Source organism: Microcaecilia unicolor, chromosome 10, assembly GCF_901765095.1.
Source record: "Microcaecilia unicolor chromosome 10, aMicUni1.1, whole genome shotgun sequence".
Classification (NCBI taxonomy): domain Eukaryota; kingdom Metazoa; phylum Chordata; class Amphibia; order Gymnophiona; family Siphonopidae; genus Microcaecilia; species Microcaecilia unicolor.
In genome coordinates this window covers 174695587-174839022 of record NC_044040.1, presented here as the reverse complement: position 1 = coordinate 174839022, position 143436 = coordinate 174695587, and the positions used below count along the sequence as shown (strand labels likewise).

General features: G+C 43.5%; 1 protein-coding gene across 1 annotated transcript; it reads left to right on the top strand.

Annotated features, from left to right (window-relative positions):
- The first annotated feature begins 74188 nt into the window (after positions 1-74188).
- PCOLCE2 (procollagen C-endopeptidase enhancer 2) lies at positions 74189-143122 on the top strand. The gene is given in 12 exon segments (XM_030216180.1): positions 74189-74353; positions 75751-75859; positions 81894-81903; positions 85978-86043; positions 86046-86132; positions 86135-86221; positions 91326-91450; positions 95397-95539; positions 123581-123732; positions 127916-127999; positions 138438-138605; positions 141969-143122. Coding segments are annotated over 12 exon segments (1236 nt in total). The 5' UTR covers positions 74189-74279; the 3' UTR covers positions 142100-143122.
- Positions 143123-143436: the final 314 nt, after the last annotated feature.

Below are 143436 nucleotides of genomic sequence, written 5' to 3'. Positions count from 1 at the left end.
TGGATGGGCACCAAGTGTTCCCCCCCCCCCCCCCCCCCCCCCCCCACCACCACCACCACCACTACCATCACCACCATCCAAAAAATATCTAAGCTGGCAGGAAAATGCTTCTTTCCACCTTGACAGTCTGCAAAGGCATGCGCTGAAAACTGAGCATGTGCAGGTTCCGGTATCATTGAGAGTAGCGTTTTTGTTACCATTAGGCGGAAGTCTTCAGCTGGCGGAGCTTGGGATCCCCACCAGCTACCGCTAAACTTATGCTACTGTTGGGTGGGCCTAAGCCCTAAGTAGGTGGGCCCTGGCCCACCCAGGCCCACCTTTGGCTACGCTACTGCTCCCACCACCAAGTAGTAACAACAAAACAAAAACAGATTAAATTCTATAGTTCACATTTCGTCTCCTCTGGGTTTCCCTGATTTCTGTGAAAGGATATATATAGTCACATACCTCTCCCCTTTTTCCTGGGATTCTTTCCTCCTCACAGTGGCGTACCAAGGGGGGGGCGGTGGGGGCGGTCTGCCCCGGGTGCACGCCGCTGGGGGGGGTGCCACGCGCCTGTCGGCTCTTCGTTTTCATGCTCCCTCTGCCCCGGAACAGGTTACTTCCTGTTCCGGGGCAGAGGGAGCATGGAAACGAAAAGCTGACAGGCGCGCGGCACCCCCCTCCAGCGGCGTGCACCTGGGGGGGGTCTTTTGCCGGGGGGGGGTCACGCTGCACCCGGGGGGTTATTTCGCCGGGGGGGGTCATGCTGTTCTGGGGGGGGGCACTGCACCCGGGGGGGCGGGGCGCATCGGCGATCCGCCCTGGGTGTCAGTGCCCCTAGGAACACCACTGTCTCCTCAGACATGCCACTCCCTTCCCGTGACAAACAGTCTGCATTAATATGCTCTTTCCCAGTTTTGTGAATGACTTTAAAATCATATGCCTGTAATGCCAAATACCACCTCATTAACCTATGGTTGCTAGTCTTTAAAAACCTAACCATCTAAGTGGGGTATGGTCGGTTATTAGAGTGAATGGTCTTCCTAATAAATAGTACCAAAGTGTTTCAACAGCCCACTTGACTGCTAAACATTCCTTATCAGTAGTGGAATATTTCTGTTCTGCATCCGTTAATTTCCTATTGAGGTATAATACTCGGTGTTCCTCTGAACTTTCCCCTTGACTCGATACAGTCCCTAAGCCTACCCCCCGAGGCATCTGTCTGTAATACAAATTTCTTCTTAAAGCTCATATTACTCAGGAGTGGGCTTTGGCATAGTTTGGCTTTCAACTGTCTAAAGGCTTCATCCTCCTTACTTCCCGACTGTGTTTTGTTAGGGCAGTTAGTCCTCAACAACTCTGTCAAGGGGGCTGCAATATCAGCAAATTTGGATATGAAATTTCTAGAATATCCCACTAGGCCCAAAAATGATCTCAGTTATTTTTTCATTTTTGGGACAACGCAATTTTGTACAACTTCAACTTTAGAAACAACTGGCTTCACTGCCTCTCAAATGCTGTACTTCTTTTTGAGCTAAAGCACATTTCTTTGGGTTGGCAGTGAGGCTTACTTTTCACAAAACCTAACAAATGGCTTCTAAATGTTTAAGGTGACTGCTCCAATTGGGCAAAAAAAATTACCACATCATCTAGGTAGACAATGGCACATGACTGATGGGGGTCTCAAAACCTGATTGATGATACATTGAAAGGTAACCGGGGTCCCATGAAAGCCAAATGGCAGGACTTTGAACTGGCAAAGAACCTGTGGCATTACAAAAGCTGTTTTCTCCTTAGATGACGGTTCTAAAGGAATTTGTCAGTATCCCTTCATTAGGTCTAATGTGCATATATACTGGGCTCCCCCTAGCTGTTCCAGAATATCCTCTATTCTGGGCATTAGGTAGCCCACTCATTAGTTGATTCTTCTATCACCCCAAGTTTTCAACATCTCTTCTTCCTCTCTTTACTTCTGCTTGATTAGCTTCTGGTAGACGAAAGGGCTTCTGACATACTACTTTCCCACATAGCATCACAATTCTATGCTGCCCCAGGGTAGTTCACCCTGATACACAGCAGAAAACACATCCTTAAACTTATGTATCAAACAATTTACCTGACATCTTTGCTTTGGGGTTAAAGTCTTTCCTATTTTTACAGATTCCTCACCCATGCATTTATATACTATGGGGCCTAAATTCTCCCTTTCATGGACTGTTTCTGCAACCAACCCCTCCCGACTAACCTATGGCTTTAGGAGATTTACATGCAAAATGTGGGTTTATTCCCCCCTTGGCTTACTTCATAATCCAAGTCACCTATTCGTCTTTTAACTTTAAAGGGTCCTTTCCACCTGGCTAAGAACATATCAGGGGAAGTGGGAATCAAGACTAACACCCTATCATTGGGCTGAAATTCCCTATGTCTCGCCCCTCTATTATAGTATGTCTTCTATCGTTCATGAGCTTTCTCTGGATTCTCTGTAGCCACCCCTGGTACTCTATGCAATTTGTTCCTCAACTGTTATACATACCTGCTTATAATCGAATGAGAAAAACGCCCAAGTTCCGACCTAAATCGGGAGATGGACGTTTATCTCACAAAAAGGAATAAAGCGGTATAATCGAAAGCCGATTTTTGGACGTTTTCAACTGCAATCCGTCGCGGATGCGGACAAAGTTGATGGGGGCGTGTCAGAGGTGTGGCGAAGGCGGAACTGGGGCGTGGTTATCTGCCGAGCAGAGATGGGCGCATTTCACCGATAATGGGAAAAAAGTATGCGTTTTTAGCTAGAATTTAGGACACTTTTCCTGGACCCTGTTTTTTCACGAATAAGGCCCCAAAAAGTGCCCTAAATGACCAGATGACCACTGGAGGGAATCGGGGATGACCTCCCCTGACTCCCCCAGTGGTCACTAACCCCCTCCCACCACAAAAAATGAAGTTTCTCAACTTTTTATTTTCACCCTAAAATGTCATACCCAGCTCCCTGACAGCAGTATGCAGGTCACTGGAGCAGTTGTTAGGGGGTGCAGTGGGACTTCAGGCAGGTGGACCCAGGCCCATCCCCCCTACCTGTTACAATTGTGCTGCTTAATGCTTATTAGTCGTCCAACCCCCCCAAACCCACTGTACCCACATGTAGGTGCCCCCCTTCACCCCTTAGGGCTATAGTAATGGTGTAGACTTGTGGGCAGTGGGTTTTGAGGGGGATTTGGGGGGGCTCAACACACAAGGGAAGGGTGCTATGCACCTGGGAGCTCTTTTACCTTTTTGTTTGGTTTTGTAAAAGTGCCCCCTAGGGTGCCCGGTTGATGTCCTGGCATGTGAGGGGGACCAGTGCACTACGAATCCTGGCCCCTCCCACGAACAAATGCCTTGGATTTATTCGTTTTTGAGCTGGGCGCTTTCATTTTCCATTATCGCTGAAAAACAAAAACGCCCAGCTCACACATTGGTGAATAAAACATGGGCGTCTATTTTTTCCCAAAATACGGTTCGGTCCGCCCCTTCACGGACCCGTTCTTGGAGATAAACGCCCATGGAGATAGGCGTTTTCGTTCAATTATGCCCCTCATAATCAGTTACAGAACCAACCTCCTTTGGGGTCCTGCCTAAGCTTCTCCAACAACCTCCAACATATTCTGAGGTTGCCGGCCATACATCATTTTAAAGGGTAAAAAAACCTAAGGGTGCTTTTGGGACTTTCCAGGCTGCAAATAACACAAATGGTATCATTGTGTTTTCACATCCAACTCCATACTTTTCTTTACCATTCTTATTAGGGTTTGTTTGAACCTCTCTACCAGCCTATCTGTCTGGGAATGATATGTGGCAGTTTTTAAGTGCTGGATCCTAAACAACTTTCATAACTTCTGTAACAACTTAGCCATGAAATTGGTACCCCTATCAGTAACCACCTCGAGCAATCACTCAGGCCAAAATGGACTTTAAAGATACAGCCCAAGGAAATCTGGTAGCATAATCTATTATCACTAGAATATATTGAAGCCCTACTAATTCCAATTCTATCTTGTCCATTAGGTGTTTTACTAAAGGAAAGGGTATTAAAGAGCTTTTCTGAAGAAGGTGTAGTGGCACTTTCTGGCACCCTGGCCAGGACCTACTAAAATCTTTGACCTGCTGATAAAAACCTGGTCAATAAAAATGGTGCAAAATCCTAGAGATTGTACTATGCTCTCCAAGATTACAAAAGAATATAAGAATAGCCATACTGGGTCAGACCACTAAAAAAGAGTCTGGGTCATCATCTGGACCTAACTTAGTAAGGACTAGGCCTTGTGTCCAGTCCACTTGAGAAGCTCCTGCAGTCTCCAAATTCAATCCCTCCTCCATTCCTTGGCCTCCAGTCTTTGTCATCCAGATACGAGGTTTTATATCTCCCAGGTGTGTGCCTCTAGTAATTGTAGCAGTGGATGCTGCTGCTGGCTTTGATTTGTCAAGGAATGCCATAGTAGAAGTTCCATGGCATCCTACTGGGCTTGCATCCTCTCCGCTGTCCACTTCATGAACTCCTCGGAAGCCATCTTCCTGGAAGAAAAACATAAACAGGACCCAAGTGAGGTACTTCAAGTGTGTTGGCGTTTCCCCAACACTTTAATCAGCAACACAGCTGAACTCACACCACTAGACACCTCTGGTACTCACTCCTCCCCACTGACTTAGGTACTCTTAACTCAGTCTTCTGGGCAAGAGTGTCTTCCCAGAGGGCTACGTGGTTTTCATCTCAGATCGGCTGATGTCTCCTATGGTGGTTTCCAAAATACCACCCTGCCACAAAATGTGATGTGTTCTGTGCACTGGAGTCCTTTCAGTGGTAGCTGACTACTAATATCCTCCAACTGACCAACAATTGCTGTGTCTGGAATCTGGCACTCACACACAAAATGGATTTTCAACAGTCACCCAGTCTCTCTCCAACATTGAGTCCAGGTCCCCTTCTGGACTTAGGTTCTTTTATACCTTTCCCCAGGGCTAGCCCCTGTGGGGAGGCAAAAATGTCTCAGTTCTCCCTAGGTCACTAGGGTGTTATGCAGTTCACATCAAGGTCCAAAATAAAAAAAAAGAAACTATGGCAACAATCCTCAGAGGTCACTTGAGTCAAAAAATATTTCCAGTTAATCACAATTTAAAAAAAGGAAGGAAGGAAGGAAGGCCTGCCACCACCATTATATCTCCTGGAATCTATTCCTCTTTTCAGTGATACATCCTCCCACTGGCAGGTAGTAGCAACAAAATAAAAATAGTTTTGGTTTACCAAATAGTTCCCAGTCAGTTTTAATGCCACAGTTCAAAGGCAGGAAAATAGCAAGACAGGTCTTGGAGCTCCACACTCTTCGGACTCTCAATAGAGACTGAGCTCTGCTCCTGTCTCCTCTCTTTTATAGTACTGTTGACTCTTCCTCTTGCTGCTTCCACTCCCTCTGATTGGCCAGGTCTGTGTTCCCTCCCAGCTTCTCTGCTTAGGCTCTAACCTTCCTGCTTCTGTGATTAGCTTGGAACCCGCCCCACCCAGCTCCCTCTGCTAAGGTTTTAATTCTGCGGCTCCCACCTCCCTCCTAGCCTTTCTTTTGTCTCTCTTCTGGGGATTAAATTCTGTAGTTCAGATTTCTTCTTCTCTGGGCTTCCCTGATTTCCATGATGGGACATATACCCTATCATAGTTGCATTTCAAGTTGTCCTTTTACAGTGAACTTTTACTTTTAGCCAGTGCTTTCCTGGCTTGTCTATCTGACCCCTTCCTTCCCCAGGTAATCTGACTTTGAATAGAACCACAAGGAATTTGCATGAGAGAACTTTGCATACATTTGGAGTCCCAGTATATGCAAATACATCTTCCTTAGGAATATGCTGAAAATCTGACTACCTAAAGCAGATAGGGCTCTTCAGCTTGGAGAAAAGACAGCTGAGGGAAGATATGATAGAGGTCTATAAAATAATGAGTAGAGTGGAACGGATAGACGTGAATCGCTTGTCTTTCCAAAAATACTAGGACTAGGGGACACACAATGAAGCTACAAAGTAGTAAATTTAAAACAAATCAGAGAAAATATTTCTTTACTCAACGTGTAAATATACTCTGGAATTCGTTACCAGAGAATGTAGTAACAGCAGTTAGCTTAGTGAGGTTTTAAAAAGGGTTGAATAGCTTTCTAAAGGAAAAGTCCATAGACCATTATTAAAATGGACTTGGGGAAAATCTACTTCTTATTTCTAGGATAAGCAGCATAAAATGTATTGTACTTTTTTGGGATCTTGCCAGATATTTGTGACCTGGATTGGCCACTGTTGGAAACAGGATGCTGGGCTTGATGGACCTTCGGTCTGTCCCAGTATGGCAATACTTATGTACTTATAAGATTAGGAAACCATTTTTTTTTTAGTAAATATTTATATGCATATGAGTTTTAATATTTTTAGATTCTATAACAACATAATCTGTATATGATGCAAATCAGTTTTGCAATTATATAATCCACAGCAAATGTATTCTTTCATGGGTTGTATAAGTAGGTGCTTCTTTAAACGGCTGCTCTTATAGGAAATATACTTATTTATACAACATTTTTATTAATGACACTTCAATAAAATACACTCTATTGTCCATTTATATACAGCCTCACAGATATAAATGTTCACAGAGAAAGTTTTTGTTAACCTATTACAGAGTGCCAACCACTTTTCACATTTTATCCCCATCCCCCTCTTTGATATGAGGGATGCCCCCATGTCATTTACGCATTGCTTTAGTAGTGACTGTACATGGAATTCTCATATGCATTATGGATCTTAACCTCAGGTAAATATTTGAAATTTCGTGCAGTCAATACAAGAATCTCCATACAATCATCAATTGTGTGGCTACTATCCTCATCTGCTCGCTGTTACGTGGACAGTACATATGTAAACCATATTCCCTAATAACTATTAAACTGTGTCCTATATAGTCTTTAGACCTTTATATAGTAAAACTATTGCGAATGTATGACTAAGCAAACAGGTATTCTAACAGCCAGTCTGTGCACTGTATTGTATCTACCTGTATTCCAGCAGTATACACGCAATTTATGAGTATACATCAACCTTTGGTCTTATTAAGTGTGACAAACAAAGATTAGGAAATATACTTAAAACAGTTTAGTTTCTTATTGTGTTGCACCTTGGACATTGATTACATCCATAGATTTATTTCACTGGAAGTTTAAAGAGCAATTTTTAAATAAATGATACTAGATGCATTCACTGTTCTCTCAGGTGAAAGTACTTGCCTCTCAGATTGCTTGAAAATCCTTTTTTTTTTTTTTACATAGGATGGAGATTTAATTAACATCAAGCCTGAATGCAGTTGTGTGATGGGGTATTTATTCCCCACACTACAGGTTCTGAGTCTCAGCCATAACAATTAAGAAGAGACTGTCCTAATCCTGGATCAGTCAACAATAAACCCTCACCCCCCCCCCCCCCCTCACCCCTATAACTCCAAAATCATTTTAAAAACTAATCTCCTTAGTCTGATCTTTAGTTGGCGCTTTGGGTTTTGTACCAGCCCTTTTGTACCAGCAGCCACATCAGTAAGGGGTCACCCTTCTCCCTTTGGGGATACAGTGTCATTGATTTCTTTGCTGTTACCTCCTCTGTGAAACAGAATTGCTGGGAACTTGTGTAGCTTTAAACTGTACCATATGGTCAGGCAGACACTTTCACTTGGCTAGACACAGAGTTCAGTTGTTCACAGATGTTGTCCTTTGAGTGCCCTACAATGAAAAAGGCATTACTGTGACACATAAGCTTGCTGAAGCTCTGAGCTGGCTGAAATTACATTGTGTTCAATGTTTGAGGTGCAGAGGCTGAAGATGGCTTTATCTGTATTCATGTGATACAGCTCTTGTGATGTTTTATTGCTTCATTAAGACCAAGAACATGCAGGCTCACTTTTATACTGGAATGTGCAAGCATTTTGGGTTTTGGTTTGAAGGATGAAAAGCATTTTATCTCCGAACAGGCAGTGGTGTGCTGCCCTTGCTATGATTCCTGCTTAGCACCACCTCATCCTAATGCCCAGAATCTGCCCTGAAAGCCATTTGTCAGTGATTCTGGTGTACAAAAAAAAAAAAAAAAGCCTGAACAGATGTCAGGCTCATATTTTACTGGTCATTTCCATTTTATAATCATGATTTTATTGATGACAAACATTTTAAGTGAGACATGCTTAGGCTAACGCCTTTGCATCAGTTTCCAAATATAATTACCTCAGGGAAATCTCAATTTCCTTCCAACAGGATGCAAATTCTTCCCCAAGGGTTACATCCCATTAGAAAGGACTGCATGTTGCCCGTGAGTCCTTTGCAATGGGTATAACCATAAGAAATTCATTCTGCTCCTTCAGAGGGTATTGAGTACTTTAAATGAGAGCCAACATGTTTTAATCCAAAATCAGAGTCTAACTAAAAAAAAACCCTATAAAACCAAATAGCTTTTACCTTTTGAAAAACAATGTGCAGCTTTTCTTTGTATTTGATGGGTTTTACACAGTATCACCCTGATCCAGTGTTTTGTCACTGACACATATCCCCCCCCCCCCCCCCCCCCCCCCCCCACACACACACACATGAAACGGCTGTACATGCTGGAAAAAAAAGTCAGATTGTCCTTTTAATTGTTCAGTTTAGGTGTTTCCATCTTTAATGTTTTCTGTTTTAGGGAGATATGTCAGCAATTAAAGTCTGAATCGGACCTTTTATATTTACTAATAATTGACATATTGAATAGGAGATCCTATTTGTCAGATGCCCCTTGGTGGCATCTGGTTTAGAGTATGATTTCACTTTGTTTCTCAAAAGCAAATGAAATAGCCTGAGTGTTTACAGGTTCCTAAGCCTCTCTATAGCAATTGTGTGTACTATTTGGACGAAGAAGTAAACCTTGTTGAGACATTTATACAGATAGGCTCTTGCTTTAGTATCAATAGAAATCAAACAAAATAAAACATGGAATAGAAAATAAGATGATACCTTTTTTATTGGACATAACTTAATACATTTTTTGATTAGCTTTCTAAGGTTGCCCTTCTTCGTCAGATCGGAAATAAGCAAATGTGTTAGCTTTAGTATCAAAAAGCCATCATGCGATGGAGGGCAGAGAGAGATTGATGATGTGCCAGGAAGACCTCTATGGTCTATGCCCTGAAAATAGCATGGACAAATCAAGATCAGGTATACATATGTTGTATCACCTCATACCTTTATGTAATGAGTTTATCTACTCAGGCAAACTGGATGGACCATACAGGTCTTTATCTGCCATCATCTACAGTGATACTATGTATAATGTCTCTTTTAGCTTTCATCTATTAAAAAATGTCATTGGAACAGAATCACATCCTTCTATGCGATAGATGAGCATGCTCCTATCATATGTGATAGCTCCAGATCACATTTACCAGCTCTTTGCATGCAGCTGAATAAAATTAATGAAGCGTCTGGTAGCTGTGGGTTTTATTCTTGGGGGTGGAGAGGAAAATGCACTTACGTTTCTAATGTTTTGAATGCTGACTGCTGTATGAAAATGCTTATGCAGTTTAACAAAGAAAACTATGGGGGTCTTTTATGAAAGTGTGCTGGCACTTTTAGCATGTGTTAAAAATAGGCACGTGCTAAATGCTAAAGACGCCCATAGGAATACATCGGCATCTTTAGCATTTAGCACACGCCTATTTTTAATACGCTCTAAAAACGCCAGTGCGCCTACATAAAAGATCCCCTATCAGGTGAATTTTTGAAAGAGAAGGGCGCCCATCTTCCGACACAAATCGGGAGATGGGCGTCCTTCTCGCAAGGTTGCCCAAATCAGCATAATCGAAAGCCGATTTTAGGCGCCCTCAATTGCTTTCCATCACGGGGATGACCAAAGTTCACGGGGTTGTGTCAGCAGTGTAGCGAAGGCGGGACTGGGGCGTGCTTAGGAGATGGGCATCTTCGGCCGATAATGGAAAAAAGAAGGGCGTCCCTGACGAACAGTTAGGCGACTTTACTTGGTCCATTTTTTTTTCATGACCAAGCATCAAAAAGGTGCCCGAACTGACCAGATGACCACCGGAAAGAATCGGGGATCACCTCCCCTTACTCCTCCAGTGGTCACTAACCCCCTCCCACCCTCCAAAAAAATCTTTAAAAATTCTTTTTTGCCAGCCTTTATGCCAGCCTCAAATGCCATACTCAGGTCCATCGCAGCAATATGCAGGTACCTGGAGCAGTTGTAGTGGGTGCAGTGTACTTCAGGCAGGCAGACCCAGGCCCATCCCCCCTACCTGTTACACTTGTAGTGGTAAATGTGAGCCCTCCAAAACCCACCACAAACCCACTGTACCACATGTAGGTGCCCCCCTTCATCCCGTAAGGGCTATGGTAGTGGTGTACAGTTGTGGGCAGTGGGTTTTGGGTGGGGGTTGAGGGTTGAGGGGCTCAGCACCCAAGGTAAGGGAGCTATGCATCTGGGACCTTTTTCTGAAGTCCACTGCAGTGCCCCCTAGGGTGCCCGGTTGGTGTCCTGGCATGTCAGGGGGACCAGTGCACACGAATGCTGGCTCCTCCCACGACCAAATGGCTTGGATTTGGTCATTTTTGAGATGGGCATCCTCGGTTTCCATTATCGCCGGAAACCAGGGACGACCATCTCAAAAACAACCTAAGGACGACCATCTCTAAGGTCGACCTAAATTTCATGATTTAGGCGTCCCCGACCGTATTATTGAAACAAAAGATGGATGCCCATCCTGTTTCAATAATACGGGTTGCCCCGCCCCTTTACGGGGCTGTCCTGTGAGGATGCCCTCATGAAAACTTGGGCACCCCATTCGATTATGCCCCTCTATGTGTTTCCAAACAAGATTTTGTTTCTGTTTTCTGTTAATCATTTATTCAGTACATAGGGGTAAATTAAATGAATGGCATCCAAAGTTAGGCGCCGGGATGATCCACGCTAAGATAATAATCTGTAAAAGGTGCTCTGTGTGGAGCGTCCTTTATAGAAGTCTAGCTTGGTATGCATTTTTCCCTGGATTCTATATATGGTGCTGAAATTTCAGCACGAACCGAAGATGCACATGCCATTAAATTAATAATGAGCTATCAAGTATGAATTAATGGGCTGTAACAATCAATAATTGCACTTAGTTGGCACTAATTTGGATTTGCAAGTGCATCTGCTTGTGTTCTATTCTACAACCTCGGGCACCTAAATCCCATGGCAACACACATCAAAAGGGGGCATGGCCAGGGGAGGGGCATGGGCAGGTCAGGGGCATCCCAATAATTTATGCACAGTTTTTAGGATAGCATCATTTATGTGCAAAAGTGCAATGAGTTGAGCGCCGGCATTTACACCAGGTTTCAGCTGGTATAGTCACCAGTGTTCAACTTTAGGGTTGAGAATCGGCTCTAAGCGGTATTCTATAAAGAACGCTCATCTCGGAGCACCCTTTACAGACTACTGTTTAGCGCCATTTTTTTATTGCACCAATTTTTGAGTGCCAGCTATAGAATCCTCCCCCCCCCCCTTTAGGCCAGATTCTATATAAGGTGTCTAAAAAATCTGCACAGTAAACAGTTCCACCTAAGCGTATTCTATAAGCAGTGCCTAGATTTAGGCGTTGTATATAGAATACGCTTAGTTGATATTCCAGCACCTAAAACTACACGCCTTCATTCACACCATAAAAAATGTGGCATAAATCCCTGCATGATTCATCAATCACCATACACTATCACTGTATATATAAATTTAATGACTATTATATTAGACCTCAGAGGTGTTGTTAAAGTGAATTTCCACTTTGATGTTATTCACATCAGAAATCAATCTCATATGCCTCTCGTCATTGGTCAAATATCAATTTTTCTATGTTTTTCATTTTTTCACTTAAAACGTATAATGATAAAAAGATTTACTTATCTTTTTGATAACTTCAGTTCTTATCGCTCCAAAAGCTCTCATCAATATAGCTTCAGATTTAAACCTTCCCGCCATTCGGAACAGCTGTTTCCGTACATCGGCGTCTCATACATCCTCATTGATCCACCCGTATTGAAATATTTTTTCTACTATTTAATTCCTTATTAATATTTATATACGTATATGTACTTCTGAATGATTTTATATTCAAAATTTTAAAACTTAGCTTTGTGGTTACAATTCAGCAGCATTTTTCTCCCAAAGCAAACCTCTGCCGACATGGCCAGGTTTCGATATACTTCTTCAGGGAAGAGGTATGCAATTCAAAGTGTAACCCTTTATATCACCATAAAAGAGAAAAGAAAAAATGGCAGCCATTTTTTCTTTTCTCTTTTCTCTTTTATGGTGATATAAAGGGTTACACTTTGAATTGCATACCTCTTCCCTGAAGAAGTATATCGAAACCTGGCCATGTCGGCAGAGGTTTGCTTTGGGAGAAAAATGCTGCTGAATTGTAACCACAAAGCTAAGTTTTAAAATTTTGAATATAAAATCATTCAGAAGTACATATACGTATATAAATATTAATAAGGAATTAAATAGTAGAAAAAATATTTCAATACGGGTGGATCAATGAGGATGTATGAGACGCCGATGTACGGAAACAGCTGTTCCGAATGGCGGGAAGGTTTAAATCTGAAGATCCCCGTTTTGAAAGAAAAAATGAAAAAACTGTATTGATTTGAAGCACTGGGACACTATTAAATAAATATTCAAATTGGAAGTGTTTGGGAAGATGGTGATACACATTTGAATTAAGTCCCCACACTTGGAAAATATAGGTCTACTTAATTTGATAAATTTGAGTGTGAGCATTTTTGCCTGCAAAAGGCTGGTGTAAATGTTCACGCCCAACTGACGGCAGTGAGGCATGCAAATGCAGGTATTCTATAACATTTCGCCTAATTTCTGGGAAAGCCTTTGCCCCTCCCATGGCCATGCCCCCTTTGGAGTGGCAAGCTATGAAATGTAAACATGCATGTTACAAAATAAGGCACAGGGCAGATCAGCACATAACTCCTAATTACTGCTGGATAACTCCAATAATTGATTGTTAGCGCTTAATTGACTAATTAGTTTACATGCAGATCTGGAATCCGTGCCCAAAATCTTTGCATCCAAATATGGGTGACCTACACAGAATCCAGGGGATAGTGCATCATTTTAACTTAATCTGATGTGTGAGCAGTATCATAACTTTTGCATGGGTATCTTCAGACTCATGCACATCCTGAGGTTAACACAAGTTACCCTCTTCCCTTCTTCATCTGCTTCTGCAATTTTCTCCCTTAGAAACATCAGAGTTAGTGTTCTGTACTCTGGTCTGAATGCTTGTGCTAACACCCACATTCCTGCATCAGCAGGCGTAGAAGTGAGTTGCTGTTTTTTTTAACCTACTGTTACTACTACTACTACTACTATTTAGTATTTCTATAGCGCTACAAGGCATACGCAGCGCTGCACAAACATAGAAGAAAGACAGTCCCTGCTCAAAGAGCTTACAATCTAATAGACAAAAAATAAATAAAGTAAGCAAATCAAATCAATTAATGTGAACGGGAAGGAAGAGAGGAGGGTAGGTGGAGGCGAGTGGTTACAAGTGGTTACGAGACAAAAGCAATGTTAAAGAGGTGGGCTTTCAGTCTAGATTTAAAGGTGGCCAAGGATGGGGCAAGACGTAGGGGCTCAGGAAGTTTATTCCAGGCGTAGGGTGCAGCGAGACAGAAGGCGCGAAGTCTGGAGTTGGTAGTAGCAGAGAAGGGAACAGATAAGAAGGATTTATCCATGGAGCGGAGTGCACGGGAAGGGGTGTAGGGAAGGACGAGTGTGGAGAGATACTGGGGAGCAGCAGAGTGAGTACATTTATAGGTTAGTAGAAGAAGTTTGAACAGGATGCGAAAACGGATAGGGAGCCAGTGAAGGGTCTTGAGGAGAGGGGTAGTATGAGTAAAGCGACCCTGGTGGAAGACGAGACGGGCAGCAGAGTTTTGAACCGACTGGAGAGGGGAGAGGTGACTAAGTGGGAGGCCAGCAAGAAGCAGATTGCAGTAGTCTAAACGAGAGGTGACAAGGGTATGGATGAGGATTTTGGTAGAGTGCTCGGAAAGTAAGGGGCGGATTTTACGGATGTTGTAAAGAAAGAAACGACAGGTCTTGGCAATCTGCTGGATATGAGCAGAGAAGGAGAGAGAAGAGTCAAAGATGACCCCAAGGTTTCGAGCTGAGGAGACAGGGAGAATGAGAGAGCCATCAACTGTTCTATACACCTCAGGGGGTGCGGACTTAACTCTCTTCTTGTTAGGTAAATTAAATGGTCACAATAACTATAAATTGAACCTGCCAAAATTATGATGCTTCCCGTTATCATTTAAGGTTAGTGGAGGTCGATTTTTAGACATGGATCCTCCCTCCCCCCCCCCTAAAAAAGTGGGATGACATTGCGTTTAAGATCACAATGTAGAGTCGGAGTTTAGCAGACATTTTAACAACACCTGTATGGTCAAATACAATAAATCATATTTTACTCTTAAAATAAACATTATATTGAATACATTTTATGGTGTTTTATTTAGGTACTATGCTACATTTTAAAAAATCACTTCATCACAATTAAGAAGACGTTAGCAGTCCACATTCTCATGTGTGGCAGCATTTCCATGCCATCCTACCTCTTCCATTGCTATGTAACGCCCATGCTGCTCTTCCATCTGCTGCTAAATCTGTGTGAGTGTGTGGGAGGTTTGGGCTTTTGTGTCTTGGCTCTGGAGAATGGCATGAAAGCATCCGTATGACTGCAGCAGATGGCTCAAGCCACAGGTTGAAGGGGCACTGCTGTGATCAATCCACATCATTTCTTCAACTGATCCAAATTCAACATTACCTTTTTTTGTACAGCAAAATGGAAAGTGGTTCTTGTCAGGCATATGTTCACAATTATAAAAGTAGCAGGGCTCCAAATGGTCCCTCTTTATATTTTTTTAATTCATGGAAAATTCTGGAGCCTGCTTCTAAGTGGTGAGATGTGTTAAAGTGACATAATACAAGATGGACCTACTGTAGGTGTCTATTGCTCAGTGGGATTTTCTTTCTTGGGTCTGGAGCAAACCATATAGGCTTAGGCAGCTGAAATCTTTTCAGTGGATGCAGTTGACCACAGTAAAGCGGAAGGGGCTCTTTGGGGTTCTGGGCTGCTAAAATGCAGAAGGGAGTTGCCTCTTATGGCTGGTTATGCCTTGTGAATTTTTTTTTTTTTTTTAGAACTCTTGTTTATTGGCACCAGAGTAAATACATAGATTGTGGTTACAGTATTCAAAATACAATAAAGAAACTTGTTTCAGAGTCCAAATTGTATATACAGTGCATATTATGATCAATAACTGAATTCACACTCCCTCAACCCCCACCCCCTCCCCTCTTCCCATCCTTCAACAGTTCAAGATCCTACTTCGTGTAACTGGAGTGAGAGTCCCAAAAGGGAGACCATGTCTTGCAAAACATATCGCCTCTCTTGGAGGCCAAGTCTATAACTCCCTTTTTCTCTAAAGAGCAGAACTGTATCATAGACAATCTCCAATGTGATACATTTTGGGGTTCTGGATTCAACCATAGCTGTAAAATCACCCTCTTTGCCATCAAAACAGTTCTCTTTAGGAAAGCTTTAAGACCCAAGGGCGCTGATCCCTGAATCCTGAAATTATCAAACAGTTGTCCAGGGGTGTTTTGCCAAATGATATTCCAAATATATGAGACATGCTTACTCAATTCAACCCAGAAGGGATACACCAAAGGGCAGTTCCAATACATGTGACCCAAATCCGCCTCTCTGCGAGTGCACTTTGGACAATCGTCAGTATCTCGCAAGGTGGCCCAAAAGGCTCTGTGCGGGGAAATGTGCAGCTGAAATATAAATTTGTATTGTAGTTCCCACCAAATAGCATTCTCCGTCATGTTATACGTGGACATTAAACAAGCAACCACTTGCTCCGGTTGCAGATTCAATCTCAACTCCTGGTTCCAGTATTGGGTCACTATAGAATAATCATATGATTTAGTTGAGTCTCTTAATTGGCCATGGAAATATTTCAGAGGTACTCTCGATTGAGCATCTAGTCCCAGCATCACAATTAAGACTTTCCCAGGATTCCAAGGTCAGTGAAGTAGACAGCAAGGAATTGACATAATGACGAATTTGAAAATAAGCAGCCTTGTGAAAATTTTTAAAAAGGAATTTCCCAGGCTGGCCTGGCCTAACAAATAGGAAGTTTCTGAATGGAGTACACAGCAGTGAACAGCTAGGAAATGAAGCAAATGCCAGAAAAGATTCAACCAGAGGATCCAAAAGCATTAAAGCCTCAACTATTGAATGTGTGCTGGTGGGACTTAGAAGGTGTGTCTCACTTAACATCTTAAGTAGTTCAGACTGTGAAGGGCAGAAACCTAGTGCATCCCATAACACAGTAAGAAGACATTTAAGTAATTTGCTGTTTATTTGTTTTTAGGGAGGATATGAAGTCATTTCCCATGGTGCTTTTCCTATGCTCTTTGCATAGGAAAATAGGATTTTTCTAGCAGAAGGTCCTTGGTATAGACCCAGATGCTTAAACTAAGTAGTAGAGAGACCAGGGTTACCATATTTGCCTAAAGAAAAAAGAGGACACATACCCCGCCCCCTGGCACACCCCACCCCGCCCCCCGCCCCGCCCCCACCCTATGAAATCATGAAAATTTTAATTGCAGTCTGGAATAATGATATGCATACTGATACTGAAGGATCACACTCGAGTCTATGGAAATGCTCCATCTTGCAAGAAGGTCTGTATTATGGGCTGATACAACTATGAATAGTAACAGAAATTATGCAGCGTGTGTGTGTATATGTATATATACACACACACCATCCCTTCAGCCTTCCTCCTCACCCCCTATAATATTTTTTAAATTTAAACACCTATTAATTTTTTTTAAGCTTGCAGGCATTTGATTATCATATGCTCTGCAATTTCAGCTGAGACAGGATTTCCTTTATTTGTGTAATGGCTGGAATCATAGCAGCAGCACCAAGACACATACAGAGAGGATCTGTGATCCTGAATGATACTCCTACTGGAGCAAACCATTGCAGTAAAAGCAGATTAACCAGCTGGCATCAGTGATGTGAAAATCGTTGGGCACTGAGATAGAAACAATCACCAGTTTGGCCACAGCCACAGACAGTTCCATGTCCTTCCTCACATTTTAGATGCATTCAGAACGGTGGCTGCTGGCATACACCCTATTGTGAGACGCACAGAAGAGCCAGCCATGTGTTTTCAGTTCGTCCCCTCCCCCTCCCCGCCAACAAGAATACCCTCCCTTCGACCCACTTCCTTAATCCTTCCCCTTCAAATTCAAACAGAACAGAAGTAGCCTTTAATCTTAGGCTCCCCGGACGCACACATAAATTATTTTAATCTTAAATCCTACCTCGGGATTCTCAGCAGGTTATGCGCCAGCTAAGCAGGGCAGCAAGGGCACACAAGGACTCGGAGAGACCACCAGACGACCGTCACCGTCCAGACGCTGCACGCTGCAGCCTCGTCGTCGACTCGATTTATATGGCGAAAAAGGCGGCAGGCATGCAGCGTGCAGCAGGATCGACGACATCACATCAGCTGATGCAGGCAGGTGCTGGCTGGCACACACACGCAGATACGCTGCCTGTAGCCTGCCTGCATCGGCCCACGCCGCCGCACGTGCATCAGGTGACAGGTCGGACGTCGGACTCGGAGCTGGTCATGTGATGCGATGACCCGAGAAACCCAGACAAATGAAGGGAAAGCGGAAATCCGCCCGGACTCCCGATGGCGCCCTCAAAAAGAGGACATGTCCGGGGAAATCCAGACGAATGGTTACCTTAAGAGAGACTATTGGCCCAATATTCAATGGCATTTATCCAAGTAGGATGACTCCTACCTGGATAATTGCCACTTACCAAGTCCATACCTGGTTTTTCAGCAGCATTATTTATTTTTTATTTATTTTGTTACATTTGTATCCCACATTTTCCCACCTATTTGTAGGCTCAATGTGGCTTTCATAGTACCGGAGAGGCGTTTGCAGACTCCGGTGTAAACAAATACAAAGTGATATTGTGGTAAGATAAAGTTCATGTGGCACAGCCACATTAGGGAATCGTATAACGGAAGAGTTGTGTTATGTCCATTATGTACTTTAGTTTTGTTGTGTTGCAGAGATCAGGCATTTATGTTGTCTTGGTAGGGTATGCCTTTTTAAACAGGGTAGGTTTTAGTTTTTTCCAGAAGTTTAGGTGGTCGTACGTAGTTTTCAAGGCTTTTGGTAATGCGTTCCAAACTGGATGCGTAAGTTGATTTGTATTTGAGTCCTTTGCAGCTTGGGTAGTGCAGATTTAGGTATGTTCGTGTTGATTCGGATGTGTTTCTAGTTGGTAGGTCAATCAGGTCTGTCATGTATCCTGGGGCTTCACCGTAGATAATTTTGTGAACCAGAGTGCAGATTTTTAAAGCAATGTGTTCTTTGATTGGGAGCCAGTGTAGTTTTTCGCGGAGGGGTTTTGCGCTTTCAAATCGCATTTTTGCAAAGATAAGTCTAGCTGCCGTATTTTGAGTGGTCTGAAGTTTCTTTAATGTTTGCATCCCACATAAATTCCATTGCAGTAGTCTAAATGGCTTAGTGTCATTGATTGTATCAGGTTGCAAAATGTTTCCCTCGGGAAGAATTGTTTCACGTGTTTGAGTTTCCACATTGAGTGGAACATTTTCTTTGTTGTAGATGTCACTTGGCTCTCTAGTGTTAGTTTGCGGTCCAATGTAACGCCAAGGATTTTCAGGCTGTCTGAGATAGGGAGGGTATAATCTGGGGTGTTGCTAATTGTGGGGTTGTCCGCACTGTGTTGGGATGAGAGGATAAGACAGTGTGTTTTTTCATTTAGACTGGTTTTAGCCTGTTTAGCCTGCATATTATTGTGCACGTAATGCACACAGGGGCCCTTTTACAAAGGCACGACAAAAACTGGCCTGCGGCAGTGTGGGCTCACGTTTTTGCATGCGCCAGACCCTTATTGTACCGCACCTGGAAAAAGGGGATTATTTTAATGGGCCAGAAAATGGACGTGCGGCAAAACAAAAACCAGCATGTGTCCATTTTTGGCCTGAGACCTTACTTCCACCCATTGACTTAGCGGTAAGGTCTCGTGTGCTATCCGGGCGGTAAGCATGCACCCTGCGGTAGCTGACTGGTATGCCAATTTGGCATGTGCTGGATGCTTGTAAGCCCTTAACGCTTGGCTGCTCTGTGCATGCTCAGCTGGCCAACTGGCTTCCCCTCCTTAGGAAGGAAATTGCATGCAAATGAGCTAACAGCGAGCAGCTCATTTGCATGCGATTTTCCTTCATGCATGCCTGTTTTTTACCGATTCGCTAAGGGATCGGTAAGGGAAGGGCTCTTTCCGTGGAGTTAGTGCATCTGGCTCTTGGTCCTTGATCCACTGTGGAATCCTGTGGTCTGATCACCATTCCTCAACTGAGTTTTCCCTTTTTTCTTGCTACTGAACAAGGTGTGTTGTTTGAGTCTCTTCACAACTACATAACTGATGGCTAGAGTTCTTCCCAATCTTTATGCAATGTCAATTATTTATGGGGAAAGGATGTGTGACTTCCCGGTGGCAGTATACTTTTTTATGATCATTGGCAATTTTGTTTTAATGATGGATCTTGTTATTTTGTAAACCATCTTGATTAGCTTGTTGGCCAGAGAGGGCAGTATATAAGTTTTTATTTAGAAATATAAATAAATAAAAATTAGCTAAATTATAAAGCTACTTATATCGAGTCAAATACTATTTAGCAAAAATAAATTCCAACTTCAATCGTGAGACTGGGGGATTGGGCGTCCAAATGGCAGATGAAGTTCAACGTTGACAAGTGCAAAGTGATGCACTTGGGAAGGAGGAACCCGAATTACGGCTATGTCATGCAAGGTTCCGCTTTAGGAGTTACGGACCGAGAAAGGGATCTGGGAGTCATTGTGGATAGAACGTTGAAATCTTCCGCTCAATGTGCTGCGGCGGCTAAGAAGGCGAACAGAATGTTGAGTATTATTAGAAAAGGGATGGAAAACAAGCATGAGGATGTTATAATGCCGTTATATCGCTCCATGGTGCGACCGCACCTGGAGTATTGTGTTCAGTTCTGGTCGCCTTATCTCAAAAAAGATATAAAGGAATTGGAGAAGGTGCAGAGAAGGGCGACGAAAATGATAAAAGGGATGGGACGACTACCTTATGAGGAGAGGTTAAGACGGCTAGGACTCTTTAGCCTGGAGAAAAGGCGGCTGAGGGGTGATATGATAGAGGTCTACAAAATAATGAGTGGGGTAGAGCGGACAGATGTGAAGTGTTTGTTTACGTTTTCTAACAATAATAGAACTAGAGGGACACAAGATGAAATTAGAATGTGGTAGGTTTAAAACAAATTGGAGAAAGTTTTTCTTTACTCAGCGTGTGGTTAGATTCTGGAACTCATTGCCAGAGAAGGTAGTGACGGCAGCTGGCCTTGCTGAGTTTAAAGGGGGTCTGGACAGATTCCTGAAGGAAAAGTCCATTGATCGTTATTAAATTCTGGGTTTTTGCCAGGTTCTTGGGGCCTGGATTGGCCGCTGTCGGAGACAGAGTGCTGGGCTTGATGGACCTTTGGTCTTTTCCCAGCGTGGCAGTGCTTATGTACTTATGTAATCAGTGGTGAAGGTTTTCTATAAGTCTGGTCCCTCTTTCTGTAAATTTTCAGTATCGAGACCAATTAAATAAAATGGTCTAGCCAAAGCAGCCTACTGCATTTGTGATGTCGAAGAAAAACCGAGTCCAATCAGATCTGTTTCTGAACTCAAGCAGTCCTCATTGTGGCAGGACAAGTAATTCTGCTGCTACTATTTCTCACCCTAAGGGCTTCTAATTATTGTCTATTAAATAAAGTGATGATCTACTTTAATTGATCATAAACTGAGGATTAGGTAACCGAACATCTGGTCCTGCAAGAAATTATTTCTGCCAAATCCCAAATTTATGTGTGTCGTGGCTTTTATTTCCAAGTGAAGCAGATGCACCCTGCAGAAATTATTCAGTTGGCACACAAGATAACAGATATGGAGGGGCATGTTCGATATGATGTCTAAATCTGATTCTGGACGTTTTGCGAAAAATATTCAAAATCCAGTAGTGAACATGGCTATTTTCAAACCAGAAAAGCATCCAACTCTTTGTTTTGAAAATGGCCATTTGCTAGATGTTTCTGTGCTCAGTACGTCTATCTTTAAGGACCATTAAAATAAAATCCAATGGAAAAATGCACAAAAACAAGCCATTGGAATCTATTGGGGGGGCAACATTCTTAATAGACTGGCCACATAGACATGCCAGCAGAGCAGTGGGGCACCCTAGGGGCACTGCAGTGGACTTCACATAAAAGGTCCCAGGTACACATCTCACCATTAACCCCTTATATTGTATGTTCCAACTACTGGAACCACGCACTGTGCTTCAGTAGTTGGAATATATGGACAGAGCTTGGTGGACTTCTACAGTCTATGTCTCAGAAATACCAAAGAAAGACCATGATCAAGTATATAATCTCATATTCATTGTTGATTTAATCTTGAATTGATAATGAATATGACAGTTGGGCAGACTGGATGGATTGTTCAGGTCTTTATCTGCTGTCACTTACTATGTTACTATGAATGGTAAGCCCTCCAAAACCTACCAAAAACCTACTGTACCCAACTCTACAGCACTACAATAGTCCTTATGTCTATACAGTGCATGTTTTTAGCGAAAAAGGTACCGGTACTCAAATGCCAGGCCACCCTTCAGGGGTGGGGTGATCACTGAGGGATGCACCCCATAACAGCCAGGCCCCTGCAACCAGTCACAGAATTTATGACAAGGCAGAATTGGTATGTAGAGCCTGAGCTCTTTCATTAAAACTTGGGGACCATGGGTCAATTTTAGCAGACAATGGAAAAGGTGCCTGTACTCAGTACCCCCAAGTACCCCCTCAAAAAAAGCCCTGTGTCTATATGTGTCACCTATATGAAGGTACAATAGGTTTTTGGTGGGTTTTGGAAGGTTCACACTTTCCAGAACAAGTGTAACAGTTAGAATGGGATATGGGCCTAGGTTCCCTTCTCTACAGTTCACTACACTGACCACTAGGCTACTCCAAGGACCTATTTATTGCTCTAATAGAACTGGTCATAACATCTGAAGCTGTCATAAAGGTTGGTATATACTGTTTCTTTTACATCTTTGGGGGGGTGGGAGCAGGTTAGTGACCACTGGGGGAGTAAGGGGGTCATGCCTTAATCCCTCCAGTAGCCATCACTTCATTTAGAACACCTTTTTGTGACTTAAGTGTGAATGAAACAGGTCAAGACCAAAATGTCAACATTTAGCCCTGAACGTTTTTGCTTTGTTCCATTATGGCAGAAAAACGTCCAGGTTTTGGGAACGGCCAGATCCCACCCCCAACATGCCCCCTTGTGATTTGGATACAACGCAGAGAAAAACCTTTCCAATCCAGCTTTGAAAGTTGTGTTTTTGATCCATTTTTCTCTTCTGAAAATGAGCCCCATAATCTCTGAAATATGTACTTTTTGGCTGTAAACTATCTCTTGCTCTCATCAGGACTGCTAACCAGTGAGGAATATTTAAGTAACATGCACTGAGACCCATATGTTTAGAACAGGAAGGGAACACTGGGAGACTAGTTGGTATACGATGCCACAGAATCTCCTACCTCTTCTTCATTTGCTTGTCAGCAAATTGAGGGGAGTCTTTTACTAAGGCACGCTAGCATTTTTAGCAGACGCTAATAACTACGATGCACTAAATGCTAGAGACAATGGGCATCTCTAGCATTTAGCGTGTCCTAATCATTGGTGCACGCTAAAAACGCTAGCGTGCCTTAGTTAAAGACCTCCTAAATGTTTCAGATACCAATTACCCCATTAGAGGTTTTGGCAAAAATAACAACAACAAAACAGTGCAAGGTTTTCCCAATTAGCAGCTTCCCAAGAAAGTTTCATAAATCTTTTTTTTTTAATTTGTAAAGTTTATTGAATCATTCCACATAGAAAAAGAAAACATTACAATTCCAATTCCCTCTCAACTTAAACATCAAACCTGTAGGCTGTAGGTTCTCAGATTCCTGTGCATCTCATTGAGGGGCCCTTTTACAAAGCTGTGGTAATGGCATACCATGGGGTGCACTGAGGCAGCCCGTGGAGGGGCATTTTCGAAAGAAACGTCCAAGTTGGGATTTGGACATCTTTGTAAAACGTCCAAATCCAGGGGCAGGGAAAACCTTATTTTCAAAAAAAGATGGACGTCCATCTTTCATTTTGAAAAAACCGTGGATTTGGACATCCTTAGACATGGACGTCTTTGATTTTTGGCGATTTTCAAAACCAAAGACGTCCATGTCAAAAACATCCAAACGCAAGCCATTTGAACGTGGGAGAAGCCAGCATTTGTAGTGCACTGGTCCCTCTGACATACCAGGACACCAACCAGGCACCCTAGGGGGCACTGCAGTGGACTTCATAAATTGCTCTCAGGTACATAGCTCCCTTACAGTGTGTGCTGAGCCCCCAACCTCCCCCCAAAATCCACTACCCCCAACTGTACACCACTACCATAGCCCTTATGGGTGAAGGAGGGCACCTAGATGTGGGTACAGTGGGTTTGTGGTGGGTTTTGGAGGGCTTGCTGTTTCCTCCACAAACGTAACAGGTAGGGGGGTATGAGCCTGGGTCTGCCTGTCTGAAGTGCATTGCACCCACTAAAACTGCTCCAGGGACCTGCATGCGCTGTCATGGACCTGAGTATGACATCTGAGGCTGGCATAGAGGCTGGCACAAAATATTTTTAAAGATGTTTTTTGAGGGTGGGAGGCGGTTATTGACCACTGGAGGAGTAATGGGAGGTCATCCCCGATTCCCTCCGGTGGTTATTTGGTCATTTTGGGCACCTTTTTGTGGCCTTATTCGTAAAAAAACATGTCCGGCTGAAAACGTCCAAGTTTTACTTTAGGATGTCCCTGATTTTTTCGATTATGGCTCAAAGACGTCCAAGTGTTAGGTACGCCCAAGTCCTTCCTTCACCATGCCTCTGACACGCCCCTTGAAATTCGGACGTCCTTGCAACGGACTTCAGTTAGAGACATCCAAAATCGGGTTTCGATTATATCGATTTGGACGTCTCTGGGAGATGGACATCCATGTTCCGATTTATGTTGAAAGATGGACGTCCATCTCTTTCTAAAATGAGCCTGATAGTAATTTTGCCATGTGTGAAGGCTACCCACATGCTAAAAAATATTTCTTATTTTTTGGTGCAGGGATATGTCTGGGGACAGAGAGTTGGCATGTTCTGTGTTAATCGGTTAGTGCAGTTACATTGCTGTGCGCTAACCGTTTAGCGCAGGTTTATCCTGTGAGTCACTACTGCCTACAAAATAGGTGGCAATAGGGGCTCATGGGCTAACGGTCACAAACTAATGCGTGGCCATTATTGAAAAATTCAGAAAATTACCCATTTTATCCCAGTAGTAAAAATAGCCTTAGCAAGTAGGAATGACCTGCAAAAGAGCGCACTGAGGCCTTTTTTCAACGCTTGGTAAAAGGGCCCTTAAATGCTTTACAAGTAATACATCATCAGTTCTTGGATTAAATAGTATGATTGTCATGTTATTCCACTTTAAAGGAAATAAACAGAAATAAAACAAAACAAAAGGTAGGAAAATAAGGTGATAACTTCTTTATTGGACAATTGACAAACTTTCAAAGGCAGAATCTTCTTCCTCAGGTCAGGTATGAGCAAAAGGTGACAATATCAAACTATGGCTTCTTTTATAAATCTGCAGTGGTGATTATCATGCACTGAAGGTGACAAAGCCTATAGGAATTGAATTGGGTTCGTTGCATTTGTCGTGCTGCTAGCCGCTAGCGCAGCTTTGTAAAAGGAGCCCTATATCTCCAGTTCTTGGGAGGATGAAACAGAAAGCTATAGAGATCAAAAGATGTAAACCTGTTTTGCATCTATGATAAATAGCTTTATTTATTTATTTATTGGGATTTATTAACCGCCTTTATGAAGAGATTCACCCAAGGTGGTGTACAGCAGGTACAGTTTCACATAAAACTTATAATTTTGTTACCCATGTGTTATATATGTGCCATCTATAACACAGTAAAATGATGGCAGAAAGAGATCCGCACAGTCCATGCAGTGCCGCACCTGCCACTCTGTGCGGGCCACAGGTCACCTGCCCTTAAATACTGGTTGTCAAGTCTCCACCATGCCAACCACATAGAGGGGCATAATCGAACGGCGCCGGCGAAATACTTGGCCGGCGATGTATTTTGGCGGCGCCGCAAACAGCTGGCCAGACCCGTATTTTCAAAAAAGATGGCAGGCCATCTTTTGTTTCGACAATACAGTTCCGGCCAGCCAAATGCCTTGAATTTGGCCGGGGTTTGAGATGGCCGGCTTTGTTTTTTAGCGATAATGGAAAGTTATGTCGGCCATCTCAAACCCTGGCCAAATTCAAGGCATTTGGCCGTGGGAGGAGCCAGCATTTTTAGTGCACTGGCCCCCCTGACATGCCAGGACACCAACCAGCCACCCTAGGGGTCACTGCGGTGGACTTCAGAAAAGCTCCCTCGTGCATAGCTCCCTTACTTTGGGAGCTGAGCCCCCCAAACCCACTACCTACAAATGTACTGCACCCACTAAAATTGCTCCAGGGACCTGCATACAGCCTCTAGGACTTATTGCTGCTGTATAACTTTGGCACACCAGTTCACACCTGAAGACTCATCTCTCTGAAAAAGTCCTTTCTTGAAATAAGCACGTTTACTCACAGTTAAGTGCAGATCAGAGGTTGTGCCCCACTGGCAAAGAGTCCCCTGGTACTAAGATTAGCAGTAGGTCAGAGCTGGCACAATGGTGTACAATGCCCTCTTTCAGGACCATGCAAGGTAAGAACTACGTTCTCTAACGTGGGTAACACAGGAAAGGGAACTAACACTGGCTTACAAAAAGGGCCACTACCGCATGGACTACAACAGGAAACAAAACAGGGCACACTCTGACCTGGTTGGCAGGGGGAAAAAGCACCATGGGAGTAGAGCCCAGTACCCTACACCCAACACAATGCATTGGTAATGTGACTCTGCAGTGCACCTAACAGAAAAGGTGTCACACTCACCCGAGAGCCACATCGCAACCAGGGAAAGGCTGTCGGAGGATACAACACATTCTGCTGTCATGGAGATGGGTACGGCATTTGAGGCTGGCATACAGGCTGGCAAAAAAGGTTTTTAGTTTTATTTTTTTAGTTTGGAAGGGGGTTGGTGACCACTGGGGGAGTATGGGGAGGTCATCCCTGATTCCCCCCAGTGGTCATTTGGTCAGTTGGGGCACCTTTTTGAGGCTTGGTCGTGAAAATAAAAGGACCAAGTAAAGCCGGCGAAATACTGCTTAACGCTGCTTTTTTTTTCCATTATCGGCGAAAGCCGGCCATCTGGTAGCCACGCCCATGCCTGCCCATGTCCCGCCTTCGCTAATCTACTGACATGCCCCCTTGAACTTTCGCCAGCGAAGCAACGGGAAAGCGGCGACGCTGTCAAAAATGCCGCTTTCCATTATACCGATTTCGCCGCTTTTCCGAAATCGCCGGCCATCTCCCGATTTATGTCGGGAAATGGCCGGCGATAACTTTTGAAAATAAGCTGGATAGGTAGCCAAATATGGAGTCCTGGTTAGAAGCACAAATCCCAAGTATCGCCAACAGTATTCAACTTACCAGTCAAGATGTCTTCCACCACCCCCCACCACCCAAAATACACAGCATCCTCACTCTCAGCATGTGACAAAGCGATCTAACACACTGGAGTTGCTGAATCGTCACATGCATTTTGCCATTTGTGGGACACAGACCATAGAAGTCTGTCCAGCTTCGGTCTTATTTCCCTCTACTCTTGACCAATATAACGCCTCAACGGCCATATTGCATTTCCATCCTCTTTCTATTTATGCATCCCCTAAGTCTATCCCATGCATTTAATTCACTCACCATTTTTTAATCTACCACCTCTCCTGGAAGGGCATTCCAGATGCCTACTACCCTCTCTGTGAAAAAGTATTTCCTGATGTTACTCAAGTCTGCCTCCCTGCAACTACCATTCATGTCCTCTAATTCTACTGCCCCATGTCTCTGAAAGAATTTTTTGTTTGTACATTAATACCTTTCTATTGCTGTGCTTAAAGGTCTGTATCATATAATCTCTCTCTCCTTTTCTCTAGCGTATACATATTCAAGTCTTCCAGTTCACACGTCTTATTACACAAACCCTGTACCATTTTTGTCGCCTTTGAAATTCACTTTGTCTACTGCTGTGCCTTTGTTATTTTTATTTTAAAAGGTTCAGGGGCCCTTTTACAAAGGCGTGTAAGAGCCTATGTGAGTGCAGCATACATCAAATCGGCATTACCACCCAGGTAGCAAGTGTGCCTGGCAGTAATTCTGAGTTTGGCCCATGCTGAAAACACGCAGTAGAAAATAATTTTCTATTTTCTATCACAGGGCATTCACGGCTGTAATCAGCAGTGGGCACACGTTGGATGGTTACCACATGGGTAACGCGTGAACCCTTACCACTAAGTCAATGGGTGGCATTAAGGGCTCAGGCTATAACACTATTAACACTCGCATGACATTCAAAATATGCACAATAGTCCACAGAATCATCTACGGACTTGCACCAGATTACATGATGGAACTTATTGATCTACCATTAAGAAACGTGACGAGAACAGCAAGAACCTACCTAACCCTTCACTACCCCCAGTGGCATACCAAGGGCAGGGCGGTGGGGGTGGTCCGCCCCGGGTGCACGCTGCTGGAGGAATGCAGAGAGCAGTCGTGCGCCTGTCGGCTCCGCTGGTTCCCTGCTCCCTCTGCCCTGGAACAGGTTACTTCCTGTTCCGGGGCAGAGGGAGCAGGGAGCTAGCAGAGCCAAGGGCTGCGCGGCTGCTCCCAGCAGCTAAGAAAGCACCCGGGGGGGTTGATGCACCGGGGGGTGTCATTGCGCCGGGGGGGTGTCGTGCTGCACCCGGGGGGGGGGGGGGTGCGCATCGGCGATCTGCCCCGGGTGGCAGCCGACCTAGGATCATCACTGACTACCCCAATTGCAAAGGTATAATATACAAATCTTTACATGCCACCAGCCTCTCCTTTATAGGCACACAACTTTGGAACTCACTACCCAAAGACCTGAAACTCACAGAAAACTACCTACAATTCAGAAAAAACCTGAAAACACATCTTTTCAAAAAGTCTTTTCCCCCTGGATCTGCCTAATCCCACACCACCATACATCATGAAAAGTTCAGAAATGGAATACAATAATATTAACCTCTCTCACAATATGCTAATATATCAACCTAAGTGTTTATTGTACTTCTGTATTATGTTCTAGACTTCTACAAATCTAAATTTTGTAACCGCCTTTTTAGTAATATGTAAGCCACATTGAACCTGCCATACGGTGGGAAAATGTGGGATACAAATGCAATAAAGAAATAAATAAATAGATGCGTGCTGGTTTTCATTTTGCCGCATGTCCATTTCCTGCCCCCCCCCCCCCCAAACCTCTTTCTTCTAAACGCGCTGGAGAAATAGTCCAGCAAATGTCCAATACATGCGCCCACACTACTGCAGCCCACTTTTTTTGTGCACCTTTGTAAAAGGGCCCCTCAGTGCCTGCCAACAACTCCAACCTACAGGCAATGCCAACTTCATTGTGCTGCCAGTAAAGCACCAGTTTGGGCTTTGTTTTCTAAGAAACTTGGTAAGAGCCAACTGATTCAAGTTATGTCCTGGTGCAAGGGCGGCCCAGGAAGATGCAAAGGGATGTAGGGCCTCACTTGTATAAGTCAGTAGGGGCTCAAAAGAAAAATGGAGCTATTTTGAAACAAATCCAGTCACTCGATGGTAGAGCTGGCCCTGTCCTGGTGATGAGTGTAAGTTCTTTGTGATTTTGCTTTCATTTGTTTCTTTGAAGTCACAAGGGCTGGCAAACTGTGGCCATAGCTGTCCTCATATACGGGGCTTGTCTTTTGGCTCTTTTGAGGAATTATCAGGATTAAACCTGAAAAACAGTCAGATTTTCAAGATATCTGCAATGAATAATCATGAGGATATCCTGAAAAACCTGACTGGCGGTGGGATCTACAGGATAGGTTTGGAGCACAGATATGCATTATGGAATGGGTTAAAAGGCCAGAGATTGATAAGTCTGTATCACTCTGGAGTCTATCAGAGATTGAAGAGCCTGCATGATCTCTGGTATTTATGATACCCTTATGGGCAAGGGAGGCCTTGGGAAAGAAACTAGTATAAACATCAGAAGACTGTTGCCTAACAGCTTAAGGGAACAGATGTTGGGAACCAGATAATAATCTGTGAGAAGGATAGTTTGCAGAAAAAGAGTCATGTAAATCATTGTCTGAAACAAACGATATAATCTGCCATCTCAGAAGAGTATTTCAGAGATGCAGACAGTAAAAAGCTTTTTTATGTTACTGAATTGATCTCTCATGAGAAACTATTGTATTTGTATTTGGTAAGTGAATAAAATATACTTTCTCATATGCACTTAGCATTGGTTTCTTTTACCCCTCCCAGTTGAGAATGGCTGGTTCATGCTAACTTGGGAAGGGATACAAGCAGCCTTAAAACAAGACCAATGATCTAGACTCCATAGGGCCAATATTCAAAATATTTGCCTAGGCAACTTTGGAAGTCACATGGAAAAATCTTGGCTATTTAAAATTTCCCCATTCTCTACCTTCATAGGCAGATTGTATAGATTTTGTTCAATTAATTTCTAGGCCAGACAAAATTATGCAGTTATATGAAAGTAGAGTCAGAGGGGCACAGTTAAAATTAAGTTGAATAGTGCTGAATTTCAGCTAAATTTAAGGGGCCCTTTTACTAAACAGCTCTTAGCGCCAATGTGCACTTAATACTGCAAAATGTGTTAAAAAGCATTATGCGCTAATCTGCCTATTAGCATGCATGTTATTTTTGTGGGAGGGAACATGTCATGGATGGGATTGGGTGTGGAAGCATTATCCAGCTAAAGCATTTGCACTAATGTGCACTAATAGGATAACAGTAAATACTCCTGTGTTAATATTTTTGCAGGTCTCATGAGCTAATGGAAAAATTAGCACAGGACCTGCAAACATTTTTTTTTAAAGCCCTAATTTTGAACCACATTAAAAATGGGCTTAGTGCATGGGGAAGTCCCACATTCAAATTTGCTAAGCCCATTTCTTAATGTATTTTGGTAAAAGGGCTCCTAAATTACTACGTTGTGGTAAAAATAATGCATTTTACCTCCGTGATAACTACGGCAGGTTAGTGACTTTCATTGTCAATATCAATCTGCATTGCTGCAACCAGGAATATCATATATACCTGGATGCAGTAATGCAAAGAGCAGGCCCCAATTGGACCAATTATCTCTTAAAGGGGGCATGGGGGAATTGTGGACTGCATCAGGATTTTTCCCAACATCCCAATCCCTTCCCCAACACCTACCATGGCTTCCTCTGGTGTCTTCAACCTCTCATGGAGACCCCTGAGCCTGTCTGGATTTCAGGATATCCATCTTTATTGTGAATATCCTGAAATCCAGACAGGCAGGGGGTGCTTGAGAACTGGCTTGAATAACACTGTTGTAGGCAGTCTGGATTATATTTAGATTATATTATTGCACAGGTGTTTCCTGTAATTTGCAAATCCCACAATACTAATTCTCAATCATAATTTTCACTGTGTTTACACTGGAAGCTATAAGTGCTTAAATATTAAATATCAGTCAGCAAAAGAGCAATTCATCAAAAAGGAAAAAACAAGTCTTGCATGTGCTTGTTGTCTGTTTTCCTCACGAGACTTTTAATTTTTATAGTGACTCATGCAATATCTAGCAGCACTATGTAGATTCTTCCTCTAGCCTTCCCTACATGGCAAGGATTCCAAGAAAGGGTTAACAAATGGGAGGCTTTTATAAATAGTACCAGGAAGAGTGCATGTGGGCAGGTGATCTGAGAAATCTAGCCAAGCTGGTGTGCAGAGGGATATTAGCAGGCATTATGCTATGGCCCTGTGAGGCCCTTGTTGTGCAGCCTTTTCAAATGAGAGCAGAGTTAATTAGCATATTTACCTGAGTTTCATGATTGAGAATCTTAAAAGCAAGGAGGAGCAGGGGTCCTTATCTCTCAAGTATTTGCACTTCTAGGAAAATAAATTGGTCTTGTTGTGAAAGAGATTTTCTTTCTCTGTACTTTATTTCACAGCAGTTGAAGCAGGAGTGCTTGTCTATAATGGAAAAATTATTCTAATTGATGCTGCTGAGCTCTGTGGAGCACTAGTGATCATTGCCTTCCACAAAAGAAAGAAAAGCTCATGTACTCTCCTTTTGGATATATGCTGTGATAGTTACACAAAAGCAGAAATCTGTCTAATAGCTCTCTTGCCCCCCTGTTTACAAAGCCGTGCAAGCGACTGCTGATCAGCAATGCAGACACAGCTCATTCACTTTGGCTGGGCTGTGTCAGCATTGTATACGGGGGGGGGGGACTGGTATGATAATCGTGCAGAAGGTGAAAAAAACCATCATGAAAGTCTAATCAGTTCTGTGGTGCTGAACAATCCTACCAGCAAAACCACCAAGGTGGAAAAGAACAACAGTGTCCCATGAACATTGGCGCCGACTCCGTGGGTGCTGTGGGTGCTCGAGCACCCCCAATATTTCCCCGCCGGAACCGGAAGTTCCCCAGGAGCCAGCCCGCTGCCCGACCTCTTCTCCCACTCCCACAACAGTCCTTCGCCTGCCCCTCGCCTTCCTGCATGCCGCCCATAACTTAAAAGTCATCTTACCAGGGTCCCAGCGGCAGCAGTAGTGAAAGGCGAGCACGAGCAGGCTCGGCGAGTCGACGCTTCAGCCTGCCTTCCCTTCTCGTTGCTTTCAGCTCTGCCTCTGGTCCCGCCCTTGCGGAAACAGGAAATGAGGGCGAGACCAGAAGCAAAGCTGAGAGCAATGAGAAGGGAAGGCAGGCTGAACTTAGCGCCAACTCGCTGAGCCTCCTCATGCTCGCCTTTCATTACTGCTGCTGCCGGGACCCCGGTAAGATGACTTTTAAGTTATGGGCGGCATGCAGAAAGGCGAGGGGCAGGCGAAGGACTATTGTGGGAGTGGGAGAAGAGGTTGGGCTGGAACTCGAGTCGGAGGGAGGGGGGCTGGAACTCAGAGGGGGGTCTGGTACTCGGAGGGAGGGAGGGAGGGATTGGGGTCTGGAACTCTGAGGAGAGGGGGGCCTGGAACTCTGAGGAGAGGGGGGACTGGAACTCTGAGGACAGGAGGAGAGGGGGACGAGGGAGGCAAGGGGGAAGGGGAAGGGGAGGGGGGGAACAAATGCACCACCTGTAAAAAAAAAAAAAAAAATTAAGCACCCCCAATCATTTTGAAAAGTTGGCTCCTATGCCCATGAATGATCTCAGGAGCAGGAGAAGAGTGGGAACAGAATCAGGCTCTTCAAAGAACAGACCAAGGACATCCAGTATGTGAAGTAAAGTTTATTGAGGGAAGACTCTACAAGGTACCCTGTTTCTGCACTGGAAGTACCTTCTTCAGGAGTCTTGGTACTTTGTCCCAAAAAATTTGTGGACAAAGCATTCAGGAGTGAGTCTCTTGTTGAAAAATGTTCTGGTCTTGAAAAAGACCTTTTGGAGTACAGTTTGAAATATGGCTTCTAGACGCCACTAGGGTACCTTGTAGAGTCTTTTCTCAATAAACTTTACTTCACATACTGGATGTCCTCGGTCTGTTCTTTGAACAGCCTGATTCGTACTGAACAATCCTGTCATATCCCAAATGTGGTAAGCAGCTTCAGTCTCTAAGGGGCCCTTTTACTAAGTTGCAGTAGGGCTAACGCGTGAGTAGTGCACACCAAATCAACCCTACCGCCGGGGTAGCACGGGTGTCCTGAGGTATTTCCAAAGTTTTGCACACCCAGTTTCCCACAGTAGAAAATAATTTTCTATTTTCTACTGCGGATGCGTTCCTGGCGATAATTTGGAATGCGCTGCCTGATTACCACAGGAGTAGCGCATGAGCCCTTACTGCCAAGTAAATAGGTGGCATTAAGAGCTCAGGTAGTAAGGCCCTTTTCCCAGCCGCTGTAAAAAATGACCCAGCGTGCACCAATTTCATGTGCCCACAGTAACACAGGCCACATTTTACTAAGGACCCCTAAGTGAGAATCTTTTTCTAGCATCCAAGTGCATCATCATACCCACCAATTACTTCTTACAAGTTTTAGAAGAAAAAAGGTAGCTTAATATGACAGTCATGGCTATCTTTGTTGGCAAGTGTTCCACAATTTCACCACTCTGAGTGAAAAAGAGTTCCTCTAAAGTGGAGAAATTGTATCTAAGCCCTGATGTGCATTTTGTCAGTTCAGTGGCAAAAATTCATCCGGCTGCGGTCAGTGCTCTTTATGGCTGCCGCCAATGTTATACTCTGACATTCATTGCCAGGCCATGTCCGGGCTTCTGCAACTCACAATCCCGTATGTGATTAAGTGTGATATTCAGTGTGATAGTCATCAGCCAATTATCATTACTGATTGGCTCATTACTCAAGGTACGCATGCAAATTGGATGTGCGCCCAATTTGATGCATTCAAGTCGCCATGCCTTATATAGAAACCAGACAAAGATAGGACTGTCATCTCCATTCAAATCCATCTCATATATATTCATTAGGAATATCCTGAAAACCCGACTAGCTGAGAAACATTGCTTTAGGACAATGTTTCTCAAGCTGATCGAGTACCACCTAGCCCAGTGCTTCTCAAACCTCTCCTGGAGGCTCACCTAGCCAGTTGTGTTTTCAGGATTACTGCAATGCATATGTATGAGATAAATTAGCATATATTGGAAACCCATTGTATGCAAAACTCTTTCATGCATATTCATTGTGGTAATCCTGAAAACCTGACTGGCTAGGAGTGCCACAAGAGGGTTGAGAAGCATTGATCTAGCCAATTACTGCTCTAGAACAGGGGTAGGAACCTCCACTCTTGAATGTGGCAAGCTCATCATTTTTTTCAGGACTACTAAATTTAAAATGCATGAGATGTCTTTGTATGGAGTAGAAGTTCATACAAATACATCTCATACATACTCTGTGTGGATATCTTTGACAACCCAATGGGCTTTTTGTACTTGGGGATTAGAGTTGCATACTCTGTTCTACAGGGAGGTGATGTCAACCTTTGCTCAATGGTGATACATAGGGAGAATTCTATAGATGGTGCTAAGCTAGTATTCAACAATGGCAGAGTTGTGTACCAAATCTGATACAGAATACTAGCGTAAGTCAACAGTTATGCACCAAAGTAGGCACGACCATGTCTATAGCTGGCATAAATGCTGGTGCCTAAAATCATCAGTTGGGTGCATAAATGCATCTATTCTATAAAATGCGTGCAGTAGTAGTCGGGATGCCCCTAACACACCTAGCCCCTCCCACATTAACGCTCCCTTTGCAGTTGTGCACGAGAGAAGTTAGGTGCTCAGTTTACAGAATAGGGAAATAAGTCAATTACATGCACAACTGCTAATTAGTGCCAATTACTACTTGTTAATGACAATTATTGGTAATTATCTCAAATTACATGCTAATTTAGTACCACTTAACTAATTATGTTACATGGGTAACCAACCCTATTCTGTAACTGGGCATGAATTTCTGTGCCCAACTTTAGGTGACACATATAGAATTTGGGGGTATAGTGGACAGGCTTAAGATCCATGTTTGCCAGGTTCTGGAGAAAGCCATGATCTGCAAATCCTGGATGAGAAGTGTCTTGGCTGGATCAGATTATGACAGCTATATAAGAATAGGGGGGAAAACTCTTGGTAGTTATGAGTATGAACCTAGAGGGTGCTGATTTCAACTGAACTGGAAACTCAAAGGAACAGGAAAGGAAAAGGGAAAGGGGATGGAAAATACTGGGCAAAAAAGAAAAAAAAACTTGTTTCTAATAAGGTTGATTTGGTTTGACTGCAACTGTCTGAGTACCATTTGTAATATGACTGCTCATGTGAAAGCAGATAACTGTCAGTATTAATCATCTCAGCATGGCTGAGATGGACTATTGAATCACTGCATCCCAATTCGAAAATTGTTTAATGTACAAAAATCTAATAAAGAAATGCACACAAGGTTTACTGGAAATGTAATGGCTACTCATGTAATATTATTGAACCTACAGATGTAGGACAACCATGCACATATTAACAGCAAGAGCACAGAACAATTGATACTGAGTCAATTTTTTCCTTTAATTGCTATGGCTCAAGATAAGCAAGGGCATGCTCTGCAAATCCTCATTTTTAAACTGCCACCCCATTCCACTGTTGAACTTTTAAGTTCAAATGTTTTCCCCTTAGACACAAAGGGCCAGATTCTATAAATGGCGTCTAAAAAAAATAGGCAAGACCAAAAATAATACTTAGCACTATTCTAAAAACCACCCCTAAAGTTAGGAGTGTCAGGTTCTCAAGGATAGTCTGGAATCGTGAGCCCTTGGGCTGTTGACGAGGAGCGGCAGCAGCAGGCAAAACCCTCCAACCAGGACTGGACCAACAGGTCTGGAGTAGAAGTTGTAGGCAGGTGGGGCAGGAATAAGCAGAACCGGAATGGACTTGGCTTGGCACGGACCAGAATCAGGAAACACAAGCAGGATTCCAGAACTAGCGTGACTGGAACGGAACTTCACCTGCGCTTGACCGCCGCTCCCCAGGGGTAGAGCCCCTAGGTGCGGGCAGCCGGCAGGACTTACTGGACTAGACAGGGTTCAAACAGACAGAATACAGACACAGGCTTGGCTAGAACAGGATTCAAGATACAGGGTCTCAAACAGACAAGAATACAAGGTTCACAAACAGAAGGGGAAGGAAACCAAAAGCAGACAGGGAAGGAGCAAATAGGACAGAACAGAATTCAAGACAGGATTCAGGAGACTCAAACAAGCTAGGAACACAGACTAAGACTAGGAATACTGACAAGAAACAATCCTCATGTTTGTTTTCCATCCCTTTTCTAATAATACTCAACATTCTGTTCGCCTTTTTAGCCGCCGCAGCACATTGAGCTGAAGATTTCAACGCCCTACCCACAATGACTCCCAGATGCCTTTCTTGGTCCGTAACTCCTAAAGCGGAACCTTGCCTAACATAGCTGTAATTCGGGTTCCTCCTTCCCACATGCATCACTTTGCACTTGTCAACGTTGAACTTCATCTGCCATTTGGACGCCCAATCCCCCAGTCTCATGAGGTCTTCTTGTAATCTTTCACACTCCTCCTGCGACAAGACGACCCTGGATAACTTTGTGTCATCTGCGAAGTTATCCAGGGTCGTCTCGTCGCAGGAGGAGTGTGAAAGATTACAAGAAGACCTCATGAGACTGAGGGATTGGGCATTGGGCGTCCAAATGGCAGATGAAGTTCAACGTTGACAAGTGCAAAGAGAGTTATGGTTCTTTTATGTCTTGATTTCTTATTGATATTTTTATATTGATTGGTTGCTGAATTTTATAATGTGTTTGTTATATTATTATTGTAAGTTATAACTTGGTTAATTTAAGATAGTTATGGCTTTATGATTTGATTTGTATTATTCTGTAATTGATTGTTTTGTAGTTTTATGTTTTTTGAAAAATTGTATGTTTAGTAATAATTGTTGATTTTATAATTTTTATTGTAAACTGCTTTAACACATATATCAAGCTAATAAATCAGATCAAACGTTTATTTTGATTTAAAATTTTTCCTAATAATGATTTAGGGGGTCTTTTACTAAAATGTGTTAGCTTTTGCAATTAATGTGCTTTAACACAAGAAATGCACACCAAGTGCAAAACTAACACAATACCTAATGGGGATGTGAGGGGGTTTATAGAACTCTGCCCCTCACCCTTAAGAATAGTCTCATAGATAACCTGAACCACCTTAAGAGCCTTAGTTGTACCGAAAAGGAAATTAACTAGGAGGAGAGGGGTGGAGCCAGAACCAGGAAATATATAAGATAGAGCCTGACTGAGTTTAAGGAGGCCCAGGGAAGAAAGACTAGAAGCCTAGCAGATGCTGCTGTAATCTACGCAGGATGTAAAGAACAAATCTTAAAGAAAATACAAACAGCATAAAATACAGCAGCAAGACTCATATTTGCAAAAAAAATGATTCAAAAGCGCTAGACCTTTACTCCAAAAATTACACTAGCAGCCTATCAAAGCATATGTGGTCTTCAAGATCTGTTCACTAGCCTACAGAATAATCTTCGGCCTCTCGCTGGGCTACATGATCAGCCTACTAGACCTACGAATCCGCTACTACTACTACTACTTAACATTTCTAGAGCGCTACTAGGGTTACGCAGCGCTGTACAGTTTAACAAAGAAGGACAGTCCCTGCTCAATGGAGCTTACAATCTAAATAACCATGGGCACGAGATCCTACCTAAACCTCTACTTCCCTAGACATCAAGGCCTCAAATACAAATCTACATGCGCTACCAGCTTCTCATACGTCTGCACCATACTCTGGAACACACTACCAAGAGACCTAAAATGAAAGATTACCTAATATTCTGAAAACACTTGAAAGCCCACTTATTCAGAAAATTCCTTTCCGATGACCCCACGTAGCAAAGCAGATCACCGGAAAACACTCCACAATCATGACAATGAATAGAACTGAATCAAGCTTGAGTCACCTCAAACGGCACTATTACATGTAACCAGCCTTCTTAAAGATAAATGTTAAACATATTGTAACCTGTTAAACCTAAGAAAACTGTATACCTCATTGAACCTTCATAACCTACTTACTCTAAGAGAACTGTATACCTCAATGAACCTTTATAACCATAACCTATTTACTTTTAGATAACTGTAGGGAGCCTACCATTAGGTTGGAAAACGTGGGGTACAAATGCAGAAATAAATAAATAAATAAATTGTGACCTGGCTGAGATAAGCCAATTTTACTGTTTGTTTAAGACTTACAAGTCTTGCTTTGAGGTCTAGCTGAAGCCAGACCTGGGTCTCAGAGGACTGAGAACTTATGGGCTGTGTTTGGGGCATGGCAACCCAACCAGCCACAGACTTTTTGGCCTGCCAGCCAGTGGCCTGCTCAAAACTGTTTATTGAACCATAGAGACTTTTGCACCTGAAGTAACAGGTCTCAGGGCTCAGCTAAATAAACCATTTATTTGACATTTATATACCTGTCTGGCTGTGCTATTCACCCAGGGCATCACAGGGGAGTGTGCTCAGCATATAATGAAGAAATTATGAGCACAAGTTATGCATTATGGAATAGGGTTAAAAAGGTTAGAGATTGATAAAGTCTGTACAGCTCTGGAAATTATAAAATTGACAGAGCTTACATGATCTCTGTGATTTATGGTCCCTGGAATTTATGGGCCCCTACAAACAGGCATGGGAAAGGAGACTAGTGTAAACAGTAAGATGTTGCCAGACCTTGGAAATCAGATCAGCCCTGAGAAAGACAGTCTTGCAGAAGAAGAAACTATTGTCTGAAACAGGTATTTAAACTGTCCTCTCAGAAGAATATTTTGGGAGATGCAGAGTTAGACCACATGTTTGGGTCCCCTGCGCTCCCCATGAGAAACTAACATTTGTAATGTACTTTCTCTTGGTAAGAATAATAAAGAATTGCCTTTCTCATATGTTGGCCCTCATAGTCTTTTATCTCTCTCTAAATTGTGGGTGGTTGGTGAGTACTAATTTGGGAGGTGATACAAGCAGCCTTATTTTAATTATAAACAATAACCTGCAGTTACCACGTTAAAATGTCCATTAGCAGGCAGTACTCAGCTTGTGGTTAGCACAGAAGCAGTTAGAGCCTCCTATTTAGGAGGCAGTAAGTGATCCTGCATTAACTGCATGGTAGCACATGGTAGATGCAGCGCATTCAGTGCCAAACACTTTCCACACCCATTCTCTACCCATGCACCATCCAATTCCACCCCTTCCAAAAATTAACCTTAACCCTCGACTTACCATACGCTAACTGTAAATATACCATATTGGTTGTTAACAAGTTAGTGCGTTAGCTGTCAAAGCATGCCAAACCCTAAGTTAAGAGCCTAATGCACATTAGTAACAGGGCCTCTAAGGGGTCCTTTTACCAAACGGCAGTAAAAGGACCTCTGCGGAAGCGGAGGTGCATGATTTTGCACATGCTAATGCCTCCTTTTACCACTGCTGGTAAAAGGACTTAAAAAAAAACTGGAAATGACTGTGTGGTAAGTGTAACACTTGCTGCACGGCTATTTCCAGGGGGAGGTAGTAAGGGCTCCTGCGCTAACCTGGCAGTAGCCAGGCAGTGCACGGTGCTGCCCAATTACCGCCAGGTAAGCCCCTGGCACTAAAAAATAAAAAAACTATTTTTGGCACCAGAAATGTCACACGGTAGGAGTCGGCACTACTGCCGGGCTCTCACAGTAGCCCGGCGGTAGAGCCGAATTGCCGCACAGTAGCCTTACCAAGGCTTGGTAAAAGGGCCCCTAAGTTTTCTAAACATATTTTATTAACCAACTGATTAACAATGTCACTCACAGATTTGGTGTGCAGCTGTAGTCTGCAATGGGAGGCTTTATTGTGCGCATCCTTGTGCGTCTGTACACAGCTGCATTTCCAATCCTCACTTGGCTAGCCTTATGCACATCTGTATTCAGTGGTCCCAGCAGGAATGGAGAAACATGAAAAGATTTATTTCCACTATTTTACTATGATATACTGACATGCTGGAAATACTTTTACAAGCATTTTTTAGTTTTTGCCCCATTTTCACACTACTTCCTCCATAACATTCCCTGTAATCTGAGCACATTCCCCAGAAAACAGCTGAAAGAGAAGCTTAAATCCTTCCTGCCATTCTTGTGTCAGCTGGGATTCCAACAGGCTCTTAAGTATTTGTTGAATAATTTCCTTTTAGTTTGTACATCACTTCAAATTGCTTTTTATATAGATCTGGAGAAGCTTTCAACAAAGGATTTAAATAAATTTAAATAAAGTTGTAGGGACCTGCTGAAACTAAGAGGAAAGACTTGTTCAGAGGTTTTGGCACTGGGAAGTCACTATAGCCCCCTCCCTATCCCCATTACTTATGTTCTTTTTATCTCAAGGCTCCCTCCCCGTCCCTAACCGCAGTCCTCCTCCCTGTACTGGCTAGATCCTTGGGGCATTTCCACAATGTTTCTAGTTGACACTCATAGAAATTCCTTGGCGGTTTTTTCAGTTCCATTCCTCCACCCCTCCACCCCACCGGTATGGATTTGAGAATACCCTCTAGGAGGGGGCAAATTTAAGGGAAATATTATGTCCGTCAGTGTTACCATCTATTGATGCTGAAAATACTGCTAGTCTTGTTGGACATTACCCTTGTGATTTCTGTGTCCTAGTTCAGTCCTTGAGGACTACAAATAGGCCATGTTTTCAGGATATCCCTAATGAATATGCATGAAAAGATTTGCATGCCCACTACATCCAATGAATACAGATCTCTTTCATACATATTCATTAAGGATAACCTGAAAACCTGATCTGCTTGCAGCCCTCAAGGACTGAAATTTGGTAAGTCTGGCTTACAGTAATCACAAGGGTAATATCCAACAAGACTAGCAGAATTTGGCCTCTCAGAAGGGACACCACCTTGCAAGTGGTGGAGGGGCTTCCGTGTTTCAATGACTCAGAGGGCTATGCTGTAGGGTTACCCATATCAGACAGGCCTCTGAGGAGAAACCAGACAAAGAGTGTCCCAACCTGGAGGATCCAAGATGGCGTTGAGGGAGGACGTACGCTAGTTGAGTTCCCGTTTTATACCAGAACGCCTGAAGAAGAAGGCGCGCTCCCCAGAGGATGGGGAAGAGAAAAGGCAAAGTCGTGGTGCTGTCCTCCTCGAACATGGCTGGGGTTCCCACCACTTCTCAGTCTATTTTGGAGAGATTCGGGGTCATAACGTCGGGGATATCGGTTCTTGCTTCAGGGAACAGCAAGGCTTTATTGCCGAATCTCAGTGGAGGGAGTGACTTTGAGTCCCCCTGTTGGCACGACCCCTCCAAGACCCGGAAATAGTAATGCTTCGCTATGGAGGTCAATAATGGAAACGCCCGAAGTGGGTTAGGATTTTCATGTGACCCGAGGAGGTCCTGGCGCAGCATCGACTCCGGATAATAAACCAACTGGGGGATTGGAGAATGAGCTCTTCCCCCCGAAGATATCTGGAGCGGTTTCTGTGGAGAAATTGGACTTGGTGAAGCCAATAATGTCATAAAGGATATACTATAGGAACTGCAGTAGAATGTGCATAACTGTCTTCTTCAGTTGTTTAAAATTTTTCACTATGTGAGTTAAAAGAATCTATATTAATACTTATCTAACAAAGTGGAAGTCCAAGATATAAAAAGAGACTTTGATTACGGAAATGGCTTCTCTATGAAAATTAGATAATTTAGTAATGAAGAATAGTTATTTTTCTTGTAAAGATTGGAATTTTCTGGAGAACCAGTTAGGGGAAAATAACTTGAGAATGATAAATTTACCTATAATATCCTATATATCTTGAAGAAATATTTCTCTGATACTTTGCTAATACCTTCTGATAGCCACCTTTTGGTGACTAAAATTATATTTCCTTTAAAATCTTCTTTCAGAGAAAAGAGATGTGTTTAACTGACATTTTGGAAAATTCAGAAGTTATAGATAGAGTTATATTGTTAGTGACTTTCGTCTTTGATTAGATAGGAACAACGTTTTGAAATTGTATTTCCGATACATGGTTGATAGTTTTTTGGGTTCAAAGATGAATATATTTCCTGACACATCAAGGGAATCGCAGACTGGGAGGTGTGAAGTCTTGGCTTTTCAGCCGGGAATCATTGCCCCAGGTGGGACCTTCCTGGCATGATTCCCTTGTAAGTGTTTTATTTTCCTTATTACTTATTTGTTTGAACCTAAAAAATTATAGAGTTTGTGGAAACAGATGAAGAATCCTCTGCAGCAACATCCTTCAGTTACCACTGTACCGGCTGCAGTAACCGATTAACCTTCCTCCCTCAGAAAATGTGAAGCGTAAGATTAACCATTTTGAGTTTTTCTTATTTTCTTTAAGATTGTTTTCCTGATCTTGGATCTTCCAATTGTGGACAATTATGTAAATATATATTGTTGAGAGAAAATGTTTTCCTTTTTATATTAATTTCTGTATTTCTTTATATTTATGTGATAAATGTGAATGTAATTAAGTAAAATGATAAATAAAATAAATAAATAATAAAAAAAAAGACTAGCAGAATTTGGGACATAGATGGTAACACTGAGGTGTAACTCAGATGGCCATCAGTACCAAAGGTAGCTTCATATCCCGGTCTCTACTGGAGGTAGATATATACTTTTTTAATACACTGAACCTGACCAGAGGACTGGGGAAGATACACAATGTGGAATCTGTTCTTCACTCCTAGTACTTTCCACACATGCTTGATGATTGGTCCTATAAACTGTGGTCCTAAGTCCGAGTTTAGCCGCATGGGCAAACCCCACCTACTGAAAACATGATTTCTCAGCAGTGTAACTGTGATCTCAGCTGTACAATTGGAAGCAAGTAGGCAATCTACCCACTTGGTAAACATGCAAATTACCATCAGCATATATTGATTCCCATGAGAGGTCCGGATCATGGGCTAAATTTAATAATATTAAATTTTGATCCCAGAAAGGAGAAAAGACCTTCCCTTTCAAAGAGAAAAAGTGAGAGAATCTGTCCAGAGTGAGACTCTATGGAGCTATCTACAGGAGGGCAAAGATCCCTCGGATACGTGCCTGGTCCTAGGCCACTGTTTTTGTGAAAGATATTTTGTCGATTTTCTGTCTTTGAAGAAAGAGACAATGAATTTCTTAGTTTTCCTGGGGCTAGCAGAAAAGAAAACCCCAAGATGAAGCACTGAGAGGTCCGAGGTTTCCAGACAGTGAGTAATGAAGGACCTTGATCTGGGTGTTCACTAACAATGTGGTTTTGCTTTGGTGGCAGATTTTATTCCATTTTACCTACTGTTGTTTAATTTTTGAACTTTAAACAAACTTTTTCTGGTTTGGAACAAAAACACAGCCTGGACTGTATTTTTGTTAGAGGAATGAGAAGTGTGAGTGATCCCTTAGATCTGAGGTCTTGTAGCAGCTGCTAGTCCACACCAAAAGATGCATTCCAGACACTGCCTAAGCATATACCCCCTAATTCGATAAACTTGTGTACCGAAATTTGTGCTTAGCATGCAAATTTGTGCGCGCAAGTTATAGAATAAATAATTTAATAATTATTAAATTAAGTTGCGGTTGCAACTTAATTTAATAATTGGCTGTTAATTGGAGTTAGCCAATTATTGGCTTAAATTGATGTTAATTGGTTTTAATTTGCACCAGTTAGCAATTGTGTGTCCAACTGCCCTTAGTCGCTATTCTAGAAATTTCACATGCAAATTCTATTGTGTGCAACTTCCGGGGAGAGGGGGGGGGCTTGGATATGGGAGGGAGATGGGCAGGCCAGGGATGTGCCTATGAGTTAAACTTACACCAGACTTTTGCGCGAAACTGTGGACTTACGCTAGTATTCTATAATGACAGTTTTGTGCAGAACTGCTGTTAGAGAATTTGTGCTTACATCACATCATCCCAGTGTCTAGATTTTAATGCTCGTTCTTGAATCTACCTCATAATTGCTGCAGCTTCTGAAGGTGGACCCTCTTGCCTTAGCTTCTACCTGCAGTGTGCCCCATCATGAGTGAAAAGGGGGTTAAATAGACAATCACTTATTGGCCTAGTTTCTTTAGGAAGCAATTTACACATGAAGGGAGCTGCAGGTGCAAATCTTTCTTGTAGTCTAACTCCCTTCAGGAGGGAGTCCATAATCAAACTCTGCAGACAGTGTAAATTGTTCTAGCGCCATCAGTGCATTTGAGTATGAAACCCATTTACATCAGCACTTATAATCTACATTCTGAAAGAATCTAGGCCCAGATGCATCAACCAAACGTTAAAAAATAAGAATCGTAAAAGTGCTTAACGATTTTTAAAAAACGAGGCATGCACTACAAACACACTCCAGAAATGTTCGGATCGGTATTGCAAAGTAGGATGTATCACAGACTCTTTAAACCCGTCGTTAATCAGCGCCTAAAGCATGCACAGAGCAGCCCAAGCGTTATGCTGGCTGCTCTGCGCATGCCACAAAGGCCCAGCTGTCAAAACAAAAAAAAAAAACCCCACAAACACGTGTGTTTCCGGAGGGGGCAAAGGCACTAATCATGAGCGTCCCGTATGGACGCCTTACCCCCCCCCCTGCTGCTACCTGCTCCCCCCCCTCACGAAAAATCTCCAATTTTAGCAGCCCCGGGCCGGCCCTCCTCCCTTCCTGTATTCTCCCACACTAGCTCCGCCTCCTGCCATGCTCCGGTCCCGTGCCCCGCCCCCGCCGCCCCCCCTTTGGTCATGGCTGCCGCTCCCCCCGTCCAACGACCCCCCCCCCCCTTTGCCTTACCGGCCCGTGCAGCGCCTCTCACCTCTGCTGCACGGGCAAGAACAGCTGATCGGCGAGTCAGAAGGCCTCCTCAGACATCCCTTCTTTCTTCCTGGGCCCGCCCTCCTACGTCTGAGGCCTTCTGACTCGCCGATCAGCTGTTCTTGCCCGTGCAGCAGAGGTGAGAGGCGCTGCACGGGCCGGTAAGGCAAAGGGGGGGGGTCATTGGACGGGGGAGCGGCAGCCACGACCAAAGGGGGGGCGGTGGGGGCAGGGCACGGGACCGGAACATGGCAGGAGGAGGAGCTAGTGTGGGAGAATACAGGAAGGGAGGAGGGCCGGCCTGGGGCTGCTAAAATTGGAGATTTTTCGTGCGGGGGGGGAAGCGGGGAGCAGCGGGGGGGAGGGGCAAGGCGTCCATATGGGACGCTCATGACTAGTGCCTTTGCCCCCTCCCGATTCTTTTTTTTTTATTTTCTTTTTTGGTGCTGAGGGAGAGGGGAGCAGCGTCGACCTGGGGCGTCAATAAAGGACGCCCCTGACGCGTTTTCGCCCCCCCCCCCCCAGTTATTTTTTTTATTGGATTTTGTTAACTTCTAGCAGACAGACAGCCCTAACGAGAGGTACAGACTCTCGTTAGATTTCACGGTGTTCTCCTGCGTTAAACGAATCGAAAAGGTTAGTGCATGTCATTTCAATGGGATTTGTAGAAGAATTGCTCATCTGCATTCAGTTTTCGTTAGCTGCTACTGTGGTCGGAAAATAGGCTTTAGTGCATGGAAAGGATAGGAAATTCTTCCTTGAGGGCTCATTTAACGATGAAAAACGTTTAGTGCATCTGGGCCCTAGAGACTTATGCCCAAGGTAAGAAAGCATGCTATGATTTAAGGATGACCTCTAAAGAATATCAAATTGGTAATAAAGTATTCTATTATAACTTTGGCAAGCATAAAGCCAAAGCAAGCACATTTTTACCTAGATGGCATGGTTCATACTCCACTGTAGATAAAACTTCACCTGTTGCCTATCAAACTCAAATAACAAAAGATGTTAGGGGTGGGGATGTCTTTAAGTGGGTCCACATCAATCAGCAGAGACTATGAGGCTCATTTTCAACAGAGAAAAACATCCAAACAGTGGTATAAATCTGTATTTGGATGTTTTTTTTCTCACAAAACATCCAAATTGGTATTTTCAAAATCAATTTTTAGACATTTTTCTATGAAGTCTATCAGAAATGCACTCACATCACAAGGGGGCGTGTCAGGGGTGTGTTAAGGGTGGGATCTGGGTATTCCTAACACTTGGACATTTTTCTTCCATAATGGAACAAAACAAAAACATCCAGGGCTATAAGTTGGACGTTTTGGTCTAGACCTGTTTTATTAACAAGTAAGCCACAAAAATTGTCCTAAATGACCAGATGACCACTGCAGGAATAAAGGAATGACACCTCCTTACTCCTTCAGTGGTCACTGACCCCCCTTCCACCCATAAAGATGTAAACGAAACAGTACATACCAGCCTCTGTGACAGCTTCAGATGCTATAGGCAGTCCTATTAGAGCAGCAAGCAGATTCCTAGAATAACCTAGTGGTCATTGCAGTGTGCTGTAGAGATGGTGACACAGGCCCATAATCTACTCTATTACACTTGTGGTGGAAAGTGTCACCCCCCCCCACCACCACCCAAACAAAAACCCCAAAACCTACTGTACCCACATATAGGTGACACCTGCAGCCATAAGGGCTATTATAGTGGTGTATAGTTGGGTACAGTAGGTTTTTTGTGGGTTTTGAAGGGCTCACCATACAATATAAGGGGGGATTGGAGAGATGTATGCCTAGGGTGCTCCACTGGTCTGCTGGAATGCTTGTGTATCCAATCTGCTAGGAAAGCTGGCTCCTTCTATGTCCCAGTGGCTTGATTTTGTGCATTTTTCACTTGGACCTTTTTTTTTTTAATAGGTCCAAAAAGATAGATATACTAAGCACATAACACCTAGGAAATGGTCATTTTCGAAGAAAAAAGATAGACGTTTTCTGGTTTGAAAATAGTCATTTTCACCACTTGATTTTTGGACATTTTCAGCAAAACATCCAAAGTCGGATTTAGATGTCATAATGAAAACGCCCCTCCATGTCACCCTAGCAAGTTTAGGGGGGCCCTTTTTCTAAAGCTTAGTGCATGCTAATGGACATTAGTGCACGCTAAATGCTGTGCCTCCTATCTTATACTTATGGGCCACATGGCACTTAGGGTCCATTTTACTAAACTGCACTAATGATTCCACATACGGAAAATGTGATGCAGCCCATTCAATTTGAATGGACTTCATCGCACTTTCCACGTGACAATTGTTAATGCAGTTTAGAAAAAGGGGCCCTTAGTATGGTAAAACTGGATAATGATGAACTAAACTCCACCAATCAAGTCGAGGAGTAGGTTGTGCTTTTGTGTTAAAGAAGTTAAATGGCAGAGGCCTACTTTGATGTCTCATTGACATGCTGATAAGGTGCTGCAAGATATGTCTGGCCCTCTATCACACAGTCCCAAACCTTTCTTCAGCATGCTGTGCGCCTTTGCATACTCCATTGCATATATGTCACTATGGGTCTCTTTTACTAAACTGCGCTAGCGATTCCCGGCACGGCAAATGAGAGGAAGCCCATAGTAAAAGAAACCCTAGTTGACATGTTTTGAGGATTTTGTTTTCTTTTTGTTTTTCTTGGCATAGTTTCTTTTTGTCTTTTGTTTTGGCTGCCCAGTCATCCACAGGCCTACAGCATCTTTCTTTTTGGGTCAATGGATCTTTGTTATGTGTTACAGAGGCTATAACATCCCTGGCGTTATTTTTTATACCACGTGTTAACAGCTACTGGTTATTTGATTTACACTATAGCAATGAAAAGCCATGGTTGAAATCCAATTCCAAATTCAATTACCAATTCCACTCCAAATTATAAGAATCAGATTCCAATTTATGATCACAAATTCTATGTGAGAGGTTAACATTTACCCTTTACACCGAAATTCGAGTGGGCAGGGTACAAAACAATTAACAAATCAACAATTGGAGCTAATTAGCAACAATTTACTTTTGCACGCACATTTTGTACTATCGCATGAAAAATTTTGATTCCTTTACTCATCTATTGTAACTCATTCTATCGTACAGTCAACAAGCAGCAACTGCGTCAATTGCAGCTTCTGCAAAATACTGCTGCTCGGTTGCTCTTTGGGTTAGGAAAGTGTAGCGAAATTAGTCCTCTTTTAAGACGATTACATTGGCTAAGATTAGAGGCACATATACAATTTAAAATTGTTTGTCAAGTTTTTAAAAGTATGGGTTCTGTCAGGGAGGCTTTCAGGGGGGGGCTAGGAGGGGGCAAATAATAATTAAAAATTATGGTTGGGGGTCTCAAACATGTGGGCCAAATATGTTTTATATACTGTGCTGCATTTAGGTAGATTTCTCTATGGAAAATAATATGTTGATAACATATGGAATGTCTATGATGTCAGAGAGATGTGGCTGGAGTTTGTTGATCTTTTCTATTTGTATTGTTGAGAACCTCAATAAAGATGAATTACAAAAAAAAAAAATATCTATGGAAAGAACTTGGACATGGCAGGACAACCTTTACCACCTCCGGGTTTGAGAGGAAATTTAAGAAGTTAAAAAAATCTTAACATTTGACATTCCCTTTAGAAAGGAAATAAACTAGAAGTCTATTTGGAAACGATCTTTCTCCTTTCAGGGATCAAAAATCTGGAATAATATTCCAATTTCTATAAGGATGATATCTAGCTATTCTCTATTTCAGAAAGCTTTGAAAACATATTTGTTTACGCAGTAAAAATTACATTGTTTAAGCTTAGAGAAGTAAATTGAATAAGATATTACCATTGCTGTAAACCATCTTGAAGACTTTGTTAAAGGCAGTATAGAAGTATCGAAATAGAATAGAATGTGCCCTAGTCGCTATTCTTCAACATCAGCACCATGTGCAGGTCATGGGGGTTCCTAAAATTAAGGCATGATGTTATAGAGGTATCCAGCAAGTAGCCACCTGGACAGTTCCCACCCACCAATTGCCCTTGCGACAATTTCCATCTAGGCTAATTTCCCTCTGATAATTTCCCACCTACGCAATTCCCCCCGGTTAATTCCCACCCTCGGCAATCTTCGGGTTCTGCAGTGCTCTAGAATCTTACCAGCACTCCCGTGGCTGGTTTTCAGTTTCTGTTTCTTAGTTTCCCTCCCACAAGTTTTTCGTTGTGCAGTGCTGGGCCTGGATCAAACAGTCTTTGAGTATGGCTGCCACTGGTGTCTTCATCACCTTTGAAAAGATATGCCCAGTGGGGTATTCCCAGGAGAAGAGATCTTGGGAACATACTAAGGGGGATATTAGTAGGTGAGAATTCACCGGGTTGCGATTGGCACCTCCAGGTTTAAGAAAGTCATGGGAGAAACTGTGTTAATGTTCAAATGCGTGTAGGTATTTGATTTTAATAAGGTGTAGACAGAGAGGCAACATCTAACAGTTTGTTGTTTGGGGAAGGTTAGAGTGTCATAATGCTACTGCTGCTACATTTTAGACTAGACCTCTTTTAATAACGACTAAGTCATAAAAAACTGCCCCAAATGACTACTAGAGGGATTAAGACCTGCCCCCCTTATTCCCCCAATGGTCATTGACCCTTTCCACCTCCAAAGATGTAAAAGAAACAGTACATAGCAGGATCTATGCAGTGGCGTTCCTAGGGGGGGGCGGTGGGTGCGGTCCGCCCCGGGTGCACGCCGCTGTTCCGGGGCAGAGCGGGAGCATGGAACGAACAAAGGACAGGTGTGCGCGGCACCCCCACAGCGGCGTGCACCCGGGGGGGGAGTTCTTTCGCGGGGGTGTCCTTTCACCGGGGGGGGGGGGGGGTCACGCTGCACCCGGGGGGCAGGGCGCATCAGCGATCCGCCCCGGGTGTCAGCCCCCCTAGGAACGCCACTGGATCTATGATAGCTGCAGATGTTATGACCAGTCCTATTAGAGAAGCAAGCAGGTCCCTGGAGTAGCCTAGTGGTCATTGAAGTGGTCTGTAAAGAAGGGGACCCAGGCCCATAACCCACTCTATCTGTTACATTTGTAGTGGAAAGTCTGATCCCTCCAAAACCCACCAAAAAACCTACTGTACCTAAATATAAGTGACACTTGCAGGCATAAGGGCTATTGCAGTGATGTATAGTTGAGTACAGTAGGTTTTTGGTGGGTTTTGGAGGGCTCATCATACAGTATAAGGGGGTAATGGTGAGATGTGTACTTGGGAGCTTTTATGTGAAGTCCACTGCACTGCCCCCTAGGGTGCCCCACTGCTCTGCTGGGATGTCTGTGTGGCCAGTCTACTAAGAATATTGGCTCATCCTACATCAAAATGGCTTAATTTTGTGCATTTTTCACTTGAATATATTTTTTAATGGTCCAAAAAGATAGACACACTAAGCCCAACAATATCTAGTACATGGCCATTTTCAGAAAAAAAGATAGACATTTTTCAGGTTCAAAAATTGCTATGTTCGCTACTGGATTTTTTTTTTAAATCCTTTATTAATCATTTAACAATTCACACAACAATGTGACTATGCAATTCACATTCAGATAACAAGAAAATCTCTTTACACAAAGATATGAGGAAACAGTAAGCACTATTTTCCGTCCACTATAAAAAGAAAAGCGATTCCAAGAAAAAGAAAAAAAGCAAAAATATTAAATTATTATTACACAATTGCTACCTCTAAGTTCAGACTCCAGTCTGCTATGTAGGAGGGCATGTAACAGTCACTTCAACTCTAGCATCTACGAAATCTTTAAGCTGTTTAGGGTCTACAAATTGAAATTGTTTGCCCTCAAGGAATACGATACATATACAAGGAAAATGTAAAACAAAATTTGCTTCAAGGCTTCTACTCTGGGATGCAGTTCCAAAAAGGCCCTACGTCTCGCTTGTGTTGGCCTAGAAAGATCAGGAAAAATCCTAACTTTGGAGCCCATAAACAATTCATCTAAATGCCTCAGGGAAAGTCTTAACACTGCGTTCCGATCCGGCTCCAGCACAAAAGTGACTAGCATTGTAGTCCTATGGGTAATCACATCCAATGAACTTTCCAGGAAGGAAGTAAGGTTCATTTCTTCACCCATTTCTCGTCTAGGGGGGTCTCCCAATGTCCCCCTGGTATTCCAGATGTAATGGGCCCGAGTTATGGGAGGCAATGAATCTTTGTCCATTCCCAGAATGTCAATCATGTATTTTTTCACCATCTCAATTGGAGGAATTAAAGGAGACTTGGGGAAATTAAGGAACCGAAGGTTGAGTCTCCGAGACTGGTTTTCAAGATATTCCAAACGTTTATGCAAAAAGTTATTATCCTTAACCAAAGCGGATTCCAAAGACCCCATTTCTTGAATTTTAGTATCCACTTTTTCAATCTTGCAGGACTGCTGTGCTGTCACCTGTGCCTGTATCAGAACTGCTTCAGAAAGAGTTTTAATATCGTTAGTATTTTCTTTTAGCATACTTTGCATAGAGGAGTGGGTGTTATATACCATATCCCACAGTGACTCAAGTGTCACAATAGAGGGCTTGCTTATTCCACCTGATGGTAAAAGGAAGTGTGGTGGGGTCTCAGTACGAGAGAGCTTATTAACAATACCTTGTGGGAGTACCTTTAAGGCCAATTCGGCCGAAAACACAGGGTCCGAGGTCCCACTCAAATTCGCCGCTGTACTCCCCTCTGTCAGCTCCGAATTTACTCCTTCGGTGTCGGATACTGGCTGGGCTGCAGTGAATAGTTCACTTCCTGGCTGTGGTGGATCCCTGCGGTCTCCGGGGCTCAGAGAAACCCCGTCTCCACTTCCCATCGACGTTGGCGCGTCGACAGTTGCAGAAGGAGTCGACGTGCATAGAGGTCCCGGTGGCGTCCTGGGGAACTGTAAAATCGATTGCTTCAATGCTGACAAGGGCCCAGGAGCCGAGGGGAGCTCCCTTACCTTCCCCCTCCGTTTTCCCATCGCAAACGACGAGACGAGGGACCCGCAAGAGGCAACAGTTCACAGCATCTCCAGGGAGCTTACTCAGGTGCGTGTGATCAAAGCGCCATCTTGGTTAAAATCTTCGCTACTGGATTTTTAGACTTCTTCCACAAAATGTCCAAAATCAGATTTAGACGACATATCAAAAATGCCGCTTCAAATATATTATATTCAAGAGAGAATGGCCCTTTGCCTAAAGGGTATTATGCCCTAACACATTTTATTTAGATTTTGCTCACACCTTTTTAAGTACATTGGATATTTCTCTGTTCCAGGAGGGCTCACAATCTAAGTTTATACATGAGGCAATAGAGGGTTAAGTGACTTGCCCAAGATCACAAGGAGCAGCAGTGGGATTTGAACCAGCCACCTCTAGATTGCAAGACTTGTGCTCTAACCACTAGGCCACTCCTCCACATGCATAGTGCTTAGAAAATGCATGACAGCATTTTGCAGTAATTTTGCACCTTCTGCACCATAAGCCTGGATTAATGAATTTTTTAAATTATTTGTTTGAAGGGGGCATGTCATGGGCAAGGAAATGAGTATGTCTCTGTTAACCAGCTAGCACATTTCAATTAGTGTGTGCTAACCGCTTAATGCAGAGTTAACGTGAGAGCACAAAAGAGGAGTGGGAAATGGACCAATGACTCCAGGAGAATGGGAGATAAATTAAAGAACCACTTTATTAAATGACTCTCGGTGGGTTTCCTATAAATGGATGTCTGAAAAAAATATGTGCCTTTTGAGATATTCACGAGACCCTAATCTCAAATTCAAAATGGAGTATAATGAAGGACAAGTCCACTTTTTAGATCTCAATATCTCAAAAGGCACATATTTTTTTCAGACATCCATTTATAGGAAACCCACCGAGAGTCATTTAATAAAGTGGTTCTTTAATTTATCTCCCATTCTCCTGGAGTCATTGGTCCATTTCCCACTCCTCTTTTGTGCTGTTATATTTACGTGGGAGCTAGTGTTCATCCACTTAGGTGGATCACTCCTTCTCGTTTCGGAGTTAACGTGAGAGCACTTAGTACCTCCTAAATAGGAGATCTTCCAAAACAGGAGGCATTTACAAAGCTGCGGTAAAAAGTAGCCTGTGGTAATGTGGGCATGTGGAAATTGCCGCGCGCTGAGGTCACTTTTACCGCAGCAGGGTATTTTCATTATTTTAAATGGAAATCATAAATGGCCTTGTGGTAATGAAAATATTGGTGTGTGGCAATTTACTGCCTGAGCCCTTACTGCCTCCTATTTAGAAGGCGGTAAGGGTGCAAGCGCTAACACAGTGCTAATCAGACAGCGTGCACCAATGGTCAATTACCACTGGGCACGCCTACTCCTCGGTACACATCTCACCATTACCCCCTTATATTGTATGGTGAGCCTTTGAAAAATATTTTGTGGCATGGGAAACACTTCGCAGCAAACACGGAACTACCACAGGGTGCCATGGTACTCCATGTTGTAGTACAATTTTGCCTCGTGCTACCCATGTTGTACCCTTACTGCGCCTTTGTAAAAGGACGCCTAAGTGATCCCACATTTATTTTTTTTGAAGGTCTTACGAGCTAATGAAAACCTTAGTGCAGTACCTTCAAACAGAAAAAAGTCCTATTTTACATCGGCGTTAAAAATGGGCTTAGTGTGTAGGAAAGTCCCACGTTAAATCATGCTAAGCCCATTGTTAATGTCCTTTAGTAAAAAGGCCCCAGAATGTATTATCCCCCTTCCCCCATCCCATTTCACTTCTGTCACTTTCTCTGGATAACACTGTCGTCCTCCTAGGCCCCTCAGTCTGCAACTTTGGGGTCAATTTTAATTTTTTCTCTCCTCTATATACATCCAAAATACTGCTAAAATGTATTGTTTCTTTCTTCATGGCATCACGAAAACCCATCCCTTTTTTCTGATCAAACTTCTTATAGAAATTCTCATCTTACTCTTGCATGACTTCAACCTGTTCCTCACAGGTCGCCCAGTAAACCATCTGTCTCCACTACAGTCTAATTTAACTCTAATTTGAGCAAAAAAAAAAAAAAAAGTTAATTTTCTTTGACATGTAACCAATAATTTTTAATTGCATGAGATTACTAATTTTATAAAATTCCTTTATGTTTTTTCCTTTGTTTTTGCTTTTTGTTTTCTTGGGAGAGAGGGGGGTGTTTGTTTTGGGTTTGGGTTTGTTTGTTTGTTTTTTATGTGTCTGTTCTTTCACACAGAAGTAAAGGCCAGAAAGCTCTAGGGAATACCTTTACACTGGACTAACCCACTAGTGACCAAATGATGTTGTTAATCTAATAAAAAGGCATCACCCATTACTTATTTGTTGACTTTTGCTTCTACATATCCAAGTGAACTAACATAGCAACCACACTAGTTCTTTCACATAGTGAGTTCGGAATCCCACAAACTTGTCTCATCATTGGGAGCAGTCACAGACACAACAGAGCATCCAAAGTCAAGTTTACAGAAGTGTGCCCAAGCACCACAGTGGCTCATTTATCCATACAAGGTTTACTAAACAGCCCTGTTTACTGCCTCAGTCAAATTAGAGGGAGGGAGTTATGCAGAAAAGAATATCTGCTCTATTTTATAAAATGTATGAAATCAAAATAGTTTCATAAAATGAAAGATTTGTGTGAAAGACAAGGTATCTTAGGAATTCAAGTCCTGTGGGATAAAATATGTTTTCTAGTCTCTTACTGGCTGCTCTAGTATTTAAAATGTAGTTTTCTGAACTGGAAATTGTTCAAGCCCTCTACTGGAATAGTCTAACAACACAGGGCTATACTGATGCATTTTGCTATTTTAGGTCCTGATCCCAGAATTCTCTTGGATACTTGAGATTCCTTTTACTAAGGCGCGCTAGAAAGTGGCTGGCGCTGTGAGTAGTGCGTGGGTTTGCTGTGCGTTTTGGCCGCTTTCTACTGTGACTGAAAAATGGCCACAGTCAGCTTTTTAAAATTGCCACATGCTAATTTTCCCATTAGCACAGGTCATTACCATTGAAGCCCTATTTAGGTGGCAGTAAGGGCTCCCATGCTACTCCTGTGATAATTGGGTAGTGCACGGTAATGTGCCCGCGCTACCCAATTAGCGCGGGCACACCTACTCTCCACCCCGGGACACTTGGACATTTGTTTTCGAAAATGGACCAAAAGATAAATGCACAGAGCATAATAACATCTTGCATTTGGCCATTTTTGAAAAACAAAAAAATAGACATTTTGCTGTTTCGAAAATGGCTATATTTCCTATTCGGGTATGGGACGTTTAGCGCAAAATGTCCAAAGTCTGACCTAGATGTCATATCAAAAATGTCCCTCCACGTGCTGAAGTCTAGTTGCATCAAGGCCCCCATTTGCAGATACAAGTAGGAGAACAATGTGGGTACTTTAAGTCAGGGGCGTAGCCAGACCTCACGGTGGGAGGGGGCCAGAGCCTGAGGTGGGGGGCACATTTTGGTCTGCCACCCCCCCCCCCCCACCGCCTTGCCACTCCCCACCCAGTGCTGCAGCAAAAACCTTGGCTGGTGGGGGTCCCCAACCCCCACCAGCTGAAGCCTTGTTCAGCGCCAGTCTCCAGCGCCACCACTTTGCCTGCTCTGCTCTTTCTTTCCCTCACATCCTGCACACTCCTTTTAGTGAAATTGAGCATGCCCAAGCCCCCATGGCCCCACGTAGCTACGCCACTGCTTTAAGTCCATATTTGGAGAAGGTATTCCTTGGGCGGAATTGTATCTGTAGGGGGGAAGGGGACTGAAACAATGTATATCTTTTCATATTTTCACAAGCAGCAGCACCTTTGTCTTTTAATCCAAAAAATTATCTATGCAAAAAGGGGGCGCAACTGTGCAGCTACTTTTTATTTTGACCATTTCATGGGTAAAAAGAACCCACAAGCTTTGCTGATATGCCAACAGTCTGAAAGCAACCCTCTTAGGGGGGGGGGGGGCCTTTTACCAAAGCTTAGCTCGAGTTCTCTGCAGCAGAAATAAAAAGGGCCCTGCAGAAGATAACTCAAGCCAAGCTTTAGTAAAAGACCCCCTTAATGTGGTACCAAAGACCTCAGCTACCACCAAACCTTTACACCAGTGTTTTCCAAGTCCGGTCCTGGAGTACCCCTTGCCAGTCAGGTTTCCAGGATATCCACAATGAATATGCATGAACTTGATTGTATACACTGCCTTTATTATATGCAAATACTTTCATGCATATTCATTGTGGATATCCTGAAAACCTGACTGACAAGGGGTACTCTAGGAACGGACTTGGGAAATGCTGCTTTACACCATGCAAGCTCTTAGGTAAGAAACCTTTATAACAGAGGTCCCGTAGAAAGATTATGCAAGAAAACAGAGAATATTTTAAATCAACTGTAGCTTTATTAATGTTCTACACGTGAGCCTGTTCATTCTGTAGGCAAATGCAGTAGAGTAATCCTTACTGCTTTTACTATCTAAGGGTGTGGAGCAACTGAGCAGAAGCCCTCTTTGTTTTTTTTAAGTAATTTGGGTCTGTTCTGCAACCACTACAACTCTTAGTTGCACAGAAAAGCAATACTTTAAAACCCAGTCCTTGGACCACCCCAGCCAATCAGGTTTTCTGGATACCCACAATGAATAGCATGATATGGATTTACATACAACGGAGGTAGTGCATGCATATCTTTCTCATCCATATTCATTCTGGACATCCTAAAAACCTGATTGGCTGGAGTGTCCCAAGGACTAGGTTGAGAATCCCTGCTTTAAAATAATGTTTCAGGGAGTATCTTTTATAAATCTATGTGTAAGTAAAAGACTTTCAAACCAATTTTGTCAGAATGATTCCTGACAGTTATTCTATTTCCAGATTATATTCTTAAATGGCTCTCTTGGATTTGGATTTCAGATTGCTCACCTTTTCCAAATCCAAATTGAAGGTGAGTTACAAGCAGGTGCGCAAGCTATTAACCTAAGTGGCCCTTGCAATCTAAGTTGTAGCTGAAGCAGTGGAGAGGTGACCTGCCTAAGGTCTTAAGAAGCAGTGTTGCTTGATATATCAGGTCTGAATCCTTGCCTCCTCCCTCTCCGAGTATGTCAGAATTCCCATTCAGCTCTGTTTCTCTTTGGCTTTCATGTATCTCTGATGCTCCTCTGGAATCTCCTGTCATTTCTGCTACAGAATCATACAAACTGGTTACGTGCCACATTCTTTACTATCTTATAAAAATTTCCTATTACTTAGTCATATTGCTATTGCTATTAGTAATCTTTTTTTTATTGCTTGGCTCAACTATTCTGCAAAGTTATTTAATCATTATCTAAAACATGTGGTTAAAACATGTGGTTATGTGGTTAAAAAAAGTCACTATTGCACACAACATATGTGTTTCTCTGTGAACTCCATACACCAGGGAAGAAAGGCCTGAATGGACCAGGAGGGTGGGGTCAGGATTAGCATCTTTTCCTTCAGCCTGGATTTTAATGACTCAGTGGAAACCACATCAAGCCAGAATGTGTCAGCAGGCACAACAAGAACAACCATTTCCACACCGAAATGAATTTGCTCATCTCTGACTCTCTTCCCCTGTGAAGAATGAAGGCACTGCTGGAGAATTTTAAACTTATAACACGTTTCACAGAAAAAAAAAAAAACCAAAGATGTGACATCAGGGTGTCTGAATGTAACCTACCCCCTAAACAACACTGTCTGCAGAGCTTGATTATGGTCTCCCTCCTGAAGAGAGTTAGACTACAAGAAAGATTTGCACCTGCAGCTCCCTTCATGTGTAAATTGCTTCCTAAAGAAACTAGGCCAATAAGTGATTGTCTATTTAACCCCCCTTTTCACTCATGATGGGGCACACTGCAGGTAGAAGCTAAGGCAAGAGGGTCCACCTTCAGAAGCTGCAGCAATTATGAGGTAGATTCAAGAACGAGCATTAAAATCTAGACACTGGGATGATGTGATGTAAGCACAAATTCTCTAACAGCAGTTCTGCACAAAACTGTCATTATAGAATACTAGCGTAATCCACAGTTTCGCGCAAAAGTCTGGTGTAAGTTTATGTAAAGGGTGGAAAAAAATAAAAAAAATAAGAGTGTGTCCCTTTAAAAGGGGTTTTACCTGGGTGTGTGTGCTGAGGGTTAGAGCTAGGGAGAGGGTTCTAAAGTGACATCACTGGGAGAACAGCTGAGCAAGCTGGCCTGATTGCCTTGGCAACGGCTTGCTGGTCAGTTGGCTGAGGAGCTGACGATTTGAGTGAGACAGGACGTATTTGAGACGTACTTGCCTGTGTGAGAGAATAGAATTGATTTGTTATAAAGAGAAAGTGATTTGTATAAAGAGGAAAAGTTTAATAAAATTGTTTGATAGAGAGAGACACAAGAGAGGCTGAGAGAGAAAGCTGACTGATGGAAATAGAGTTTTTGACCTGTGAAGGGCATTGAAGTTTTGAAGTATCAGACAGTGAGAGGGTGTCTGAATTGATAAGTTTTTTATCCCATTTTAAATATTGGTATCACAGTAAGCTTCTTTTGAGGGACAAGGTGTTTGATTGGGTGAGAGAGATTGTTATACCAAAGCTTTCTCAGGTTAAATAAGTTCACTGCCATACAATCCATTGGGATTGGTAACACCTGTGAGTAGTTGAAGAGGCAGAGGAGAGGCAGAGTGATAAAGTAAAATAATGAAAGAGTGGAAATGAACTCCTTTACTAAATTATTTTGTTAGTGCAGTGAAAAAGGTGTGAATGGTTATTGTGTGTGCACCAACCTCGCTGAAGAGTGTTCCTCTCTAGATAGGGACAAGTTTACAGATAGGTCTATATTAGGGAAAATAATTATTTATTGATTTAAACTAGATAGTTTGACCAAAGTTTTGGAAATAAAACCCTTATCAGATTCTTAATGAATAGGGAGGTAAGGTTTCAATTTTTGTTCAGTTAATTAAAGTACAGATACCACGCTGCTAAGGAACAACGCCTGAACACACCACGTGCACCACCGTCAAGAAAGACCCAAAGGTTCCATATTCAAGAAAGGTCAACGCCAGCAGCTAAGTACCCAATATCACTGTCTACAGCATTCCAGGAACTTTTAAAATTTACCCCTAAAATACTTACCTGAAGGTTAATGCTGGGGTTCTGTTTCAGTCCTAGGTGAAGAGTGTTGATATATCTGAAAGAGAATAATTAGTACAAAGAATCAATTTCTTTGTTGGAAATACACATTTAGAGTAGATTTTGAGTAACAGTAAAGATAATAAGTATAAATACTTATCTGATTGGTTCTAGTGAAAACCCCGAGTTAGATGAAGTTGCTAAGTAGATGTATACATGTCTAGGATTTTAAAACAGGAAATTGTTGCAGATTATAGTGGCTTGTTCTTGTACTGTAATGTCAAACTGATTGTACTTTACCATTTGCATTTTACACAGTTGCATGTTTAAATATCAACTTTAATACAGCTGTTTTTTTTAATTATTTATTGCTAATACTCATTGACATCTTGTGCAATAAATCATTGTAATATAAAATAGTGTGCAATATTGTTTATCACTTTACACTTGAACCATCATCAGGGGAAATTCATTCAACATCTTCAATTGCACCTATTTAGTATATCTGGCATTGAATGTCCTCAATTTTCCTGTAAATTCCCTATGTGGTGAGTGTTTAGCGAGGAACTTTACACCGTGATTGAATCCTTTTACCATCCGCTTTTAAAACCTCACCCATGGGGAATCTACATTAACTCATAGGCACATCCCTGGCCTGCCATCTCCCTCCCATATCCAAGCCCCCCCCCCCTCTCCCCGGAAGTTGCACAAAATAGAATTTGCATGTGAAACTTCTAGAATAGCGACTAAGGGCAGTTGGGCACACAATTGCTAACTGGTGCAAATTAGAACCAATTAACACCAATTAAAACCAATTAACATCAATTGGCTAACTTCAATTAACAGCCAATTATTAAATTAAGTTGCAACCACAACTTAATTTAATAATTATTATTTATTCTATAATTTGCGCGCACAAATTTGCATGCTAAGCACAAATTTCGGCACACAAGTTTATCGAATTAGGGGGTATATGCTTAGGCAGTGTCTGGAATGCATCTTTTGGTGTGGACTAGCAGCTGCTACAAGACCTCAGATCTAAGGGATCACTCACACTTCTCACTCCTCTAACAAAATACAGTCCAGGCCGTGTTTTTTGTTCCAAACCCAGAAAAAGTTGTTAAAGTTCAAAAATTAAACAACAGTAGGTAAAATGGAATAAAATCCGCCACCAATACAAAACCACATTGTTAGTGAACACCCAGATCAAGGTCCTTCATTACTCACTGTCTGGAAACCTTGGACCTCTCAGTGCTTCATCTTGTGGTTTTCCTTTCTGCTAGTCCCAGGAAACTAAGAAATTCGTTGTCTCTTTCTTCAAAGACAGAAAATCGGCAAAATATCTTTCACCAAAACAGTGGCCTAGGACCAGGCATGTATCCGAGGGATCTTTGCCCTCCTGTAGATAGCTCCATAGAGTCTCACTCTGGACAGATTCTCGCACGTTTTCTCTTTGAAAGGGAAGGTCTCTTCTCCTTGTAGTTGCAAAATACCACAGAAAGGCGGTATATCAAGTCCCATTTCCCTTTCTGGGATCCCTTCAGGGGCCCAGCCCTCCAGGCCGCCTCTCACAAGTTCCCCAGGTTGACAACACCCTCTGATTCATGGAGTCTTCCTTTTATATTCTGGCTACCCTTAGAGAAAAAAAGCAGTACCTCGCTCTTTTTACTGAACCCTCCCAAACTTGGAAAGTTCCTTATTTAACACATGAAACAGAATACATAGACACTTTTGTAGAGCCCTAGGTGTCCCTATATTTAATTTTATCAAAACTGTACTTTAAACTGTACTTTTTAATGATGCCTTTGTCTGGCCTGATGTTGCCAGCTTCAGATTTTCAGATGGTGGTGCAGAGCCTGGTACTAACCCAAATTGATTTATTGAGGTATGACATCTACTCATTTCCAGTCTCTGCAGATCATCCAGAATGCGGCAGCACGATTGATTGTAGGGCTGCCAAAATCTACCCATGTTACTCCTATTTTAAAGTCGCTTCCTTGGTGCCAGTGATGTAAGAGTATGTTTTTACGGGGGTCCCATGATGCAACGCGAGCTGATCGGACGCACGCGATCTAGCTCCGCTCCCGACGCCCCTGAAAACCTGCAAAATTAACCGCACAAAGCTCTTTTAAATTACAAAAACGGAGTCGCGTACAGCGGAAGAGCGGGGCAACGCATCGGCGCCCTAATCAACAGCCTTACGAGGACGAGAGACGGGTATGCCCGCTAAGACCCAGCGGCCTAAAAAGACCCGCGAGGTGGAAGCGCGCGCCAAAATGGCGACGATAAACATGGCCGCGGGGGAGGTCAGCCAGCCAGCAGACGCCTTTAAAGACTTGATTCAACAAGTTACCGCAATTCTGGAAGAAAAACTATCCAAGTTCCAGACATCAGTGGAACAAATCAGAGAGGCTGTGGAGCGGCAGGGCGCGAGGCTGCAACAAGCAGAGGAAAGAATCTCCAGACAGGAGGACAGGGCAGAGGCAGCAGACACGAGGTTGGTGGCACTTGAACAGAAATGCGGGAAACTGGAGCAGCAACTAGACGATCTGGGAGAATAGGAGCAGAAGAAACAATGTGAGAGTAGTGGGACTTCCAGAAACAGTAAAAGAGAAAGATTTATGGCATTCATGGAGTCATGGCTACCGGAAAAGCTGGGATTAAAGGAGCCTGAGAATGGATGAAGGTTGAGCGGGTACATTAGACTCGGTGCTCTGAAGGAGGGAAATGCACGCCCTAGGACGGTTATTGCCAGAATCCTAAATTATGCTGATAAGGAAAAACTTCTATTAGCATTCCGGAAAGGAAAAGAGGGCCTGGAATACGAGGGGCATAAAATCTTACTGTTTCAGGATTACTCTGCCGCAGTAACTGAACAGCGTCGAAAGATGGGACAGCATTGCAAGAGCTGTATGAGAAAGGAGTGAAGTTTGCATTGCTTTTCCCCGCTAAAGTTCGTATCATGCAGGATAACAAAGTACTGTTCTTTACAGAACCTAAAGATTTGGAGAACTATGTGGAACGTATGCAGTTTTGAAAGTATGTTTTCAGTTTACAGTTACCAATTTTCTTATTTCACAAATTCTGAGACAAAGAAGATATGGCCGCAGCCCTGACGGCAATGTTAGTTGACAATGGGCAGAGCCCCACAGCAAGTTCAGCAAGGGGAAGGAGGCTCTCGACAGTGTTGGACGCTTGCAGGTTACTGGATCAGATTAACAAACGCTGCCTGCTAGAGAAGGACGCGCGTGGAGTTGGGAGGAGCAGGATCACGCCAAGCAATGTGCCGACACCCTCTCCGGTCTGGCAGCAAAGAGAGCCTCCTCACAGTTCTTATTGCATCTCACTTTGCCCAAGCTGTGGGGCACGAGATGAGAAAAAGTGGCAGTGCCTGAGGAGTTCTACACTCAGATATGACCTGCAAAGATTGTGAGCCTCTCAACTTGCAATTGATTATCTGTACTAGTATAGTTATGTTTACGTTTTACATGCTATGGTTAACATGTTCCAAATGTTATAAGCTCCTTTAGTGGGTGGTCTGCTGACTGGTCTATGTAAAGAGACTTAAGTTTAAAGGCATTACGTTTAACAATGTAACACATGATACAAGCAGGGCACCATGGAGCAGAATCAGGACAGGCTCAAAGAAGGTTATAAGAGATTATCTTGTAGGGGGGGAGGGTAAGCTCAAGGGAACGGGGAGAGTTAGTGTTAGGGGGATGAATGACGTGAAGGACTGGATGTGTGTGGAGGGGAGTATGATTGGGTTGAAGGGGCGGGAGAGCTTGGAAGGCAAGGGGGGGGATCCTTCCACGGGAGGGGGGCAGGGAGTGAAGGGAAGGGGGGAGGGAGCGGGGAAGAAGTTGCTCACTGCACAAATGAAGAAGCTAACTAATACACTGTATGCTGGTACTAGAACTTCCTGGGGGGTTTGGCTGGGAGGCCCCCTTGGTATGAACCTCATGATATTTACTGAAAACTTTCGGCTATGGAGATTGCTTTTATATGGCTAGTTTGAGAGTGATATCACTAAATGTGGACGGAGTCCACTCACCAGTCAAGCGCTTTAAAATTTTACAGACATTACGGAAACAACAAGCTGACATCGCCTTATTGCAGGAAACACACTTGGGGAACGCTGAGCATATCAAATTGCGTAGAGATTGGGTGGGGGAAGTATACTACGCCTCTTACAATAATAGGCAGAGAGGTGTGGCAATCCTATTAAAAAAGAACTTGGCATTTGAGCTGCACAGATTATATCAGGATCCGGAGGGCCGGTATGTAATCATAGCAGGCCTTTTGCAGGGACAGAAAGTAGCTATATGTAGTATATATGCACCTAATATATATTCACAGAAGTTCTTTACCCTGTTGGCTGCAAAGCTCACCACCTTCGATAACTACCCGTTTATACTGGGGGGAGACCTTAATATAACCAGTGACCCCTCGATAGACAGGAAACCCGCTAAGATAGTCAGCAAAGACCATGATGGGAGGGGGGTGAACTTCCTTATCAATGAATTGGGAGTAATTGATATTTGGAGATTATTACACCTAGAAGAGAGAGAGTTTACTTTTTTTTCTCACCCACACGGAGTCCATGCACGCCTTGACTATGTGCTGATAAGTCAATCTTTAGTGAGATTGACTGAGAAAGCAGAAATTGGCGAGGCGGTCGTATCTGATCATGCCCCAGTGTGGGTCCAACTGAGGTGGGGGGGAAAGGAAAAGATGAACCGTTGGCGAATGAACCCGGCAATGTACCAGGGACCAGGCCTTCCTGCAAATATCTTAAGCAGGTGTGGAAAGAATATGTAGAAGACATTCAAAGCAGCCAGTAAATAGCAGAATCTTTGGGAAGCAGCAAAGGCGGTAATCCGCGGAAAGATTTTGGCGTATACCGCTGCACTCAATAGGAAAAGGGATGCGGAGCTTCACGCACTTATAGCCCAGGTGCAGGGAGCAAGGAGAGAGCTTGTCCTCGCGCCCTCAGAGGTTAAAAGGTTGGAATACGCAGCAGCCAGAAAGAGATTACAGACAGCGCTAGATGCCAGAGCATTGTATGATATCCGTCCTATATAAATACCGCATGCACAGATGGGGCAATAAAACGGGGGAAACTGCTAGCAACCCTGGTGCGGCAAAGACGTGGGAAAAAGTTTCATAGGAAAATTAAGGATAGACTAGGAAAAATTCAATACGGGGAGGACAGAGATTCAACAAGAATTTGTTCAATTTTATTCCTCACTCTATGCAAAGGGTTCTTTCTCAGAGGCCAGTTGTGAGAGTTTTTTTTGCAGGGCTGAGACTGCCATCCCTTGCAGAGACTCAGGTGGCTAGTCTGAATAGACCAATTGAGGGGCAGGAGGTACTGAATGTCATTAAACAATTGAAACTGGCAAAGGCCCCGGGACCCGATGGCCTGGGAACAGAGTTCTATAAAATTCTGCAGGGTGAGTTAGTCCCCTCATTTGTGGCTATGTGTGAGGAGGTACGTGATTCTGGTGATATGGGTACTGTTCTGAACCATGTACATATCACGGTATTACCAAAACCCGGTAAAGATGTGGAGCTTGTAGGTTCTTACCGCCCTATATCCCTGCTGAACCAGGACATTAAGATCTTGGCAGCAGTCTTAGCAGCGCGTCTGGGCACAGTGGTCCCACATCTAGTGCATCAAGACCAAGTGGGCTTTGTAAAGGGCAGATTCGCCTCAGCCAACATACTGAAGGTCAGCCGCATTCTGTTGGAGGGCAGGAAAAAAAGCAGGGGACAAGATCATGGCAAGCCTAGATTGCCGAAAAGGCTTTCGACAAAGTAGTGTGGGAATACCTATTCTGGGTACTCCGCAAATTTGGTATTACAGGCGAGTTCCTGCAGTGGGTTCAGGCACTATATAGCAATCCCACTGCTCAAATTATAATAATGACATGTTGACTCCTGTGGTGCGCTTGGGGGGAGGCACCAGGCAGGGGGTGCCCCTTGTCGCCCCTTCTGTTTATCCTCACCCTCGAGCCATTAGCGGCAAAAATAGACAGAGCCGACATTGAAAGGGGTTCCGGTAGGAGGTCGGGAATACCGCATAAATATGTTCGCTGACGACATGTTGTTACTGGTGGATGATGCATCCACAGGCATCTTCCAAGTGATGGACCTTATTAAAAAGTTTGGCCAATTTTCGGGTTGTGCATCAACTTTGGGAAGTCGGAGGCACTTCCACATTAGTAACCCCTGTGTATGTGCCCAGATGTCAGATTTTTCCGTTGGATGGGCCAGTGAAGGGATCAATATCTGGGAGTGTATTTAAGTGCAAGGGTAGACTGGGTGGTACAAAAAAAATGTAGTGGAAAGACTGGAAGCCATTAAAAAGTTATGCAACAAATGGAAAGACCTCCAGTCAGTTTTATGGGGCGAGTGGCTCTAGTAAAAATGGTCCTGCTACCGAAAGTATTGTATCCCTTACAGATGGTGCCATTATGGATCTGTAAAAAGGAAGAGAGCCAATATCGCAGCATGATTACTTCATTCATTTGGCACGCGAAAAGACCCAGAATCTCATTTGCTAAATTGGTGCTAGATAAAACACAGGGAGGCCTCCGGCTCCCAGACCTTAGAGCATACAACGTGGCAGCACTGATGCGCTGGATACATGAGTTATATTCCGGGGGATCGACTTTCTCCCCGGATGAGTTTTTGGGAGAGTTTGGTGTCTCCTCTAGACCCATTCGTACTTATAGACAAGGCTCAGACTAGTGGTCTTTGCAAGGTAAAAATCAGCCCATACTTGCTTGCACTGCGGAGGGCCTGGAACTGGTGGAAAGAGCTTGGGTGGCACTAGGGGAGGAGTGAGTCCTTTTGTCACGTTGACGGGGAACCCAGACTTCCCAGCAGGTCTTGGAAATACGGTATTTAAATCTTGGAAAGCAAGGGGGTGTAGATACATGGGGAATTCCGTCAGGTGGGAGAACAGAATTCCCGTCTTTCGAGCAGCTCAAGCGTGCATGGAACTTCCCTAATACCCAGTTTTATGCTTTTTTGCAAGCCAGGGACTATGTCTGTCAATAGAAACGTAAAAAACGGGGGCCCGGTAACCTTTAGTAAACTGGATTTAGTGTTTATGCAAGTGCCACCTATCTTAAACAAGTTGTCTATGTGGCATAAGATTATCAGGGACAATAGAAAGACTACATACCTGACACAACTAGCACATACGTGGAGTAAAGAAATTGGGGGCACAGTAACCGAGGAAGAATTAGGGACGGCCTTTGGAGGAGTTGCAAAGTTACAACCCAACGCTGCTTTGCAGGAGATACAATTTCGCATCTTGCACAGGGTTCACATCTCCAGGCAAAAGGGAAAGCATTGGGGCTGTGGACAGATGATCAATGTGTGAGATGCAGGGCGCATGTGGGGACTCTGTTGCACTCTTTTATGGAATGCCCCAAACTGGATAAGCTCTGGCAGGGCGCTCTTACTCATGTAGAACGTCTGGTACAAGCGGAATTTGACTGGTCCTACTCAGTTGTATACATGGGTAGCTCGATAAATCTGAGAGAGCAAGGGCTGAATGAGGCCCAATGTAAGTTCATTATAGTGGCCACCATACTAGTGAAAAAGTGTATCCTGATGTCTTGGATAGACAATGTCCCTCCCCAGCTCAATGTGTGGACGGGTCCTTATGAGAGAAATGCTAGCTGGGTACTGAAGACAATACAATCCCAGGCATCTACAGGTTTGCAGCAATACCGACTGATTTGGAGTAGAATCCCAGAGGCTGAAACCTTGCTAATAGATCCCTCAGCAGAGAGCAATTGAGGGCTAATTGATTGATTCTAAGCTAATACACGGAAAAGAGAGTGAAAGACATCTCCAAGCAGAAATCAAGGCGATTTGAAGTGTCGGGTTAATAGCAGTGGGCAACAGGGGGGGGGGGGGGAGAAGGGGGATGGGAGGGATGGGAAGTTTAATCACAAAAAAGTCTAAGGTGTTCTACAAAATTACAAGACATAGTCATGTAGTCTTTCTTGTGATATACCTGTGTACTGGTTATTAACATGTTTGTTGTTGTATCAGAGGAAGTCCCCCTATAGGGACATGTTTATGTACTTCATGTCTGTACTTTTTCCCTGACAATACTGTACACCAAAGACACAATAAAGATATTTTCAAAAAAAAAAGAGTATGTTTTTTACATTCTGGCACTAATTCATCAGAGAATTTATGCAAATGTAAGTTTTGAAAGTGAAGAATACTTACCAGTCAGCTCTGGTTAGAGGAGGGAGGGGGTGGTGCTAGACACCCACTCCTCTCTACCAAACCCTTCTACACTGTCCTGGACCTTGAGAAAATAATTTCTAGCATTTTGCCATTTTTTTTCTTTACATTGTGGGGGTAAGGTAATGGCCTCATACTATCGGTTTACTGCACAAGTTGACACCTGCACTCAATCCCTTGCTGCATTGTTTGGCTGTTAACCCTGTGGTAACAGCATGGTTTGGCTCACTGTACCCTTTCTGCATCTGCACCTCGAATACTGTGTGCAGTTCTGGTCACCACATCTCAAAAGATATAGTGGAATTAGAAAAGGTAAAGAGAAGGGCAACGAAAATGATAAAGGGGTGGGACAACTTCCCTATGAGGAAAGGCTAAAGCGGCTAGTGCTCTTCAGCTTGGAGAAAAGGCGGCTGAGGGGAGTTATGATAGAGGTATATAAAATTATGAGTGGAGTGGAATGGGTAGATATGAATCACTTGTTTACTCTTTCCAAAAATACTAGGACTAGGGGGGCACACAATGAAGCTACAAAGTAGTAAATTTAAAAACGAATTGGAGGAAAATAATTCTTCACCTCCACATGTAATTAAACTCTGGAATTCGTTGCCAAAGAATGTGGTAAAAGCAGTTAGCTTAGCGGGGTTTAAAAAAGGTTGGATAGCTTCCTAAAAGAAAAGTCCATAAGCCATTATTAAAATGGACTAATCCACTGCTTATTTTCTGGGATAAGCAGCATAAAATGTACCGTACTGTTTTGGGATCTTGCGACTGGCCACTGTTAGAAACAGGATACTAAGCTGATGGACCTTTGGTCTGTCCCAGTATGTCAACACTTATGCACTTATGTAATAGCTGCACTCGAAAATGATGCAACAATTGGTTGTGCCAACTGCCACAGTGTATCGTTATGTAGAGATTGGTGCCTATGCTTTTTCAATAGCTGGGCCTCTGCTGTGGAATAAACTTTCTGGTACTCTGAAATTAGGTGCAAATGCCTACCAGTTTAAGAGAAATGTAAGGCTCATTATTTAATGAGAGCATATTCAGAATCATGGTGGTGTTAGTCACTGCCATTTGGATTTCTGAATTTGGTTATGTCTATTGTACGTTTTTATGGTTTTATTATGTATGTTAATGTAACCCGAGGGGTTAATAAAATAAATAAAATTACCCAAGTTGTCCCAGGGTTCCATTGTGGCCAGCAGCGCAGGTCTTTAGAATTAGCTGAGAGCTGAGCTTCTGTTGGCTTAGCAACAGCTTTGCTGACTGTTACAGAGAGGCTCTCTGGCTGGCAGTTGGAAGAGAGAAGGCTGCAGTTTGGATGGGGAGAGGAGTGTTTGATTGAGCTCTGATTGAAAGGGAAAATTGAAGTAAAATTAATTGGAGGAAATGGGATTTCTGGACCTGCAGTGAGTAATTGGGCATAGCAAGTGTGGGATTTAGTGGGAGAATGAGTGAAAGGTCTACTGGAGTAATGAGTAAGTGAGTAAGTTGGGGTACAAAAGTCAGAGTTTCACTATTAAAAATGTTATAGTTTAGAAGTCAATTTTGTGTGATTCTATTTCTTATCTGCCAAAACAAGGTAAATCCTGAATTTAGTTTTAAATTCCTGTCTGGCTCTTAGAGAGTCTGAGACGTGGTTAGTTTGATGTTGCCCTTTCCCCACACTGGAAAACGGAGTTTCTGGGAACGCTGCCACGACTATTGAGATCGGCGAACCAGAGCTTAGTGAGTATTATCCATCCTACTCCGGTGTGAGGGGAAGGTATAGCTACATTAATCTTGTAAACCGCTTTGGATAAAGCAGGATACAAATGTAAAAAAAAATAAAATAAACAAACTCTAGTCTGTTGTACTGACATGATTTGATTACTTAAATGAGGCAGCGGAAGCCTATGTAAAAGATTTATTACATTATTTAGGACCCCTTTGACTAAACGGCAGTAAAAGGGCCCCTGCAGTGGCACTGCCATGTGGGTTTGCTGTGCACCGAGGCCCCTGGGATGCACTGGACGGGGCCTATCTATCATGTAAGAGAGTTTCTAATTAATAATAAAACAGAGTCTATAATACTGCTATAAATTGCCACCTTATTTGATGCTTTGTTCCTTAAATTTTGTACATTATGTTGTGTTTTGGTCTTTCTTTTCTCTGCACACACAATGATTCTTTTAAATTTCTTCTCTTTTCTAAAAGATATTCGAGGCCAGTGTTGAACTATTAGGTAACGTGGAGGGGCATAATTGAACGTCGCTGGCGAAATAGTTCACCAGCGATCTATTTTGGCGGAGGCGCAACAGCTGGCCTGAACCGTATTATCGAAAAATATGGCTGGCCATCTTTTTTTCCGATAATACAGTTTAGCCAGGCCAAATGCCAAAGTTTGCCAGGTTTGAGATGGCCGGTTTTGTTTTTCAGTGATAATGGGAAAAAATGCCGGCCATCTCAAACCCGGCGAAATCCAAGGCATTTGGTCATGGGAGGAGCCAGCATTTGTAGTGCACTGGTCCCCCTGACATGTCAGGACACCAACCGGGCACCCTAGGGGCACTTCTAAAATGTTTTAAAAATACACAAATAGCTCCCAGGTGCATAGCTCCCTTACCTTGGATGCTGAGCCCCCCCCCCCCAAATCCCCCCCAAACCCACTCCCCACAAACTCTACACCATTACCATAGCCCTTATGGGTGAAGGGGGGGGGCACCTACATGTGGGTAGAGTGGGTTTTGGGGGGGTTTGGAGGGCTTAATATTTACCACCACAAGTGTAACAGGTGGGGGGGGGGGGATGGACCTGGGTCTGCCTGCCTGAAGTGCACTGCATCCATTAAAAACTGCTCCAGGACTTGCATAATGCTGTCAGGGAGCTGGGTATGATATTTGAGGCTGGCATACAGGCTGGTAAAAAAAGGTTTTGATTTTTATTTTTTTAGTGTGGGAGGGGGTTGGTGACCACTGGGGGACTACGGGGAGGTCATCCTCCATTCCCTCCGGTGGTCATCTGGTCAGTTGGGGCACCTTTTTGAGGCTTGGTCATGAAAATAAAAGGACCAAGTAAACCCGGCAAAATACTGCTTAACTCCGCTTTTTTTTCCATTATCCGTGAAAGCCGGCCATCTGGTAGCCACACCCATGCCCGCCTTCACTACGCTGCTGACACGCCCCCCTTGAACTTTTGCCGGCAAGGCGATGCTGTCAAAAAAGCCGCTTTCGATTATACTGATTTCGCCGCTTTTGAGAGATCGCTGGCCATCTCCCAATTGATGTCGGGAAATGGCCGGTGATCACTTTCGAAAATAAGCCTGCTAGTGAACCTTAAGCTTTGCACCCCTCCTATCTCCTCCACAGCCAATAAACTTTTGTAATGGAAATTTTAGGAAGCAGAATGTGGACATGGAGTAGACCTTCCTTCCTAAAGATCTAGTGTTGGAACCAGGCACATAGCCAGACTTCGAATTTTGGGGGTGCCGGAGCACAAGGTGGAGGGGCACAAAATATTGCCTCGCCCTGCCACCACTCTTTATCCCCCCCCCCCCCCCGTGTCCCCCACATACTTGAGCTAGTGAGGGTCCCCAACCCTGCCAGAAGTGCTGCTCGCAACTGTGAACACTGCCGCCTTTGTGCCGGGCCTTCCCTCCCCCCCCCCCCCAAGCACATACTCTTTTTCTGCAAAACTGAGCATGTGTGGGAGAGCCCCGGCCCCTGCACATGTTCAGTTAAGCGAAAGCTGAGCAGGCGTGGGGGGGAGGAGGCCCAGTGCGGCAGCAGCACTGGTCGCGAGTGGAGGACCACTTCCACTGGCAAGGCATGGGGACCCCTGCCAGCCAGGGGTCCCAAACACAAATTGGGGAGGGGCCAGCCTCCCCTGTGGCTACACCCTGGAACATTAGGTTCCCTTTTATATTTTAGGAATAAAATGTTCCTTAGTTTACTCAACCTCTGGAATAAGTTACCCTTAAACAAATACTATACTTGAAAACTAATAAAATTATAAATTACTAAAAAAAAAACTCAGGAAAAAAAAAGATTTCAATCATATAGGAAATGAGCCACCAGGTGTTCCATTAATGGCCTTCACCCCACTCATGGACTGGCCTACAAAGGGATACTCACCAATGCACATGTGTATCTTTCATTTGCCTTCTGAGCCCTCAAACCCAAATATATTTACTCCTGCCTGGGGCTGAAATATCTACAGAAGATCTTTTGTTGCAGTCTCTTAGCTCCCTTTAAAGGTCAATCTTTACACATAGCTTTTCTCCTCTCACAGCAAAAACAGGAAATCTATATAAAACAGCACTTGCTCAATCACTTAGCATCAGGAGATGTGAAACTCTTGCTGTATAAAAAGCACTGGCAATAACTGCTTTTAATGCTGGGGTCCTCAACCCAGTCCTCAGGACACACCTTGCCAGTCAGGATTTCAGAATACCCACAATAAATATACATGAGATGAATTTGCATACAAAAATCCATGCAGGTTTATTTCATACATATTCATTGTGGATATCATGAAAACCTGACTGGCTGGAGAACCCCTATGTTTAAGAGACAGTATCACATTCTTCACAGAATATCATGGAACTCTCTTTTTTCTAGAACCGTTTTGGCAAGACCCAGCATCCTACAGAATCCTTCAGTGCCAAATTATGCTCTCTCATACCCTATTTTGCCCTTTTATGTCAGATGAAATTTATAAGTTCTTTTCTTGCATGCATTAACAATAAATGCATATTCATAACTATTATTTTATTTATATTTTGCTCACACCTTTTTCAGTAGTAGCTCAAGGTGAGTTACATTCAGGTTTCTCTGTCCCTGGAGGGCTCACAATCTAAGTTTGTACCTGAGGTAATGGAGGGTTAAGCAACTTGCCCAAGATCACAAGGAGCAGCAGTGGGATTGGAACTGGCCACCTCTGGATTGCAAGACCAGTGTACTAACCACTAGGCCACTCCATGCCAATTACACTCAGTCTTACCCATAGCATGGCTCAAAGGAGTCCCTTAATGTCAAACTGCTTGTCATGTTAGAGAAGTGTCCCTGGCATGGTCAATGCTAGAGATATTGGTGCGAGGACAGAAACTAAGAATTGGGCCCTGCCAGTACCAGATGATCTGAAAATCTGTCTCATTAATGTCACTGCGCTTTGCCACGTGGGCCCCTTGTGGCACTGGGGCCCAGGCAACTGACCCATTTTTTCCCCTTCCAAAAACATCCCTGGTCTTATGACTATTGCATTTCATGGTATATTCCTCTTATTCTGTATTTGCATCTGATAACAGGTATTCATTCCTGGCTTGCCTATTAACCCTATTAATTCACCTACCTGGTGGATCACAGGAGTGCTAGTCTAATACTAATGAAATATAATACAATGCTTATATTCCAATGCAAATTGAGTGGAGGAGTGGCCTAGTGGTTAGGGTGGTGGACTTTGGTCCTGGGGAACTGAGTTCAATTCCCACTTCAGGCACAGACATGTCCTTGTGACTCTGGGCAAGTCACTTAACCCTCCATTGCCCCCATGTAAGCCACATTGAGCCTCCTATGAGTGGGAAAGCACAGCCTACAACTGAAGTTAAGTGCTGTACTACTCTCCTTAGTTGACATTGCAAATATCCAAATTGGATTGTCTGGGGAAACCCCCAAGATATTTTTGGCAGCCACTGTCTTAGCCTGTGCACCATGTCTGTCAAAGAGGTGGAGATGTTCATCTAACCTGTAGACAGGGGTTTATATAGTATTTTAAAAAAATGAATAAAATAAAGAAGAAAAAGGGGAAAAAAAACACATAGGCAGATAGATTCAGGTGTCTCCACTTTTTATTTCTGTGAGACAGCAATATTTTTGGGAGCCAACATCACAGTAAGACTCGATTGCAAAGCACCTATTAGCACACAATGAGTCTTGATGCAAAATTAGTCTAGCCGGAGGTGACTTTCTTCTGCTAATGTGGGAATTCTGATCATTTACAGAACCGCTATGATAAAAGCAGCCTTAAATCAGCCTCTGCAAGGGAAGACACTGTAAGGAAGAAGCAATATGGAACAAACTTTCCTATTGGAATCTGTCAGGAACTTTCAAGTGTTGAAGACAGGAAGCTGAACTCGATGGACCATTGATCTGACCCAGCTTGGCATTTTTTATGTTTTTATGTTATTGTTATCATTCTAAAGTATTGTGTTTGCTATGTTGGTTCACTTGTATGTGTAGCAACAGGGGACAACAAACAAGTTGTAGGTGATACCATACTCCATATTTATTTATTTATTTATCAAATTTATAAATCCCACATTATCAAGCTTATATAATGGGCTACAAAAGATTAATCAAATTTCCTGTGGTAATGAATTCTAAAGAACATTTCAATGCTGGATATGCCCTTTTTATTACATTTGTACCCCACACATGGCAGGCTCAATGTGGCAATGGAGGGTTAAGTGACTTGCCCAGAGTTACAAGGAGCTGCCTGTGCCTGAAGTAGGAATCAAACTCAGTTCTTCAGGACCAAAGTCCACCACCCTAACCACTAGGCCACTCCTCCACTTTTCAGATGCTACCTGTCTGTGTGTTGAACAAAAACTAAACCCACTTTAGTAAAAAGTTCCCTTAGTGTGGCTATTCTTAAGTGAGCAAGAACACAGAAGAGAGAAATACCCGGAAAGATTTCCTAAAACGCAACAAAACAACCCAAAATGCAAAAAGGAGAAGCAAAATGAAAACCTTTCGAACACTGTACCCAGAGATGGTCCATATTGGGGTCCTTAATCGGCTTCTTTTCCCCTGCTGTTAGAGTTGAATAGCAGTGCTTTAACCCAGCAGTGAGGAACGAGGAGGGAGGAAGAGGGAGGTTCTAGTTTTTAGGAAAACTTTTACTCCCCTCCTCTCGCGTTCAAGAACTGGTATATTCATCAGTCCCGCTTCCAGAGAAATTCCCCAGGGAAATGAGTTCAGAGTCTGGCCATAGGACGATCTTCATCCAAACCCCAAGAAGGCCTCCAGCTGTGAATACCAACCTGCCGGCTCCTGTCATCATCAGCTATGAGAAGCGCATTTTGCCTCTTGCTTGGACTGCTGCTGGCTGATCCAGGCTTCAGCCAGCAACCGAACACGAGGTAACTGCAGCAAATGAGGAAAAACTTCCAAAGACGATGCAGAGCCGGGCTCTTGTCTTCTCTTCTGCTTCCCTTGCTGGTCTGGTCTTGCCTGTGTCTGTGGATCATGCCTGCTGTTGGTCACGATCGCCTTGTCTTTGTCCGTTTCTTCTGCTCTCTCTCTCCCCCCCTTTCTTTCTGTGCTTTCTTAATTGTTTCTCCCTCCTTTTGTCTGGAGCCCTGAACCCGGGTCTCCCCGCACGTGGCTCATTCAGCAGCAGAGTCCGATTCCTTTAATAGCGTGAAAAAGGTTCTGCTCTGCAAGGGTAAAATTGAAGCGCGTTTTCTTATCTTACAACTTTTTTGCTATCTGGTTAGAATCAATTATAGATCTCAGAGGCACAGCAAGTAAAACGTGCCATAAATCACCCCAGCAGAAACCGGCCTTCTTTCCTGTCCTGAAACTAGAGGGGGGTGGAGGGGGAGGGAAATTAGATTAAAGAGGCCCTGCAGCATCTCCAGATCTGAAAGGGATTTTGAATTCTTTTAACATGACTTCAAGTTCTGATTTCTGGTTGTGCTGTACATCCAGTACTTAGGAGAAAGGGGATGAAAACTGATGGCGTCCTTTTCCCCTCTACCTTGCAGAATTAGGGTTTAGTAGTTTATCTACATTAAATGGGAATATTTCTGTAAGACGTTTTTGAGCTCAGTTGAAGCTCAGAGAAGATGAATCCTGCAGCTAACTTTGAACGTATCTATTTGATGTTAAAGGAACAGATCTGTCTGGATTCTTCAAGCAGGCAAGTGGTCGTTTGGGGCTCCGTTGTTTCTTCTTGTGATCTGCTTACGTTTTTATGTTTTGTTTTTCTCCTTAAGTGTGTCTACATACAGAACTGATGTGTATTGATCTAACTGCTCTGCTGGACGCTTTCCCTTTTCCTCTCGTTCTAAGTTTTGCTAAATCTGGGTGTTGCTGTGCTGATCTTACCAGGACCCCATGCGAACATTATAGTTCAAGAAGCATTAAAAACGTAATCAGAATAAACTGTAATTGAAATTTTTTTATACGGTTTATTTATGTGCATATAGAGATTTCTTTCGTGTTGCGCACAATATTAAGACAGTTACGTATTTTCAGTTACTTTCTTGATTTAGTAAAATTCATAAAATCCATTATGTTAGAAGAAGAGGAGCTTTCAGTAACTATAAAACACACGTGGCTCCTAAATGTAACAAAATTATTTATGTTTTATACCTAGCTTTGCAGCTTTCATCTGGGCAATTTGTTCATACAGACTGATTTCTCTCCCCCCCCCCCCTCCCCTCCCCTGACCACAAAAAAACCTTAATTGTTTATAGCACTATACGTTTCGATATTCAACAAAGTGTTGTTTCTTGTTCTTCCCCCATCCCAGAAATGCTTTTCCATGTGGAGGGAATCTATCTGGAGAAAGTGGGTTAATTGGGAATGAGGACTTCCGCGGTGTCTACCCCCCCAACAGCAAGTGCACTTGGAAAATCACGGTAAGGCTCAATTTCATTTAGGCACGCAATGATGCAAATTAGTCTACTAATGTGGCAATTCTGATCGTTTTCGGAACCGCTATGACAAAAGCAGCCTTAATTCAGCCTTCTCAAGGGAAGACACTGTACCTAGTACATAGATTCTTGACGGTCTCCGGAGTGCATGAGACAGGACCTTAAAAACAAAAGTAAGCCCTGCAAATACTTCTTCAAACATGTTCATGTATTGATTCACACAAGTGTATCTTGTTTTAAGGCATCAAACATTCGGGAAAGAGTTCTGGGTGTTGCAGAGCTGTATAGCAAAGCAGTACTTAGATCTGGGATTTAATAATAGCAAGTCACTTGCACATTTTGGAGGAAGAAAAGGTTATAGAGGATGTTCACTTATTTACCCAGATATTTTATTGGGGGCTGGTCTAGATGCAATGCAGGCAGGCTGTGGAATTTTCACGTTTGCAAGCAATGAATGCTCCCAGGTTTACTTATTATATTGGATTTGGATTTAGAAGTATTACCGGCCTAGTGGTTAGTGCAGTAGACTTTGATCCTGGGGACTGGGTTCGATTCCCACTGCAGCGCCTTGTGACCCTGGTCAAGTCACTTAACCCTTGCCCCAGGTATAACTAAGTACCAGTGTATGCTATGTCCATCCCATTCCCTTTATTGTTTTGAAATGGAGCAAAGTTTCCTAATGACCCAGTTCAAGGAGGAAACTTGACCGCATTTGCTTTTCTTCCCAGTGCATTGTGGTAGTTGTAGTTCCGTTTCTATCATTTTAAAGTGGCATACTGTATTAGGATGGGGTAGTCAGAACTCAACTCTCCCTCCTTATACTGGATCACATGACAGCTCTAATTGCTGTTCATGCTGGTGAGATGTCTGACTTCCTCAGTGTCAGGTAGCATCATAAAATCACTGGGTGTGTGGAAATTATGGGTTTTTCTTGAGATAGTGTGCTTGCTTCAACCTCTTGATATCAACATGACCCGGGAAGACTACATATTACAATTACTGCCAAGCAACCTCTGTGTATTCTCTATTGCTAAGTAATGTAGCTCATATAGGTATTACAGAACGAGATCGAATGAAGTAGAGTCACAGGCCAGTTTACTTAAAGACACAACACCTGTCTGGAGGTGTTGCTGCTGAGATTTGCATGGGTTCAAAGCAGCTACTTGCAGGGATGGAGAAGGAATGAAGCAGCTGGCAGGCTCTCAGTCACTTCCGTACCCAAATCAGCAGGTCATGAGCAAATGTGTCAAAATGGAGATTCTCCGCTAGACTGGTGACTTGTGTTGGGTGGTCTGCTTTTCTCCACAATCACACTACCTTTTGGTCTCCCCATTCCTTGAAGATGGTCTCTGCGTAGTCAGGATCTTGTTGACACCAACTGAAAAGTAGTGAAAGGTGCTCATCAGTGGAAAAAAATAATATTTGCTGGATGGACACAAGAAATCTGAACAGTTGCTAGAAAAGTGCCCTAGTTAATACAGAATGATTCAACAGAGGGAAACTCTCTACTGAAACAAGGCATTAAGAGTTTAATTTACCTAAATTCATTAGGAACGCACTTTCATTCCACATAAACTAGGAAATATTAATGCAAATCCCTATTTCAGTTCATTTTCATTTTATTTTCATTACAAAAAAGCACTAGTCATCCAGCCCTGGCCAACCCCTAAAATCTCCCATGCTTTAAACTTAATAAAGCTCCCCAGGCCCCCTCCCCATCATCTCCTCTCTCCCACTTCTTACACCATACATGTGATTCAGTGGGGCAGGAGTGCCATTATGGATCACAGCACCAGCAGGGGATCACTCCTCCCCCTTTTTGGTACAGGGGATGTGGTAAAAGGCAGGGAGGTCTGGATAGTAGGGTAATGGGAAAGGGCTGGGAAGCTTTTTTAGTGTGAGGTGTGGGCTTTGCACACTATCAGAAACCCACACTAAAGTCAAAACAACCACAACAAAATAAAGTAAAACGCCAATAAACACAAGCTATGTGATAAAAGAGGTGACTCAAAGCCCTGTGCACCCCAGGAAATGTAAGAAATCCCCCTTGTAGATTAGATCAGTCTGCAATTGCAAAGCAAGGTACTTTCATTACCAGGACATGACACTCAGATGAGATGTACAGTCACTTTCTTGACATCTGCAATGTTTAGAATTAGGTGAAAGCAATGATCTAAGCAATAGATATATGGAATTTGTTAGCATGCATTTGGTCCATGTAGTTTATCTTAAAAAATATAGTGCATGCAAAATTGATCTAAGACATTAACACAGTGAAATCAATTTGCAGGCAGTAGGAAGTTTAAAGCACATTAAAATGTTATTATGAAATTGAATGTGTGAAACCAAAACACCTGGAAAATTGAAAAAAATCAGCCAAAGCTTGCCTATCCACATCCCTACTTGCATTCTCCACAATATCAGCTCAGAGCAAGAAAGCAAAAATGTTTACTCAAACTTCAAGCACTGTAGCTCTTTACATGTGGTATGAAGTACTTCCATGCCCATAAGATTCACTGGGGGAAAGCTAGAAAGGGAAAACAGAGACATCTTATTTAATAATAGAAATGGTGCTTTAACATTTCTGCTGAACATTTAGAGAACAGTTGGTATTAATTTGCTCAGGCTCACATCCACAGTGACAGCTTCCTGCATGGATTGTCCCATATGCTGCTCTCAAGTGTCCAAGCAAAAGATGTCAGTCCAAACTATAATTTCAAATAAGGCATTTTATTCAACTACCAACAAAAAAAAAAAATACACCCAGGGCTTCTGCCATTTAACAATGCTGCCATCCTTTAAAGTATAATCTCTAATTCTACCAGGTTTACATTTTATTCTAGCAGAGATCCACAAAATATTTGAAATGAAATTAGTATCATTATTGGAACAAAATCTTTTAAACAATATGATTTATCCCCTTTTGCTTTCACCTTTCCTTCATCTCCACCATCATTCTCCTCTCTTCTATCCCTTGTCCACCTCCCTTACTCTCCACTCTCCCTACCCCCTCCAACTGCTCACTGTCCTCACCCCTCAACCATTCCTTTTCTACTCTTTGTCCCCCATCCATTCTCCCTCACTTTCCTCTTGTTCACTCTCTCTTCCTCTTCCCAGCCCTCTTATTCTCCACCTCCTCTATGTACTCCTCATTCCTGGTGCATCACTAGGTGAGTCAGTCTGGGCAGTCCCCCCCCCCCCCCCCCCCCCCCACCAGCTTAAGCCATATGAGGAGGCAGCTAGTCTGGGCAGAGGCTGTTTTCAGTCCCCACAGCCAAATCAGGAGGCAAATCAGATAATGGCTTTCGTGTTCCTCAGCAGACAACATTGCAACATGACACTACAGATGCACACACAGCACCACATACTCATACATATTTCCTATAAAAACAATAGAGACATTATTATGAATGTCAGAGTTTGCCATTCCCTGCCCTTTCCTAGTATCCCCGTATTTACTGATTGAAGGTTCCTGTACTGGCAACCTGTGCCCCAAAGAGGGCTGGGTATGCCTGAATCAGTGAGTCTACTAGTTATAAAGGCAGTTTAAATCTTCTGTAGACTGGGTCTTATAATCCACCAATCTCACCCTATCCAGTCCAAACTCAGCTTTTCTCCAATATTTCACTCTTTCAATCATTTAATTCGCAATCTGTAGCTTACAACTTAAACTTATATCACATAGATGTCAGAGTCCTATCAGAAAGATTTAACTAATAACCTCAGTGATGTTAACCGCTACCCAGTTAGGGTTAATGCGATCTATGCAACATCCAATGCTTCACCGGTTCTTCTTTTATATAGAGACAATATTGTACTCATATTTTAGAAAAACTATAGCTTAACATCACTTATCTTTTCAATTCTTTATATATATCTGTCGGACCCAGGGGATCATCTGTCCGACATGCACGTTTCGCCCAACATGGGCTGTCTCAAGGACATTCCCCCCGTGTTGTTTTACTTTTGCTGAGCTGGTGCTGTAAAACAACACGGGGGGGGGGGGGGGGGGGAATGTCCTTGAGACAGCCCATGTTGGGCGAAACGTGCATGTCGGACAGATGATCCCCTGGGTCCGACAGATATATATAAAGAATTGAAAAGATAAGTGATGTTAAGCTATAGTTTTTCTAAAATATGAGTACAATATTGTCTCTATATAAAAGAAGAACCGGTGAAGCATTGGATGTTGCATAGATCGCATTAATCCTAACTGGGTAGCGGTTAACATCACTGAGGTTATTAGTTAAATCTTTCTGATAGGACTCTGACGTCTATGTGATATAAGTTTAAGTTGTAAGCTACAGATTGCGAATTAAATGATTGAAAGAGTGAAATATTGGAGAAAAGCTGAGTTTGGACTGGATAGGGTGAGATTGGTGAATCAGTGAGTGGCATCTGATCCCTAACAGAATCTTTATACTGGGAGGAATGTAACGTAAGTGGGAGTATGAAAGCCCCTAGAGAGAAAAGAGTTGAGGGCTTCAGTACATTTTATTTCTTCAGATCTTATCCCTAGGGTGCTGATGAAGTGATACTCAGGTCAATGAGGCCTGGAGTCTTGGAAGGTCCCTCCATCCAAATGAGGGCTGGAGGTCCAAGTTCCCAGACTCATTGGTTATTGTGTTACTCCGAATGAAAGCATAAAAAATAAAGGATGATGATAATTATTTTTTTTAAACCAAGATATCTTTTTATTGGACTATCTTAATATGTCTCTTTAATGAGCATTTGGAAGTTAACTGTCTTTCTCAGATCAAGGCAGATAAGCAAAAGATAAAAATACTAGAATATGTAAGAGAACCATGAAAGCAATCCAATGGCAATCTGAATGGGAAATGATGGGGAGAGGAGATGGATGGGAGATCAGAAGGTGACAGGTAGTATGCATTAAAAAAAAAAAATCTTTGATAAGTGCTGTCAGTTTTAGTTTAGTTTACTCAGGGCTTGATATACCAAACAGTTCCAACAAGGTAGTTTACAATTCAGACTATAAGAGAGAGCAAAATGCATGAAAATAACAACGGTCACAAGAAAAACAAAGAACCTGCAGTAGACGGACAAATAGACAAAGCCAAAACCAATAAGCGTGCAAACAGGTGCCTCGATTATTCAGAAATGTGGGAAGTGCAAGGGGAAGGGAAAACATTGAAGGGGAGACCATTGCTCAGTCATCACATGCAGTATCTCCATAAGTTTTGGTGAAATACAGGGTGTTTCAGCTTAGAATAAGCAAGTGTGCCAGAGGAGAGAGGCAAAAAACGCAGTTTGATGGGTTAAATAAGAATAGCCATAATGTCAGACCAATGGTCCATCTAGCCCAGTATCCTGCTTCCAGCAGTGGCCAATCCAGGTCACAAGTACCTGACAGAAATCCAATTTTTTTAGATGTGCCTGTGATAATGGGGGAAGATGTCATTGGTTCTCTTGTGATCACTTTGGCCTTTTCAGACTGATTGGGGAGTAAATAGTTCACTGAGGGGTCCTTTTACCAAGCAGCTATAAAAAGAGGGCCTTCGCTGGCATCATCACATGTTTTGACACGCTGAGGCCTCCTTTTACCGCAGCAGGTAAAAGGTTGTCTTTTTTTTTTTTAAGAAATGGCCATGTGGCAAGTGAACCACTTCCCGTGCTGCCATTTCGGGAGGGAGCACTTAGCGCCACTCATTTCGGTGGTGGTAAGAGCTCCCGTGCTAACCCAGCGGTAACCAGGCAGCACGCAGCACTTCCCCAATTACTGCCGGGGAAACAACGGCACTACGAAAATACAAATATTTTTATAGTGCCGGAAGAGGCACGTACTGGGGTTGGGAACTACTGCTGGGCTGCTGTGGTAGCCCAGCAGTAGTTCCAGATTACCGAGCAGTAAGCCCGAAGTCCTCTTCTCTGGTGCGTACACGTGCAGGATGTCAGACTCAGAGAAACAGAAGCCTGCCCTTTGCCCTTGCAGATCAGCAATGCGGCCGCGCCGGAGAAGAGGACTTCGGCTGGTGGGGGTTGGGGGCCCCCGCCAGCAAAGGTACCTGATGGCGGGGGAGGGTTGGCGGTGGCAGGAAGAGGGGGTAGAAAGGGTTGGCACTGGGGGAGTCAAAGGTGGTGGTGGCGGCGGGGGGGGGGGGGAAATGGTGGGGGGGGGGGTCGGTGGTGCCAGGGGGGCTAAAATGTGCCCACTCACCTCGGGCTCTGGACCCCCCTCCTGCCAAAGTCTGGCTAAGCCCCTGGTATGTAGGGTGCTCCTGTCAAGAGGGGAGCATACTTCTGAAATGAATGTGCTCCTGAACCAGCAATAGTATCGCATGATCAAACTTTTGTGCAGAGCGCAGAAATTTCACAGCTGTGTTCTGTACATTCTGTAGTCACTTATGTTGGGCTGATTGGACCCATAGCAAATAACATTACAATAACGAATTCTGTTAAGAATGAAGGAATGTATTAAGGTTCTGAGAGCTTCCTTATCTAGTAAAGACCTGAAGGAGCAAATTTGGCACGAGCCCACTATGGAGGATATTTGTTTTTCAAAGGTGACATCCTAGGCACCAATTTCCAAGTGCACTATGCGGGTAGTGCAAGAGAAAATCACTTTAACCTCTTCGGCACTATTGTAGGCTAGTGCCAAGGTTGGTGCCTTATATAGAATAGAGTTTAGAACCCATTCCAGCGCCCATTGAGCCCTGGTATTTACGCCAGCTGAATCCTGTGTAAATGCTGGCACCCAACTCACGGCATTTGGGTGTGGGAATGGTGCTATTTTATAACAATGTGCACTATTTTTTTGTTAGAACGCCTCTGCCCCACCGCTGGCCACATCCCTTTTCAGTTCTGAGCACCTAATGTTATAGGATGCAGGAAGATGCATGTGCAAATTCCAATCATTGTCAATTAACTGCAATAATTGTTAATATCAATTTATTACAAGTAAATGGCTCATTAGCTAATCAATTTGCATGTCTATCTTCGATCTGCGTCAGTGGCGTTCCTAGCGTGGATGGCACCCGGGGGGATCGCCAATGCGCCCCCCCCCCCCCCCCGCCTATGAAATGACACCTTCCCCCCTCCCCGGCGAAATGACCCCCCCCCCCCGGGTGCATGCCGCTGGGGGGTGCCGCGGTGCGCACCTGTGGGCTCTGACTTCACGAACTTCGCTCGTTCGCTGCAGCTCCTTCTGCCCCGGAACAGGAAGTAACCTGTTCCGGGGCAGAGGGAGCTGCAGCGAACGAGCGAAGTTCGCGAAGTCGGAGCCCACAGGCGCGCACCGCGGCACCCCCCAGCGGCGTGCACCCGGGGCGGACCGCCCCCATCGCCCCCCCCCTTGGTACGCCACTGATCTGCGTGCACATTTTGGTGCACATTTTTCAGCACCATACGTAGAATCTCAGGGTATGTTACTAACCATTAATGTAGAGGTGCATGTCGTGAATAGTCTTAAGCTAAACTGTTCATCTATTTGCACATCTTGGAAGTAGAAATACCCAGAAACACAGGTAAATGTAGCTTTCTGGGTTATTGCTTTTTAGTATTCTGTTTTTGTTTTGGACCTAGCAGTTTGGTTTTGAAAAGCCAAATACTTATAAACCTTTACTTTTTCTTGTTAAAATAAATCAGTACCAACATTTTTACCGCCAAGCCTTATGTGCTGACTATTCATTGGTTGCTGCCTCTGGTCTTGGAGTTACTGTAGTAATGTGCCAGAGTATGGTGGTAGCCCAGTACCTTTCCAGCATTACAGAGGAAATGGAAATACCTGTTCTTATACAAAAGCAATGATAGGATTGCAAAATTGTTTATGCAGTTTTGTATGTTAGGTCATGGTTGTAATAATGCATTTGTGATGTTTTTGTGCCACTCCTGAGAATTGGATTGGATTGGTAGATTAGAAATGGTTTAAATAAATAAATCAACAGAGGACCAGAAGAACAGGAACCCTCGCAATCATATAGATGCTCCAAACACAGTGATGGTGACAAAAAAAAAAAGAAAACTAGATGATATCCAGGATTAAACAGCTTACAAGTGAGAACGCATCAGAACTTGGTGAGAGAGACTTTTTTATTGCATAAATTGAATGTTTGTTCATTATTAAATCTGAAAGCTAATGTGTTCAGACACATCCAATGAAGACTCCTGAGGCAGGTCCTTGTGGCCGAAACACAACTCGTGTCATTGGATGTTTTAATTAACTGTTTTATCCTGGGCATCGTCTAGCTTTTTTTTTTTGTCACCTTTGCTGTATTTGGAGCAAATAAAAGCTAACATTTTAATTGTTTTATAAATAAATAATCTCTATGATTGCAGGATGTCAATAGAAAATAAACAAAACATTGCATTATAGTAACGAGACTGAGCAAGAATAGAAGGAATTCAGAGATGAAAAGAATTTGTATGGACAAGCATCCGTAGGTTATTGGGACTTATTCTGGCCCAGGACAGGCATAGAACCCCTAGGAAGGAAAACAACCTTGCATGTCCTGAGGAAGGGAGGACTCCACACCTACAGTACTTTCCTGGAAAGGAAGGTGGCAGTCCTTAGGGAGGGTCTGGGATTTAGATCAAGCCCAGTTCCCCTGGCTCAATAAACAGTACAGCTTGGAACCAAAGGGAGGCTGAGAAGGAGTGGGGCCAACCCTTGCTCTCCAGGAAGGAACAAGCAAAGGCCAGCCTGAACCAATGGAGTTCATGGAGGCAGGAGAACAGTGGCCAGAAGAAAAGGAGATGGAACTGAATAACTCAAAGCTTCAGTTCAGCTCTGTGGATTTTAGCCCAAGTGTGGTGATCAGATTAGTGAGAACACCCGAGCAGTGGGTATTATTAGGAAAGGTATGGAAAACAGGTGTGGGGATGTCATAATGCCATTATATTGCTCTATGGTGTGACCGCAACTTGAATATTGTTCAATTCTGGTCGCCGCATCTCAAGAAAGATATAGCAGAATTGGAAAAGGTGCAGCAAAGGGCGACTAAAATGATAGCGGGGATGGGACGATTTTCCTATGAAGAAAGACTAAGGAGGCTAGGGCTTTTCAACTTGGAAAAGAGACGGCTGAGGGGAGACATGATAGAGGTATATAAAATAATGAGTGGAGTGGAACAGGTGGATGTGAAGCGTCTGTTCACACTTTCCAAAAATACTAGGACTAGGGGGCATGCGATGAAACTACAGTGTAGTAAATTTAAAACAACTTGGAGAAAATGTTTCTTCACCCAACACATAATTAAACTCTGGAATTCGTAGCCAGAGACCGTGGTGAAGGTGGTTAGCTTGGCAGAGTTTAAAAAGGGGTTAGACGGTTTCCTAAAGGACAAGTCCATAAACCGCTACCAAATGGACTTGGGAAAAATCCACAATTCCAGGAATAACGTGTATAGAATGTTGGTACGTTTGGGAAGCTTACCAGGTGCCCTTGGCCTGGATTGGCCGCTGTCGTGGACAGGATGCTGGGCTCGATGGACCCTTGGTCTTTTCCCAGTGTGGCATTACTTATGTACTTATGTAAGATGCAGCTGTCCGCTGTGTATGAAAAAAAAAGACATTCTCAAACTACAGAAGGTGTATGAACTGTTCTGAACCTGAACTGAATGTTTGTTGCTGGAAGGAATTTTAAATTCATCCTGTTCCTTTGTACGTGAGTATTGGGACTGGGCTGTTGCCATATGAACTCTTGCTTTTGTTTTGAGGGTTACTCCTCTGAGTCTTACACTAGAGTGCTGGGAAATCTTGTTTGTTTTTTTGGGGGTCTCCTCAGCGAAAGCTGCTGCTCTGTACCTGGCTTGGTGGAGGGGGAAGGAGAAAGAGAAGGCGGCACAGGGATGGATTTATGGTGGTACCTCATAGACTTTGAACAAATGAGTGAGATTACTGAACTAGGTTTTTGCTCCTTGACATTAAGAACTTTTGCATTTTGGACATTATCTTCAAACGCTTTGGCTGTAGAATTTAAAGTACTGGACCAGATTAGAATTCGTATTTTCTGGGGTTTTCCCCCTCCTTTTCCAATCCTGAAATTGGAGCAGCCTAGACAGATGCCAGACTCCTGCGCTGCGCTATAATATACTAACAGTGCTTTATCAATAACAGCAATGTTCCTTTGCCCCTTGTAGGTTCCGGAGGGCAGGTGGTTGTCCTCATCTTTCAGTTCATAGATTTGGAGAGTGACAGCTTGTGCCGCTATGATTTTGGGACGTGTACAGTGGTCACGCCAACAGAGAGCGCATCGGCAGGTTTTGTGGCACCTTCAATCCCGGTGCCGTGGTGTCAAACAGCAATAAATGCTGGTACAGATGATTTCAGATGCCAACACAGCAGGGAGTGGATTCAGTGCTATATTTTCTGCAGCAAAGCCAAATGAAAGAGGTACTTTACTCTAATTCCAGTTTCAAAGGTTAAATGTAAAGAGCCACACAAAGCTGGTGTCTTTAAAGGGATACAATAATGAAATACTTCTGTTCCTTCAAGGTGAATAGTTATTGTGCATGTATGACAATATGTGCTGTACTTAAATGCCATGTTGTTCTTATTTCCATTCCATTTTTGTTCACACCTTTTTCAGTAGTAGCTCAAGGTGAATTACATTCAGGTATACTGATATTTCTCTGTCCCAGGAAGGCTCACAATCTAAGCTTGTACCTGTGGCAATGGAGGATTAAGTGACTTGCCCAAGATCACAAGGAGCAGCAGTGGGATTTGAACCAGCCCCATCTGGATTACAAGACCAGTGCTCTAACCACTAGGCCACTCCTCTATTTATTTTGATATACCACCTGCATGCTATTGAAGTGATGTACAGTCAGGTACACTAGGCATTTCCCTATTCCTGGAGGGCTTACAATCTAAGGGACCCTTTTTACTAAAGCTTAGCCTGTGATTACGGATATTAGCACACACTGAATGCTGCACATCCTGTGGGCCAAGTGACATTCAGCACACACTCGTATCTGTTAGCACACACTAAGGGTCCTTGAAGGTGCGCTGAAAAATGGCCTGCGCTGGTGTAGATGTGTGTATTAGATGCTGTAGGTCCATTTTTCAGCGCGCCTGCAAAAAAAGGCCCCTTTTTTGGCCAAAAATGGACATGTACAAAATAAAAATAAGCGCATGTCCATTTTGGGGCCTGAGACCTTACCGCCACCCATTGACCTAGGCGTAAGGTCTCGCACGTCAACCGGGCGGTAATGGTCTATGCTCGTACAATGCCAATTACCATCCAGTTAGCGCCATATGCCAGAAAATTTCCAGCGCACTTAGTGGACATGCGTAAAAAATTAAATTACCTCCCGGGCCACACGGTAGCCGAGCAGTAGATCACAGTTGATGCACGGGTGGTAGTTCAAAATTGACACGCGTAGGACGAGCGTACACACCTACTTTGGTTAGTAAAAGGACCCCAAGGGCCCTGTTTACTATGCTGCGCTATAGGCAAGCTAGAGTTTTTAGCGCGCGCTAACGCTTGAGACACCCATAGGAATATATATGGGTGTCTCTAGCGTTTAGTGCAGGCTAATTTTAGCATTAGCTAAAAACGCTAGCTCACTTTAGTAAACAGGGCCTTAAGTTTGTACATGAGGCAATGGAAGGTTAATCCCCTGTGCATCCAGGTTATAGAATACTGCCAGTTACAAGAGTAACTTAATTGTTAAATTAGGTGGTAGTTGGCATTAATAATCAATATTTAGCTATAATAGGAGTTAATTGATGCTAATTGGCAGTTTTGTGCATAACTGCACTTAAGGGCCGATGCTCGGTTTACTGTGCTAGCAACATCTGATTTAAACTGGTTCTAGCTAGTCTAGAGATCACCTCATTCTGCATCTAATGCACAAAGGAGTTCTGCATGGTTTTTCCTGTTCGTTGTAGCAGCTATCGATAATCCTATGCACATGTATTACAAAGAGCTCATTAGTATTAAAATGAGCATTCCGAGCAATGCACAGACATTTCCGAGTGATGCGCAGAAAGGAGCGCCTACCTTTAACGTGCAGAATTTTCTGTCAGGTCTGGAGCTGTCATTGTGTGAGGGAGACTTCTGAGAAGAGCAATCTGCTTGCATTTTTCAATAGCAAAACTTGTGGAACAGCAGAGAACAGTTTTAGAGGGGCAGAGAAACAGCTGGGGGGGGGCTTTCAGCATGGAGGAGATTTTTTTTCAATAGCAATCAGTGTCTGAGAGCAGAGAACAGGTTAGGGGTGGAGAAACAAGCAGACAGGCAATCAGCTGGGGAAAGCCCCTATGATGTCAGCTGGGCGGGCTTTCAGCAAGGAGGAGATTCCCAAGCAAAATCATTAGGGTCAGAGGGAAGCCAAGTAAGCTGCAGGAGGAAGGTGGAGCCAGCACCAGAGCACTGCAAGGGAAAGGAGACAGGGGGACAGTGGAGCCAGCAAGTACTGCAGGGGAAAAGAAAGAGTACACCAGACCTTGCACGTGCGCAAAACAGGGACACTTACCGAGAGACTATTCTGCGCATGTGCTAGGTGCTTCCCTACCGAGCTGCTTGCTGAAATTGCATGCAGCTCAATTGCATGCAATTTCCTTTGAGCATGGCTTGCTATTTCCAAATAGGTACGTTCTACCGAGGATCTAAACGCATGTGGTTTTTAACGGGGACTTTTGTGCATCAGGCCTTCAGTTGGTATTCTATAACCTTAGTGCATAATTTAGCATACAACTGCTAGGGGGTGTGGCAGTGGCGTAGCTACGTGGGTCCACGGGGGCCTGGGCCCCCCCAAATTTGCTCTGGGCCCCCGCCAGCTGAAGCCTTCATCCAGCGCCTGTCTCCGGCAGTGCCGCATTGCCTGTCCTGCTCTCCCTTGCCCTCATGTCCGGAACGCTCCTTTAAGTGAAATTGAGCTTGCCTTGCCACTCCCCACCCACTGCCGCCGCTGTACATCTTGGCTGGCAGGGGTCCCCAACCCCACCCAGCTGAAGCACCACCGCTGCAAATACCTTGGCTGGCAGGGATCCCTAACCCCTGCCAGCTGAAGCCGCCTTCATCCAGCGCTGGTCTCCAGCGCTGCACTGCCTGCCCTGCTCTCTCTTCCCCTTATGTCCAGCACTCTTCTATTAATTTCACTAAAAGGAGCATGCCGGGCCCCGCTGGGGTGTCCGGCGGCAATGCGGCAGCAGTGGGTGGGGAGTGGCAGGGCGGCAAGACGGCAGCGAAACGGCGGAGGGGGGCGGAGGACCAAAATGTGCCCTCCCCCACCTTGGTCTCTGGCCCCCTCCCACCTTGAGGTCTGGCTATGCCCCTGGGGTGTGGATGTGTGAGGGGCACAAGCACAGGTTATGCACTTAACTGACAGCAGTTAGGCTCAAGCATTTATACCAGCCACTGAACCAACATAACTGATTGCATCTAAAGTTAGATGTCTCACGCTAGTATTTTATAATGGCTTTTTATGGCGGTTTGATTTCTATACTGAAGTGCCTAAAGGGTGTGCCTTTTGGGTTCTTTTAAACTGGTGCTTTTGTGCATTTATGAACTTAGTTTATAGCTGAGAGACTTAGTGCTATAGCAGAGGATTGGACACCTGGCGCAGGCAGCATTGCTGAAACGCGGCCCATGTCGAGTCACACCTTCTGTTGCACCAGATTTTTGATGTACTTTGAATAAATGTGATGGCCCTTTAAGATTTTATTTCCTTGGGCTTTTGTGTTTGCTGTAATGGCAATTCCATGATTAATTGCCATAATAAAGTTCACTCTTACCACACACACACTCTAGATGACCTTTTGAGAGTTACCCCTAAGCGACTTACCCAAGATAACAAGTAGCCGCAGTGGGATTTAAACTGGGCTTCCCTGGTTCTCAGCCCACTGCTCAAACCACTAGGCTGCTCCTTCTCCTGGATCTCAATGAGCGGCATAATCGAAAGGGACGCCAAAGTTTTGATGGGGACGTCATCGCAGGACAGCACAGTGAAGGGGCGGGGAAATCCATATTATCGAAACAAGATGGGCGTCCATCTTTCGTTTCGATAATACAGTCGGAGACGCCCAAATCTCAACATTTAGGTCGACCTTAGATATGGTCATCCTTAGAGATGGTCGTTCCCGGTTTTCGGCGATAATGGAAACCGAGGCCACCCATCTCCGAAGCGACCAAATCCAAGCCATTTGGTCGTGGGAGGAGCCAGCATTCGTAGTGCACTGGTCCCCCTGACATGCCAGGACATCAACCGGGCACCCTAGGGGGCACCTTAGTGGACTTCACAAATTGCTTCCAAGTGCATAGCTCCCTTACCTTGTGTGCTGAGCCCCCCAAAACCCACTCCCCACAACTGTACACCACTACCATAGCCCTTACGGGTGAAGGGGGGCACCTAGATGTGGGTACAGTGGGTTTCTGGTAGGTTTTGAAGGGCTCACATTTACCACCACATGTGTAACAGGTAGAGGGGGATAGGCCTGGGTCCGCCTGCCTGAAGTGCACTGCGCCCACTAAAACTGCTCCAGGAACCTGCATACTGCTGCGAGAGACCTGAGTATGACATTTGAGGCTGGCATAGAGGCTGGCACAAAATATTTTTAAAGTTGTTTTTTGAGGGTGGTAGGGGGTTAGTGACCATTGGGGGAGTAAGGGGAGGTCATCCCCGATTCCCTTGGGTGGTCATCTGGTCAGTTCGGGCACCTTTTTGAGGCTTGGTCATAAGAGAAAAGGGACCAAGTAAAGTCGGCCAAGTGCTCATCAGGGACGCCCTTCTTTTCTCCATTATTGGTCGAGGACGCTCATGTGTTAGACACGCCCAAGTCCCGCCTTCGCTACACCTCCGACACACCCCCATGAACTTTGGTCATCCCTGCGATAGAAAGCAGTTGGGGACGCCCAAAATCGGCTTTCAATTATGCTGATTTGGGCGACCCTGGGAGAAGGACGCCCATCTCCCGATTTGTGTCGAAAGATGGGCACCCTTCTCTTTTGAAAATAAGCCTGAATGTGTGTTACAATTAAAGTATCGGACATAAAGCTTTGATACCTTGTCCCAACCACAGACTATATATATATATATATATATATATATATCTGTGCTGAAGGGTTTATTAGATTTATCCTGTGGTTGGGGCAAGGAATCAAGGATAGCATTATTCTTCCCAAAGTAAATGGAGACAAATGGATCTCCTGTGGAAATATGTCCGGGTTGGAGCTGGCACTAAGTCCCAAAACTTTCATTCTCATTTCCATGTTTCACTGACATTCTTTGTGATCTTTGGCAAATGAATTAGCCCTCAATTAGATTATGAGCCCTCTGAGGACCGGGAAATACCTAATGTACCTGAATGCAACTTGCCTCGAGCTACAACTGAAAAGGCACAAGCTAAATCCCAATCACTTTCTTTTCCCTCTTTCAAAATCCTCAAGAGCAGTCATTCTTGCTGTATGTTGGAACAGATGGTAGGATCTGGAGAGGAAGTGTGTGCTGCTGAATTTTCTCCGTTATTTCCAAATTTTGGCTCCCTCTTACAGGCGATCAATACTGTGGTGGACGACTGGATAAGCCCTCAGGATCCTTTAAAACTCCAAATTGGCCAGACCAAGATTATCCTGCAGGAGTCACCTGTTCCTGGCATATTATAGCCCCCCAAAATGAGGTGAGTTTAACATATGGAGGGGTAACAATGATGTCATACTTTAATTCACTTATATACTCATACTGGTAACTATTGTGGTGTTGAAAAAAAAGTCCTCTTTTTTATTTATTTATCTATTTAATTTTTTATTCATAACCATTTAAATTTTTACAAGCGATAAAACAACTTGCTGGAAATACAAAGAAAGTAATATGTAGGAATTATTTCAGTCTTCTCTTCCTTAGACCACTAAATAGGGAGAGTGAAACAAGATAAGGAGATCAATTAAACAGTAAACAGAACAAAAAAACCTTGGTATTAACCTGATTATCCCCAGATATTACTCGTCTAATTCATTATTCCACATTGATCATCTGGTTGGCTTCTTCAAGGCCAATACGGTGTATAGTCAAATAATTTCATTGAAAAACATACTTATTGTCCAATATTAGTTAGAAATAATACATCTGATTACATTCTTTCTCTTTTAAAAACCAGAAGTTATTTAACAATACATATACTTAAGTCTTTTTTTTTTTAATTCAGTTCAATAACATGAATGTACATATGAAGGAGAATGTGGCATATATGAAGACCCATTTTACATATGACATAGAAATCGTAATTGAGATTCCCAGGTTGGGACATTCTCAATACCAGCAGTATTTTATAAAAGGCTCTGAATTTTGGTCAAACAAATGTCCAGATTTCTCCAGGCCAACTCAGCTTCATAGAAGGGCCTTCCTTCAGCTAAAGCCAAATGTTTTGGCCACGAGAGGGTCCTTTTTCCTTAAATTTCCTGTAAATGCCTGATAGCCTTTGAGAGCAATCATTATATTTTCTTAGATCCTTTGCAGCTGGAGGTTTTTTTGGTTGATACAGTTGTTGTTACAAATCAGGTTAGGGCTGGAGTATAGTTCTCTTATTTAGGGTTATTAACTAGGTTTAACTTTTATAGACCTGCAGTGCAAAGAATAGATATTTTTATTTTTCTTTTATATTTTTCTTTTTCTTTCTCTTCTGTATATTGAATTTTTCCTCTTGATGTGTGTGTAACATCTATGTGGACATAAACAATTTTGGGACATAAAAGATTTTTACATAGTATAAAGGTCATGATACATATATGCAAGGATAGGTTATTGTATATCCTTCTATTTAGATTATTATTATTATTTAGATGTTACACACCATTGGAGATTGGCAGCAATATAATGTTCCACAAAATTCCTAGGTATGGTTTTTCATATATATGATTTCATTATTATTGTTTTATCATTTTTTATTTTAATTATATATTTTTTTGTTTTTATATTTTGTGGTAATGTTATTATACTTATTTATTCATTTATCTGTTTATAGATCCCTGACACAGGCCAGTATGGCCAAAACACAACTCATGTCGGGTCATTTTTGTTTATCGATTTGAATAAAGACTTTGTTGAGAAAACCATCTGAGAGAGGTTTTTTTTTGCTCCACTTTTCGCTTGGCAGTTAAATAACGAGGCCACAGTTTTAATTTGGTTTCATTTTAGAGACAGCAATAAACAACGGTAGATTAAGGAGATTGACTCTCTTAATCTCTCTCTGTGAAACCTTGGCCAAAATCTGTGCATGGTTCTCAGGTGGTGTAAAACCCATTGGGGGCATTTTTTCCCCATAAACGTGTATTACTACTACTACTACTATTAAACATTTCTATAGCGCTACTAGACTTACGCAGCGCTGTACAAATTAACATGAAAAGACAGTCCCTGCTCAACAGAGCTTACAATCTAAATTGGACAGACGAACAGACAGCTAGGGGTGGGGAAATTGCAGTGGTAGGGGTGATAAGTGAGGGTGTTGAGTAAGAGAGTCATGGTTAGGAGTCAAAAGCAGTAGCAAAGAGGTGGGCTTTAAGCCTAGACTTGAAGACAGCCAGAAACTGAGCCTGACGTACTGGCTCAGGGAGTCTATTCCAGGCATAGGGAGCAGCGAGATAGAAGGAACAGAGCCAGGAGTTAGCAGTGGGGGAGAAGGGGGACGACAGGAGACATTTACCCAGCGAATGGAGTTCACGGGGAGGAGTGTAGGGAGAGATGAGAGCGGAAAGGTACTGAGGAGCTGCGGAGTGGATGCACTTGTAGGTCAAAAGGAGAAGTTTGAACTGTATGAAGAAGCAGATAGTGTATTCCGCTGGGTTCGCACGGGAGCCCTTATGCCACCTCAGTGGGTGGCGGTAAGGGCTCCCCCTTCAAATGGCCGTGCAGCAAGTGCCTCACTTGCCGCATGGCCATTTCCTGAAAATAAAGACCTACGTTTTACCCGCTGTGGTAAAAGGGGGCCTCGGTGCGCGTCAAAAACAGGCACTGACACCAGCAGAGGTCCCCTTTTGCCACAGCTTGGTAAAAGGAGCCCTTAAGATTTACATCCGTTCTTTGACAGACACAAAGTTTCTGGGTTGTTTTATGTACATATACCGGCCAGAAATGCAATCTTCCCAGCCTCAGTTCTGGAGCCTCTTTGCCCAGTTTGGGTAGAGAGGTGTGGTAGCTTTGTTAGTCCACTCTTAAAGGTTATCAATAGAAATCAAACAAAATAAAACATGGAAAAGAAAATAAGATGATACCTTTTTTATTGGACATAATACATTTCTTGATTAGCTTTCGAAGGTTGCCCTTCTTCGTCAGATCGGAAATAAGCAAATGTGTTAGCAGATAGTGTATATATAAGAGAAATATCAAAGCATTACTTTGACAGTCTGACAGAGTGGGAGGGTGGGGGTATGCATGGGGACATCAAAGCATTTCATTGATATTCTAACAGGATGGGTGTTGGTAGGTGAGAGGAGGGTAATAAACAGAGAAATACAGCTTTATGGTTTATAATGGGTTAGAAAACCCAGATCCTTATTAAGTCCTGTTTGTTGGGTGTCAAAATATTCAATCATTCTTATTTCAAAGGTCTTATGTTCCTGTATTGTTTTAAAATTACCTTTCAGTATTCTTACTGTGAAATCACTGGTGCAGTGTTCTGGTCTTGTGAAGTGTTGGCCCACAGGGGTGGGGGCTTGACTGGCACCGGCTATTTTCATGTGATGTCTGTGCAGATTGAATCTTGTCTTAAGCATCTGGCCTGTTTCTCCAATATAGCATCCTTCGTTACATTTCCAACACAGACGGAAAAAGAAAAGGGCACGTTTCCCTGTAACACAGCCAGCTGCAAACTATGCCAAAACATTTCACAAGACCCCACAGTCATTCACAAAGGAAAAATATTCAACATAAAGGACTATTTTACATGCTCATCTTCCAATATGGTATATATCATTCAGTGTAAAAAATGTAACAAAGGATGCTATATTGGAGAAACAGGCCAGATGCTTAAGACAAGATTCAATCTGCACAGACATCACATGTTTGATTTCTAATGATAACCCAGTTTGGGTACATTTGCAGGTATCTTACACACATATTGGAAATGTAATTCCATAGGTGCCTGTTTCCATGCATAGAACACTACATGGTTCCCAGCAATAGCTGAGGCTAGAGAGCATTTGTGAATGTTAAAAATCTGATTTAATGAGAAGATATCATGATACTGTGACTACTGGGTTCTTTGCATATTTCTTTTATATTGTTACTGAGTAAAAAAGATTTAAACATAAAGGTATCCTTCCAGTGTTCTTTTGCTTCAGTGACCGACTCAGAAATAAAAAATTTAAAAAAGGGAGGGTTTAAAGAGAATAGCTCGCTTAATCTCTAGTGTTGCTCTTTGGGACAGGGACTTAAACCTGAATATTTCTCATCATTGTACAGTGCTGTATGTATCTAGCACTGTAAAAATGATGTGTTCAGCATTTCGGTACTTCACAAAATGCAGGATGCAAGGAAATAAGTTCTGTAATGAGAATGAGTAACAGGAATATAGTTGGGTTTAGTGTTCCAGAAAACGTAAAGAGCCTTCTTGTGTACTTGTGTTACAGCTGATCGAACTAAAGTTTGAAAAGTTTGATGTCGAAAGAGATAATTACTGCAGGTATGATTATGTGGCCGTGTTTAATGGAGGAGAAGTCAATGATGCCAAAAGAATTGGGAAGTTCTGTGGGGACAGCCCCCAGGGTAAGCAGTACCATACTCCTCAAACTCCGTTCTGCTATAATTGTGTAGCTAGAAGAATATTTATTTTGCAGTGTTCCTATTTCTTGCAAAATTACTTCTTATCGTAACTAGAGGTAATATAGTACAACGGGGATCTTCAGGTGCTTCCAAGTGACACAGAATGGCTACTGTTGGACTTAGGATGCTGGGCTTGATGGATCATTGATCTGGCCCAGTTGATCACATCTTCTGTTCTTACATTTTATTACAGTAGAAGGTAATATAGCACACAAAAGGTCAAACACAGTGGGCCTGATATTCAAAAAAAGCTGAGCTCTTAAATCCAGACTCCTAAATTTAGCCTCTATTTTCAGCGTTAGCAGCACTCTGTGGTAGTTTTGGGATTGACGTGCACTTCCCATGCTCTAAAAAATTGAATTTATTTTTTAGCACTGGAGATGTGTCTGGGGACAGAGAGTAGGCGTGTTCTGAGCTAATTGGTTAGCGCAGCTATATCGCCACACACTAACCAATTAGTGTGTGGCTAGCGCATGAGCCCTTACCACCTAGAAAATAGGTTCTCATGCACTAATGGCCATGCACTAATGGCGAATTAGCGCGTGACCATTAATAGAATGTGTTAAAGGCGGTTAGCTTAGCATTGTTAAAAAAAGGTTTGGATGGCTTCCTAAAGGAAAGTCCATAGACCGTTATTAAATGGACTTGGGGAAAATCTACTATTTCTGGGATAAGCAGTATAAAATGTTTTGTACATTTTTGGGATCTTGCCGGGTATCTGTGACCTGGATTGGCCACTGTTGGAAACAGGATGCTGGGCTCGATGGACCTTTGGTCTTTCCCAGTATGGCAATACTTATGTACTTATGTAATAGGAATAATAGAAAATGGGGCATTTTACTGCCATGCTAAAAGTGGTCTTAGCATGTGGGGAAGACCCTCGCTGGGGATAGCGTTGCTCACTTTTTAGTGCTGCTTAGTTAAAGGGCTCCTAAATTTTCAGCTGAAATTTCACCTACATTTAAAAGCTATGATCCTAAATTTAGGCTTGTCATTCAGTTGCCTGGATTGGAGAGCTTCATTTAGATGCCCAGTGCTGAAAATCTGTGCTGAGCTCCTGTTTTCCCCACCCTAGATCCACCCCTGTCGCCACTCACTTTTTAGGATCATAAATTTAGGAGTTTATTGAAATTTTGAGCACAACTTTAGAATCTCAGTCCCGGTATGTTTTCAAAGAGGCTAATTTAGGAGCCTTTGAAAATTGAATCCAGTATGTACCTAACATTAGTGTCCAACAGGTTCCGACTTGAGAGGCATACACTGAACATCTCATAAATAGTTCTAATTCATCGGCTCTACAGGTGATTGTAATTTATATATTTAGGTGTTTACTTTCCAGTTACAGGACTATTGCTGCATAGTTTTCTAGTGGAATCAAATATGACAGGGACCTCCATTCATTCATTAATGTGCATTCAGGGGGCCTTTTTTAAAGGCGCACTAACGTTTTTAGTGTGTGCTAATGATTAGTGTGCACTAAACACTAGAGACGCCTGTAGGAATATATGGGTATCTCTAGTGTTTAGCGCATGCTTATTTTTAGCATGCGCAAAAAAACGCTAGTGCGCCTTTGTAAAAGGGGCCCTAAGTGTGTTAGCATCCTTTAACAATTTAGTACATGCTAGAGAAGCCATTCCCAACCCATTCCTCGGTCACACCGAGTCCCATCGGGTTTTCAGGATATCCACAATGAATATCCACGAGATAGACTTGCACGCACTGCCTCAGTTGCAAGCAAATTTAACTCATAAATATTCATTGTGGATATCCTGAAAACCCAGTGGGACTGTGTATGCCCCCAAGGACTGGGCTGGGAATGTCTGGCTGCTAAAGTGATTTAACACAAACTAATCTACAAATTAATGCACATTATGTCAATTAGTCCCATGAAATCACTGTAGCATGTATTATAAATCACTACTAAAATCAGGGAAAACCAATGAAAAAAGAAAACTAAGCATATTTTTTGTTTACTTGTACACATCCCTGAAATATTTTATTTTTATTTATAGTTACATTAGTACCCCATGCTTTCCCATTCATGGCAGGCTCAATGCAGCAGGCAATGGAGGGTTAAGTGACTAGCCCAGAGTCACAAGGAGCTGCCTGTACTGGGAATCGAACTCAGTTCCTCAGGACCAAAGTCCACCACCCTAACCACTAGGCCACTCCTCCACTCATATGTACATTTGTGTCACTTAGGGGTCATCAGTGCAGAAAAGGCACAAAGGGGGTCTTTCTACTAATGACATTAACGATTTACCCCTTATCTCTTATGCTGAAATGGACTGTTTAATTAACTTACTTTATATTGTACTTCAACATTTATGAACTTTACTGTAACACTACTTTGTATTTCTCATTCCGGAAATGGCGATCGCCATTACGGCATAATGTAAGCCACATTGAGCCTGCAAAAAGGTGGGAAAATGTGGGATACAAATGCAAACCAAACAGAGAGAGTAAACAGCATACGTAGAAAGTACACAAACAAAAGAGCAACACTGGGCCTTCAAGACTGGAACAACAGGAGTATTTTATTGACAAGTGACCCGACACGGGCCGTGTTTCGGCGTTAAAAAACGCCTGTCTCAGGGGTCAGGGTCTAAATGTAAAATGAACGGGGAAAATCTGTGAAAACCAAGCTCGCCTGTCAGGGTGGACAGACCGTGATGTAGAGTGGAGAACTCCTGTGTTAGCCTTGTAGTCACTTAAAATGTAAAAACGGCGAGGCAGCCTACTAGTGAACTTTATAAACAGTAAAAAAAGACGCCAGAAGAGAAAACGGAAAAACAGAAATTACGTCAAAACAAATAAATAAATAAGTCATGGTAACATTTTAAGCTCACTGTAGAAATCAGCTGGTAGTAAATGCCAAGAAGCCTATTATATTCCTATGGGCATCTCAGCATCTACCGTGAGCTAAAAACGCTACCATGGCCTAGTAAAAGAACCTCTAAAACAAGATAAGCCAGGGGAGGGTGAGAGAATATTAGTGGTGTTTTCCCACTTTTTATCTGATAAACACCTATTTAATATTTTTTGCTTATTAGTATTTATCGATTAAAACCTAAAAAATTGGAAACCTATATATACACAATAAGACAATATTGAACATTAGAGGGCTAGTAATGTCTACCAGGGTACGTGTACATGAATAACTTTTAAATACTTATAAGAACTTCTGCATAAGCTGATTTAAGGGAGAGAACAATTGATCAATTCCAGTTTCTTGGTTGGCATCCTACTGAAAATAAGGTAGTGAATGTTGTGAACAAAATTTCACAGCATATTCAAAAGCATGGATTAATGAGACAAAGCCAACATGGGTTTAGTGAAGGGAAATCTTGCCTCACCAATCTATTACATTTCTTTGAAGTGGTGAATAAACATGGATAAAGGTGAGCTGGTTGATATTGTGTATCTGGATTTTCAGAAGGTGTTTGACAAAGTACCTCATGAAAGACTCCAGAGGAAATTGGAGAGTCATAGGATAGGAGGTACTGTTCTATTGTGGATTAAAAACTGGTTAAAAGATAGAAAAGAGAGAGTAGGGTTAAATGGTCAGTATTCTCAATGGAGAAGGGTAGTTAATGGGGTTCCCCAGGGGTCTGTGCTGGGACCGCTGCTTTTTAACATATTTATAAATGACCTAGAGATGGGAGTAACTACTGAGGTAATTAAATTTGTTGATGACACAAAGTTATTCAAAGTTGTTAAATTACAGGAGGATTGTGAAAAATTACATGAGGACCTTACGAGACTGGGAGACTGGGCGTCTAAATGGCAGATGACGTTTAATGTGAGCAAGTGCAAAGTGATGCATGTGGGAAAGAGGAACCTGAATTATAGCTACGTCATGCAAGGTTCCACGTTAGGAGTCACCGACCAAGAAAGGGATCTAGGTGTTGTCGATGATACGTTGAAACCTTCTGCTCAGCGTGCTGCTGTGGCTAAGAAAGCAAATAGAATATTAGGTATTATTAGGAAAGGAATGGAAAACAAAAATGAGGATGTTATAATGCCTTTGTATCGCTCCATGGTGCGACCTCACCTCGAATATTGTGTTCAATTCTGGTCGCCGCATCTCAAAAAAGATATAGTGGAATTAGAAAAGGTGCAGAGAAGGGCAATGAAAATGATAAAGGGAATGGGACGACTTCCCTATGAGGAAAGGCTAAAGCGGCTAGGGCTCTTCAGCTTGGAGAAAAGGCGGCTGAGGGGAGATATGATAGAGGTCTATAAAATAATGAGTGGAGTTGAACGGGTAGATGTGAAGCATTTGTTTACGCTTTCTTAAAATACTAGGACTGGGGGGCATGCGATGAGGCTACAAAGTAGTAAATTTAAAACGAATCGGAGAAAATGTTTCTTCACTCAATGTGTAATTAAACTCTGGAATTCATTGCCAGAGAATGTGGTAAAGGCGGTTTACTTAGCAGAGTTTAAAAAAGGTTTGGACGGCTTCCTAAAGACCATTATTAAATTGGACTTGGGGAAAATCCACTATTTCTGGGATAAGCAGTATAAAATGTTTTGTGCTTTTTTGGGATCTTGCCAGGTATTTGTGTCCTGGATTGGCCACTGTTGGAAACAGGATGCTAGGCTTGATGGACCTTTGGTCTTTTCCAGTATGGCAATACTTATGTACTTATAGCTGTGGTAGGCCTGGGCCCTCCACTTTTGCCTCAGACCCACCCAACAGCCTTGTGCACCATTCTTGTACCAACTGAAGACATCCAGAGCCTACCTCAAGTCAGCTAAAGTGCAGGTGTCAGTGCCTCAAAGTGCTGCTGCTGACTGCCGCAAGAACTGAGCATGCTTGTGGTGCCAGCATCAGTGACACGTGGAGAGACATAATCGAAAGGGGCGCCCAAGTTTTCCTGAGACATCCTCGCAGGACGTCCCGGCGAAGCAGTGAGGAAACCCATATTATCGAAACAAGATGGGCGGCCATCTTTCATTTCGATAATACGATCAGGGACGCCCAAATCTCAACATTTAGGTCGACCTTAGAGATGGTTGTCCCGGTTTTCGGAGATAATGGAAACCGAGGACGCCCATCTCAGAAATGACCAAATCCAAGCCCTTGGTTGTGGGAGGAGGCCAGCATTCGTAGTGCATTGGTACCTCTCACATGCCAGGACACCAACCGGGCACCCTAGTGGGCACTGCAGTGGACTTCATAAATTGCTCCCAGGTGCCTAGCTCCCTTACCTTGGGTGCTGAGCCCCCCCCAAAACCCACTACCCACAACTGTACAACACTACCATAGCCCTAAGGGTTGAAGTGGGGCACCTATATGTGGGTACGGTGGGTTTCTGGTGGGTTTTAAAGGGTTCACATTTACCACCACATGTGTAACAGGTAGTGGGGGATGGGCCTGGGTCCACCTTCCTGAAGTGCACTGCACCCACTAAAACTGCTCCAGGGACCTGCATACTGCTGTGATGGAGCTGGGTATGACATTTGAGGCTGGCAAAAAATATTTTTGAAGTTTTTTTATGGTGGGAGGGGGTTAGTGACCACTGGGGGAATAAGAAGAGGTCATCCACGATTCCCTCCAATGGTCATCTGGTCAGTTCGGGCACGTTTTTGAGACTTGGTCGCAAGAAAAAATCGACCAAGTAAAGTCGGCCAAGTGCTCATCAGGGACGCCCTTCTTTTTTCCATTATCGGCCGAGGACACTCATGTATTAAGCACGCCCCAGTCCCGTCGTCACTATGATTCCGACACACCCCTGTGAACTTTATTCATCCCCGCGACGGAAAGCTGTTGAGGATGCCCAAAATCGGCTTTCGATTATGCCGATTTGAGCGACCCTGGGAGAAGGACGCACATCTCCCTATTTGTGTCGGAAGATGGGCGCCCTTCTCTTACGAAAATGAGCCCAAAAGTGCTGCTGACTGCCACAAGAACTGAACATGCTCGTGGTGTCAGCGTCGGTGATACAACGTGCTGCTGTCGCTGACTGCCACATGAACTGAGCATGCTCGTGGTGCTAGCGTCGGTGACACAACGTGCTGCTGTCGCTGACTGCCACACGAACTGAGCATGGTCATGGTGCCAGCGTCGGTGACACAATGTGCTGCTATTGTTGACTGTCACACTATAGCTGACTTGTGGGCTCTAGTTTCTTCAGCTGGTGGGGCTTGGTGGCATAGGCACCGACTCCATGGGTGCTGTGGGTGCTCGAGCACCCCTAATATTTTAACCCGCTGTTGGACGTTCCGGTTCCCAGCCAGCCCGACCTGCCCGCCCTGTTCTCCCTCAACAGTCCTCCGTCCTCGCCTTCCTGCCACCCAGAATTTAAAACTTACCTTACCTCGGGTCCCGGCAGCAGTGAAAGGCGAGCAGGCTCGGCTTCAGCCTTCCCTTCTCTCTCAACTCTGGTCCCGCCCTCATTTCCTGTTCTGCGAGGGCAGGACTAGAGCTGAGAGAGAAGGGAAGGCTGAAGCCGAGCCTGCTCGCCTTTCACTGCTGCCAGACCAAGCGAGGTAAGATGAGTTTTACATTCTGGGCGGCAGGAAGGCGAGGACGGAGGACTGTTGTGGGAGAAGAGGTCGGGCTGGGGTTGGGACTGGAACTCGGAAGAGATGGGGGGGCTGAAAAGGGGCAGGTGGTGTTTGGGGCGTTACTGGACATGGAGAGGGGGGAGAGAGGAGAAATCGCTGGACTTGGAGGGGAGAGAGGAGAAATCGCTGGACATGGAAGAGAGGGCAGGTGAGAGATGAGACTTGTTGGACATGGATGGAGGGAGGGGAGAGAGGAGAATTCGCTGGACATGGAGGAGAGGAGAGGGGAGGGGAGAGAGGAGAATTGCTGGATATGAATGGAGGAGAGGGCAGAGGAGAGAGGAGAATTGCTGGATAGGAATGGAGGGGGGAGAGGGAGGAGGGGGAATGCACCACCTGTAAAAAAAAATGTCAGCACCCCCAATCATTTTGAAAAGTTGGCTCCTATGCTTGGGGGTATGGGAGAGAAGAGGAAGAGATGTCCATCAGCCACCAACGTTATCCATTGGACCCTAAACAATTCATGTCTGGCTACACCAATAGAAAAGAGGATCAAAGATGGAAGAATAAAAAGGGTAAAGGCCAATAAAGGGGACAAGTATTTGCAGGCACGCATTTAATATTGTTTCTTGTGGGCCTGCTCAGTAGCATGCAGTGCAGGTAAAGACCTGGATTCATTACATGTGGTCTATATATAAATCTTGAGAAAGAAATGTCTGGTACTTTCTTGTCCATGTGACCACAGGCACTGCTTTGTCAGCCAAAAAAAACAATGGAAGGGGCCTTAGAAGAATGAATAGAGAAACATGTTAGGTCCCCTGGGAAATGGAGGCACGTTTGGTTAAGTCACTATGCAGTTGTCATATGTTAATGTTATTCTGGTTAACCATTTTCAGCTTGATTGGATAAGGCAGTATAAAATGTAAGGAAATGAATAAATTAAAGATGGGTGATGAGTGCCTGCCTAGGGCACCTAGCTAAGGGAGGCTCAGTATACTTTTCTGCTACTGCCAGGGTGGGGAACATCACTGGATATAAAACAGCCCATGTGATATCAAAGATGGCGCCTGCCCTCCACCCCAACAACCCATGATGTCATTTAGCCAACTGATGGTTCAGACTGGAGGAGTTCCAACTCAGAGCAACAAGGGCACAGTAGAGACTTTCAATATCGTCAACCTGCATTTAGGAGATAGTGGTTAGTATATGCACTGAGGGCATCCTGTGTGTATTAATCAGAAGGACATTTGTTCTGTTATTTCAGCATCAGTTCTTTTAACAGTGAGACACAAGCCTCCTTATACTAGTGGGCGACAGAAGCCTCTTAGACGTAGTAGAAAAACTGAATAGGTCAGAGGAGTTTTTCAAGGCCTGTTTCTGGACTCTAAAAGCATTGACAGCAAAACAGAGGAAACAGAAGCTCAGTGTGATTCATGGTGCGTCCTTGGGATACAGTCCGTGTCTGCAGTCCTACAGCAAACAAGTGGATGGAGGAAAAGGATGTCTCGCATTTACGTAGGGAGAGAAGACAGGCTAACAATTGCACAGCTGCAGTGAATTGTGTTCTATTATATTTATATTGTACATGATCAATTAAGCTTGCTTGTAATTGTAACGGACAGATCACTGGCCAATTTCCGAAGGGAGACTTTTAACCAGTTCTGTCTTTAGGAGTTGACGTTACCAATGCATAGTTGGAGTTGTGGTCTCTGCTTATTCTATTGGAAATCAGTGCTGTAGGTATCACAGTGAATGAAAAAAGGGTGTCAAAAGGCCAGCATTGGAGTAATGGCCCCCTCTAAACACAAGCTCACTTGGCAATGCTATGCAGCAAGTTCTACAGGCCTAATTCCACTAGGGGATTCTTCCATTTTGTTTTGGAAAAGGAAAGGATTTTGGATTTTACTCCTGACTATTCAGTTATAGCTCAAGGCAAGTACATTCAGGTAGAGCGGGTAGGGCTACATTGGGGGGGGGGAGGGGGTGCAAAGAGGTCAAGTGCCCTCTGCCTCCATGCCAAGGAGGCCCTAATCCAGAAGAAAGTGCAGTTTCCAAGCTGGTTTTCAGGCCCCTCCCTAATTTTGGCCTTGGGCCTCAGCATTTCTAACATTGACCCTGACAGTGTGCATTTTCCTGTCCCTGGAAGGCTCACAACCTAAGGGGCCCTTTTACTAAAGCTTAGTGCACACTAACAGAATTAGCATGCACTAAATGCTAAGAAGCCCATACCTATGACCCAGCTTCTACTCACCAAGCTGACAATCACAGTATTCACAACCCCTAATGCACTGAGAATCTGACCCTTCACCCAATAAGACCTCCTAGAGGTACGATTTAGGATGTAGTTTCCAAGGTGAACAGCCTCTGGCATGTTAGAAAAATGTAGGTAAGGGAAGTTGGCAAGGCAGATCTGTAACTTCGGGATAAGGATCGGCTGTAAGGGCCAGGGCTGAATATGACATCGCCCTACATACCCTACGAGACAGCAGTGACTCTGGACATGAGTCAGGCCCTTCCCGTGGATTGCCCCAGCTGCGGCAGGCGCCTCTCCCCCGCCTCAGCCATGTCCCTCCCCTGACTTAGAACTGGTGTGGACCGGGGGAATCTGACTCCGAGGAGAATGGCAGACTGTCACTACTACCAAGAGCTGGGGCTGCAGTGGTTGAATTAGAGGAAGATGAGACTGGGGCCTAGGGACAAACCTCTAGCAGCTACAATTAAAGGCTTTCTATGCCTCAGCTTCACCCCCTCCCCTCTCCCAAACCTCCATCATAAATGGCAGTGAGCAGATTTGGAACAGGTTATCAAACGGCAAATCGGAGGGAAGCAGCAACACAAATAGACATGGAGCAGAATGAGTTTAGAGTGCCTCAGATGAAGCAACCAAATGGAACCAAACTGCCAAGGAAGCAATTGTATTCAAGGACCCGACATGGCCCATGTTTCGGCTAATGCCTTCATCAGGGGTCAGAACTACTACTACTAATAGCATTTATATAGCGCTACCAGACGCACGCAGCGCTGAACACCTGACATAGAGAGACAGTCCCTGCTCAAAGAGCTTACAATCTAGATAAGGTTGAGGCATGTTGTATCCTCCTATGGAAAATCTATAATCACAATTGCAGGATATCAATAGGAGGACATAACATGCCTCAACCTAGTTCTGACCCCTGATGCAGGCATTAGTCAAAACTTGGGCTGTGTCGGGTCCTTGAATAACATTGCCTCCGTGGCAGTTTGGCGCCACTTGGTTGCTTCAGCTGAGGCCCTCTACACTGATTCTGCTCCTTGGAACAGGTTATGACAGCACTTGAAGATCAGGTGTGGAGGGTTGTGAGTAAGCCACAAAATTAACATAAAGAAAAATGGAAAAGTAAATCTAAAATTCAGGATTACAATCTACATATATATAATCCTTATTGCATGATGTGCTGTGGAAAAGATGGAATTTTCCCTATCCGCTTCTAAATGCTTTAATAAAGGAAGGGGAGATGGATCATGATTCTGAGTTATAATTTACTGGTTCCTAATGCAGGGACACTGCGTGAGGGATGGTAGGATAGAAGCTGTTCCTTTATTACCTTCAAGTTTGCTAAGAAGTTTAAACCTTAGACTTGGAGCCTCTCAAAATAAACTCTGTAATGAGAAGCTGTCTGCTGCTGAGTTCACTCAACCTGAAAAAAAGGCAGCCAGCATTTCACTAATTATATGCCTGGCTCTAGCATATTGGCATTAGTACAGCTTGAGATGCATCTTTAAAGGTTCTTGATGACATTGATAATGTGCTGCTTCAGTCTCTTTTCACTTTTATAGTTACATATGCTTTCCGATGCTTGAATTCTTCAGAAGAGGCTGTGTGACTGCCTTTCCCTTCTAAACGTGTATGTAGTTTTTTTTTCAATTTCTTTTTATTTTATTGAGAAAGACAATAACAAGAAAAAACCCCCAAAACAAAATCATGTATCAGTATAGCTACAGACCGATCACTCCAAAAATGAACAATACCAAAGACTAATACAAAAGTCGCTTATATTTTCCCCTACCCCATCCCACCATCCCTTCCCCATAAGAGTAACATACATAGTAAATGACAGCAGATAAAGACCTGTACAGTCCATCCAGTCTGCCCAACAAGATAACTCATTTTACATAGTATGTGATACTTATACCCGAGTTTGATTGTCCTTGCCATTCTCAGGGCACAGACCGTAGAAGTCTGCCCAGCACTCTTCTTGTACTAAGTTCTGAAGCTAACGTTGAAGCCCCTTAAAGTTTACACTCCAGCCCATCCCTATCTATTCAGTCATAATCAGGATGTAGACCATAGAAGTCTGCCCAGCACCGGTTTCGCTTCCCAATTACCGACCTCGCCAGCTAATCTCCGCTTAGATTCCTTGGATCCATTCCTTCCAAACAGGATTCCTTTGTGTTTACCCCACGCACATTTGAATTCCATTACTGTTTTCATCTCCACCACCTCCTGCGGGAGGGCATTCCACATATCCACCACCCTCTCTGTATAAAAATACTTCCGAGTCTGCCCCCCCCTTCAACCTCAATTTATGTCAGTTCTACCGCCTTCCCGTCTCCGAAAAAGGTTTGTTTGCAGATTAATACCTTTCAAATATTTGAATGTTTGCATCATGTCACCCCTGTTTCTCCTTTCCTCCAAGGTATACATGTTCAGGTCGGCAAGTCTTTCCTCTTACAGTTCGTAGCTTTTCTTTGCACCGCTTCCAGTCTTTTTACATCTTTAGCAAGATACGGCCTCCAAAACTGAACACAATATTCCAAGTGGGACCTCACCAATGACTTGTAGAGGGGCATCAACACCTCCTTTCTTCTGCTGGTTATACCCCTGTCTATGCAGCCTATCATCCTTCTGTCCACAGCCGTCGCCTTGTCGCATTGTTTCTTCACCTTTAGATCCTAGCACACCAACTAAACCATTGCATTGGCTGGGAATTGAGCCTGAGCCTCCCGCATTGCAGGCAAGAATTCTACCTCTGAACCATAGGAGCCAACTTTTCAAAATGATTTGGGGTGCTGAATTTTTTTTTTTTTTTTACAGGTGGTGCATTTCCCTCCCCCTCCCCCTTTTCTGAGTTCCAGGCCCTCCCTCCGAGTGCCAGTCCCAACTCCAGCCCGACCTCTTCTCTCACAACAGTCCTCCGCCGGTCCACCCTCGCCTTCCTGCATGCCGCCCAGAATTTTAAAACTCATCTTACCTCGGGGTTCCGGCGGCAGCAGTGAAAGGCCAGCACGCTCGGCACTTCAGCCTTCCCTTCTCTCTCAGCTCTAGTTCCGCCCTCATTTCCTGTTTCCGCAAGGGCGGGACCAGAGTTGAGGGAGAAGGGAAGGCTGAAGCTCCGAGCCTGCTTGCCTTTCACTGCTGCCGGTCAGGTCAGGCTGGCTGAGAAGGGAACTTCTGGGTCCAGCTTCCGGCGGGTGAAAATATTGGGGGTGCTCGAGCACCCACAGTACCCACGGAGTTGGTGCCTATGCACTGAACCACCAGAACCCCCCCCCCCCTTAATGAGTAAGCAAAGAAGAGTCAGGATGCGAGGTCCACCATACATACGGGTCCCAGATCTTATGGTATGTTAATAAGTATCCTGTACGCAAAGCTGTTAATTTAGACATCAGATGAATATGATCCAACTTGCACAGAATCATCCAAAGGCCAGGAAGGGTGGGGCACTTCCATGCCGCTGCTAAAACCAATTTGCTGGCCACAAACACTTATGTAGCTAAATGGTGAATAGGCCTTTTCACACCTCAAGGCTTAAAGTGCAGAAGACAGTAGTCCATTTTCATAGATTAGGAAATTTTGGTTACGCTAATAATGAAGTGCAATACAATAGTCCAAAATTTCTGAGCATGAGGGCACCAAATGTGAAACATATCTCCTTCTGGCTTACATTGGCACCAGCAAAAAGCTGACCCCAAGTGAAACATCCTGGCCATTCGCTGGGGAGTATAGTACCAACAATACAGTATTTTGTATTCATTTTCTACTGAAGTTCTAGAGACAGACGCCTGAAGTAGAGATTTAAACACCTTGTCCCATTGTACATATTCATAGGATACACCCAGTGCCCTCTCCCACTTCGACAAATAATACAAAATGGGTTTACGATATGAAAGAAGTTCTCTAAACGTGTATGTCCTTTAACAAACACAGTCCATGGTGGTATTATGCAACCGCAACCTTCAACCACAGCAAAGGTCATTGGCTGAAATTTCCCAAGGATACAGCAACACCTGGTTTCTTCCACCAAGCCTCTGTGGAGCCATATGTAACCCTGTCCTAGATTCGGGGGTGAGTTTCATTGAGGATGGTTATAGCTGGTGCAATGAACCCTCTATGACCGGGAACAATGAGTGATACTACAATTTCACTGCAGGAAAATGAACTGGTATTCCCTTAGGCTTAAATTTACATGTTCTGCCATAAACAGCTGAATGTTATACAGAAGAACAAACAGAACACAGTTTTATTTACATTCAGTGCTGCTCCTGAGTTCTGATTTAGTACAATTTCCATTCCTTGTTCCTCTGAATGAAGATACAGACTTCTGAATGACATGTTTGCATTCAGCTTTCTAAGTCACAAGGAATAACATTTGAGTTAAAAGTGTAAAAGGTCCCAGTCTTCCTGTTGTTATACACTTTAAACAGGGGTCTATTTTCTTTTTCTCATTCATCTGTAAGTTATTTTAGACTTATACGTTTCTTCTATTTTATTTTGACTTTTATTGTAAACTGGTGAGATGTTAACTACTGGTAGGCAGTATATCAAATGTTGAATAAAAGAAACTTGAACTGTCCAGTGATTTGTGATATAGCTCCCAGTCTAACACACTAGGGATGTCACTGTGGATTCCTGTCTTAATAGGGTTACCATATGTCCGAATTTTCCTGGACATGGCCTCTTTTTGAGGACATGTCTGGGCAACCGGGCGGGTTTTGCCAATCTGCCCGTTTGTCCGGATTTCTGGAGAAACGGGCAAGCTGGTGGGCGTGCCGTCCTATAGGACGGCCCGCCCGCCAGCCTGGCCGTTTGTCCAGAAATCCAGACAAACGGGCAGATTGCTAGCCTCCCCTCACTTACTACTGCCCTGGTGGTCTAGTGACCTCTTCCGAGACTTCAACTCTCGGCGGTCATTTTGAATCAGCACCGAGATCACGAACAGGAAGGATGCATGCAGGGCAGCGCTCCAGGCAAGAAAGAGGGGGCTCTTTCCTGCTCCGAAGAGGTCACTAGACCACCAGGGCAGTAGTAAGGTAAGGGGAGGGGGTGACGGGGAGGGGAGTGAGAGGGTGTGTGACAGGGGGGAGGGGAAAATGTGACAGGGGGCGGAGCGAGGGTGTGAAAGGGGGGTGGTTGTGAAAGAGGCGGGGCATGTGCCCTCCTTTTGGGGGGACAAAATATGGTAACCCTATGTCTTAAGTTCTAAATTGCATAGACAGTGTCCTCTACTGACGTGTTTCATTGATATAGTCACTGTGGTATGTTCTGTACCAGCTATACCACAATCTAAACAAACCAAAAAAGAGCTATCTAGGATATCCAAATATTAAAGTGAAAATCTAGCTATAATCGATATCCATGTAAATCTGATGTATGAAGATAATTTGATTTTAATGGAGGAAGAACCTCAAATTGTAAAGGAACACTCCGTCGTTGATAACATCAACATAAGGGAGGTCCTCTAAATCAGGAGGTTTTTTTCCTGTGATGATTTAGAGTACCTCCCTTATGTTGATGTTATCAACGACGGAGTGTTCCTTTACAATTTGAGGTTCTTCCTCCATTAAAATCAAATTATCTTCATACATCAGATTTACATGGATATCGATTATAGCCAGCTATACCACAGTCATAGGTGGGCTAAACCCTGTCGGCTGAAGACATCTGCAGCCCACTGACCGCACTAAGAAAAGTGCAACAGACAGTGGCAGCAGTCTGAGCCACCAACACCATTCTTGCATATGAACAGAGCACATCTGCAGTACTTCCATGTTTGGTTAAGTTACTGTGGGGTCCATTGACAAAGGCTCACTGAAAAATGGCTTCCAGTATTGTAGGCACAGGTTTTGGGCGTTCGCCAATCCATTTTCAGCATGCCTGTGAAAAGGGCCTTTTTGGGGGGTTTTTTTTGCTGAAAACGGACATGCAGCAAAATCAAAATTGCCGCGTCTATTTTGGGTCTGAGACCTTACCGCCAGCCATTGACCTAATGGTAAAGAATCCCGGCATCAAATGCCACTTGGCGCGCACCCGTTACGCGCGTCCGAAAATAAAAAATATTTTTCAGATGCGTGTATCGGACGTACGCCAAAAAATGAAATTACCGTTAGAGCCATGCGGTAGTCGGGTGGTAACTCTATTTTGGCACACATTGGATGCGCGTAGACGCTTACGCAGCTTAGTAAAAGGGCCCCTATATCCATACATTAAGTATCAGCTCAAAGTGATACTGACTGCCATGCATTTCTGAGTGGGGTCGGCGGGCTGCAGATGACTTCAATTGTTAGGGAAGGTGGGGAGGAGGGAGATTAAATGTTCATACATCCATCTTGCCCATTAGCTCACCCAAAACTTGCTTTCTGGCTATGCTACTGTCTCAGGCCCTTGATTAGGAGAGTGACTGAGGTTTAGAGAAGGAATATAGCTTTATATAGGTCCTTCCCCAATGGGAGGTGCCTGAATGGTGACAGGAATAATAAAACCAAGAGCACAGAAACAGCTGGACTCTCTCTTCCACGGAACTTCAGGGTTCATAGTTATTTATAGTCCCTGGCTTTGAAGTGAGGGAGTGTACCTGGAGCAGCTGTGAGGGAAGCCAGGTGCCAATTTGAGTGGAAATATTTCTCACACTCCTTCCTGCACTGGGATTTATTCTCAGGAATGTGTTCTGAAGAAGTTTACAGAAAGCTGAAGGGGCAAAGCAGGCTGCAAAACATCTGTACCCAGGAGAGTGGTCCCCAGAGGAATTATTACTGGTGGAAAAGAATTCATCATTATCTAGCGTCCTTTATTCTATTCATTCTAAAAGTATTCAGGAAAGGAGAAAAGTCATAAGAACTAATAAGGTACCAACAAGGGGATCCCAAACTATTAGGGAATTCCCTGGAGAAGCTTGATAGGGTACCTAGAGTCAATAAAGAACCCTACATGTATGTGACTTTTGAATTTATGGATATTTTGTCAACTTATCAATAAAGCCTTGAACTTCCTGCAAGAACACAAACTACTATCGAGCTGTTTTTGTCCTTAATCCTAACAGACTATCCCCAGCCATAAGGACTTTGAAGCAGGACTTCCCCTCTACTTGATGACCCCCTGCAAAGCCCATGGTTATATAACATCTTAGCAGCTACTAAATCTTCCCCTTTATCCAGCAAGCTATTAGAAGGGACATTATACAAAGTAGCTAGATCTCTAGCCACTGATACAAAAGATGATACTGTGGACACGGATCACTCCTTGTGCATAAGAACCAACTTTTCAAAATTATTTGGGGTGTTAAACTCGGCACAAATAATGCCTCTTACAGACACAGTGAAGGATTTCACGCAATATTGGGGATGCTCAAGCACTCAAAGAGCTGGCATCTATGTCCCTGTGGATGGATATTGCTTGGAGCATTCAGATGCAACCTACCCAAGACCTTGGACACATCCTCAGTAAGACATGGTGAGAGTCCGAGTGATCCCATCCTATGTTTTAGTGACTGTGGAAAGTTAGGGAGCAGGTAAAACTGTTGGATGTGTTTCTGTAAGTGAGCAAGCAATAAAAGAGGATAAAAAGGCTGTGATTGAAATCAAAGTTGTCTACTGCACCCTTAGAACAGGACATAAATACGGCCAGATTCTATATAAGGCGCCTAAAAAAATCCACTTGGAAAACATTTCTACCTAAGCCTATTCTATAAGCGGCACCTAGATTTAGGCACGGTATATAGCATGCACTTAGTTGATATCCCAGCACCTAAAAGTACGCGTCCCCATTTATACCAATGAAAACGTGATGTAAATCCCTGCCGTATTCTAAAACTATGCGCATGAATTTTGGAACACCCACAAAACACCCATGGCCACACCCCTTTTGAACTGTGCACATTAGAATTTAGGCGCAGTTCATTTCAGAATACACTTGGCGAGTTGTGCATGTAAATTCTAATTATAACCAATTAGTGCTTATTATTGCTTGTTAATTAATTTATTTATTTGTTACATTTGTATCCCACATTTTCCCACCTATTTGCAGGCTCAATATGGCTTACATAGTACCAGAGAGGCTTTGAAGTCTCCGGGGAACAAATACGAAGTGATGTTGTGGTAGGATAAAGTTCATGTAGCACTGCCACATTAGGGAATCGTACAACGGAAGAGTTGAGGTATGTCCATTACGTGCTTGAGTTTTGTTGTGTTGCAGAGTTCAGGCATTTAAGTTGGGTCGGTAGAGTATGCCTTTTGAAACAGGTTAGTCTTTAGTGATTTCCAGAAGTTTAGGTAAGTCGTACATCATTTTCAAGGCTTTTGGTAATGCATTCCATAGTTGCCTGCTTATGTAGGAGAAACTGGATGCGTAGGTTGTTTTGTATTTAAGACCTTTGCAGCTTGGGTAGTGCAGATTTAGAAATGTTCGTGTTGAGTCAGATATGTTTCTGGTTGGTAAGTCGATCAGGTCTGTCATGTATCCCGGGGCTTCACCGTAGATGATTTTGTGAACCAGGGTGCAGATTTTGAAGGAAATGCGTTCTTTGATTGGGAGCCAGTGTAGCTTTTCACGGAGGGGTTTTGCGCTTTCAAATCGCGTTTTTCCAAATATAAGCCTAGCTGCCGTGTTTTGTGCGGTCTGAAGTTTCTTTAAGGTTTGTTCTTTGCATCCCGCATAACTTCCATTGCAGTAGTCTGCGTGGCTTAGTGCTGTTATCAATGCTGGCTAGCTTGTCAAGCCAATTACGTTGCACACACTGTTATAGAATATACCTGGATTTTGGCGCGGATCTCTATGCACTCTATATAGAGTCAGAGGGATAGTGCTTTACAAACAGGCACAGGATTTCTTTTTCTCCAACTCCCCAGACTCCGTCTGGCTTTCTGCCACAAGAAATCTCTTTCCACACTATAGAGTTTCTTCTGTCAAGTCTCTGCTTCTGCGAACTTCCCAGAGGAGCCACCTAAACTCCTTAGCGGCTGGGAAATTGTATTGTGAAATCCTAAAGGGTTATACCATTCCCTGTGTGAGAGTAATGAATTTAATTAGAACAGATGTAATGGTTCTTAAATAGATTTCAGTTTATGAACTTTTGTGTCTGGATTTTTGCCTCTAAATATGTGATTTATTTTTTATTTTATTTTTTGCAAAATTAAAAGTTTTGGTATGAAAAAATAGTGCCACTGCATAGTAAGATCAATCTTAAATAAATAGTTACAAGTGTCTTTAAGGTTAATATTTATTTGTAAAGGTCGCTGGTAACCCCACCTTAGCAGGTATCCACTTTAAACAATAAGCCTAGTTGCCTGAACAATTACAAATTCAGTTACTATGGATATCAAATGCTAAGCATTTTTCTGTTGTTAGAAATTTTTAAAGGGCATTTGTTTCATATTTTTTTCTTTCTAGAAATCTTAAAGGACATTTTAGTACTAGATTAATGAACACAGACAGGGACTGAGCTTCCAAGTTACCTAAGTCCAGGAGAGAGTTTTTTAGGCCAATGCTGGATTTCTGCCAACCTCACTAGGTTGCCTTATGGAACCTGCAGCACTGATTTCAATGGGTAGAATCATGGGCTACAAATGTCACACTACTTTGAGATGTATGTTTAAAACTAGGATTGGCCGAAAAGCAGGGCTTTTTTTGAGGGGGTACTTGGGGGTACTGAGTACTGGCACCTTTTCCATTGTCTGCTAAAATTGACCCATGGACCCCAAGTTTTAATGATAGAGCTCAGGTTTTACACACCAATTCTGTCTTGTAATAGATTCTGTGACTGGTTGCAGGGGACCTGACGATTGTGGGGTGGGTCCCTCAGTGATCACCCTACCCCTGAAAGATGGCCTGGCATTTGAGTACCGGCACCTTTTTTGCTAGAAAAAACGCACTGCCGAAAAGTCTCCCTCCTGGAACTGGGTACCTTGGCAGCTCTGCAGGGCTGACTTTAAGGGGGCAACCATACCATGGGGCCCTTGTATCACCCAGCGGTATGGCTACTGCTGGGTTTGTGCATGGCAAATTGGCCCTACCACTGCGCACCATTTCCGGTACTAGAAAATGTTTTATATTTGGGCATGGAGTGGGCATGCTTGGTGCTAATTGGACAGCATTATGAGTTGCCCAGTTACCGCTGGGTTACCACCAGAGCCCTCACCACCTCCTAAAGAGGATGCAGTAAGGGCGCCAGCAGTAAATGGCTGTGCAGCAATTTTTTAATTACCACACAGCCATTTACTGCCCCTTAAAAAAAAACTCTTTTACCCCTGGTGTTAAAAGGTGGTCCCAGCGTGCAGTGATCCCCCATGCCAATGCCATCGTGGGCCACCTTTTGCCGCCATTTGATAAAAGGGCCCTCATATTCGCTGTTGACCCAGCAGGCAGAGGGCTTCAGGCAGAAGCTTCTGCAATAATACAGGCAAAATTCAGCATGCACTCCATGAGCCAGTGCTAGTGGACAAGCAGCAGCCAGCCTCTTACAGGCCCTAATGATCAAAAGCCCCGCGCTGTTCCAAACAGCGCCCTAAAAATAGCGCCGGGACAGCGCAGGGCTTTTCTGCATCGATGATCAAAGATAATGCATGCAAATCTAAGCAGCGCTGTTATCTTTGATTATCATGTTTTAGTGCGGGAGAATTGCGCCTGAGCATGCGCTCAGCACAATCCTCCCGCACTTGTTTGACAGGTCTGGGCTGTCAAAAGCCCAAACCTGTCAAACAGCCTGCCGAGGCCCGAACAACGAGGGCTGGAGGACCGAAAAATGTGTGTCTCCAGCCCCCCCCCCCCCAAACCCCCAGAAAACCTCGAGGCCGCCGCCGCCGCCGGCCAAACCCTCTCCCACCCTCCCACCCAGTGACGGGGGGGCTGGAGGTCCGGTGGACCTCCGGTCCCCCCAACAATCCGACCCCCTCCATGCCCAGGGAGGGCTGGAGATCCGGTGGGTCTCCAGCCCCCCCCCCCCCGAACCCCCAGAAATCGTGGTGGCCGCCTCCAGCCAAACACTGTCCCACTCTCCCACCCAGTGACGGGGGGGCTGGAGGTTCGGTGGGTCTCCAGCCCCCCAAACCCCCAGAAATCGTTGTGGCTGCCTCCGGCCAAAGGCTATCACGCATTGTTATCCATCGACGGGGGGGAGGGGGCTGGAGGTCCGGTGGACCTCCAGCCCACCCCAACTCCTCCCCCCCCAGTGTTTTCCATTGAATCCCTGGTGGTCCGTGGTGACCCTCCCTCCCGTCAGGCCCCCTACCTTTCATTGGAGGGACGCAGCCTGCCTGCCTGCCTCCCTCCTCTTCCTGTCGACGCCGCTGCAAAATGGCGGCTCCCAGCCCCGCCCATTGCATCCTGGGACGCGCTGGACGTGGCTACAGACCATGTAAGGGCTCGGTCACCACGGACCACCAGGGATTCAATGGAGAATGCTGGGGGGGAGGAGTTAGGGTGGGCTGCAGCCCCCCCCCCCCCCCGTCGATGGATAACAATGTGTGATAGCCTTTGGCCGGAGGCGGCCACAACGATTTCTGGGGGTTTGGGGGGGCTGGAGACCCACTGAACCTCCAGCCCCCCCGTCACTGGGTGGGAGGGTGGGACAGTGTTTGGCCGGAGGCGGCCACCACGATTTCTGGGGGTTCGGGGGGGGGGGCTGGAGACCCACCGGATCTCCAGCCCTCCCTGGGCATGGAGGGGGTTGGATCGTCGGGGGGACTGGAGGTCCACCGGACCTCCAGTCCCCTGTTTGCGTTTGCTTTGGGGGGGAACGGGGGCCTGTCAGCATGCAACTGCATGCTGGACAGGGCTCACCATTCCTCCCCAATGATCCGCAAAGTGTAACGCCAGCTCAGAGCTGGCGTTGATTTTGCCGCGGCCAGTGACCCAATCTTTGGCGCACTGGCCGCTGATCATTGGGGATGAATGCGTTAAGCGCTGATCAGCATGCATTTGCAAGCTAATTGCGCTAGAAGCCCTGTTTAGCATGCATTTGCATGCTACTTGCGCTAAGAGCCCTCGAGTGCGTTGTTTCAGGCGCTCGAGGGCTCTGATCATGGGTCGGCAGCAATCTCCGGTGCTAGTATGGCGTTAACAGCCTCTAGCGCCGGAGTTTGCTTTTGATCATGAGGGCCACAGTGCCTTCCTGTGAAACACAAAGCCCATGCAGAAGATGAGGGTGGGGTTATGTGATATTCCTCCTATTGTCACTGCCTGAAGATCAAATGAGGAACATTTGGGAGGGAGAGACCCAGGAAGAAGCCATGGTGGGGTTTAGGAGAAAGAAAACTCAGGGAAGGGGCAGTAGGGGGAGAGATCAGGATTCAGGATGGGGGGGGGGGCGGAGACACATACATGTTCCCACCTGTATAACAGCCTGTCACAGAAACTGATGCCTCCATTAAAGGGGCCACAAATGTGGAGAAACCACTTCTAGTAGTGTGAGAGGCGATCAGGTTAATAATTGTTGATAATTATTGACAATTCCTGGCATTTAGGATGCAGATACTTTTTAAAAAAAATGTTAAAACCCTGTAATTTAAGTAGAATGCAAAATTATAAAAATTATGCTTGCATCATTTAGATTTCTGTCTTGAGATCTGTTAGAAAATGCCATACCAAAGTACTACAGAACAGGCTGCATTTTCATATCGTTTCAGTTTCTAATTTCTATTCAGGCATAGTCTGCCAGATTCTATATATCGCGCCTAGTGTTCCATGCTGAAATCTAATCTAATTCCATAACAATGCATGTAACGTAATTGTCTTAGCAAGCCACTCAGCGTTTTGTAACAGCACTTAACAACCAATAATGAGCACTAATTGGCAATAATTAGAATTTACACACATAACTCGCTAAGCGTATTCTGTAATGAACTGCACCTAAATTCTAAAGTGCACAGTTCAAAAGAGGCATAGCCATGGGTGGGGAAAGGGGCGTTTCATGGGTGTTCCCAAATTTACCCACATTGTTATAGAATATGGCCCAGCACGTGTAAATCTGTGCTCCAGGATTTACATCACATTTTCATTGGTGTAAATGGAGGCACGGAGTTCAACTAAGGGCCCTGTTTACTAAGGCGCATTAGCATTTTTAATGCGCCTACAATTAGTGTGCATGCTAACTCTGTAGGCGCCTATAGGGATGTTGTAGGCGTGTACATGGTTAACGCGCGCTAGTCCCTAATGCGCCTATAACGCAGCTTAGTAAACAGGGCCCTAAGTGTATTCTATATACTGCGCTTAAATCTTATAGAGTACACTTATAGGCAGAAATATTTACCCTGGGGATTTTTTAAGTGCTATATATAGAATCTGGCCCAGTGTGTGCTACAAAAAAAAAAATGAAACAGAACAATATAAATGAAAAATAAAACAAAAGTGTTCTGCCTGCATTCCTATACTGCAAAATAGTTCAAAAATCATTTTGACTAGCCCTTTCCATTTCATACCATTCTTGCAAGGTTAATAAACTACCTCTTTTTGGGCCCACATGAATTATCCACACATTATGGGCTAGTTTCTATATATTGCACCTGAAAAATCCACGCCAAAAAAATATGCCTAGGCATATTCTCTAAAGTATACCTAAATTTAGACGTACTTTGTAGAATAAAGCCTAAATTTCCACACAGATTATAGAATACTAGTAAAAAAGGCACGTTTCTGTTTTAAAGGAAACGGGCGCTAGCAATGTTTTTTTTCTTGGTAACCATACAGTTGTTAGAAAAGTATTATAATGAGAAGGAATAATTGTTAAATTTGTAAATCATCTGTTGCCGTGTTGTACCACCATGTGCAACAACTGTCTTCCCATGTGCAGTGTATGTTTGAGAGAGTGTGTGTGAGAGTGACTGTGTGTGTGAGAGAGAGAGAGAAAGAGTGTGTGTGTGTGTGTGTGTGTGTGTGTGACACAGAGATGGATTGTGACAGATATGTGAGAGTGGCAATGTATGGGTGCTCCTGCATTGGTCCTTTCTTCCAGTAATATCCACATTCCTTGCCGTTGCAGGAACACAGGGGCGGGCAGTGAGACAGAGTGTATGTGTATGTGTGAGTGTGGGTATGACAGACATACAGTGTGTGTGTGTGAGAGAGAGAGTGTGTGTGACATTGAGGCACATAGAGTGATAGACTGGTTGTGTGTGATTGACAGAGAACGTGTGTGTGTGGGTGTGACAGTGAGACACAGATAAAGACTGTGTGTGTGAGTGTGAAAGAGAGAGTGTGTCTGTGTGCCAGAGTATGTGTGTGTGTCTGCATGACCCCCTCCTACTGTCCGAGGTGCAGGTTACCCCCCCTTTCTGTTCGAAGTTCCGGCCCTCCCACTCCCTCTTGAGTGATTGGCAATGTAAGGTTCCTCTGCATGACAGAGTACGTGTGTGTGTGTGTGTGTGTCTTTCCATGACCCCCTTGTGTGTGCCAGTGAGACACAGATAAAGACTGTGTGTGTGAGTATGAAAGAGAGAGTGTGTCTGTGTGCCAGAGTATGTGTTTGTGTCTGTGTGTCTGCATGACACCCTTCTTCTGTCCGAGGTGCAGGTTTCCCCCCCTTTCCGGTCCAAGTTCTGGCCCCCACCCCCTCCTGTGTGAGTGGCAATGTAAGGTTGTTGTGCATAAACTCCCCCCCCCTTTCCAAGTGAATTGCGTCCCCCCCCTCCTTCCGTTCGTTCATTGCAGGAGATAATAGGCAGTAGGACACTTACGCAGAACACTGTCAGGCTTCTGATTATGATTTAAATCCTTTTCTTTTTCTTTTTTGAGCAGCGTGTCAGATGCCTGTGTCATGGTAACATCAGTTGTCTGTTCTGTCATTTTTGTGAGCAGCGTGTCAGACACCTGTGTCATGGCAGCATCAGTTGTCTGTTCTGTCATTTTTGTTTCGGGAGGGCATTCTGACAGCGGAGCAGGTTCGGGAGGGCGGTTTCTGAGGCAGTCTCGTCAGCTGTTGGTTTTTTTTTTGAGGGTGCTAGGTTCGTGAGGGCGTCAGTCTGGTCAGCTGTTTTTTTTGGAGGACAGCAGGGTTGGTAGGGCGCTTCGTGATGGCGGCAGTCTCCTCAGGTGCTTCGTTCTTTTTTGGAGGCGGCAGGTTCAGGAGTGCGGCACTCTCGTCAGCTGTTTGTTTTGTTGAGGGCGGTTGGTGTGCGCGGCAGGTTCGGGAGGGCGGCACCCAGTCTCAATTTTTTTTTGTTTGCGCGTGCCACTTCATTGGATTCTCTCAGCAGTGTGGAAGTCATGACGTCACTCTGATCTACCGACGGAAGCAGACCACCTCCGAGAGATCCAAAGTCCCAGGCAGCTTCAGAATGTTGGAGGTGAGAATTATTATATAGGATGCCAAGTGTCTGTCCACGTGACTAAATTTAGTCATTGACAGTTACGCCAAGTAAAACTTGGTGTAAATCCCAATTGCCTAAATTTAGGTGCGGACCGGGTGTATTCTATAACCACACGCATAGATTTGAGAAATGCCCATGACCCGCCCATTCCACATCCATGGCCATGCCCCCTTTTCAACTATGCAACTTAGAATTTATGTGAATCACACTTAGACAATTCTGTGTGTAAATTATAATTAATGCCAATTAGTATCAATAATTGTTTATTAAGTGGCAATTGGATAAATAAATTGTTAGTGCTGATTGGCTTAACTAAATTGCGTGCGCAGATCCAGAATATGACTGGATTTGCACACGCAACTTAAGTCACACTGTATAGAATCCTGGGGAATGTGCATTATGCTGCAAGAATATATCAACCCCTTTTTGATATGCTCTACATAGCCATAAAAGCTATAGAACAAGAATCCAGTTTGCTCCAGGTCTTAGAAATCTGTGCTGCAAAAAACTGAAGATATAAATAAGTTATGATTAGTTTGTACAGAAAACGTTGCATTTACCGTAATAAAGAGAAAATGGAAGCTCAGTTCTGCATTGCAGAGGGGAAAATATGAATATTTAAAAAAAAAGTGATAATTACTGGATATCTCAATTCTGAACTTAATTATCAGATGTCCTTTAAAAAAAGAGCAAGTTTCTGATGTTTTCATTTAATGAGATGCCACCCATTAACCTTTAGCCCCATGCAGACTGAGTGAAATGGAAATCTGGTTCATGGCATCTCCTCCTCTGATTCTTCTCTTAACATACAAGAAAAGCCTCTCCATAGGGATTCTAGACTCAGCTGAGTCCATAATGCATAGAGCATCACACTAGAATGTCAACTTCATTTATTGAATCAAGAAAACTAACACAAATGGATAGATTCAATACATGTAGCCACAAAGAATCTCCTCTTACCAACTTCCATATGTATTGCTGCTCAGTTCTTAACTGAGAATACCAGTTGAGTTCCTTAAGCAAATGTCCATGTTATATTCTGCTCACTTAGGAATGCAGTTTGAGAACCAGAAATAAGGCAATTCATGAAATACCAATAGATATAAACAAACATAAGCATACTTGAAAATCAAGTCTCCTGAATTTGACATATGAATTTGAATATGTGTGTATTTCAGGGGTATACAAGCTCAGTCCTCTACGGCATGCAAACTGGTCAGGTTTTCAAAATATTTTTAATGACTATATAGAAGATAGATCTACATGCATCCTACCTCCACAGTATATGCAAATCTCATGCATATTCTTTATATCCCCTAATAGTGGCTCTTCACTGTGTTATCTTTGGAAAATTCACTTTATTTATCAATTCTCCAATCATATAAAACTTCCTCTCACAATCTTAATCATGCAGTCCTCTCATTCACACCTAAAATCAACTAAATACTTTGACAAATAATAATACAATTCCTCTATCCCCTAAGTTTTTACTTGATGACATAGGGGTCCTTTTACAAAGGCGTGCTGAAAAATTGCTTGCGGTAGTGTAGGCACGGGTTTTGGGCACACGCCGATCCATTTTTCAGCACTCCTCTAAAAAAGGCCTTTTTAAAATTTTTGCTGAAAATGGACGTGCGGCAAAATGAAAATTGGCGTGCGTCCATTTTGGGTCTGAGACCTTACTGCCAGCCATTGACCTAGTGGTAAAGACTCACATGGTAACCGGGCGGTAATGACCTATGCATGTCAAATGCCACTTGGCGCGCATCCGATATGCGTGCCCAAAAATAAAAATTATTTGTCAGACGCACGTATCAGACGCATGCCAAAAATGAAATTACTGCAAGAGCCACGTGGTAGCTGGGTGGTAACTGCATTTTGGCACGCATTGGGTGCACGTAGATGCTTACGCAGCTTAGTAAAAGGGCCCCATAGTCTCATGGGAGCTTGAACAACTCCCTGAAAAATTTTCACATAAACTTGTCTATGTACAATAATATTATGTACGATTCCTCTTCCTGTTAATGTTCTTTACCAAAAATTCCCATGCTATATGTTCACACGGTTTCTCATCACAAACTCCAGCTCTTGAGAGTATATTATCTCACTGTTATAATATCATCCATAGACTCCTTAAAGCTCCTTCACAAATGCTGGAACATTCGTCTTAATTTCTCTTAACCGCACCAACTTCAATATTCTTGTTATCAGTTTCTCTTCTCTCCATGAAACCCAACACAGTAACTGCATTTCGCAAAAGTGTTGTCAGGGGTTCAACTATAAAATGAAGATTAACATCATGATTAAGATTATGAGAAGAAGTTTTATGGGATTGGAGAATTGATTAATAAAGTGAATTTTGCAAAGATAACACAGTGACGAGTTACTATTAGGGGATATAAAGTATGTAACTAGGACAAAGGATTTAGTTGATGTTAATATAATGCATATTCTTTAGGAATATCCTAAAAACCTGACCTGTTTGTGAATCTTTTGTATATACACTGCCTGAAAAGGAGATTATTTGTAAAGGTATATATGTTTATAATGACATAGCATTCCACTGTAATGTCATTTGGATTTTTTGGACATTTATGGAGTATCAAAGTAAAAGTACCATCATATAAAAAGAGCACCGAGTTCAGTGTATGGTGATTGACCCAGTTAGGTTAACTACAAAGTACTGTCTTGCATAATCCCATGTGTCCCAATGATATCTACATAAGTTGTTATTAAGTCTACCCAAGATGGTTAGTGTCTTAAATGTATAATTCATGGCCATAAAATCATTCTGCACAGAAGTGGGTTGTGAAATGGCTCCAGTAGGACATTTTAATCCATTCCTTCTACTGTATGCATGTATCTGTTTTTCTGACTTCCCTATGGCAATAAGGACTTCAATCCTTGCATGCAAAGGAGTAAAACCAGGTTTGGCTCAGCATGTCCTTAGTAAATGGAATGTGGGTGCCCACCCTTGTTCTTCATGGGCCACAATCTAGTCGGGTTTTCAAGGTTTCCACAATGAATAGTCATGAGATCTATTTGCATACAATGGAACAGTACATGCAGATCAACTCATGCATATTCATTGTGAAAATCTTGAAAACTTAAGCTGTCAAGCCTAGTACAGAAATCGCTTAACAAGACTTAAATATTGTACAGTTCTGAAAATGAAAAATCATGTCTCTAAACTGTATTGGGGGGGGGGGGGAGAACTGAGCTATGGTTGAGTCTGGAGTCCATTAGAGCTGGTAGGGTCTGGAAGCGACTCAAAGTCAACACAATTAAGGCTGGGGAATGAGAAAAACAGATCCCAGGTGGCCATAAGAGTAACACCGAGCGTCAAGAAATCTACTTAGAGTCAGGATGGAGAATACAAAAATAAAGGAAAATGATGGGTTAGGAACAGAAAAGATTGCTGCAGATTTTCTGAACACAAAAATTCAACATATAAGGAAGTTTTTCCAGAGCAGTTCTTATGAGGTGTTTTTATTTTCTCACAATTCTCTGATTTCTTTGTTTTTCATCTAGCTCTACAGGCTGTGGTACTCACAGTGACCATGAGGTATCAGTACAAGCTGATATGACAGCTGTTGGCTACATGATAATGCAGCTGGAAAAATAGATTTTTGCCAGCCCTTCTATTCCCCCCCCCCTCTTTTTTTTAATGGGGCTGTTTTAGCCCAATTATATCTGTCAGTGGCAATAAGATGGTGCTTAGAGTGATTGTATAAAAACAAACAGGGCAGATGTAGCATTGTCCACAATCAACCCCTTCTCATTTCTAGAAGTCATAATTTAAGAAATATATTGAAACTAGCTGTTACTATTAAAATGCATTATATTAATTTCGGCCGGACAGGAAAGAGAATTTTAAATGTTTTGGCTTGTTATTATAAAAGATCCTTTCCCTCTATTTCAGGCCCATTGTATCAGAGAGGAATGAACTACTGATTCAGTTCTTGTCTGATTTGAGCTTAACTGCTGACGGTTTCATCGGTTCTTACAAATTCAGGCCTAAAAAGTTACCCACAACTGCAGCTCCAGCACTCACCAGAGCCCCTTCAACCACAAGTACGTTCTATCACTTACTTTGAAATTTCAGCTCTAGAAGATGTTTCATTGATGTAGAAGGAGAATGTTTAGCAATATTGATTGGAATGCTGTTCTTCTTAAACTGCTCCAAATGGTTTAAACAGGGTTTTTACTCACTCTAAAGTAATCACATAATTTTAAATCAATATTATTTGTACATTTTGAAAATGTGTTTTATTGTAGCTAGATTTATGTAGAGTTTTAATGCTAAGAGTATACTATAAATATGGTTTAAAAAATTAGAACAATATTTACTTGGAGGATCTTTTACTAAGGCACGCTCACGTTTTTTGAATGCGCTAAAATTGTGGGCACGCTAAACGTTAGTGACACCAATGCATTCCTATGGGCGTCTCTAACGTTTAGCACAAGCTAAAAACGCGAGCTCGCCTTACTAAAAGACGTCCTAGATCAATTAAAAGAGGGATCAGTTCTTTCTCAGATATATCATTAATTCATTTATTTTTATGGCCATAAATAAATTTCCTATTTTTTCTTTAGAGGATGCTTATTACATTAGTGCAATAATATTTTTTGGAACACCAAGGGCCCTGTTTACTAAGGTGCGCTAGCATTTTAGCATGTGCACAAAATGAGCACGTGCTGTGTAGGCGCCCATAGGAATATTGTCACACGCTAAAAGGGCTAACGCGCCTCTACTGCGGCTTAGTAAGCAAAGCCCCAGCTATGTTTAGATACAATGGATGCAGACTTTTGAAGGCTGGAAGGCCATCCAGTGCATTCTGTCACATATTGAAACATCCACTTGGTTTAATTGATTATATACTTGTACCACAAAGTCCCATCTAACTAATGGGAAAGTGCATTCAGTCCTATCATTTTTAAATAAGTAAAGTACCATGAAATGGATTCTGTTTCTAATCTGCTCTGAAATGCGTTTAAGATTGGTTGGTTGGTAGAATCCAAACAGAATTGCGTCATCAGCTAATCTGCTGACTTATCTCATTTATTATCATCATTTACTGGGCTCCAGCCTCTAAAAATGGACTCACCATGAGAAAATAATTATCTGTTGGTGGCTAGATTCTAAAGAGCTTTATTTCCTTATCATGCACATTTATCAGAGCACTTAGAGGAGACTATATGCTTATGCTGAGAATAATGTATTACAACACAAGAAGGTAAGACCACTCTCGCTGATCTAAAAGAATATGAGGATTTAATGAACGTTTATTGATTTTTATTAGTAGTAAGAACACAACTTACCTATCTTTCTGGAAGTCCAAGAATTATATTAGTGGAGGAGTAGTCTAGTGGTTAGTGCAGTGGACTTTGACCCTGGGGAACTGGGTTCGATTCCCACTGCAGCTCCTTGTGACTGCGGGCAAGTTACTTAACCCTCCATTGCCCCAGGCACAAAATAAGTACCTCTATATATGCAAACTTCTTTGAATGTAGTTGCAAAATACCACAGAAAGGCAGTATATCAAGTCCCATTTCCCTTTCCCTAATTCATGACAATATACTGTCTTCAAACAGAGGAAGGAGCCCTTTCACAAAGCGGCAGTAGGCACAAACACTTGATTACTGCAGCAAAAAACTGGCGTACTGGCATCCAGTTGTAATTTTGTCATATCCATGCGCTAAATTTTTTTTTATTTTTTGGCACAGGTGACACGCCTAGGAGTGAAGAATGAGCGTGTTCTACGCTAATCGGTTTTTTATGGCCGATGATGAAGAGAGGATCTAATTGATCTGTTTAGCTCTATAGATATAGTGTATCCTACAGCTCTTTGAGGCCTTTTCCCTTCTAAAGATAGGAGACCCATAGGGTTGGAGAGTTCCTATATAGAGTCCAGGCTTGAGTCTATCCTAGATTCATGGGATTTTGATTTGATCTATAGAAAATACAAATGCAAGAAAAATCAAAAGCTTAAATTAGACAAAAAAAGATCCTATCCAGTCAAAGACCAGCATTGCAGGAAAAAGCAAGTCATACTTCACTTCATCTTTTCATATTTCTGAATAAGCCCTCATGAAACAATGTGTCTTTACTAGTTTCTGAAATTGTGATATATTAGTGCGGTATCTCAAATATCCTGGCAAGTCATGTCAAAGAAAAGGTGCAAAAATTGCAAACACTCTATGTTTCTGTATAATGGTATGCTGTAACATTTGGAACACACAATTGCTTGGCTGAGACAGATCGCAAAGTGCGAGAGGGAACGTACAATTTCTATAAGAAATTGGAAGCCAGTGCAAACTTTTTAGGATGGGAATAATGTGACTGAACTTACAAATGCCAGTAATCAGCGTAGCAGCTTCATTTTGCACAATCTGCAGAACCTGAATTCAAGCAGATGAAATGCCCAGATATAATGAACCCAAAACAAACTCCTCAAAAACTCCCCTCCTAACAGAAAGAATGCAAAACCAAGGCGGTTTAATAAAACAATATAAACCTCACAAGCTTGCTATTGTTTTTCAGTAGCATCTGCAAATGTTTTGGGTCACTTAATATGGCGGCAAGCTTCAGCCCACATAATGGACCAGATAGGCTCATGCTGTCTCCTGTCTTATTAAACCTCCTTGGTTACCACAACCTCCGGCAACAAGTTCCAGAGTTTAACTATTTGCTGAGTGAAAAAAGACTTTCCATGTAACTTCATTGAGCGTTCCCTAGTCTTTTTACTTTTTAAAAGAGTTAAAAAAAAATTCACTTCTACTCGTTCTACACTGCTCAGGATTTTGTAAATCTCAATCATATCTTGTCTCAGCCGTCTCTTTTCCAAGCTGAAGAACTCTAACCTCTTTAGCCTTTCCTCAGGTGGGAGGAGTTCCATCCCCTTTATCATTTTGATCGCTCTTCTTAGAACCTTTTCTAATTCCGCTATATCTTTTTTGAGATATGGTGACCAGAACTGAATGCCAATACTCAAGGTGAGGTCACACCATGGAGCAATACAGAGGCATTAAAGTATTCTTGGTCTTATTTACAATCCCTTTCCTAATAATTCCTAGCATCCTGTTTGCTTGTTTGGCCACTGCCACATAATGGGCAGAAGATTTCAGCGTATTGCCCTACCATGACACCTAAATCTTTTTCTTGGGTGCTGACTCCCAAGGTGGACCCTAGCATCAGGTAATTGTGATTTTGGATTATTCTTCCCAATGTGCATCACTTTGTATTTGTTCACATTAAATTTCATCTGCCATTTTGATGCCCAGTCTTCCACTTTCCTAAAGTCTCCCTGCAATTTTTCACTCTCCATATGGTTTTTAACACCTTTGAATAGTTTTGTGTCATTTTCAAATTTAATCATCTCACTCATCGTTCCAATTTCTAGATAATTTATAAATATGTTAAATAGCACTGGTCCCAGTACAGATCCCCGCAGCACTCCACTATTCACCTTCCTCCATTGAGAAAAATGGCCATTTAACCCTACCCTCTGTACAATAACTAATTCCTAACCCACAAGCGAACATTGCCTCCTATCCTATGATTCTTTAATTTTCTCAGGCGTCTCTCATGAGGGACTTTGTCAAAAGCTTTCTGAAAATCTAGATACAGTACATTAACCGTCTCACCTTTATCAACATGTTTATTGACGCCTTCAAAGAAATGAAGCAAATTGGCAATAAAATCATTCTGCACAGAAGTGGGTAGTGAAATGGCTCCATCAAGACATCTTAATCCATTCCTTCCACTGTATGCATGCATCTTTTGTTCTGATTTTCTTATGGCAATAAGGACTACAATTCAAGCATGCAGTGGCGTACCAAGGGGGGGGGGGGGCGGTCTGCTTCCTGTTCCGGGGCAGAGGGAGCAGGGAACGAGCGTTACCGACAGACGCGCAACACCCTACCAGCAAGTAAAGATGCACCTGGGGGGTGTCTGTCGTTTCGCCGGGGGGGGGGGGTCGCGCTGCACCCGGGGGGGGGGGCACATTGGCGATCCGCCCCGGGTGTCAGCCACCCTAGGAACGCCACTGCAAGTATGCAAGGAGTGAAACGAGGTTTGGATCTCTCTGTCCTTAGCAAATCTCTGATGTTACTTTCTTCTTCCAGCTAAAAATCCTCTGTACTTGTCATATGCTTCCTTGCACATCAGGATGCAAGTGTCAAGAACTCACATATTTGAAGAAACTTTAAAATATATTGCATGTTTTTAAATCTAATATTTTGCTGTTTTGAAAAGGCTTGAAACCAACAGTTACCTTGTGCCAACAGAAATGCAGACGAAGTGGAACCCTAGAGAGCAACTACTGTTCAAGTAATTTCGGTAAGAGAAAAGGCCAGTTTCCTTTTTAAATACACAGCCACAAGTCCTTAAGAGTCTTGGAGAAGTCACAGAGAATCTGATTCTAAAGAATCATTAATATTCAATAGGGTTTTTTTTAATACTATACTATCTGTGCCTCACAGTGTCTGTAACTCTGTAGATTCTTTCAGATGTTTTGAAGCAAAATGTATCAGAAACAAACAAACTATCTAAATCTAAACCCAAAAATGGCCAAACAAGGCAAACTATTGCTAAATGAAAGTGTTGATTCAGCCCCTATGATGCCATGTTGTCTAGCTCGAAGTTTGAATATATTTAGCTTACAGTGATGCGTTTGTCACATAAAATGTTTTCCTCAGAAGTTTATAATTCAGTTTGTAGGTAAAATATTTTTTTAAAGGATTGGGAGCCACTAAATATGAAAACATTCTTAAAAATTAATGTGTAAAGTTGGCCTCATTGAAAGTTGTGGGTGATGATACTTAATTGAGCTGACTCAAGCCCTGCCTACAGTCACTGGGGGATTTATTTTGTATAGAAACAGGAGGAAGAGGTTGAGAATGTTTGAAATGTGATTATTAGTAATAAAGATAATATGCATGTTGTTAATATGTTCTGTCTACTACTACTACTATTTAACATTTCTAAAGCGCTACTAGGGTTACGCAGTGCTGTACAATTTAACATAGAAAGACAGTCCCTGCTCAATGAGCTTACAATCTAAAGGACAAATATACAGTTAGTTAAGTAGGGGTCATTAAATTGGGGCAGTCTAGTTTACTTGAAAGGTATAGAGGTTAGGTGTCGAAAGCAACATTGAAGAGGTGGGCTTTGAGTAAGGGGTGGGCAATTAACGTGTTATTAATGCCATTAACACATTAAGGGCCCTGTTTACTAAGCAGCGTTATAGGCGCGTTAACATTTTTAATGCGCATTAACCATGTATGTGCACTAACCATGTATGTGCCTAAAATATCCCTATAGGCGCCTACATGGTTAGCGTGTGCGCTAAGTGTAGGCTCCCTAAAAACACTACCGCACCTTAGTAAACTGGAATTTTAACATAGGTCGAGCATTTTAATGCGGCCAGATTTTTTTTAAAGCTGAGCCGACCCAACCTGAAGCACTCCTCGCTCTCACCCCTACAGCAGGGCTCCTTTTCTCCTTCCATGGTACTCCTGCTGATAGAGCCGCCGCAGTACAAGAAGTTGAGGAAGTCTTGTGGGACTTGAAACTGCAAGGCTTCCCCAACTTCCTGCACCACATGGCTCAAGTATCTGCAGTGCCCGACGTGCGGGGGGAAGACAAAGAGCATCGAGGAAGAAGAAAAGGAACACTGTTGTAGAGGTAAAAGTGGGGAGTGGGGAAAGAATCTGGGGGAGAGGCATGAGAGAATATGAGGGGAGAGGATGGGGAGGGGGCATGAGACTGGGGAGGGGGGCATGAGAGAATCTGGGTGAAAGCTGGGAAGGGGGGCATGAGAGAAACTGGGGGAGAGACTGGGTAGGTGGGCATGGATGCATACCATGATTAAAATTTTTAATTGCAGAAGAATGTTTAATCATTGCCCACCCCTAGTTCTGTGTACTTAAGTCATTCCGAAAAATAATTTTATGCCAATGTGATCTTCCTTCAATCAAGGCCACTGTTAATCACAATCATGCTCTAATATTTTTCAGAATACTAAGGTGTCAGTCTTTATTAACATAGGGGTACTTTTACTAAGCTATGGTAAATGGCTTAATGCGTCTTTACGCAGGTCTTTCTCACTCGCTAAGGCCATTTTTACCACAGCCTTAAAAATGCCCATTTCCTTGTCATCAAGCAGATGCAGCCATTACAGATGGGTTGTGTCCATCAACCAGCAGAGGGAGATAGAGAGCACACTTTTTTCAGTGCCTCATACCAGCTTGCTCCACTGCCTCTCCTTCAGTAATCTCTATCTCCCCTAGCAGAGTGGTTGTAGCATCTTCGAGCTCCATCAAAAATCTGCCTGGAGGTGGCTCCTGGCTTGCCAGTTGTTAGCCGGGGTGTTGGAGGCTATAGCAACTTCACTTTAAAGGCACATAGGTTCGCCCTTTCCCTGCCTTTCCCACTCACCTGAGCCTCCGGAGTTCTATTTACCTCTGCTTTCCTCACAGCGTTAAAAAAAAAAAAAGGAACAGAGGTTTTTCCTTGCCTTTTTCTGTGGGACCGGAGCTGTGATACTCGGTCCAGTGAGGTAAGAGTGTTTTCTGACTCCTCCGGGGTGGGCCCGCGATCGGGGCGATTTTGGCGCGAACCGCCATTTTGAATTTTACCGCCGTTTTTGGCGATGGCTGCAGAGAATGTAAAGCGCTGTTCCAAGTGTGGCAAGCGCAGATCAGCAGCAGGGCTCTGTAAATCGTGCTGTACAGACGTTAGAGCCGGCCCGAGCATGGCGAGTGACGATTCTTCAAGCTCTTAGCTGGCAGCGGACGCCATTTTGAATTTACCACATGGCGCGACCTCCGCTGAGACGGAGAGTCCTGAGCCCGGGGGGGAGGCCTCGGAGTGAGGCTGATATGAGAGCTACTAGCCTCGGCAGAGATCCGGGTGCCCAGGGTGAGTTTTTCTCCCCTGATTTTGTCTTATTAATGCATAAAGCATACATGCTTAAAAGAGCTCTCCCACAAAGCCCTGCAGGGGCCTCTTCTAATGCCCCCCCCCCCCCCCCGTGGATTCTAGCCTGGGTATGCCCTCTGAGGCGTTATTCCCTGATAATTGGCAGATTATGAAACGCAGATGGGCTCATTCCCCTTCAGAGAGTGCTGCACCTCCATTTTCCCCTCCATGGTCGGGCTGTGAGGATTCGGAGGACTCTGGCAGGCCTTCATGGTCTGAGGAGCCAGAGTCTGGTGCAGAAGTGACTCAGGATCTAGACGATCCCTCCGCGGTGAGGATTTTCCACCGTGATGAGCTGCCAGCGCTTATATCCGATACCCTGCAGGCTCTCTCTGTTGAGGACCCTGACAGTGGCTCAGCCTCCTCTGTGAATCCTAGGATGGCTAGTACCAAAAAGTCTGCTCGAGCCTTTCCTTTGCATGACTCCATCCAAGAGCTTATTTCGGCTCAATGGGCTGACCCCGAGGGACCGTTGAAAGTTTCCAGGGCTATGGGGCAATTATTCCCTCTGAGTGAGGAGCATATGGCTCGCTTTGCTATGCCTAAAGTGGATGCCCTAGTCACAGCTGTGACAAAGAGAACTACCCTCCCTGTTGAAGGAGGTGTTGCCCTGAAGGATATTCAAGACCGTAGACTGGAATCAGCACTTAAACGGTCATTTGAACTTGCAGGTCTCACTATTCGGGCGTCTGCATGCAGGTGTTATGCTGCTAGAGCCTGCCTGGCTTGGTTGCAACAGGCAGTGGAACAGCCGGTGATGGAGCGGAGCCCTTTTCAGATGTGGCTCCGCGGATGGAGTCGGCCTTGTCCTTTCTTGCTGACGCCCTTTATGATATTGTCAGAGCTTCAGCTAAACACATGGCAGTAGCAGTGGCGGCTCGCCGTCTTCTTTGGCTACGGCATTGGGCGGCGGACATGGCCTCTAAGCAAAGGTTGGTGAAGTTGCCCTTTCAAGGCCTTCTCCTGTTTGGTGAGGAGTTGGAGAAAATTGTGAAGGGCCTGGGTGAGGCTAAACCCCAGCGCTTGCCCGAAGATAGGCCTCGGCCTTCCTCTAAGGATGCGGCGGTCCACTCCTCTTACAGACCTCGCTTCCGTGAAGCTTGAAGGTACCACCCGGGGCGTTCTGCTGGGTTCACTTCTCGTGCCCGTTTTCAGCAGAGGAACTCCTTTCGCTCGGACAAACGTTCCGCAGCTGCTGGCTCAAGGCCTGGAGTTCAGGGGCGACCCTCTCAATGATGGTGCACCGGCCCTCTCCTCGAGTCCTGTCATCGGAGGACGTCTTTCCTTCTTTGCCGAGGAGTGGGCCAACATTTCCTCAGATCAGTGGGTCTTGGACCTGATCAGAGACAGTTACAGAATAGAATTCCACGCCCCTGTAAGAGACGTGTTTGTGGAGTCCCGATGCGGTTCTGCCGCTAACGGGCGGCGGTAGAGGAGACTTTGCAAGGTCTGATTCAGATAGGGGCCGTGTCCCCGGTACCTCCCGCCGAACACGGCTGCGGCCGCTACTCCATCTACTTTGTGGTGCCGCGAAAAGGAGGGTCTTTTCGCCCTATTCTGGACTTAAAAGAATTAAACAAGTTCCTGAGAGTGCGGCATTTTCACATGGAAACCCTGCGCTCCGTCATTGCGGTGATACAGCCAGGAGAGTTTCTCACGTCTCTGGACCTGAAAGAAGCTTACTTGCACATTCCAATTTGGCCCCTGCACCAGACATTTCTGAGGTTTGCGGTGATGGGAAAAGCATTTCCAGTACCGGGGCTTGCCTTTTGGCCTCGCCACAGCTCCCCGCACCTTTTCGAAGGTTATGGTGGTAGTAGCTGCCTTTCTAAGGCGAGAGGGTATTCGGGTTCACCCGTACCTGGACGACTGGCTCATTCGAGCAAACTCTGCTGCAGAGAGTCAGCATGTCACAGCCAGAGTGGTCTCAGTACTTCAATCTCTGGGCTGGGTCGTCAATTTGGCCAAAAGTCACCTGACCCCCTCGCAGTCTCTAGAATATTTGGGGGCCAGGTTCGACACAGCCTCGGGGTATGTGTACCTACCCGAGCAAAGGCGGTGCAAGCTTCAGAATCAGGTCCGTCTGCTCCTGAGGATGCCCCTCCCGCAAGCTTGGGACATTGTCCAGCTGCTTGGATCGATGACGGCCACCATGGAACTGGTGCCCTGGGCGAGAGCGCACCTGAGACCTCTACAGTATGCTCTACTCCAAAGATGGTCTCCAGTATCTCAGGATTATCAATGCAGACTCTCTTGGCTCCCTGCGGCCCGACTCAGCATGGAGTGGTGGCTCTCAGACAGCATGCTGCGGCGAGGAATGCTGCTGGCGCTCCCCGATTGGTGCCTAGTGGTGACAGATGCCAGCCTGAAAGGCTGGGGCGCACATTGCAAGGGGAAGCTTGCCCAGGGTCTATGGACACCCGAGGAGTCGTAGTGGTCCATCAACCGCCTAGAGTTGAAAGTGGTGTTTCAGGCGCTTCTGGCCTTTCAAGTGACCCTGGAAGGATTGGCTGTCAGATTGATGTCGGACAACACGACAGCAGTGGCCTACATAAATTGACAAGGCGGCACTCAGTGCAGAGCTCTAGCCGCGCAGGCCGAACAAATTTGCCACTGGGCCGAGCTGCATCTACAGTTTCTGTCGGCAGCTCACATTGCAGGTCAGAGCAAAGTGCAAGCCGATTATCTAAGCAGGCATCAGATCGATCCAGCGGAGTGGGAACTTGCAGACAAAGTATTCCTGCAGATATGTGCCAAGTAGGGCAAGTCCGTGATGGATCTAATGGCGACAAGCACCAATGCCAAAGTCCCGTGCTTCTTCAGCAGACGGAGAGATCCTCGCTCGGTGGGGTTGGATGCCTTGGCTCAACCCTGGCCTCCGGGCCTACTGTATGTGTTCCCTCCGTGGCCCTTGATAGGGCGAGTGCTCCTGCGGATTCGGCTGCATCCAGGAGAAGTGGTTCTCGTTGCCCCAGATTGGCCCAGGAGGCCTTGGTATGCGGAACTCTGACAGATGCTCGTAGAGGATCCCTTTAAGTTACCTCTGGTTCCCAACCTGTTGTCACAGGGTCTGGTGACTATGGAGGACGCCGGCCGATTTGGTCTTATCGCCTGGCGATTGAGAGGGCGCAATTGAGAGACAAAGGCTATTCCAATAAAGTAATTACCACTCTCCTGCAAGCCCGCAAGCGTTCCACTTCCGTGGCTTATGCCATGATTTGGCGCCAGTTTGAAGTCTGGTGTGCTTCCAAAGAGGTCACACCCCTGCGGGCTCCTGTCTCGCCGATTCTGGACTTTTTGCAGGATGGTGTACAAAAAGGCTTGGCCTATAATTCCCTGCGGGTGCAAGTGGCAGCGTTGGCCTCCCTGCGTGGCAAGGTTGAAGGCGTGTCTTTAGCTGCTCATCCGGATGTGGCACGGTTTCTTAGAGGGGTACTTCGGCTCCATCCTCCCGTGCGTGCACCTTGTCCAGCGTGGAACCTGGGGTGCTGAAAGCACTTCAGGGTGCTCCCTTTGAACCGCTTCGGCGTGCTTCAGAGAAAGATTTGACATTGAAGGTCGTCTTTTTAGTGGCCATTACTTCGGCGAGACGGGTGTCAGAGCTCCAGGCGCTGTCCTGTAGAGACCCTTTTCTGCAGTTTTCAGAGTCCGGGGTCACAGTTCGGACCGTGCCTTCCTTCTTGCCTAAGGTGGTTTCAGCGTTTCACCTAAACCAACCTATTTTCTTGCCCTCCTTTGTAGAGGAGGAGTTTCCAGACTCTTTTTTGGGCAATTGCACCTGTTGGATGTGCGCAGGACTCTGCTGCAGTATCTGCAAGTTACTAACTCTTTCAGGACCTCTGATCATCATCAGGGCCTCGCAGAGGGTCTCCAGCGTCTAAAGCCACTATTGCCCGCTGGCTTAAAGAATCTATCTTTTCAGCTTATTTGCTTGCCGGCCGGCCTCCGCCTGATGCCTTTAAGGCGCATTCCACTAGAAGAATTTCCTCTTCTTGGGCTGAAACTGGAGCACTCTCTCTTCAAGAGATTTGTAGTGCAGCAACATGGGCTTCTAAGCTCTCTTTTGCCCGACATTACTGGCTGGATGTGGCTGCCAGGAGGGACGCACATTTTGGAGCGCAAGTGCTGGCACGTGGTGTGGCTTGTTCCCGCCCTATCTAGGGATTGCTTTGATACATCCCATCTGTATTGGCTGCATCTGCTTGATGACAAGGAAGGGAAAATTAGGTTCTTACCGTGATAATTTTCTTTCCTTTAGTCATAGCAGATGCAGCCATGATTCCACCCTGTCTGATTGCTATCTGCTGTAAATCTATTTCAGGTTCTATGTTTCCTGGAGATTCCATCCTTGGGAGAAAGTCGGAAAACAGTCTTCAGGATTCTTGTTCAATTAAAGGAGGATGACTTAATTCCCTCCAGTTTCATGTTTTGGAGGATGAGTTTATTCCCTCCGGAAGGATGAGTTTATTCCCTCCAGTTATGTCTCAGTGGAGGATGAGTTTATGCCCTCCGGGAGGATGTTTCATTCCCTCCATTCTGAGTTAATGCCCTTTGTTGTAGGGCCATCGTTCGCTGTGAGGAAAGCTCATGTTATTCCTATTGCGGTTTGCCATGCTGCTTTGGAAGTTTCAATTACTGAAAGAGAGGCAGTGGAGCAAGCTGGTATGAGGCACTGAAAAAAGTGTGCGCTCTATCTCCCTCTGCTGGTTGATGGACACAACCCATCTGTAATGGCTGCATCTGCTATGACTAAAGGAAAGAAAATTATCACGGTAAGAACCTAATTTTCCCTTTTTCCAATTATTTTCATTAATGGCCGTGCCTAATGCTACCATTAGCATACAGCCATTTTAAAAAGTTCCCATGTAAGCACTTACCACCACCTATTTAGGAGGTGGTAAGGACTCCCACATTAATTGTACACTAACCTGTTAGCATGCACTGATGTGGATGTGCTAACTGGTTAGCACAGGTACACCAACTCTCTGCCCCTGACCCCCCCCCAAAAAAAAAATTAGGAAAAATTAGCACATAATTAATTTACAATGCTTTAGCGTGTCGTGCATTAGGCTATCTTTGTTGCATTAACTGCACATTAGTGTTTTAACACAGCTTAGTGAAAGGACTCCATAGTATCTAGACTCCCATTCAACATGTTTTATTTGCATGTAGCTTAGGTAGAGTGACTTTCTTGTCTAACCTACATGAAAGTATCAGATACTTATAGTTTTGGCATTGTAAATATAAAATAGCTTCTCACAATACACATCTAGGTAGTACATAGGGCCAGAATAACATTAGACTGGGCTGTATGCAAGCATACATTTGTGGACCCTAATTCACTTTATATGCCCCCTCCCATTGGGCATACAAAGAGCCTTGGAGTGGAGGAGTAGCCTAGTGGTTAATGAAGTGGACTTTGATCCTGGGGAACTGAGTTCCCACTGCAGCTCCTTGTGACTCTGGGCAAGTCACTTAACCCTCCATTGCCCCTGGTACAAAATAAGTACCTGAATATATGTAAATCGCTTTGAATGTAGTTGCAAAAACCTCAGAAAGGTGGTATATCAAGTCCCATTTTCCTTTCCCCTCTCCCTCTACAGGCTGCCCTTCCCCCAGATAATTACTGGAGTGGCTTGAAGAAACTGTAGCTGCTAGTTCTGGATGCCACCAGCTTCTCTGCAAAAGAAGTTGAAATCAATATACAATTTGCTACAGCATTGAGCCTTGCTGTACAGTAGAATTGGTCAATCTTGTTACCTAGAGACACAAATTACCTGACACAAAACTGATATGACAGTTGGAAGAAAGATCATATTAGCATAATATATATATTTTTTTCTTAAATAGACCACATTTTTTTTAACACACATTTTCTGATCAGATTTCAGTACATATTTGGTTTAACCATATCAGCACAAGGACAGGGACTGTAATTAATCTGCTCTCTATTCAAGCACTGTTATGAGTCCCAGCAAGCTGAAATGAAGATTAGTCAGCCTGTATGTTCAGAGAACTCGAACGCCCCACAGGAAAACACAAGTATAAGTGAGAGTGGGATGTTTGACCACGGAAATACAAATCCTGGAGACAAGAATCTTAAAAAGCTTGTTTATTGATGAAAAGACTCAACACAACTGTTATGTTTCGGCCGTCAGGCCTGCATCAGGAGTCTATAAAATATACATATGCAAATAAACAAAAATTAAGTAAAAAAAAATATAAAACATATATGATAAAAAACCACAGTAAGCAATAACATATGGTACAAAAACAAATAAAATGAAAAGATAAAATGTTGGAATAACATCATTTGCTAAACGTCAAAAAATGTGTTCACATATACAATGTTCTCATAAAGTGCTAATATTGCAAGAACAATGCGTACACTAGAATACATATAAATAATGAATAGAATAGGGACTAAACATACAGAGCATATGATTGAAATAGTATATTGGAAGGATATGCTATAATGTGTATAGTTACGAGCAGTAAGCTTATCATGAAAACTGAAAAGATTTTTACATAATTACATATTCGCATGTACAATATTCCCATAGAATGCTAATGTTGCATGAAACATCTGTACAGTAAAATCGAGTCTTTTCATCAATAAACAAGCTTTTTAAGATTCTTGTCTCCAGGATTTGTATTTCCGTGGTCAAACATCCCACTCTCACTTATACTTATGTGCCATATTGTGTTTGTTTGTTTGTTAGGATTTATTTACTGCCTTTTTGAAGGAATTCACTCATTGATAGTAATTTTGGTCTTCTTCACTGGGTAGTGATTCATCCATATCAAAATCAATGAAAAGGTTCCTTCAATGTTCAGTGGTTGTAGTTCATGGAAACAAATACATCTGTAATGCATATTAATGTGCTCAAATCTAACAAATTACAATAACCCCCCCAGGAGATTCAAAGGTAGGCCCAGGGACAACCTTCAGGTCATGCGTAGAGGGCGGGTGCCAAGAGTGATCACGAGGGGGGCAGATGGAGTGGAGGAAGGGAGGCAGGCAGGGGTACAGAGAATGATTGCGGGGGGGGGGGGGGGGGGGGGGTTGGCTTCAGCCCAAGCAGCTCCATATTAGCAACATTGAGTAGACAGTGATCTTTTTAAAAATCATCAAAATTGATTTTTTAGGGCTGTCAGGTCTGTGGTAGGGCTATGTATTAACTTACAGAAGGGCCCCAGTGCAGTATCTGAGTTGGATCTTTCACATTCCAAGTCAATTTGGGCTCAGGATACTGTGAAGGTAGTGTTCAGTCACTAGTGGATAGGAAAGAGCTATGTTCATGTTAAGCATGATCAGTGTTTTAGTTGGCTATATGTGGCAAGTACAGTCACATAGGGCAGAAGGAAAGCCATTGGCTTCCTTTGCTGATGTCACACAAGTGGGTGGGGCAAGAGCACAATGAGAGTGCTTGGAGGCCTGTACACAGGGCGCTTTTGCGGCTTGCGATGTTCCCGAGTGTGATACCTAGTAGCCAGATTTAATATCCATGAAGCAGCTCTGGTGCATAGGTCCAGGCCTCAGGACTGTTGCTACACTGATTCCGACAGGCCTGGAAAGCGGAATCACTAGGCCAAAAACAAAACAACCACATTTGTCTTCCCAAATCTGATAGAGGCAGCAACGAATGGAAGCGGCACAGAGCATTGGCTTGAATGAAAGTGTTTATTTATTTAATTGCTAGAACTGCAATACTGCTGAAAAAAAGTACATTACTAAAAATACACTACCACTTGTCATTTTCTTTATCCTAATCAAAATAAATGTGTTTTCTAGTGATAACTGGTACTATTATCACGACGCTGAGCAGAGGAGGAAGCCTGTATGCAACAATTTCTATTATTAATATTTATAAGGAAGGAAACCTGGCAGTCCAGCAAGCGGGCAAGAACATGAGTGCTAAGATTACTGTTGTTTGTAAGAAGTGTCCTGTCATCAGACGAGGTGAGTAAAGAGGTACAGTACCCAGAACGTCTGCCGAAAAGTAAGCCTCCTTTTACAAAGCCACGCTAGCGGCTGTCGGCATTGCCGCACGGCAGCCACTAGCGCAGCTCTGTAAAAGGGGGCCTTAGGCAGCTCTGATTAACACCAGTAAATAAAGACCAATGGGTTTTCTTTCTTTATTCTTCACATAAGACAGATATATAGAAGAATACTTTCCATTATAATTTGTCATTGTTTCACTTTAATATTACCAGTCAGCCTGAAATTTAAATACATTATGATACTGTAGAGACATTAGTACAGGCAATTTGTTGCTTTTTGACCCATCTTTGATATCCTAAATTGTAGTTAACACAAGCCCAGCCAAAAGACTATGCAATATTTTCAGTTCAAATACTGAAAGAATATTTGCACTCAATAGTGAAATAAGATTTGCTGCTGTAAGAAACTATTATCTGTATGCAAAATGAAAATTAATAGTGCTAAAAAACAATAGGCAGTGAGGAACTGAAGCTGGCAGTTTCATAAAGAATGTTCACTCATTTGCAGAAAAATATGCCGTATAGACATTTACAATAATGTTCTTGTAAAAATAAAAATATTTGTTTTAGTCATTTGTTAAAATAAACATCATTATTGATTCCATATCTGATTATGAGCAAGGTTTATTAAAGTTAATGCACCAGCTTGTTTTGTTGCTGTGTAATACACACTCTTACCCCCCAAATTGTATACATGGCGCCTTAAGCTGTGCGCGCTAATTTGGCCACATGGCCAAATTATGTGCACAACTTAATTGATTAACAAGCCAATCATTGCTGACAATTGGTACTTAACCAATTAGAGGCACTAATTGGTTTTAATTAGAATTAACACGCACAACTTCCTAACGTATTCTATAATGTGGTGCATGTAAATTCTAATGGGCACAGTCGAAAAGGGTGCATGTCCACGGGCATGGAATGGGTGGGTTGTGGGCATTTCAGAAAACTATATGCACTATTATGAAATACACCTGATCTGTGCCTAACTTAGGTGCAGGTATTTAGGCTTGGTTTTATTATTATTATTATTACATTTGTACCCCGCGCTTTCCCACACAATGCAGGCTCAATGCGGCTTACATAGTAATTTGAAATACAAAGTTAATAGAATTTTAATAAAACAGTAGTAAAACAATGTAAAGTTGGGCTTAGTAGTGTATGATAAGTTGAGCTTGATAATACTGTATATGACTAGGATAAAAGAGGGTAGACAGGATAGGATAGTGTAATTTGGGGTAAGGAGGGATAAGATTAAGGAGAGATGGAAAGAGAAGGATGGGAGGTTGGTATTTAAGTCAGAACAGAATTGGGGGTGGAAGTTGGCGAGATTAGGTTGGGGCATTTGGGTAGGCTTGCTTAAAGAGATGAGCTTTCAGCATTTTTCTAAAGGGCAAGAAGTCATTTATTAATCAGATTGGTCTGGGTATAGCGTTCCAAAGCTGGCTGCCCAAAAAGGAGAAAGAAACTGGATGCATAGTAGGTCTTGTATTTAATTCCTCTACAATTGGGAAGGTGTAGGTTAAGATAAGTTCATGAAGAAATAGATCTGTTTCTAGCAGGGAGGTCAATCAAGTCATTCATGTAGCCAGAGGATTCGCCGTGGATGATCTTGTGGGTCATTGTGTTGATCTTAAAATTTATTCTTTCTTTGATGGGGAGCCAGTGAAGCTTTGCTCGAAGAGGTGATGCCTAAATGGGTGTGCCTAAATTTTAGTCATCAGAATGGCATGTGAGCATATTCTATAAACTATATGTTACTTTAGGCGTAGTTTATAGAATCACACTAACCACGTGGTTATAAGGTGCTATATATAGAATTTCCCACCTAGTAAATAGGCCTCACTGAATTAAGTAATTTGAATTAAAGTGCAATAATGCACATTAAGGGGCCCTTTTACTAAACTGTGTTAAGCATTAATTCATGATTAGTGCCAGATTCACTGTTCTATAGAGGATGCTCTGGGATGTGTGCTCTTTATAGAATAGCGCTGGGTGCCAATTCCCACACCCAACTTTGGGAAAATGTGGGGTACAATGGTGTTGACAATTCAGATAGCAGGTTGAAAAATTCCTTCTTTTCCATTCTTAATTTTTACTTCAGACAAAAAAAACCTTGGAAAATTTCTTATAGTTAGCTACTCTTATGATTCTGAATATGAAGTAAATGGAAGTCATATCATGCTCATCATTATCATAACACCATGCAGACATCTAACTGAATGGAAAATAAAACTGAGAATGTTATGTCTTTGTATCACACCATGGTGTGACTGCACCTTGAATACTGTGTGCAGTTCTGGTCACCGCATCTCAAAAAAGATATAGTGGAATTGGTACAGAGAAGGGTAACAAAAATGATAAAGGGGATGAAACAACTTCCCTATGAGGAAAGGCTAAAGCAGCTAGGGCTCTTCAGCTTGGAGAAGAGACAGCTGAGGGGAGATATGATAGAGATATATACTGAGTGGAGTGGAACAGATATATGTGAATCGCTTGTTTACTCTTTCCAAAAATACTAGGACTAGAGGGCACGCAAAGAAGCTACTAAGTAGTAAATTTAAAACAAATCAGAGAGCGTATTTCTTCATTCAACTAGTAATTAAACTCTGGAATTTGTTGTCAGAGAATGAGGTAAAAGCAGTTAGCAGGGTTTGAAAAGGGTTGGCTAATTTCCTAAAAAAAAGTCCATAAGCTATTACTAAGATGGACTTGGGAAAATCCAGTGCATATTCTAGGATAAGCAGCATAAAATCTGTTTTTTTTTTTTACTGTTCTGAGATCTTGCCAGGTTCTTGTGACCTGGATTGGCAGCTTTTGGAACCATGATACTGGACTTGATGGACCTTCAGTCTGTACCACTATGGCAATACTTATGTTCTTAACAGGAACATGCCTCTAAATATAAGTTGCACACTATTTATTCCAAGCATGGGTAGGGAAGGTCTAAGGTTAAGAGTTGGGGTGCATCAGTACTTGAGTCCAAAAGGGGTTGCTGTCTGACTGTTCCTGAGATGGTAGGGCTAAACAGCAGGTGGGGGTGAAGTGTTAGATAAAGTGGGAATGCTCAGAAACCACAGAAGAAAGGTTGAAGAATAAATTCAAATGCAGCAGCAAAACAACATTTTGAGAAACCTGCTATATTAAACACAATACTTTCAACCCACCAAACCAGGGTTTTTATGTTAAACCAATTTGTAATGCCAAACTGAGTTAATTCATTCAAAATATTTTTATATTCTTACAAATAGGATGAACATGTTAACTCACTGTGCCGACAGATCTTTCTAAAGACTTCCCTCTCTTATGTTCCTTGCTGCAGGTTTGAATTATATCATTATGGGCCAGGTTGATGATGATGGCCGAGCTAAAGTTCTACCCAACAACTTTGTCATGAGTTTCAAGACTAAGAACCAAAAAATACTGAATGCCTTGAAAAACAAGCGGTGCTGAAACATGAACTCTAACAGATGTGACTGACCTTTGACATTGCTTCTAGAAGATACCGACATGGTCACGCACACACTCTTGAGGACCTTTGTTTCTGCTATGGTTTCAGTTGCTCTGGTTATAGGCTTATTCGTAAACCCAAAAGATCACTTGCCTTAAATGCACAGCAGGATTGTTTGATCATCTGACTACTTCAGAGCGATTAATTTATGTGTCAAAAAACAAAAACAAAGATATACTGTGATATAAAATATACAGAATTTAAAGTGCAATCTTTATAAGAGTAAATTTTCATAGGCTGAGATGTCTTATATAGGTAACAAGAGCATTAATCTGCCTAAGGCCTATGTTTACTAAGGTACGCTATAGGCACATTAGAGTTTTGAACGCACGTAAATGTTGGACGCGCATTAAACGCTAATGTGCTCATAGAAATGTATAGGCGCGTTAGCATTTAATGCGCCTTAACTTTAAAGGCACGTTAAAAATGCTAACGCACCTTAGTAATCATACCCCTACGTCAACTATATCCTGGCAGGTGGATTTTTAGCAACTTTGAAAATACCCCTCACTTTTGGTCACAGGGAGGTTAATTTTATTTTTAATTTTTAAAAATTCAGATATTCCAACAAAAAAATCTTATGAAATGTTGATACAGTAACAGAGCATGCATAGGATCAATTCAAAAATAATATTTTTAAATCTAAATTTTAGAACAATCATCTCACGACTAGGCAATGAGGGATTCAAAAGAAAAGTCTGGAAGAGACACAAAGGAAAATGGTAACATCCTATCCTGCTATACTGTGTTTTGCATGATACCCAACCCAAGTCGGCGGAGGGTTATTTTAGAACAGGCCACCTAACTTGTATGGTAGGTATGCAAATAAGCTACACCAATTTCCTAGTGAAAAGTATGCATATAGGAGGAGATTCTATATATGGTGCCTAAAAAAAATTAGCGCTGAAATTAGTGCTGACTAAGCATTTTTTTTTTGTTACATTTGTACCCCGTGCTTTCCCACTCATGGCAGGCTCAATGTGGCTTACATATACAGGTACTTATTTGTACCTGGGGCAATGGAGGGTTAAGTGACTTGCCCAGAGTCACAAGGAGCTGCCTGTGCCTGAAGTGGGAATCGAACTCAGTTCCCCAGGACCAGAGTCCACCACCCTAACCACTAGGCCACTCATTTTATAACCGGCGCCTAGATGTAGGTGCCGATTATAGAATATGCTTAGTTGATATCTCAGTGCCTAAAACTATGCACATCCATTTACACCCACGAAAATGTGGCATAAATCCTGGTGCTTAGATTTACGCACATTGGGCCATATTA